The sequence below is a fragment of the Cheilinus undulatus genome, linkage group 15 (assembly GCF_018320785.1).
Source record: "Cheilinus undulatus linkage group 15, ASM1832078v1, whole genome shotgun sequence".
Classification (NCBI taxonomy): domain Eukaryota; kingdom Metazoa; phylum Chordata; class Actinopteri; order Labriformes; family Labridae; genus Cheilinus; species Cheilinus undulatus.
In genome coordinates this window covers 19,040,088-19,184,266 of record NC_054879.1, presented here as the reverse complement: position 1 = coordinate 19,184,266, position 144,179 = coordinate 19,040,088, and the positions used below count along the sequence as shown (strand labels likewise).

The window sequence follows — 144,179 nt, the reverse complement described above, 5'->3', positions numbered from 1 at the left end:
AACAAGATAAAAACAATAATTCATGAGATTCAAAAGTGCTTGAAGCAAGATTCTTAACTTTACAAAAGCAGGCTATTTAGGCTCTCTATCCCAAGGCTATGATTCAAATGTATTTCTAAATAATAGCCCTTTCTACAGGCTTAAATCTTAATTTAACAGACAAATATGATAGTGGTATCAATCATCTCATTGCAGCTGTTGAAAACAATACTGTAAGCACACTGAGAGCAATCCAAACAGTAGTTGTGGGAAGGAAACAGAACAATGTGGGAAATGTTTCAGCTCTAAACCAATCATATTGTGTGTTGCTCTGACTTGTTTGACTGTGTGAATGAACAGATGTAGAGACAGAAAGAGAATCTGTGGAGCAAAATAGAAGAAATGAAGATATTTTAGAAATTAGTCTGCCTAAGCTGTCATACAGCTGAAGCTTGTCCCATAACAGCACAGCAGCAAATGAAATCTATTGACTGCTTTTGGCTAAATGACACAGACAAATAAATAAATAAATAAATAAAAAAATAGTCCAGCAAAATGAAATTTTCTCACTTTTAAAAATCACAATGTTGCTTTCTCATTATGTGGGCTCAGACTGAATACTGACCCCTTTCATTTGCAGAAATAGAGCTGTACATATATTCTAGCTGAGCTCAGATCACTTTTTGACAGAAAAGATTCTCTATAGCTGTTTTGACATATGTGATGATGAAAATTTCAGGACAATCCTGACCCCAAGATTTTCCAAAGATGTTATCAAAGTATCTCGTAACATTAAGTTTTCCCTGGGAATCCTCCAGGAGCCAGGCCATGACATTAAAGAAACTGGAGCCATAATGTTTGCAAGTTATTCAAACTGTCAGACACTATCATGTGGATCAGTGGTAGAGTTGCCATCTCTCAACTAGAAGGTCAGGGGATAGGTCACAAGCTTCTGTAGTCACATGTTTTTGTGTCCTGCTGTACATTAACATGTGCGTTAACTCTTTGGGCTCTATTTTCGTAGACCAGGCACAGGCGCGGCGTACCTATGCCTCCGTCCCTCCCACCGGCGCAAGTGGCAAAGAGGGAGGGGAGAAGGCGTGAGTGGGTTTAACACAGCTGAGTGTAATCTTCACCAATCAAATGAACGCCTCTCCTCGTCTTTAAATGCACTGCGGGCAAGGCGCAGTGCCAATTTCACCTCGCCACCACCATTGATGAAGACAGCAGCAGCAGCTCCAGGTGGCCAAACTTCTCCCAGGAGGAAACTGATGTGCTGGTCCGGGAGGTCCAAGCTCGCAGTACCAGAATATATGGTAATGCTAACAGACCTCCACGGGCTGATGATGCAAAAACTGCCTGGGAGGAAGTTACTAATATTGTCAATCAAGTTTGCCCAGATATTCTGAGAACCGCTGCCCAACGTAAAAAACGGTTCAATGATGTAAGGAGAAGGGCCAAAAAAAAAGCTGTCAGAGCAAAGAAGGCACACAGTGGCCACCGGGCTGTGCATCAGAGGCCACGATGCGCGTCACCGTGTGGACCACCTCACGGGACAGATGTAATCTGTTCCTGTGTCATAAATAGGAGTACAAAATGAAGTGACAATTATATTAAAGACAGCAGCAGGCTAATCTAGGCATCATGCTTGTGATCCGCCTGCATTCCTGCTCTGTCATCGCCAAATAGGAGAACCTTTGGTGATATATTCTCTCCTGGTATCTCCTCCTCATCCTCCTTGCAATAATGTACTCCATCTTTTTAGATCACGTTAAGAATAAAGATTAAAACAGAGAAATATGGGCAATCACAGGTAAATCCTTAAGACAGTGACTGACTTACATTTATTCAGCGAGCGTCTCTCTCTTTTTTCTTTTCTTTTGAATTTCATGAGATGACAGAAGCCGAATATATACTCCGTATCAGATGCCGTGGCTGTTTGTGGTTGGCTGAGAGATGTGAACTCGCTAGTTTTATCACTCCCAGGTGCCATCAGGTTGAGTTTCAATTGCCCTTTATGGGGCAAAGAATGTGGTCACTTTGGTTGGCTTTCTCAGTGCCCTCCCCACACCTCTCTGTGACACAGGGGAACAAAGATTTTTTCTCAGCCAATCAGTAGAGATCAGTCAATGTCACAGAGAGTGACATCACAACATCTGATCAATGAGCAGTGGCCCAAAGCATCTCACACTTTCAGTTTCCTTGTGAACTCACACTTGATCCAACAGAAATGTCCCTAAAATCACAACTAACAATGATAATCTAATGAAAGTCGCACATATACAGGTAAATGGTAGAGCTACATTTGTGTAGTATTTTTTGCAGTTTAAACAATATTGCATGAAAATGGAAGATTGACATAAACCCCTTTATGAGTGTAAAATGTCTTTATATTAGGACATGTGGCCATTTCATCTAGCAAGCCATACTAAAGATATTTTCTTGACAAAGAAATCATTATAATGCAGGATAACAGTGTAGTCGGATGTCGCCTCAAGACTGTGAAAAATTTGAGTGATCCAGTGATACATTTTTCTAATTTGCAGTATATAAACTTTCCAGGTATAAATGATAATATAGGTGTGATTTCTTCTCAGTTTTATAACCTTTAAACACTTGTACTTTTGTGGATTTTATCAGTTTTTATTTTTTGCTTTGAGCCTTATTTCTGCTTAAATTCATTTAGACATTTAACCCTCTATTGCATAACAATGCCCTCAGGCAACGAACCAGTTTTATTGTCATTACACTTCCCCCTGTAGCTTCTCGGTGTTCTTTTTTAAATATAATATCACAAGAACTAATCGTTAGCAATAATGGAAGGTTAGCAGTGGTTGTGATATTTCATAGGGGGGTGGGGCATCACTTTCTGGAGCCAAAACAGCATAGGACGTGGCGCCAGAGATTGGCAAGTTAGATACTGTTATGTCACATGATTAAATTGAAATAACTTCATAAATAAAAATATGTGCATGTGCATTAATATCTTAGGAAGTATCTTTTATAGTTTAAAGACATATTATGATATTTTTTACTCACCAAAAATGAGTTTTTTGGTTTGTTGCCTTAGGGCAACATTATGCAGTTAGGCCACTACCATTAGAGTAATTTTGATGAAGCAGTGGTTCTCAACTCTGGCCCTGAAGACATCCCACCCTGCATGTTTAGATGCTTGTCTTCTTCATTACATCTGAACCAAATGATCAGCTTTTTGTAAATCCAACTGATAAAATAAATCAATCGAAAGAAGTGAAAAAGGGTCCCAGGGACCAGGACTGAGAGACACGATGTTACAGCTTTCAGAAAACTCGTATTAGTGATTAGTAATATAATAATGAGTATATTAAATTGGTCATTAAGCAGTCAGATGTCATTTTTGATATAATTGAGTTAGCTATGGTGTATGTGTAGATGCCAGTGTTTTGTGAGTCCTTTTTTTGGAGGGCTAGAGAAATCCTATTGTGACTCTGTATGTTTGACTGTCTTTTATAGGAGATGGTCTGTTTACATCCACCACTGCAACTGCACTGCATCCACAGCAACAGCTTTCCTTGGTTCTACACCAAATATTGCAGCAAAGACACACTGGGACTGAAACATGTTCAACTAACACCTTATTCAGACACACAGAATCATTTCTACTGACATGAGCAGACCAACTCCCCCATGCGAAATTGCATTCAGACCCACAAAGGCATAGAAAAGTACAGTTGTTGCCTCACGCTAGGCTTTGCCTACTTATAAAAAATGTAATACAGGGGAAGAGCAGGGTTAAAAACATGGAGTCTTCATGGAGGGAACCATTCTGTCCTTCAGCGATAGATCTGATTCCATCTTTATAGAGGGAAGTGCTGAACATGTGTATGATGCAGTTTAAGCTCTAAAAAGCAAGACACTTTACAGTTAGGTTCAGATTATCTTTCTTTTGCCATCACATATGTAGAGGGTTAGTTAGATATTTATTACCTAGAGTAGTAGTATACTGTAATAGGTGACCACAATACAACTACTATCATATGAGTTGTATACTGTGGTATATCAATAAAAAATAGTAAATGGAATGGAATAAATGCTTGATTATAGAATATATAAATATAAAGTTGTTTTTTGATGTGTTGCTTTGTAAAATATAACGTTTTTTTTTTTTTTTAAATAAACAGCTTATGTGTTTTACTTTGTATATATTGTAAACCATGGCGTTTTGGTACCCTTATTGCACATTGTTGCCCTAAGGCAATGAACCAAAATCTGGAGAGTGGGTGGTGGTGGTGAAATATTTTTAGTTGATCTCTCAATAAGGACCCCCAAGCTACCAAAAACTAGGGTGAAATACGTTTTTTCTCAAAAAAAAAAAAAAAAAAAAAAAGTCATGCATCTGTGATGTTTTTACATTTTCCGGTGGAATTATAAAGAAGAATAAGTGGTGTGAGTAATAAAATATATGTGATTTATTAGGTTTTACACAGAGGTGGAACAAGTACACAACTATTGTACTTAAGGAAAAGTATAGTAACTCTGGTTAGAAATTACTTAAGTAAAAGTTCGTGTCTATAAATCTATTCAAATGTAAGTAACACATATTTTGTTCAAAGTTTACTTTAACCCATTTTGCCCCACTGGCAACAATTGTTGCCAATGGGGCAAAATGGGTTAAGTACTAAATACTGAGTAGTTACTGAGGAGTTGTACAGTAAAATATGATTTCTCCTTATTGGCAAGTGAATTCGACTTTGTTTTGACACATGAAGTCATGAAAAAGTCCTGGTAAAGTCAGAGGAAAGATTTATCTGTTTGCACTTACCAATGCAAGTCACACTGAAAGTTTCAGGAAGTGATCAGGAGCTTTATATATGCGTGACTACAGAATATGCGTAATAAATAATACGATATATAGCAGAAATATTGTGTAGCCCCTAAATATGCTTACTAAGATGTAAAAACAGCCAACATTTCAATGAAAATAAGAATAAAGAAAGCTGTACTGTATGCATAATTCAATGTGACTGAGAGCCTCTCAGATTTTGCCCCCTAGTTTTGTTGGTAGTGTATGATTATTTAGAATAATTCTCCTAACTCAATTAAAGCATTATAATAACAATATATGCTTCAAAGAGAGCCTGTTTCCAGGAGCCAGATGAACTTTGGCTGAGACCTCAATGACATGGATGTTGTGGGAATATAAAACCCTCAAGCCAACAACCGGATTTAGAAACAAAGAATGCCAGGTGGCATGCTGTGGTTTTAACAGGCTTGAAAAAATAAATTCTCCTGTGAAGAAAAAAACAACAACAGAAAACAGCCACCTCTCTCAGGCTTTGTCTTCTCAAATCAATCCTGTGTGTTTCCATGCCCATTATAAAATATCAATGGTTGAAGATGCCCTCGTTTCCCCATTCAGTGACTGAGTGAGAGTGTTAAATGGTCGCCTGCATTGTCATTGCTGTTCATCGGATCGGACGGGTATCATTTGTATATGCCTCTGTTTTTCAGCACAGCCTCAGTCATTGGCAAGATGTGAGAGTGACTGAGTGATTCATCTCCTCTCAGCTAAACTAGACGTGAATCTGTGGTTGTGTGTAAGTGGGCTTTGGTGCGTATGTGTTTGCATACGATCTCTATTATCTCATTGGTTAACCCACCTTAAGATGTTGTGTTTTCTGTTTCTGTTGCTACCTTTGTGTTATTTGGCTGGACTGAAGAGCTGGAGGGCTGAACAAACGTCGAACCTGCTGTAATCTACCATAATGTGTGGACTGGCACAGACCTTTAAAAAGCCTCACTGATGAATGCTTTTAAAAGCCTCATACCGTTTCAATTTTTAGATTGATGCTGCTGGTACATTTGTGCTGACACACAACATGCAGTACTTCAGTTTGGTTATTCCTAGTCAGTTGTGAGATGCAAGAGCACACAGACGGTGCAAGGAAAGCCACAGAAATAGCCCTGGGTGCATTAAAGGACACTTGAACACGCTAGTGAAAGTCAGACTAATGAAGGCTACAGCATACATGGGTTTTACAGCTCCATAAGGCAGAAACGACACAGGTTCCATTAAAACCTCCCACACAGTTAGTAGTACTTAGTAAATAGGGTCTGAAAACTGTTATTCAGAGGATTCTTTTCTTAAAGTGCTTAGACGACACTGCAGGAGCTGCATGAGCACAGGGCCTATCTTTATGCAATCCAGACAAAGACTGGACAGACAGCCAACATGTGTGATAAATACCAAAAGGCTTGGCTTTGTCATTGGACTCAGTGCTCAGAACAGCTTTCTTACCTCCCTCTGCCAGAAGGACGTTGGCTAAGCTTCATGCATTTCCACTATTTATGGACACACAAGGTGTTAAGTTGTTATGTAACAGGGTTTCAACAGATTTATGTTTTAAAGTAATGTATATGCTTATTTGATATGTGAATCATTGCGTAACCATTATCATCCCATATGGTTCTTATGCAATGGAAATGGTCTCTGCTACAGTAAATAAAACTGATCTTTGAAATAACCAGCACTGGATGAAGAACCTGAGAGCCACACTTGAGGAAAATACACATTTTACTTATTAATTTCACACAAGCACTGAAGCTGAAAGTAGGAGATTTTTCAGACCTTTATTCAACTACAAAAAACAACAAATACCTCCCCAACTTAGAGATTCCTTCACTAACATTTACCAAGTCACTGTGCTAACTATACTTCAAGTTTCATGAGTGAAATTTTCCACCTTCAACCACCAAGGTCATCCCTGTCCATCTTTCACTGGAGTCCTTAGTAATAGTGTAGTTACTATCCTTGCCTTCTCCATGCAGCCTGTATCATTATCATATAATTTGCAGATGCAGTGCCTACTAACCCTCATCTCAACTACAAGGGCTCGACTTAAAAGTATAAGCTTTGAAATCCCTTGATCTTTGCACTCCATCTCTCCTTCTTCTTCTCTGTCACTGAGGCCATAAGGCAAGTTGGTGTCTTCTGTCATACTTAACTATTTCAACATAAATTGCTTTAATTGCTTCCTCTTTTGATTGTCATTATTACCTTCGCCAAGGAGGTTATGTGATCGGGTGGGTTTGTTTGCTTTTCAGTTTATTTGTTAGCAACATAACTCAAAAAGTTGTGGATGGATTTTGATGAAATTTTCAGGAAATGTCAGAAATGGCATAAGGAAGAATGATTAGATTTTGGGAGTGATCCGGATCACCGTCTGGATCCAGGAATTTTTTAAAAGGTTTTTGTACTATTGGGAGATACGGCTAATGGCGGAGGTCTGTGCTCTCCGAGTGCTTTTCTAGTTGTTGCTAATAGTGGAATAATCAGTCTACATCGCTGTGCCTCCAAATACAAAACACTCTATTACTGTTCATTTGGACACAGACAATATCTTTAAAATAAATATACAAATTATGGAGTCACACATGTACGAAGACATAGCTGGCTGCTCCAATTACCAACACCAGCATTACATTTATTATCATTATGAGAAATGCTATAGTGAGTCTAAAGGCCTTTGCAATCCAAGTCTGGTTTTTAGGTCTGAAATTGTTGCATGTTAGAAAAGAAATACAATCTTATGTTGTGCTAATCAGGTTTGAACAGTGACACTGCAACTTTTTTCCATCATTATTTTTTGGAACAGGGTAGGTTTTTTTTTTTTGTTTGTTTATGTTTTGGGTTTTTTTTTGCATCGTTCAAGTCATTTAAATATGTGATTGATCATTCAGTGCTGCTGCTGCAGCTCCTCTCTCACTCTCCCCTTGCACTAAGACTTTACCAATCTAATATGTTGATATCACTGAGTATTCATTTTAGATAAAAGGCCAAAATTTGTGCTTTTAGCCATATAACAAAGACTGGATTGAAAAGTTGTGCTCACTCTCCAACTTTGCACAGCGACACGATGCACAAGCTGCCGCCATATAAAGATCTATGTCATGACAGCTGACTCAAGTTAGCGGGGTTTTTTTAAGGCACTGCAGAATCAAGCCCTCCGCTTTTTCTCTGGGCAGTACAAAACCATGTGCCACATACTATAAATTTTTGCAGTGAATACTAAAAAGTGTTGTACTCAGTGTGTAAGGTTTGAATGTGTGACATTTTTATCGGATTACAGATTTACTGTGCAAAGACCTGTAGAGCAGCTCAACTTTTACTGCTTTAATTCCCAATCACAGTCCTCTCCATTTCAATACCATCTTAGTTGCTAATGTTAATATTATAATATTTAGTCTTCTATCAAACATGGCCATTACTGCTAATTCATCACATATTGTTATTGTTGATTAAAGCTGTATTAAAGTTTAAGACGGTCTTAATGGTCAGGACAGCTTTAATCCTTTGTCATGTTGATGTTGTGCTTGTTTTCTTGCTCTTTGCATCTCCGTATTCTCCTTTCCTGCATCTCCCCCTTTTATTTCTCTGCATTTTGCTATCCCTTTACAACCCTAACACGATTTTAGCTGATTGCTGTTCAACATGAGTCTGGTTCTGCTCGAGGTTTCCTCCCAGGAAAGGGAAGATTTTCACTTCCCTTGGAGCCTAACCCTGCTTACATTGGGCGAGAGGCAGGGCACACCCTGGACTGGTTGTCAGTCAAACGCAGGGCTGGCATATAGAGACAAACAACCAGGCACTCTCTCACTCACACCTACGACCAATTAGAGTCATTAATTCACCTAACAAGCATGTTTTTGGTCTGTGGGAGGAAGCTGGAGTACCCAGAGAGAACCCACGCATGAACCCAAATAACAAATCAGTAACTTCATGCAGTTGGTAAAAAGCTATGGTTGTCCCAAAACAATATCAGGACTTTACAAACAAATAAAAAAACACATCCACCACCAGTATCAGGATAAATGAATAACAAACTGGATGTGGGGTGATCACTGACTCATAAGGGCTAGTTGTTTTTTTTTTACAGCCTGTGTGTTATGGGAGGAGTCCTTAGCTACACTTGATATAGTACCTAACTCCTTTGTCACTCCTTAAACTATGAAGGATCAAAAACATTTAAAAATAGACTCCTATGTTGTTTTTATGTTTTTTCTGTGTTTATTGCACACACAAATTCTTTTGGTGGACGTGTTTCGTGTGTGTAAGGTTTGGTGCTCCTAAATCAGATATAGGGCTTATTGTTAGCAATGCAACGTTGGTTTGAACAAAAAGGTTGCAATGCATGGGACTTTGACAAAATATTTATTCATCACAGTTCTGTGATGGCAGAGAAAGCAAGGATGTGAGCCATTGGCATTCAGGGAGTACAAAATTGGAAACAGCTACAATGTAGGTAAACGGACCAAGGGACTGCGAGGAGTAGGAACTTAGAGACCTCCGGCCTCAGGCAAAGCAAGAGGGATCATGGATAAACAACCCATGCTGTCTTGAATAAGCTTTAGACTCTAAACCAACAAAGCAGCCATGGCTTGATCACCTGCCTGTTTTAGCTCGTATTTTGGGTGATAAATCCAGCAGTCAGCTGTTAGTGTGGATTGATATCTCTACCAAAGGAGTCAAAGAGGATCTTGAAACTCATGAGAGTGGAGCCAGTGCAGCTGGCAGCCATGATATTGACTCTGAATAAGGAAGGTTAACAAGCTGCCTCTCAGCTGATTATAGACCAGATAACATTCACTTCTCTCTAATATCACTCAGACACGTCTTTGTAATACTGGAAGCAGGCTACACTTTTCTGGGAGACACATTTACGTATGTTGTTCTTTTTCCCATGCAGATCAGCCCAGGACCATGACCAGTTTACGTAGTCTGCATTGTCATATAATCCAAAATTACTGAAATTTTGACAGTCTTCATAGCTGTAATTATCTTAGTCTAAATCAATGGGTGCTTGCCATGAAGTATCACATTTAAGCCACCCTAATGATGACCTGTGAGACTATGTTTAACCTGTGACCTTTAAACCTAGCACCATCCCCAAGCCAAGTTTCAAGTATTGTAACTACAAAACTGTGTAGAGCTATTTGTTAGCCCTGCTTTGTGTTCAGTGCTAACACTCAGTAAACTAGAATTCAGAGTACAGGAGGTCAACTAAGAGCTACCATACCAAAAATAATTTCTTCCTCCAGCTACAGTTCTGTACCACTTATTAAATGTGTGAATTCCCGCATGAAACAATACCATCAAAATGTGACTGCCCTGCACTACGCAGCTTTCACTAATATTTTGTAGGGATACAGTGCCAGAGTGTTGATGATTCAGCTTTTGGTCATATTTGAAGCTGTAGTTTGTGGTGGTGGTGTCGTGTAAGGTTATCCTCAGAAACAAGAATGCTCATGCAAAAACATTGGAATATTTTATACCAGAGCTTCAAGGACTGACTCAAAGAGTGAGAGAACAACATCACTTCTGAATCTGATTCAGAGATGTTCACGAGTTTGTAAATGTATTCCTTTGGAGATTTGCCTCTGCTTTACAGCAGGTCTATGAAAAGCTGCAAAACCTTCATGTTTTTAGCAACATGCTAAATGTGCTGCCTGAAAGGTAGCTTTCATCAAATATAAACCCTTGTTTTTAAATATTATTTTCTGTTCTTGAGAATGTAAAGAGCAGTAGTTTAGTTTTCTTTAAAACAAGATGCAGCTGACAAGTTAGATCTTGTGAAAAGTCAAATGCATGCTGAGGTTTAAATACGTTTGTGCAGGTGTAGGTGCACAGTAGTAAATGACACTATCATCAGCATGAAATTGCAAATATTTTGAGACACTCTGTTAAAGGCAGTTAATGTCACTTCAAATTATGCAGTGGCTTTAAGGGATGCCCATTGTCCAATGTGCAATAATTCACATCACACATACGCTGCCAAACACGACAATGGACGTACAACATTTTAGCTGGAAAAACATGCAAAGTATCCTGTCAACTTCAAAATACATGATCTTATGACTTCTGATAGTAAATTATAATTATATATCAAAATAAGATCTCATCCTGTGGCCTATGCAACAGGTTAACAAGAGGTCAGTGATCACAGAGTTACTGCCAATGATAATGAGAAGTAAACTTTGAGGTTGAAAAACAACAGAATTTTTTTATAACACCACACATTGTTTCTAAATAGAAATAAACCTTAGATTTCAGATGTAATCACCCATGATTGAAGCAGAAAAAACAAGGAACTATGTCAAAATAAATGACAAATCATCACGATATCAGCATCCCCTCCTGCAGCACAAATGCCATCAGGAGGTCAGAGGGTCACAGAGCAACCAAGGTGCAATTGATGAGGAAAAGTTAAAGTTTGAGATGGAACTGCAGAATTTTCATGAAACCACATATTCTTTATAGAAAACACAAACCTTTTAACTTTATAATGGACTCACCCATGGCAGAAGCAAATGAAAACATGGAATCATGTCCAAAAGTATGGCAAATTATCTGCTCTTGTTATCCTATTCCCATGTAAATTTGTAGTTCTCCCATTATCTTGTCGCCTCTTGTCTCAAGCTGCTCAGAGCAGCCCTGCATTGCTCCAGACACGCTTCCAGTGTAAGGGGTTGCTGGCCTGGTCCAAGCAAAGCTGTTAAACTGTGGAGCACAGCACAGACTCTGTGTGTGTGTAAAGAGTTAACAGTCTCCTGTAGCAGGGAGTTCATGCCATCTGTACCCATACCACGCCATGTCACTGATAAGTTTGGGTACCTACAGAATTCTGGACCTTATTTCAGTGTAGCGCTGCCACACACGAATGACCACAACAAGAGTAGAGCTGTTTTTGATTTGTGGCTACAGATGATCAAAAAATGTAATTTAATAAATGCTAAAAACAACATTGCCCTTTTTAAGGCCGAGCTCCCTTTAGCTCCCCCATAATTCATACTGTGGCTGAATCCGTGCTAATCTCTTCCCTGGCCATCACCCTTACTGGCTTGCAGTACAACACAGGTACAAGCATTTTAGCTTGAATCTTTGCAACAAGGAGCCATCTGATGACAGACATGGAGTTTGGACGGTCTGTTTGCAAGATAAGTTTCAGTGTGTTTCTTTGTATGTATACTTTTATTTTTCAGTACACAGGTTTGTTAAAGGGATATTTCAGTATTTTTGAAGTTCGGCTGTATGAGGTACATAGCAGCAAAAGTGGCATTAACCTCCAGTGATTTCAGTGAGCATTACTCCTTTAAGAAGGACTCACTGGCTGTACCGGACAGGAAGCTAGGCTATACAGTATAACAGATGGGTATGGTTTCTCTTCAGAATTTAGTGAGTATTTGGGGAAAAAAAGGCCACAAAACAATGTTGACTCAAACATACACACTGTTAAAAACTTTAGAAGCATTGTATTTTTTTTACCCAGAAAGCCTCTGTGTTTGCAGGCTTTGGCTACTGGTTATGTACTCTTGCATTGCAAAATTGTGACAAAAAACAGATTCTCTCTGGGTGTAAAATAAAATGCTTCAACGTTTTTGATAATATGTACACTTGAACCAACATTGTTTTGTGGCCCATTTTTTTACCGAGAACTAGCGAAATTCTGGGGAGAAACTGTACGCATCTGTTACACTGTATAGCCTAGCTTCCAGACTGGTTGTACCAGTCTGGAAGCTAGGCTAGGAAGCTAGGACCATAAGGGAGTCCTTTTTAAAGGAGCAATGCTCACTGAAATACTGGAAGCTAATACTACTACAACTGCTACATACCTCATATACCTCGACTTCAAATATACTGAAATTTCCCTTTAAAGGGGACATATGATAGATTAGCTATTCCAACAAAAGTATGTACCCCAGGCCTGTCCACAATCCCCTCAAGCACCAGAACCCCCCACCACCACCTTTCAGAAAATGTGTGCTGAAACAAGTCATTTTTTTTCCCCTAATGATGTCATGTGGGGAGTTAGCAATGCCCCCAGGTTTGGTTGGCCCTCCCCCACTTGGAAGAAAGTTCCATAGATATCAACCTCCAACCGGGTTGTTTGTTATAAGTTGTTACCTAACCTAAAGTACAATGCAACAGCTGTTTTGAGAGGAAATGTGGAATCCTTCTCCCACCATGTGTGTGTACTGACCCTCATGTGATTGTGAAAGCCAAACGACTTGTCATGTTGATGTCGCTGGCAGAAAGATTAGACCTACTTGTTGTGGCTTTAAGTATTTATTTTCTTACTCAGTGTTTTTTATCATGTAATTAAGTACAATACTTAAAATATACAACTAACAAGTCATATTCATTTATTGGTGCTAATAAAGCACGCACTTCTTATCGCCCACTCCAAAAATATGATCCCCTTAAATTTCTGCTATCCCAAAGACCCATATATCAGTCATCAGATGACTGGTATTCAACTTCAATGTAGGAAAATTCTCTCGTTTTGCAATAAGCATATTTGCATCGTGGAGAGCGAGAGAGTCTGTGTGTGGTGCGCGGTGCTGTCAGTCTGAGTATTATCCAGTATGATTTAAGCTTTTTAAACAACATAAAGACGATCAGCTAAACCAGGAACATTCAGCTTTAACTTCCGTCTTTCCTTCTTTGTTTTGCCACTTTTGTTGTGTCATAAAAAAACGTTAATCCAGTGGGAGATCACACAACTCTCAGCAGGTGCAGTATTAGTGACTGTGGATGAGATCGATGAGGGAAAGGAGTTGATAAAACTTTGTGAAATTTTTGGAATTTTACCTGTTGAGATTTGAGTTCTCCTCATGTAGCTCTCTCTCTTTCCCCCATGGATCATCTGATGATTAGCTCAGAGAAAAGTTTATACAGTAAAAATACCCCAACGTTTTGGAATCTGCCCGTGGCTCGGTGAGTGTGTAAGTCAGAAATACAGTCCCCTTCATGAGTAATAAAGCTGAGATTGGCCGTTATGTCTTCACAAACTACGCACTGCAAACTCAAAAATCATAAGGTGAGAAAAGGCGTGAGGGCTCACAGTGTATACCTGCCTATAGCTTAAAGGCCAGTTGCAAGATGAGAGGGAGAGAAATTATCTATAAAAATCGTTATATTTGGAGATACAAAAACTATCTAATTATAGATCCTAAATATTCTTTTACATCTGATGTTCCCTGTTCATATCATAGACATATGCAAGGTTTTTTATTAAAAGTTGATCAGACCCACAATCAATACCTTGATTTAACCCCAATAAGTAATCAGTATCATGTTCAAGCTTTCATCTTTATAACAAAACAAATTTAATGTAGTTTGGTTCAGGATTAAGCTAGGTAGGGCAGATTTTAAAGGGGAAGTAAGCTTATTCACATTGAGTGTTTGCTAATCCCGCCCATTCCAAGATGGCGGACCGGCGGACGCACAACAGCTACGTTGAGCAACCACAGATGGGCATCTACATGTCCATATCTATGGAAAGTTCCACCCTCCTCTCCTGATCCTCCTCACATCCATTAAACCACATCCACTTCCTGAACAAGGCAAAGTCAGGGGCTGGCAGAGAGGTTTTTAGACATACATAAATTCAATACTGGAGTGTTTTTTTTCAGCAACTGACTTCACAGGCATGTTTGGGGACCTCTGAAACCAATATAAACTTGTCTTAAAAGGATAAAATATGTCCCCTTTAATGCATTTGTCAATGTTTTGTGAGTCAAAGATTTTCTGATCAAAATGCCAAGTTATTAAACCAGTACCTGGAAACATCACATTATCACCTTAACAGCCCAGAAAGACAAACCTTTCCAAAATGATTAAATTACAGCACAAAAACAGGAAATTGGAACTGATTTTTTGAGAAAGTGATAGAAAATTGGACTGAAAATTTTAAGCACCAGTGAGATGTGACCAAAAGTAGCCTTTAAAGGGCAGGTACCCCAGTGTGCAGGGTTGGGGTTAACCATTGCCTATGTAAATGATTGACAGAAAATAATAGTAGACTGACAGTGCAGGTTGTTCTGATTTGATTGGGGGTGATGTTAAAAGGTAGTGCAGAGGTCAGGCAGCCTTTAGTGACAAAGATCACTTTTGTCACTGCCATGGTTCTATCAAAGCCTTTTTTACTGTGAATAATTCACTGTTAATCATGAAACAATGACAGTGTTTTGATGGCATTAAAGAAGCCGTGTTATCCATCCGTCTCTCTTAGTGACTAATAGCTGATGCTGAAGAACAGACTACTCACATGTTGTACAAGTACGACCCAAAGTGTTTCAGGCTGTCTACCATCACTACGGTTCCCACACTCTGGATGGAACATTTGGTTCAATTTATTTGTGTTGCTCTTGATATGCAATTGTGTAGGTGGTGAAGGTGCTGATTTGTTTTGGAAATAGTGGACTGCGGTTCAGTGAAACAGAAAAAAAAAAGATTTTTGAATGCTCTTACCCAGCGATCCTTCATCCTCAAGCCTCAAAGTGTAGCTCTTCTACAGGAATCACAGTTCAAGTCATCGAAGCCCTGCTGTAGGAGTTTTAAGTGTGTGTATAAAAAGACAAGCAGGAATTGAAACAACTGTGAGACCAGAGAATGTGACTCCCTCAGGCTTTTCTTTAAAAATCACCACGTAGATAAGGTTTGACACAAAGCACACTTAGACACATGCTCTGATGATTCAAATGAGGCCTAATCACCAACAGCGCTGTGTTGTGACACATGAGAGACTGGCATCTCTGCAGGGGTGTCATCATAACTTAAGCACTGATCTGATACTATGGATTCACATGATTACAAATTGACATCAAATAAAGTCAGAGGAAAGAAAGGGATATCAACTCTGTGATGAAAGGAACGACAAATAACTTCTGAGTATCCTCGCTTCGTTCTTTTAGCTGCTCTAATGACATTTTGATTCAGTGGTTAGAGCTGATCGAGTGCAACCAATTTCCTCTAGCATGTTCACCATCTCCCCTGTGTGCAGTCTGTAAGCTTGCTCTCCTGTCAGCCAAATATGTGAAGGTCAGAGCATTTAAACAATCAATATAGTGCCAAATCTTGTGTTAAATGTTGCTGCAGCTGCTACCTCTAGCTGTGGCTGGGACATTATTATAGATGGGAGACTTAGCTCATGCAATATGGTGCTTTCCTTCACATTCAAACTGAAATATGCTTCATCATTTGTACTTCCTCCTTCACATGAAATGCTCATCCAGCATTTGTTGCACTTTACTCTGTCACTGGCTTTTAAAAGGAAGTTTAGCCAAACTTTTAAATGCCTGCTGCAGTGATCCATTGTTCTCTTCTTATGGCTTTGTTGATGTACTGCGTCAAAAATTATGTAATCATAGTGATTTAACATATTGAGGGGGGGCTACCGCTTTACAAAACAGTAAGTTACTGTTCTTTTTCATTTAGAAAAAAATACTACATAACTTTCTCATAATCCCTGTGTACTGCAGCCCTTGATCACAATAAATCAGGGCCAAAATTGATATTTTTAAACCTGAAAAGGCAAAGAAGACTAAACTGAAGTGATGTGTTTAATCTTTCCTTCAGCACCTTGGACAGCGACATTATGCAATTAACCTGACAGACCAGATAGACTGTCTCAAGTATTAAGCCCCCCTGTTAAGTGTTGAATTCAGCTGTTTCAATCAGACCCATATCTACAGGTGTATAAAATCAAGCACCTAGCCCTGCAGTCTCCAAACATTTGTGATACAAATGGGTCCTTCTGAAGAGCTTAGTGACTTCAAGCGTGGCACTGTGATAGTTGCCACCTTTATAATAAGAGTGCGAAATTTGTGATATTATAAGAAAGTGGAAGCATTTAGGAACAACAGCAACTCACCCAGAGAGTGGGAAACCATGTAAAAATCACAGAGCAGAGCCATTGACTAATAAGGAGCTAAGTCGCCATGGCTCTGCAGATTTAATGGCTGAAAAATGTCCAACTTCCACTAGCATCAATGTAAGCAGAAAAACAGTGGGAGCTTCATGAAATGGGTTCCCAAGTCCAAGCAGCTGTATGCAAGCCTCACATTACCAAGTCTAATGTGGAGCAGGAGTGGTGTGAAGCACACTGACACTAGAATGTGGAGCAGTGAAAACATGTTCTGTGTAGTGAATCACACCTCTCTGTTTGGCATTTAGATGGTGAGTCTTGGTTTGGCGGATGCCGTGAGAGAACTGTAAGGTTCGGTGGAGGAGGGATAATGGAAGAGGGTTATTTTTCAGGGTTTGGACCAGGCCCCTTTTCTCCAGTGAAGGGTAATCTTAGTGCTTCAGCATACCAAGATATTTTGGACAATGCAATGCTTCCAATTTAGTGGCAACAGTTTGGGGTAGGCCCCTTTTTTTTCCTAACACGCCTGTGTCCCGGTGCACACAGCAAGGACTAAAGAGACATGGTTTGATGAGTTCTGTGTGGAAGAAATTGACTGGCCAGCACGGTGCCCTGATCTCAAACCCCATTCAGCATCTTTTGGATGAACTGGAACACAGATTGCAATCAAGGCCTTCTCTTCCAACAGCAGTTCCTGACAATAGAAATGCTGTACAGAATAAATGGACACAAATTCCCACAGAAACCCTCCAGAATCTTGTGGAAGCCTTCCAAGAAGAGTGGAAGCTGTTATAGTTGCAAACGGAGGGTCAACTCCATATGAAAGGAAAGTATTTGAATACATTCCCGGTTGGTGTAATGGTGAGACGCTGTATAGTTTATATCCAATGCATGGGATTTATTTCACATCCATCATTGCAACTTCCATAGTCTGTGTTTGGTAGGGGCTGAACCTTTGAAAAAAAACTGGAGGGTGACTGGATTGAAATTCTATCCATCACATTCATCACAGACCAATTGGAGCTACAAGAGATATGACACAGTGGGTGCAAACTCAGGGAGTAAACTTCCTAACTTGAGCTTAAAAGGCAGCCGCAGTTTTTCATTATCAGTGGAGCCCGTTGGTGAATTAAACTCATGCCAAAGTCCATCAGGAGAAGAGCAAAAACATCTTTTATGACAAGAAAATCTTATAGTGTTGTTCTTTGGTATTCTTTGTTACAAAACATTTTTGTCTAGTTCTTATAACGTAGCTTTATAGCTCCATCTGAGCTAACTGCTTCACTGGCAGCTAGTGTTTACAGACTATCAGTATAGTGAAACCCCGCCTTGATCTCCTCTGATGATGCTCATTGGTCCATCCATTTCAAGACTGGTCACAAACATTTCAGAATGAAGCTCTGCAAGATGCCATTTGCTTTGAAAGATGACTATGTAATGGCCTGAAAAAACTTTTGAAAATAATAGTCAAACACCAGATTAATACCGTAATTTCCGGACTGTAAGCCGCTACTTTTTCACATGCTTTGAACCCTGCGGCCTAAACAATGATGTGGCTAATTTATAGATTTTTACAAGCTAATGGCCTCTAGGGGGTGCTCTAGAAGGAAGCGCATGAGCGAGACAGTTGGAAGAAATAATGCACCGAGGAAGATGCTAGTTGGAACTTTCAACAGTCATTTTGCACATCATGCACACACCCCCATCATGGAAAACACACGAAGAAATGCATATGATGTAGCTTTAAAGTTAAAGGCAATCGATCTGGCTGTCGAAGAAGGAAATAGAGCTGCTGCACGTAAGCTAGGCATCAATGAATCGATGGTAAGACATTGGAGACGGCAGCGTGAAGAACTGACTCAATGCAAAAAGACAACAAAAGCTTCAAGAGGACGAACTCAATTCCAGCTGTGATTCCTGGGGGCACAACAAAGTATTTGCAGCCACTTGACATCAGTGTGAATCGTGCATTTAAAATGGCACTCGGAGTTGAGTGGGAGGCTTGGATGACCAGCAGCGAGAAATCATTTACCAAAACTGGCCGCATGCGAAGAGCAAATTTTGCTCAAGTCTGCCAGTGGATCCTGACAGCGTGAAGCAGTGTGAAAAAATCCACGATCACCAACGGGTTTCGAAAGGCTGGACTGCTGTGTGATGAAGAGGACAGCACAAGCTTGAGGGCAAATTTGCCTCGAGACCAAAGTGACATCGAGAGCGACAACGAAAGAGAGACCGAGAAAGTGTGTGACGAAGTCATTCTGAGGCTGTTCAATTCTGACACTGAAGAAGACAACTTCAGTGGTTTCAGTGCACAGGAGGAAGATGAAGATTGCGATGAATTACTTTTCTGTTTCTTTAACCAGCCATGTTACTGCCGTTTTACTGCCGTGTTGCTGCTGTGTTACTGCCGTGTTACAGGCACTGTTTGGAAAAAAGCAGTGAGGTATGTAATTAAAAATTCACAAAATCTTTCTGTGTACCATCTTTCTGTGTAAATATCTCATGTTACAACGTGGAAACCTGTGGCTTATAGACAAGTAAGGCTTATATATGTACAAAAAATTGTTCTTTTTAAATTTAATGGGTGCAGCTTATATTCAGGTGCGCTCTATAGTCCGGAAATTACGGTACTCTATTTCAAAACAAAAACTAAAGTATGCATATAAGTCAAATTGTGAACCTGCTTTCTGCTTAATAATCCCTGAAATGCATAAAATCAAAACCTACGAGTTATGATAAAAAGCAGTAGATACTTGTTTTGCAATAAAAGTATTCAGATCAACAATAGAAATGGATACAAAAATACACTGGCTTAAATGTTGTCGAATCTTTTACAAAAGTTTCTGCCTCTTTTGAGCATGTTAAACAATAGTTCCTTCCACCCTTCTTTCTGGAATAATTTTGTTACATCCCCTTAGGTAAGTTTTGCAGTATCAGTGATAGTGCTGGAGCTTTGGCATTTGACCAGAGTCTCTTTTTCATTTAGTCTTTTTACAGATTCACATGCTGATATCCATTTCTAAACCTGTTCCATGGTAACGTATTGGCAATGCTAAAGCAGTGTTAAAAATCAGCTATCTTGAGAGTGTTGACTTTCTTCATAATCATTTCCCCTACAGAGCTCTAAGTCAAACCCCTTGACAGTGCAGAACTGACAGAGCTGTCAGTGTGGTGTTCAACCATGTTTGAAAGCTGATTTGAGGGAAGGAGACGTGATCACAAGTGAGGGGAAACTTCAGAGAATCATTTCACTCTATGACCCTTGTATCTGCCCCAGTCCTTTAAGACTGTGTTTATGTTAATAACTATAATGGAATCAAAATGCATGTGCCTAATGATATCTCAGAAATTTAGAACCAATACTGGGTTGGAACTGTTAATGATAAAGGCGAGCAAGCCTAATCATTAGCTTTGGTAAGAAGGAAGGCCTGAAGCTTGTAAAGGATGCCTGGACTGTTACTTTTTAGCACTCCTCTATTCTACTGGCCACTCTAAGTGCTTTTATGGCAAATGTCACATTCACCAAATCATGCATGCATTAATACACTGATGGCAGAGGCTACTATGTGGAGTACCCATTAGTTTTTTAGGGTTCTATGGTTTGCCCAGTAGCACTGACATGGACTGTAGGAACTGGGATCAAATCGTCCTTTTGAGAGATGACCAACCCTACCGCTGATCCACAACTGCTCATGTGGTAGAGAGGTTTTCTTTATGCTTGGGTCTAATAATCGAAGGCTCTACCTCCCGTACTACTTTTAGAGCATTAATGTATCACAAGCAGGCCTGCCTTCTGGGATCGTAATGTTTAGAAAGAATAGTAGGGAATGATGAGTTCTTTAAGACATACTGGTACCTGGCCATACAGAGTGAGAAGAAAGGTTTTTTATTCACTTTGAGATTTTATTGGCATAAATGGAGAGAGCCTCTCATAGGAGAGATGATTTCTTTCCCTGGATTTTGTGCTGAATGTGCTGCATCATTTTGGAGAACAGCAGGATGATGAGAGAGTTTTTAGGGCTGTCTGAAATTGGTGAATTTCAGTAATGCAGCCTAAGGGCAGTGAAAGTATGGACTCGTTTTTCTGTATGGTGTTGAGACCAGGTGTGTCCAGTTGAATGTAACATGATGAAAAAAGCTATCCTTGTACTTTAATAAAATCTAGGAGTTGAAGGGCATCTCCTGAACTTCCTTACAGTGGTGCTGCATGTCATAACGATGCCATCTTAGACAGCTATATTATCAGATAACTATATGAGATCATTTATTGTCTTATTCTGTAAGCTTGATGCCAACCTCCATAGTATGCTGAATGCTAAATATTTCTCTCCATCTGAAAAGAAAAGATAAGACTATGTTTCCCTAACATACAGGCAGGCTGGCACTCTGGAGTTTTCCTTATCTCTGTTAAAATAGGGCATTGTGTGATTCCATCTAAATTAGCTCAAATGTCCTTAATGTCTTCATTGTGTTAAAATGCACTAAAAGATGAGCAGCTTGAGAACATTCCTATTTTTCTTTGTTTCAGCTTGATTCAAATCTTTGCAAAAAGACAAACACACTGTGTGGCCACAAAAAAACACTGAATAAAACATGAGTTTCTCGGTGAGAAGGCCTTACTGACATAACCCTCTGTTTTTCCTGAGCTATGCAGAAATTCTAACTTGGTTAAAAGATAGCAAACAACACAGGAGATCCATAGACCTGCAGGAGACCTGCAGAGTCTGTGCAGCAAGTCAGTCGACATTTTTACATTATTTGCATGGCAACAAAGAGGACTGTTTAATTGTGTTAACGCTAGAAGATGTAGACAAGACCCTCTTGTATATTTATTATCCTGGTGTCGTCTCAATTATTTGAAGACTTGCTTTCTAAACTTGTGTCCACTGCTTTTGAAATGCTAAATATACAGTGCCTATAAAAGTACTCAACCCCTTGGATGTTTTACACAGTTACTGGAATTATAAATTAATCATGGTCAATATAATTTGGCTTTTTTGACAACAAAAGATTGTAAAGGGCTTGTAAAGGTAGAGGGTAAAATGAATGCAGCAAAATATAGAAAAGAAAAAAAAACGTGAGGACAATCTTATTCAGTCTGCACGAGAACTGCTTGAACTGAAGATTTATTTTTCAGCAAGACAATGACCCCAGACCTCAATCCAATTGAGAATGTGTGGCTGGACTTGAATGGGGCTGTTTATGCCAATCCCTGTGTAACCTGACAGAGCTGGAGCAGTTTTGCAAAGAAGAATGGAGTTAAATTGCAGTGTCCAGATGTGAAAGCCTGACTGAGACCTATCCACACTGACTCAGTGCTGTGATTGCAGCCAAAGGTGTATCTACTAAACACTGACCTGAGGCGGTGAATATTTATGCAGTCACTTATTTAACATTACATATTTTTGCTTAATTTACATTACTTTGCAGAAAGCTGTTTACACTTTGATATTAATGTTTTTTTTTTTTTTTTAAGGCAAATTATATTGAGCTGATTGATTTATAAAACCAATAGAAGAGTAAAACATCCACTGCACTGGTTGACAGAAACAAACTCAAAGATAATTTACAAATAAACTAGGCCTATATTTTGGAGTCAGTGAATCAAATATTTGTCATTTTGATACAGCTTGTGTTTTACATGAAATGGGTAATTGTTAATTAGCAGTACAGCATGAAACTGGCTGATTTTATGGACTTCAATTCAGTGCTACACGTGCAACTAAACTGTAATTATAGCTCATTAATTTTGCTCTGTAATCTTCAAAAAATGACGAGATAAGAAAAAAACTAATTAACAACAACAAGGTTGACTGTAATTTCTCCATTTAGCGATCCTAATTGTGTCTTTTTGTATCACTGAATGGAAATGAAACCTTGGTGTGGGTAAGCTGCTTTACAATATTGTAACAATGGCATACTAATAAGATGGGACAACGATTAGAAGCAATTACGCAGGCGTTAGGTGAACACTCCGCCAGTAAAGGATGGAAGTGGAGTTTTGAAGGTGACAGAAAATCAGTAAGCCTTGTCATGAATACCCCGATGAAGTGAGATCCCTCTCCCAAGTGAGTTAAGCTTCTGCTCAGTGGCAGGAAGCTCAAGCTGGGCCAAAGCACGGCATGTGCAAAACTTCTCTCTCTCCATTTCATGAATACATAAAACAGGATATTTTTGTTTGATTTAAGACAAATGCCAGTCCAAAACCCCAGAATAGCAGGGTGTAGAAAGAAACTAGTCACATTTACATCTATCTCATTTTAAATCAAAACCTTTCATTGCTGATTAAAGATTTTTTTAAGCAGCTTTACTTGACCTGCAGTCTGACAATTTATTAGCCAGGAGAGTTCATGAATGATTTATACTCTACTGTCTTTGAATACTCTTTTTCTTGACTGACTGTGAAAACTTCTATCCTTAGATAACTTAAGGCCAATGATTAGTAATGTCGACATGTGAACAAGTCTCACAAAATTATGTAAAAACTTCCTTTGGCTTGTCTCTGCCTCATTATTATACCAAGTGTTGGTGTAATACGCCCACATATAATACTTGAATTGCAACTAAAGAAAGGTTTAACCCAAATTTTAACATTTTGTACTATTATAAAGCAGTCTCCTTTTTAATTTCATTGTCCTCATTGGCGTGATAACACATTTGGCATTGCCCATACACAGTTCGGACTCCTATATTTTTGCTTTCACCCTTCTCTTTTGGTTAGAAAAGAGACAGAAGGAGCGGTGCCTCTCTACTTTTTTTTATCTTTTTCTCCAAGATTTTAGAAAGAACACCTGTCTAATACTTCTGTAGTTTTGACATTCTGTTAGAAGGTGTAATTCTGTCTCTACAGCTCCCTCATCACACTGACAGCACAGCCTGTCCACACTGTGAAGCTGGCTCTGCCTGCCTGCCATTCTCTATAAATCTACCTGTATATGTGTGTTGTAGCATGCAGAATGCAAAGTGATGCATTTCTCTAAATACTGCTGTTGGCTTGGATTTGTTCAAATAAAAATGCTCTTTTTTATTTACGATCAACAGTATATTTTCAGACACTTAACTGCTCATGAACAACAAGGTGAAAGAGTGTCACTAATGGCTCTTTTTCATCTCTATTGCAGTTTAAATATGCAAATTAATTGATTGCATAATTAATGGACAGAGCTGAGAACAGAAAGTATCTGGTTTGAGAAAAAGGCTTTTGAGGTTCCTGGACTTTACCTTGGCATCACTCAGACTCCATCCTTACCTGCTTTTACAACAGAATGATTTACAAGTTAACACAATCATTCATTGTTGGGAGTAATGTGTGCAGAGTATATGCAGGTATAAGGGTGTACACCCTTTTTTTTGTCTCCATAGAGAATACCCACTTCTAAATACTCTCAGATGCACATTATTTATTGGCCTCTTGTTGTTTCGGAGGGAGATGAAATGACTTGGTGTACTCTTCCTTTAATTGGCTAGGTCTTATTAGTGCCCTCATTGTTTGGTTTGCTAAGAATATCAGGGTAAGTCAGTCAGAGGCAGAGGTGTCAAAAGTATTCACATTCATTACTCAGGTAGAAGTATAGATACTAGGGTTTAAAAAGACTTCTGTAGAAGTTGCAGTATCAACTCAAGCTTTTTACTCAAGTAAGAGTATAAAAGTTCTGGTTCCAAAACTACTTAAAGTATAAAAGAAAAAGTAATGTAAGGGGGAAAAAATGCCATTAAGGACAAAAGCTTAGGCCGTGCCACAGGGGCCAATTCCATTCTACCAATCCATTCTACCATTCTGTTTCATTCCACCATTCCATTATACTTTCAATTCCATTCTACCATTCCATTCTACCTTTCCATTCCATTCTACCATTCCATTCTACAATTCCATTCCATTCCATTCTACCATTCCATTCTACTTTTCCATTCCATTCTATTCTACCATTCCATTCCATTATACATTCCATTCCATTCTACCATTCCATTTTACCATTCCATTCCATTCTACCATTCCATTCTACCATTCCATTCTACCATTCCATTCAGTTCTATTCTACCATTCCATTCTATCATTCCATTCCATTCTACCATTCCATTCCATTATACATTCCATTCCATTCAACCATTCCACTCCATTCTACTGTAGTGCACTACCCCACCTCCCCAAAATACATTTTTCTAAAAGCCATAATTACTATAATATTATATTAAAATGTTAATGTTGAAAAATTTGGGATGCACCTGTTTAAGCCGTATTTATGCCCATTGAAAATGAACGCATTTTAGTTCAATGCAAATACATTCAAGAACCATATATGTGTACTACCAACCTTCTTGCTGGTGCTTGGTTGGGATGTTTCGCTCCAGTTCCCTTGAGTCTCTGCCACGGACATCATCGTACTAGGCTACATGCGTCTGCTATTTCCTTGCTGGAGTGTGATGTGATTTGTCATGTTCGAAGGTGCAATGGATCGCGTACAAACCAATAGGGTGTCAGAATGGTATTATGTTAATACTTTTCATCCAACCACGGTCAAATTCACTCTATCCGGATGGCATGATTTATCTGGATAGTTTTTTTGTTTTTTTTTTTTATTTGTGTTTTTTGAAAGATGCCAAGCCGGAATGAAAACAAGCTGAAATGAAATAGCAGTAACAAGGCTATTTTTAAAATGTAAGGAGTAGAAAGTACAGATAATTGCGTGAAAATGTAAGGAGTAGAAGTAAAAAGTCGACTGAAAAATAATTCAGTAAAGTATAGATACCCAAAATTTCTACTTAAGTAAGGTAACAAAGTATTTGTTCTTAGTTACTTGACACCTCTGATCAGAGGTAGAGAAAAGGTGGAACCTGTGGTTTTCTAGGACACACAATATGGACCAAAGTATTTGGCCACACCTATAACTGATTTATTTTAGGTGTTTCAATCAGACCTGTTGCCACAGATGTATAAAAGCAAGCACTTAGCCATACAGTCTCCGTTTGCCAACATTTGTGATACAGAATGGCTCGTTCTGAAGAGCTCAGTGACTTCAAGTGTTGCACTGTGATGACTGCTGTCTTTGCAATAAGATGATTTGTGAAATTTCATCCCTGTTGGATATTCCACAGTCAACTGTAAGTGATATTACTGGAAGGTGGAAGAGTTTAGGAAAAACAGAAACTCAGAAGATCACAGAAAATCATAGATTGAGGTCAATGACTGCTAAGGTAAAGCAGTAGAAGTTGATGTGCAAATGCAAAAAGCTTATTCTAGGTGTCACAGATATGACAGGACAGTCTTAAACAGACTGTTTATCCTTTGCTGGATGAGTGGCTAAAAATACACTGAGAGTATACCCACCTTTGTCGGCGCCCCTACACCATTGCACATTACATAATAACACATAGTTCTAACCTTTTCCCACTGAGGGCCACATACTGAAATATATAAAGGTGTTGGGGCCACTTTAATATCCACTTGGTAAGGTAGGCAGGGAGAGAAGTAGCAAAAAACCCAGAGCAGAGCAGGTATCCATGACAACTGAATGTAATTGATTAAGTCAGAAGCAAAATTAAGGAGGGGCTAGGGTAGAGGAGGGTTGCAAAAGCAGCTTGCAGAGAAGGCAGCAGACCATAGCCAGGCTAGAGCAGTTTGAATAAGGCAGCATAATAGCGATTAGCCATTAGCATGTGTAGCTGAGCTGAATTATGGTAGCGCCTGAACTAACACTATATACTTGGGTTAACTACTGACAAGGCAAACAGACAATCATTTCTTTTTTTTGGGGGAACAAAAAACGCATCATGTGAAGATGTTTGTTTACAGAATTAGCATGATTGCATCACCCTGTACTGAAACTGTGAAGTACAATACAGTCATGCATAAGTTTCATAATAAAATGTGAGACATATTTCATTTTATTTTAGTAGAACTTACTGTGGGCCAATCAAAACTTGCCTGCAGACCACATTTGGCCCCCGAGCCCTAGTTTGTACACCCCTACTCTAACTCTTTTCAAATTCAATAAAGCTGTTACAACTACAAAAAGGTTAAAGCCCCTGTTACTCATTACTTTGTGTCAACATCTACAAGAGATTAAGGTTTATTGACAGCAGTGAGCACAAGGTTGCACTAACATCAGCACAGTAGCATCCTGGTAGAAAGCATTACATGCAGTTAACACACAGGCTGATGATCATTTAGGTGTGAGCTCTCTGTCTAGGAAATATAAACATTGTTTTTCCCTCCTCAAGGTAAAAGACAGTATAGTGTTGAGGAAAACTTGGTCCATCACCAGTATAGTAACTCTTATAAAGCACCTATATCTGAACAACACCCTTCCACTACAGCTGCCAGAGAGACTGGCACAGCAAACACCAGTGACCCAGGCACAGCTCATTTTAGCTTGGCATGTCAAGGAAGATGTGTTTTATTCTAACAAACAGGGTTTGGTACTGTAGATTTTTGACCGTTTGGACTCTTGTATGGCACCTGGCCCAGGGGCACTGCTTAAATCCCTAAAATTGCCAAACTGCCAAACCTGGGATCTCTGCTTTCTACAGAGGCAGAAGAGATACAGATGCATAGTATTTTGACAGATTTTGAATGTCTGACAGAATTAGGTTTTAGTCTAGTTTAAGTCATCTTGATGAATACTAAACTTTCTTTTGGTCAGTTTTAGTCATCAATATCTATTTTTGACTTGTCTTTGTCAGGTCTTTCTCATGGAAAAAAGGCTGTGGACGACCAGTTTTAGTCATAGTTTCAGTTGATGAAATCAACACTTGTCAGACCCATGTGAAACTTATACTTTTACACAACAGATGCTGGTAATTTGCAAAAACGTTCTTGCTTGATTTGTTACATCTAATGCTGATTAAAAAGTACTCCATTTGGGTCAGGGTAAGAGTTAGGGTAGATTCGCCTGTTTCCGTGTTTCTCACTGGCAAATCCATCTTGCAAAGCCCCCATCTGAACAGTCTAGGCCCGGTTAGAAAGTGACAGGACCAATCAGCGTTGAGGGGCAGTACTTTCAGACGCAGCAGGGCCGTGAGTAAGCAGCAACAAGAGGCCAGTGCAGTTATACTGCTATAGTGTAAGTTTTATCAGAACTTGATGACATTTCCCCGTTAAAAGAGGAACAAAGAACAGCACTGAGTTGTTTTCTTTTCAGAGACAAAAAGGTTGTGTACTGACATGTCTACAGTCGCCATGGTTCACGTTATGCAGTTCACTATGGAGTTTATTCCTTGGTGGCAGCTGGTAGTGGCGTACGTCGGTATCATTGACTACGTCACTTGTTTTGTTGCTCTGATTGGCCCGTAAAGATGTGACAGACAGAGGTTTTTTTTGAAAGGCTCCGCCCTTTCAAAAAGCCATAGCCAGTGTTTCCCAAACACTGGCTATGGAAGGGGTTCCATGGATGTGTTTCACATATCCATCTGGCGTGTCAGGTTTAGGTTCGGGTAGCATTAGTCATAAATGCACATGCCAAGGGAAAATGATGTAAAACGGTATGAGAGGAGAAGGTATGACAGAAAGGGTCTCTGGGCTGCAGCAATACTTGTCTCATTCTGGGGGCTGTCAGTGGAGAAATGGCTAAGTATTGCTAACAACTAATCACCACAATAACAGTATAAGTTTCACTTAAGGCCTGGAGAGGAGCCTAAGAATGGAGAGGGGGCCTGACATTGCACATCAGCAACTAGCACCTACTAGTCTCCCCTTCATAAACCACAGTTTTTTTTTATTCTACTGAGGGGAAAAAGGTTACAACTAGCTTTTCTCTTGTGTGATGATTCCCAATTTGTTCAACAAAGTCCACAATATGCAGCTGCATTGCTTTGTCACCAGTTTTTGCTGTGTGGAGTTTGCACATCTTCTAGCTACAGTTGAGCCAGTGATTGCTGTGAGACTAAGGGGGATTTTCACCTTAAATGTGTATGCATATTGAAGTTGGGAGTAGATATTTCTCTGAAACACTGAGGATCTGAGAGATACCTCCAGCATTAGAATAGTAACACACAGGGATTGAAAACAGTGCACTCTCTTCCTCTCTCCCTGCGTGGACTCCCTTTTAATGCTCTAATGCAGAGGTATATGAGAGTACAGTCTTTTATGATTAAAATGCAGTCTTTAAGAATGCAATCTTTATGTGACATATGTTAAAAGTTCAAATCTTAATTGCTAGAATGATATAGAGTTGCTACATGCCTGACCAATACATTCAAACTTTTATCGCACTTTAGCATTTACTTGCATTGTCTGTGCTCTAGATACCACAAAAGGATGTTGAATCTTGCTTGAAATAATTGTTTCCTCAGTAAACACAATGTTTCTATTAGGAAAAGACACAGATATGACAAGAAAGTTTGTAAAGCAGCACAATCAGTGGGATTATTAGCTGTGGGATTATATAAATCCTACAGCTTTTAAATTCACTTCAAACAGGAGCCCTAATGCCTAAGCTAAGTTTTCCAGTTTTACAGCTGTGGCTGCAATTTAACAAACATGGTCTGTTAGAGAATGTCAGCATGTTTCACAATTGAGAAATATAATCATTGAAATATACAACCAGATACTGTATGTGTGATGTGATCCACTACATATAGGTTAGAGGTAAAGCATTTCTTCCTTAGGTTCATATTTTTATAGAAAGGCCTTTCAATAAGGAGACGGAAATTTCCCTGCATGATAGTGACTTCTCAGAGTTACTCAAGCAAATTCTCCCAGGGAACATGAGGGCTCTCACCGCCCACTGTACAACTACTAGACGAGGAGCCTGAGAGCAACTGTAGCAGATGTATTTCAGGAAGGAGGTCTCCATCTTTCCTGAGGTTTCTTTGAAGCTGGTGCGTTGCTGCAGGCAATTGTTTGGAGAGTCAGTCCTAGTTGTTCCATGAGGTTGGCTTTAAGACTTTTCTAATGTCTGGTAACTTTTCTTTTCTAAATGTTGTGCTACCTCAGCCCTCGCGGAGCCACTTCACAGTTTCATTTTGAGACGTTTCTCAAAGGAAATTACACATTTGTCCAAGAGTCACTCCACATCCTCTCCGTATGCTCTTTCACTCTGTCAATACTTGATTAAATTAAGGTTTTTTTTTTTTTTAATCATTTGGCAGCAGACATTTTTTTTGTTCTCAGTGACTAATGTAAGCTTCACTGAAGTGTTGTTGTAGGCAGCAGCCTTCATAGTGCTTCATCACCACAGCCAAGAAGAGTGACTGCAATGCAGAAAATGTCTGGCTAAATAACATTTTGTTTTCTATTTCACCCTTAAGTTGTTCTCTTTTTTATTCAAATAAAAGAAAGGAAAATGGCTACTAAATTTAACATTCAAGTTGACACAAAAATCAACTTCTACTGAAGTCACATGGATATTCAAACTCCATTTATCAAACATATGAATCAGTTCTTGTATGATGGGTTATCCTTGGCCTCTCCTTTCAGTCCCATATGCACATCAGCCCACACATCTCCAACTAGCCACGGTTTTTCTTTCTCTCTCTTTCTCTTTTTGTTTCTTTTATCTCCACGGCATACTAGAATCAATCTATATTACATCTTGACCGTCAGTCAAGGGAATGTGAACATCAGTCAGGGATTTCTAACTGAAAACGAAGTGACTGCACATTTACATAACAGGCAGCTCCAGAAACAGCAGAGAGCAGCAGTGCTCTGAGGGAGGTGAGCTGAGAGATTGATAGAAAATGCAACACAACACCTCCGACTCTGAGCCAGCTCATTTTATAACCACTGTTCTCCAAGTCCCTCATTATGACCATTATCTAAACCCCTAATATGATGGCGTTCACACCAACATGCTCTTTTTACAGTTTCTGGTCCTTTATACTTACTGCAACCTTTTCATCGCCTCTGCATGAAATATTTCACACTTTCTCTGTAAAATAAGTAGATGTGTTACTGTGAACTAACTTGTTAATGTGAGCAGGGTGGACAATTAAGACATTGTGTACTAGGGCTATAAATTCACACAGCGCCTTCTGGTAGAGCATTTCCTGCCCCTCTCCTATGTTTTGGCGTAAATTGAGGTCCAACACCAGCCTGACCTGTAACATGAGACGACATGCAGCAGCTCTGTCAATAGGTCTTAACAGAGAGAGTGGAGCATGTGTTGATGGTTTGGAGTATTTAATTCTCTTCTCCATGGTAAGAGACAATGAAGAAGTGGCTGAACTCATCCTCAGAAATCCATCCATCCATCCATTTTCTTCTGCTTTTCCAGGACTGGATCACGGTTGCAGCAGACTAAGCAAGTCCCCCCCGACAACCCTCTCCCCTGCTACATTTCCCTGCTTTTCTTGGGGATTCCAAGGCATTCCCTGGCCAGATGAGATATGTAATCCCCCCAGTGAGTTCTGGGTCTACCCAGGGTCTCCTTCCTTCTAGAAGGCCTGCACAAGGAGGCATCCTGATCAGAAGCCCAAACTACCTCAAGGAGCAGCAGCACTACTTTGAGATCCCTCTGGATGTCCAAGCTCCCCACCCTACTCTAAAGCCTGTGCCATTTTGGGCTATACCTGATAGAAGATGACCAATTGTGGCGATATCTTTGGTCGTGGCTCTAACATAGGGATGAGTATTGAAACCTGGTACCAACATTTTACTACTACCAACACACCTGATATCTACCAGAGCAAATTACAACACAGGTATCAATACAGGGTATTTCCATAGCGCACCACCCCAAATGTAAGACAAGAAATACATTTCCTTTTCTTATCCGATGTCTGATTGGCATCTTATAAAGATATTTCTGCAAATGATTTAGCCAGACAGCTTTTAGTCTACCGCTGATTTCCTACACACTTTTTTTCTCTCAAAAGTATCGATTCAGGCACCGTTTAGACCCCAGCACCATATTAAAGCATCGATTTAGCACTGGTATCAGAAAAAAACCCAAACAGTACTCTAAAACTGTGCTCCTACATGGCACTGTGAGACAGCTTGTCAGATGGCTGTTGTCATGCTCTTCTGACCAAAGATGACCTGGGATGAAATTCTGGATGACCATCTTGCAGGGTGACGACTGCTATGATCTAAAAACCAACCAACAGAAAAGCAGGGAGAAATGGTGTAACAATAAACACAACACTGGCACTAACAAACAAACAAGTTATCATTTAAATGGAGACAGAGTCAAAATGCAGAAGTCTGTTGGATTCTACAAAGGAGCAAAATCTTGATTCCAGATGTTTTCCTAAGCACATGAATGCCACAATAACAACAGTTTTGTTGTCACTTTGCTCCATTATTTACCATGGCACTGTTGATGTAGATGGATGACACACAATGATGACTTATATTTCCTACATATTGGCATACGTTTTAACCTGCAGCATTTAGTGGCGGTTGTCATTGTTTAGTCAGCACACATCCACCTTGATGTCATATGAGATGCATGTCGCACAGTGTAGCATGCCAGAAACATATAAAATTTGCTAAAAATGCACAGTCTGCAGGCATAAGGCTGACCCCAGCCACCCTCCAGAGTAATCTCATTTTGACCGTTTGAACCAGTGATCTCATTCTTTCAGTTATTACCCAAAGCTCATGACCATGGCTGAGGGTTAGAATGAAGCTCGACTGATAAATTGAGAGTTTTTCCTTTCGGCTTAGTTCCTTCTTAACCACAACGGTACAGAACAACATCTGCAATAATGCTGATGCTGCACCAGTCTGCCTGTTGATCTCACGGTCTATTCTACCCTCACTAGAGAACAAAAACCCGAGATAATTGAACTCCTCTTGGGCCAAAGACACCCTCCCCACCTGTAGGGAGCATCCTCATACATTTTTCAGGAAACTCCAAGATCAGCTGGTGAAAACCCCTTTCCAGAGAAAGGCACGGTGCTGCCTAGGTAGCCTAAGAAACCAGATTAATAGGTGTGATTTGTCATTTTAATATTTTAATACTCCACAGATTCAAGCAAATAAATAATTAATGATATAATAATGAACATAAAAATGTAAGGAGGTGGTGACGTAAATGACTGCACCAAACATCTCTTTTCCAAACATTTTATGTTCTCAATTTCACCTTTGTAAAGACTTATTTCTGGGTGTTTACTTCAAGACCTTAACCTGTGTGTGTGCCAAGATGATATGACTTGTTTCCCCCTTAATGAGTAAATATTGTGTTAATTTGAGAAATCAACTGCAAATCACACTTAAATAAGCACAGTTATCATAAGAAAATCAAATAAGTGAGATAAAACTGAGTATGGATGCACATCCTCTTAGGGCTTCTTTACTTATAAGCCCATTTCCATCATGTAGGATGTCTAATTAAGCCTCATGAATAATTCATGAAGAGAATAGAATATAAGAATCCTATAAATAAGCATATTAAGAATATATTGAACCACAGGAATAGCCTGTACGCGACCTTTACTATTAATCTGATCACGTACTGAAAAAAAATATTAGCCTCTAATGTCGGAAAATGTCAGTTTGTTGGAGAAAACGTTTGTCTCCCTATTAGCCCTGGTTACTGGAGGGCTGTTATTACTTTTATCTTGTCTTCACACCACCTCCTCCTTACTGACGCACCTCTCTGAGCTCTGTCTATAGCTAAGCAGCGCGCGCTCCCGTCCGCGCGCGCCCTCCCCCTCGATCGACACAGTAAGCGAGTGTCGGCGTGAACGTCGCCGAGCTCTGAATGGACACTAATAGGGAATGTAATATTCTTCTGACACTGCCTGCTTTCTTCTGTCATTTAATCTCCGCAACGGAAGCCGGGTGAGTTAAAATTTAAGAGATTGTACATTTAGAAACGATGAGGATGTCATGCAGTTTCTAAATTTAAAGAACGAAATTATAGGAAGTAGTTTCCAGACATTTACGTGCTGTTTGCACGCTGGGTTTAATTGATATGACATAATCTTTTTTTTACGTCTTGATTTAATTTTAACAATCACACTTATGTTTCTGACCCTAAGGAAATTGCCCACTTTGCCTTTCCACTGAACATAACTATTTTAAGACCAATAATATGATACGATAAAGTCAGAGCTGGATCTTCCTATAGACTCAAGCACAATACATAAATGCAATTATGTATATTTCTCTTTATTTATGCATGTGTTTGTGGACTTTGAAGATCCAATATTTTTCTCCTCTGATGTGATTACTGTACATAACGATTCAGGGTGATTTTAATTATGTAAGAGAAAGAAACAAAGAAAAATAATTATTAATTCCCTGCTTCTGCATGGGCTAAATTGTATTGACTGAGGACTGCTTGATCTTTACCAAACCTGGTTCACCTAGTAGTGCTTATTAGGAGATCTTTCCCTGGAGGGCTGGTCTGGAGGCAAATGCTCTCTAGTGGTGGTGTGTGTGTGCTTGTGAATGTCCACACATCGCATGTGCAGAAAATGAACCCAACATTTGTTATAGAATTAACATTAAATAAGCTTCATGCCCTCTGAACACCTGCTGGAATTCAGGTGGGACCGTGTGTTGCTGCAGTGTAACAGTTGTTTGACCAGCAGCAGGTCCTCTAGGGGAGCAGCATGGACAATCAAACACACAACTTTTGCATGAAGTGTGATGGAGCAGTGGTGAGTGTGTTGCAGAAGTCATATAGACAGGATATGACGTGAATTAATTTAGTACCAAAGTGGGATGGTGCAATAAAGTGACTTTGCAGGAGCTGCAGGAGTGACTTGCAGAATTTAACATGTAACAAGATTGTGAACCTGCAAACAGATGATTGTGTGCATTCAACCTAAGAGTATTAAAATGCGATCATATCCAGGAAAATTGAAGTATATTAAATTCAAATAACATGTTGAAAGTTTGTGCTTGCTTGCATCTGCACATGGCTATAAGTTGAGATCACGGAAACCCCCTCTCTGCAGCATGTGAACTATAGCTACAGGTACAGTTATGTAACAAGAACACTTAGAAGGCTACAAAAGGTTTTGCTGAAGTTAATTAAAAATTACACGCACATGGATGAAATCTCTAGTCTTCTCCATTAACCTGCTTCTCTAGCGTGCACACATTTAAGGAAAAACACTTCCTGAATTGGCACTGAACTCCCATATTATATGGGGACATATTTCCCAGGATACCCAGCTATACCATACATGACCACACTACAAATCCCCTAACGGCTAGCAGATGGAATTTAATTTATGTAAAAAGGGAGCCAACAATTTCCTTTCTGGGTGGACAAGTCATTTAATGACTTGAAATATTGAAGAAAGTCTATACGCTGGGTTCTTGTCGGCTGTGGAGACACATTTTCTTATAGTAGTTAATTACCGTGGGGGAGTTATCTTGGAGGGAAAAATAATGGACACCAGAGAGGAGTAGCAGAGTCAAACCAAGGACACTTTTGTGGCCACTGATAATATGAGGCCATCCTTTAGCACCCTGCCAAGTTGGCTCTTACATGGGGGATGCACCAATCACACGTTTTCTCTAACGATGCTGACAGTAGAACAGCTTCTGACCTGAACGGAAATCTCACCCAGTACTTGTGGACTTTATGCTCAGTGCCAATTTAACGGCTCAAGAACAACCTGCAGGACAGAGACCCAAGTGGGAAAATGATTCAGAAAGAATATTTCCAACAAAATCATGAGCTAAAACACTAAAGTCTCTCCTGGAGTCATTTTTGAACATTTACTTTTACAAATCCATGTAACAGACAACCAAATGTGATGTCATGTGGTTGATTTCACTTTTAGGTTGTAATTAACATTCAAAAATATGGATCATGATGACAGCCCCATCTATGAAAATGCAACAAAATTATTATTTATTTGCCTTTGGACCACTTGTAATTATGAATCTGCTAGGCTTCCAGGTGTCATAGTGAGTGACCAGCATTAGCTAGTGATGTGGTCAGCACTATATCAAAGCTTTAACAAGAAATAGTGAAGTTGAAGTTAATGCGTAATTGAAGTGGCCTCTCATTATTTTCTCACATTCCTGAACTCATTCAGGAATATAATCCTGTTGTGGAAAATGAGCACCATAAATGTCCATTTTATTATAAAAAAATATGAACCAATATGAAGAGTGTGATCACAGCCTTATACAGAAGGTGTTTCATTTTGTGATGCTGCATTAACTAGAGATGTCTCAGTGCCATTTTTGCTTCCCGATTGTGTTGAGTATCGCCTGATACCGAATACTGATCCAATTCTTGTGCAAACTTGCTGGACCAACTGTGCCGTGAAAAACCGGCAGATTATTTAAGCCATAGTGAACTAAGAACAGGGCTCAACAAATATAATGGTAGTGTAAATGCTCCCTGTGACACTTAAAAGTTATTTTTCCTGCTAAATATTGTGAGTTTTACTGCTCAGTATTAAATTAACCATGACACAGAGGGACAGGCTCTCTATCGCTCTTTCTTTCCATTATACCCTATTCAGACCATCTCTGTAATGATCTGTGTGTTTTAGCATGGACAGTTTGACACAGCCCTGATGACATAACAGCCTCACAAAGCATTCTGGGAAAACAATAGGGTTGCTAGCTTTCAAGCTAGTGGCAATAAATGATTGACAATTTATTTTCTTTAAAAATGTATAGATAGACGTTCAATATCAGATCTACCAGTGTACATTTAACCTCAACCAGTTCCAGCAGCTCCAGACTTGCTGGAAATGCTTCTGTAAGGGCAACAAAGGCATGGATAGCATCAAAGGTACAGTGCAACAGCTAGTTTCAACTTTAAATAACCCAAACCATATCGGATCAGTGAATCTCTACTTGTGTTCGTGCACTGCTGTGTACTTACAGATACAGTACCATTACCCACAGTTTCAGCAGCATCGGCAGTATACTGATATCAGAATCAGTACAACTCTGTCATTAAAACATTCACACGTCTGTGTGATTTGAAGTGTCATGTCTCTTGTGTTTCTGTTGTTACTACTGAAAACACTTAACAGTAAATCCTGATACACTAGTTTCAAAATAAAAGCCTTTCAACAAAATAATAATATGGGACAGTAAATAAATGTGTTTATAATGTTAAGATTAAGCTTTGGCAGAGCTACAACTGGCAGCATAGGCACTAATCAATAACAATGTGAGTAGTAACTGTATTAACAGCTGCTCTGATCACGAGTCACAGCCATAGCCACCTAGCTCCTACTGTAGGTAAAGCAAATTTAGCTGACACTGCACAAAAAACTGTTTTCTCAGTGTCTGGAGGGTGCATATTTCCAATCCTGTTAGTGATTAGTGGAGAAAAGAAGTCATTCTCCTTTAAATTCACCAACTGCACTGGGGCACAAAAAGTCAGTGCTGGCACTGGTGTAGCTCAGTGGGTAGCAGGCGCTCATCAGCTGAGGCTATAGTCCTCAACGCAGTAGTCGTGGGGTCGATTGCGTGCATGTCGCATGATGCCTGTTGGGTGCATGTGTTCCCCCATTCTCTCTACCCCACATTCTCTTTTCAGCTGCTCCATCAAATAAAGACAAAAATGCCCCAAAACAAAACCTTAAAAAAACTCAGTGCTGCTCCTTTTCCTGTTGGGGAAACAGTTAACTATGTCAAGCTAGACTTTTGGAGTTCATAACCAGAATTTGCCAGCAGAGTGGGAAAATACGAGTCCCCACTGCGACATAACATGACCCAATGCTGAAACAAAAAGCTTTTTTAGCAGCTGTATTGAAAACAGACACTTCCCCCTCTAAACTGGTGCCCCTTTATGCTGTAAAACATTTAAAGTAAAAATTAACTACTTCAACAGCCATTACTAGACAAGAGTTAGTATTTATGCTACAAAAATAATTTACAAATTGCTCTTTACGCATCCACACAGGACCTCTAAACTATAAGTGGAGTATTAGTGCCAATACTAATCCATCATTGATATTCAAGTCACATTTTGAGACAGTGGTACAGGGCATACACACCAGTGACTTTTGCTTTCTATTACAGCAAATGGAGCCTGTTTGCCTTAGTTTGCCAGGTAATCATTTCTTCTTTGTGCTCTTACTTGCTTCTACAAGCACCTTATTCCCCTTAGGGGATCATTAAACCTGAGTTTCTCTTAAGCTGACACATTACATGTTAGTCAATTACAAAGAGACTACAAGTGTCCATCTTACAGCTACAGGAGAATTTGTCGGCTAATATCTTATTAGTGTGCCGCCCTAGAAAGTCTAATCTATTTATATATTGTTTAAAAAGGTTTAAACTGCTGTATGGGGAAAAATGTACAGCACTATTGATGAAACTGAGGGCAAAGCCATAGAAACAATTTATAAAATCTGTATCTGTATCTGTATCTGTAACCCAGCAAAGGTCTAAATCAGTTTTTACTGGATATTAAACAGAGAGGCAGAGCAGGTAACAGTGCAGAGCTTCAAAGGAAGTGGGTGAAAGTGCTGATGATGCAGTTAAGGCACAGATACATCTACATACATAGAGCTTTAGTCTAAAAACCAAACCATGTGTTAAGTAGTCAAGAATGTATCTGTCACATAGTCTGTATAAAAGAGGCATAGGAAACCCTCCATCAAGTCACCATTTGTTGATTTTGATTAGTGTTTTGAGGTCAATGAGTCGGCGTCATGTCCAATCCCATGTAATGGAGTGACATATTAGAAGAGAGGGTTGAGTAAGTTATTGATATAAAGTAGTGCTAACAATCTTTATTAATTAACTCTGAAGAAAGTTAGTGACATGGCACGGCCTCCAAGAAAGTTATTGACATTGTTTGCTTATTTGTTAAAGTTACGCAGTATGCACAAGTCTAACTGATTGGCATGACTGCATGGACATTTCTGACAAGATTTCCATTAAAAGAGATTTTAATTTGTTTTTGTAAATGCCTGAATATGTTAAATTGCATGTTAACCTGAGAGCAGTACTACTTTACTGCTATATTTATTAATGATAGCCCTCTCCATTTCATTACCATCCTAGCTGCTAATGCTAATACTGCACTGCTCTGTTTTCTGTTTTCCATCAATCATAGCTGTTACTGCTAAATTTTCCACATATTGCTATCATCATCAATAAAGTTGTAGCTTTTTCAATAGGCCACAACTGCCATAAATTTGTCTTTCATTTGATGTTTTGTTGTTTCGCTTGTCCCTCTCCTACTCCTGATCTTCTCCCACCCCTACCCTCCTTCTAGCCCTTTCTAACCCCAGCGCAACTTCAGAAGAGGGCTGTCACCATGAGCCTGGTCTGCTTGACAGTCCTGCCGGTTTTTATTGTAATAGGGTATATTTTTCATCAGGATATTAACACTGGTCTATTATAATAAGCCACATAACAGAGTATGGCCTAGACCAGTGGTTCTCAACTGGTGGGTCGGGACCCAAAGTGGGTTGCAATGCCCTTTCTAGTGGGTCGCAGATGTGTGTCTGAAAAAAATTTCGCAAATTTATCTATGAAACTTTAAAACATGCTTATTTAGTCCTGTTTTTAGGGTTTGGTCTCATCTGCCTGAGGTGCAAGCTCAACAGTTTTGTTTGAAATAAATCTGATTGATGAAAAATATCAAAAATTTGGGTCACAATTCTCCTTGAGGAGTTAATAGTGGGTCCCGGGACTTGACCAGTTAATAACCACTGGTTTAGATCCATTTTCTTTGTAAAGTGTCTTGAGATAACTTTGGTTATGAATTGGCGTTATAAAAAGAAAGATTGATTGGTTGACTGTTTGATATCTACACCCCGTTAAAAGCATAGAAGTGGCAATTAAGGCAACGTTGCTTTGTTTTGGGCTAAGCCCATTTAGATAAACAAAGATACCATCTACTAGCCCTAACATCCAGTGTATAAAGAAAAAAAGGATTGTTAGAAGTATGACATGACTACTTTTCATACAGAAGGTACAAGCTGGGTTACCTCACCTGCACACTGGTTAGAAGGCATTGCGGTGACCGGCGAGCCTAAGCTGCCTTTAAGTTCAGTGCATGTTTGGTTGTAACTCGCAATTAATGACTAGTTTCATTCAAGCTGCTGTAGAGTCCAGTAACATACGAGTTGGCATCCTCTCACCCCCTCAGTGGCAGCCATCTACCTGAGTCTTGTGACATCATTTAAAGGTTACACAGCAGCAGCCTCGTGCACACTGCTGGCATGATGCATTCAAGTCTACCGGAAAATCCATTGAGGTTTCAACACAGCTTAACCCATTGTTCATTTTCCAGTCCAAAACAATTTACAAAACAGAGAAGAAAAGAAAAAGACCAGGAACTCTATGTCACGTATCATTCCTAACAGCCCTGATTCAGCATCAGAGGTCAAAATAGATAAGTAATGGAGGAAGACAGCGGCAGTGTGTAGTGTCATGGTCAGTGGTGCATTGTGTAAGCACACCAGTGTTACACTGCTGTGGCTGTAATACAGTATGTGAGTGCAAAGGTAAAATGATGGTGGAACTTTACACCGTTGTTGAATCGCCATCTGTAAGGGTCTTATGGATTTAAAACCTAGAAGAATTTATTTAATGTTGAAAACTTTCTTCCTTCTAGCAAACTGGGTGAGAGTTTGAGAAGCTGTGCAGATAAAAGCAGGTACCTTACCAAAGGAAATTATTTTAGTTAAGAAAGCCAGCAATCTGCTAAGAAAATCCCACAAAAACTAGGACTCTAAGAAAAAAAACAGTTACAGATACTTTAATCCACTTTAAAAAAGATAAGAGACGAGGCAGAGTGAGTAAAGACACTGGATACCTGCTTATTAGTGAAGACATGCTCTGTTAAAGCCCTGAAAGGCTGGGAACATATTTCTTGAACAGATGTTAATTTGCATTAAAGGAATTCTCCAAAGAGCACCCGCATTAAAACCATGTGTGAGACCCTGTTTAGACAGTGCATTAACATGGACTTATATCTGGTTTGGGCATTTGGATACCAAGTGGTAGCCTTTAATGCTTTGTGTGGATGCACCTCACTACACACTGAAAACTGTTTTTTATCCTCAGACAGAACACAGAGGTGGACTGGGATGCCTTCAACCAAACTGTTTGGGGAGAGTAGACTCACACACATTAAAGTCATCTGACATAACCTGAAGTAAAAAAGTAAAAAGTTTTATTTGCTAAATAGTACATTCTGTGTCGTTAAAAACTATGCCAATGACAACATGAGGGAGAAAAGGTGATAAAGAGACATTGCTGGCCTCTCATTACTATATCAAACTCATTCATTCTTATCACCAGCAGGTTTGCTGCAGACAGCATGCAGGGATATCAAGCCACAGAGAGCCATGGACATGATGTATGGGCTGTTGTCAGCATAGGAGGTGGGCAAGTGAGTTTCCCTCTCAGGCTGTGACTAAAGGCATGTTGTTATTGCATATATGTATGGGCACATGCACTGAAGCGCAGTCACTTTGTATGTAAATGCCCAAAACAGATCATTTCTTCATCGTCTAAACTCCCTCTGAGAGATCAACTTGAATGACTAAAAGAGTCTGACACCTAAAGAACAGATACCATCACCCACCTGCCTGAAAAAGTGACCTGTCCTTATTAACACATGACTTTCAGCCCTTAAACAATGAAGGGGCAGTAAAAGCTCAAGGGACTTGGTACCAAAGGGTTGTCGGCAGAAACCCCTGCAAACCCCGGTTGCTGAAAAGGTGACAGTTCATTCGTTCATTCATTTGTGACAAACCCCCAAGAGCTTGAGACATCTCTATTAGTGCATGCACATGAGGTCCTGTTTGTGTATGTGGACTTGTGTATTCCTGGCATCTATGTGTCAGTGTCATGGTCAATAACAGAGTGAAAAACTACTTGTCCCTTGGGGATTTGTCAAGTTCTGACTTATTCACACAGCCATTTCAACGTGGGATATTTACTCACCAGTGGTGTTTTGCATTCAATATCAGTGTCACAGAGGTGTTACAACAGGACTAGATGTTCCACCTTGTCCTGACTTCAGACAGAGGTGTGAGCAGACTGAGCAAGTGGACAAATGTCAGAGTCTTTCAGTCCTTGGCTCTTCTGGTCTTACTATACTCTTGTAAGGCCTCGACGTTGACTAATGGCTGGAGACACCTATTGGACTCCTTTGTGAATACTTCTCATTGGTGCATCTTTGGGTATCGTTAGCAAGACCCTGTGTCTAAAGCAGACATGCTCAAGAGAGCGAGGGTGGAAAAGGTCAGCTGTGCTTTTACGGGCACCTGGCGTGCTTTCTTGGGCGTAATGCGGCTCACCGGATACTGGGTGCCCAGGACCGGGTGGGCTTGTCCAGACGCTGGGGAAACCCTGTTTGGGAGGGTACCTAGAGAGATGGGACATGGGCCTGGTGCAGGCCTGGAGGGATGGCCATCAGGGGGCCAGAGCAGTAAATGACCCAGGATGATGCAGCAAAGTGCTGGCATATGTTCCCATACCTGGCCTGAACAAACAGATAAATTAGCTTCAGAGAGCTGAAACACTTTTTGCACTAGGCTGTAGCCTTATGACTTTCTTTCTGATGAAAGTCAGCCATAGTTATATGATGGTCAATAGAGGCTGACTCACTGTTGGAGTCAGCCTCCAGTGGACGGTAAAGAAATTGCAGGGTTTGTTTTTTTGTATCCCTGTGGGCTTCAGGTTTCAACTTGATATGACAGACAATCTCCCTCTGTTTCCATGTGTGAAAGAGCACTCCCAACAATATCAAGGCTTAACATGAGAAATGGATCATGTGAGACATACAAAACCATCCTGCAGCTTGATTTGATTCACACCTGACCTAAAAACGGGCATCCATTTGCCCCAAAAGCATAGAGTAGCAGCAAATTAGATGTTCTGGATTTGAGAGGCTATTTCAGTGAATTCAGTTTAACAGCCTCCCAAGCAAACAAAAACTTTTCTCACAAGAGGACACAGATTTGAAAAGACAATTTTCCACCAACTTGTTACCACTCTATGCCAAAAGGATTCGAAAGAGAGAAATACACTCTGTGCCTCGGCTTGATCACCTGTTAGCAGGCAGCAGGGAGATCACAAAATGAATTTGACAAGTGAATTCTAACATGTCACAGCAAACTGGCAAAGAAAGAAACACCACATGTTGGAATGCACTGTAGCCTAATTTACAATGATATTTAACTAATCTTTCTTTGTGTTTGTTATGTGCAGGAGTGGCATGCTCGGCTGAATTTGTTTTGGTGGATCTCAGCAGGGAGCTGAACATGTATTGATTTAAAAGAACACTTTGTACAAATGTTAAAGAGCTTAAAATATCTGCAGTTTTATATGGCTGGCCCGATTTATTTAAACAGGCATGCTGTTTTGTTTTTATAAGTCTGGCTCTGCTCATCAAGCCATTACATGCACCACTGATATAATAAAAAATGTAAACCAACCTCAGAGTAGAGGGGCTTATGTTCTTTGTATGAATATGAGGGTTTTTGTTTTTTATTTTTTTTGCTTGTGCTTACTCTTAAATTACAATTTGTCCTTTCCTCTGACAGTGCTGTCTTTACCATATAACATAATTTCATTAGGACAAAAGCACTTTGTGAGGCTCTTCTGGTCCTACCACATAAATTATATTGACAAGAGGATATTTTTTATTTATTTTTGTGAAATCTGTGCCCCTGCAGCTTTACAGATAGATTTCCTTGAGATCTTGCTTCTAAGCTCTAGGTCTTGGTACATTTCTACTTGCCTCTGGCTACTAAGACAGCACAGACAGATATCTGATGTACAGCTTTTCTCTGACATGTCACAGAAGCTTGAGCCTCAATCAGAATCTGTCCAGAGACAACTTGCCTATTCATGTCAGACATTGAAAAAAGACCCTTTTTTCCTGAGCACTCCGTTTCCCTTATGTGTCTGCAAGCATCGCCTACCCTGAAAGTAACTGCTGAATGATTCTAAGCTACCTTAAAAAGGCCCATAGACTTCAGGAATCAATGTTTAATTAATTGTCACCACCCCATGACAGATGAGAATTCAAATTAGACATTCTTGTGCCAACATGAGCTGCCAAAAGTATGCAAATGCGAGGGAGCTCTCATTGTTTTTTTCATGGAGCTTTGAAGACATTTGAGAGGTCTTCAAAACCAACAGCATAGAACAAACATACCGACACTACCGCGGGGAGTCTGGCTTGTTTGTGTGTCTGTGTGCTGTGAGACACACACGCACATAGTGACAGAGTCAGAGACAGATGGAGGGAGCACCTATTTGCATGCTGCAGTCTTGTTTGCAGAGATTCATTCAGGGATTATTCAGTAACTGACTTGTAAAGGTGAAGTACCACCCAGCTCAGAATAACCTGTGGCAGCTAAAGTAGACGTGAAGCGACCATCCGTCACCTGGACACGTTTAATGGAGTGGCCCCTGTCTGAGAGACCGGCTACCCCCATGGCCCCTCATGAGAAATTGACTCCTAATGGAACAAGAGTAAAAGCCTAACTTCCACTAGCAGAACCTAGAGGCTGCACTGTCCTGAACATTTCTCTAAAAATGGTGTTTGATGGAATGACTAACATACTTTCTTAGATTTTTCCCTGTCTCGAAGCTTCAGTAATAGTGGAGCTAAAGATCCACAGCTTAGCCAGAGGAGGAAAACTACCAAACCATGTCTTTCCTACAGTGAAATAGCGTGACCCAGTGACTCCCAATGAAAAAGTTCTCTACTGAAAACCAAACAGCAAGTGATAAACTTTTGATTTCCTTAATCTGTTAAAGAAAACACAGATTACTTTTGCCATGATTTCATGTTGGGGGGAAAAATGTGAAGCCTCTAAACTCTTGGGTGATCGTGGCTCATTAGGTAGAGTTTGAAGATTATGGGTTCGATCCTGCAGTCATATGTTGACGTGTCCTTGTCCTTGATTTAACCCCAGTTTACCCAATTGCTTTTCGGTGGCATATGAATGAGTATGGATGCATGTGAATGGGCCTTGGCCATCAGTGTGTGAATATGGAGTGAATGGATAGGTGTGACCTCTGGTGTAGATTCATCTGTGGTGGCCTTGGCCACCATTGGCCGCCTCTGCCTACTAAATGTATACATATAAAAGGAAAGCATTCTCCCACTGCATTATCAAGGTGTGTAGCTGACAGTGTTGGGGTAGTTCCTTTAAAAAAGTAATTCATTACACATTACTTGTTACCTCCTAAGAAAGAAATTTGTTACATCACTTAGTTATTCACCGGTAAAAGTTACACTACTAGTTACATTAGTTTTGATCTTCTGGAACTTAACTGCCAATGAAAAACAATGCTAATCCATATTCACAATCCAGTTTATCTTAGCTTTTGTGCTTACCAGTGTTGTTGAAAATTGAGCTTTGGCTGCTTGGTAGGTGTCAGCATCATGCAGTTTTCTTGAGCATCACTCAGGGGTCTTTGTCATATAGGTGTTTCATCTGCACGGAAACGGCGTTTTGGGTGACTGTAAACCTTTGTAAACCTGTAAACTTTTTGAAAGTGGGTCCCAGAGTGCACAAATCCGTGAATGACTACTGACTACTGTTACTGGGCCTAAGAGATTAACCTAAAATACAGATTATAAGTGAAGTTAAACCCTCATGACACACTTTGCATTGGAAAAAAAAAATGACTGATTTAAAAAAAGGTAACACATATTTGTTAGACATACACAAATTTGTCTGAGCTCTGTAGACTTCTGTCATTTTTGAGCATCTTAGCAGAACAGTGCTTCTCTTTGCACTTGCCAGTGTCAGTAATCTAGTTTGTTTGTGAAACTTTGTTCTGCACATATAGAATAAGTTTAATTTTTTTCTCTTTCCCTTGTTTTTCTCTAAAACTCACAAAAATCCTGATCAGCTATCACAAAATTAAAGGTGAATTTAGTAGCTTCTTGTCAAGCCTTGGTAAAATTGCTGTCCAAATGAGTAGATAAATCTTCAAAACAAGCTAAAAATAAAAGTCTTTTTATGTCCTGAAGAGCATTTTATGATTCCACCCTTATTTATAATATAACTTTGTCCAAGGCAACAGGATGGTTACGTATCCCTAATGCACAATCCACCTTTTAATATTAAAAACCAATTGTTGAAGTGTGGTTAAGTTCAGGCCCAAAAAGAAGGTAGAAGGGGAGTTGCAGCTTTGAGTTATACTGAATATTTCCAGAGGCTAAAGGAAACTTTAGTCACCATAGAAACAAAAATGAATACCATGCCAGCTATTGTTGTAACACAACAACAATGGGCAGATGATAAAGTTACTTCTGTCTTAAGCTGGCTTTTGACAAACCATAGGAAATAAAAGCAAAAAGGAGTCTCCATTTGAAAGTCTGCTGTTTTGATGACCTTTCATGGTCCTCCTCTGTGTGTTGACTATGCTTTTCTTTATAAATACCACTTTTGTTTTACTTTACTTCCCACCCAGTGGTTTGAATGTTATCTATTGCACATAATATACTGAACACTTTTGAGGCAGTAATCATCAGCTATAGAATAATTCTGTAACACATATGTTCTCATCTAACAGAGTTTTATGATAGTACAGCCCAGCCATACACTGTCTGGTTGCATAAATGTCATGCTGCAATTTAAGCTGATATGTGCCAGAGCTCACAATGATGTGTTCACACTGTTTGATCTGATTGTCAAGCTTCACCTGAGATCTCACACTTTAAGGGTTAAATCAAGATAAGACATTGACAGTTGTCAAAGTCAGATCTATACTATGCTCTAGCTCTCTCACTTACACACTCACTTGCAGCATCACCAACAAGCACAAGGCTGCCTGCTTTTCTCTTGTTCATATCTCTAGTGGTAGGAGGAGGAAGATGCATCAAGAGGCTGTCTGCAATTTGTGCAGTCGCTATGAGGAAAAAGAGCCCTGAAGTCAATGAACCTACTTCTGATGTACTATCACCACCTGTTAGTATGCAGCTGGTTGACCAAAAGTTTAGTCATGCCAGAAATTCATCAAACTGTTTTGGAGCAGCTGATTGGGCTGATCGGCACTGCTACCCTCTTTAACACCACGCAGCAAATAACACACAGTTTCGCTGACTTTAAAATCAGTCTTATGAGATACAGCCTCAATTGCCAAAGTGTATGTTTGGCCTAACACCCAGTGCGGTGGGACCTTCAACCATAGACAGCACAGGTGCAAGTATTCCCTAGCCTGCAATAACTGCATCGAAGCCTCCAAACATCAGTCATTGCTTCCCAAAGTGATGTCGCTAAAAAGTTAAAAGAAAAAACTATATCATTTTTTCATTATTAAAATATAGTAAATAGCTTTTGATCCAGAATATATGATACTTTAGCACAGAAAGCATCATCCTGTAAGTGTGAACACAGAGCTGAGAACAACAAACTCAGATGGATTTTGACCTCATTTTCTTTGGAGAAAGTCATTTCTCAATAATATATTTAGTTATTTTCTGCCTGTCTTGGCCAGGACATTTGTAAATGAGATTCTTGATTTCAGCAACTGACTGAAGCAATCAGTGTCAGTGGAAAGCAGAGAGGAGGTAGCTTCGAGCGTGGTTTAGTTGAAGCAACTGTAAGCCTTTAAACCATTGGTTCCCAACCTGGGGTCTGGGACCCTCCGGAGGGGTGGGGGGCACCAAAGATCTTGGGGGGGTTGGCGCTTTGTCTGCTCTGAGGCTGCCAAAATTAGATTTGCAAATATTGACTAAAACCATGAAAAACCAGTTATTAAGATGTTTATACAAAGGGCTTTTGATAAGAAAAGCAGGCCTTTTTTTAGGGTTTTATCAGTTAAACAATTAAAATCTATGTTGATTTTTAGCAGCAGTGTGCCACTTTCTCTTCTCTCTCGGGTCCTGGGGGGGGCTTCGCTTTTCTTAGGTACATGTAGGGGGGGCTCCAAGGCAAAATGGTTGGGACACACTGCTATAAACAATGACTGCCAGTGAAGAGATTTGTGTGGGTGCAGCTATAGTGGCCATTTTAGCAGAACTGGATAACAATTCTTTATCAAAAGATGAGCAAAGAACTGCTTTGAAAGCTTTTCTTGGTGGAAAAGATGTTTTTGCTCCTGGCTTTGGCAAAGTTTGATTTAAAAGTGGGCTCCACTGATAGGGAAGTATTTTGTGTTGACATAACAGCAGCTCCCTGTCAGGCTCACATGATGTAGTTTAATCATCAGCATTGGTAGCACACGTCTACTATGTCTTTTGATTTTTGCTTCAATGTGATGGACACAATCTTTGTCCAATCCCCCTCTAGGTTTATTTCTTTAAGGTTCGGTCCTTCCCAAACACCACCTATGGGATGTTGCCTAAGTGGATGTGAAATATTAACCATGCTGTAGGTATGTAAAACAGTCCATCTGGCATGACAGGTTAACATTTGATATAAGCTAGATCAGTGGTTCTCAACTGGTCCAGTCTCAGGACCCACCAATATCTTTGATGACAAAATTGCGACCCAAATTTTAAAAACCTATCAACAAAGCATGTTTAATAGATAAAAATGTTGCACTTAAGCACTTTGAGGAAAATAATTTATGATCGGAAAAAGACACAGGACAAAACTGACATGTTTTCCAAATTTTCCAAAATCTTGAAAAATTACTTCATTATCTTGGTAAAAGCAGCTTTTTTATTGCAAGAAAATGAGATAGATAAGTCTAAATGTTAATGAAACATTTATATTTTCCCATTATCACAAATAAACCGAGTAAAATAAAAGGTATGTATGCATGTTCTTCCACCATTTTTTGCAGACACAGATTTGCGACTCAGGAACAAAGCTCTGCGACCCACTTTTGGGTACCGACCCACCAGTTGAGAACCACTGGGCTATTTCAATGTCTTATATGTTGCATATATTACATTAAAACAAAAGCAGAAGTACTTTTGTCTTTGGTGCTGAAATAATGCCTTAGTGCAGTAGCATGCCTTCAGAGTCATTATTGTTGCAAAACTCAAGAGGATTGAAATATTTTAAGAGTACGTTCTATTAATTTTGGGCTCAGATTTTTCGTTAAAATCTAACCCTGCAAAGAAGATGGATTTGCCGGACTGTCATCAGGCAAATCCATCTTGGAAAGCTTCGAAACAAAATGTTTGTGACGGATGGAAAACTGTTCTGACCAATAAACGTCATTTCATCTTAAAATTCAACAGCAGACATCGGTTCGAGTGCGAAGAGAGTTTTGAGCACAGAGTAAGTTTTATATATGCACAGAGAAAGTTAAACGGAAATCTGAGCTCCAAATCAATTAGACATGACATCAAGACATCTCTTGAGTTTTGCAACAGTAATGACTCCATAAACCCCATTTACAGCAGAAGCAGCTAACAGGACTGAACAGTGGTTTCCCTGTTTGTAGCCCTATTTACATCCTTGAAGAGCTTTCTACTGTATAAAGTTATGACTGTTGCTGATGATGTAAGACTTCCACAAAATGGCCTGCTAATATTTTGAGCTGTTAACAGTATATCAGCCCTTTTTTTCACATTAAAATCTGGTTTTCTTTTCTTCCTTAGTAGTCAGACTCACCAATGAATCTCATCATCCTGAAAACTGAGCAGCTAGGAGGAAAAAAAATCAATTTGTCAGGATGCAGGGCGATGTACATCTCACACTCTGCCTACGTAAAGCACATCTCTTTATGTATAATAGCCATTACAGTTCACACAAAGAACTCTGAGCTCCTTCATTTTATACATGTTGTTATTTATAAAAGTGTATGCTTGAAATCTGAAAGATTGAAAGGTAGCCTCTCACCTCTCTGTATGACTGTTGTGCAGGTTTGTGTGTAAATGCTGCCATTTCCTCTTTTACCAAAAACTCAAACTGTCTGGATGTGTGCAAAGAGTCAAAGATCCAGGCTAATATGTTGGGTTATTGCTTTGTGGATTTGGGATCCAGACAGGACTCAGGGGCGCTTTGCAGCAGGTCCATGGGACAGTGTAAGCGATACACTCTAAAGAGGAGTTCAGTGCTTTCCTATTAAAAGGCCAACAGGTTTGAATTCAAATCTCACTGAGGCTTTCCCCAGCGGCTCGGTGCAGTTTGGCTTAGAAATGACATCCAATATTTTATTCGCTTTGCTCGTAGTTCCATTCAGCACAGTTTCGGCTGGGGACTGCTACAAGTCATGTGCCGATTCATGAGTTGTTCATCCACCATTGAAGGTGAAACTATTGAATAAATTCTGAATGCTTGATGAACTGTACTTGATCTGACGTTGCAAAAGTGATGCGCCCTGTTCTCAGTCCCTGATTGATTTCCACGTGTAGACTGAAAAGAATGGATTGTTATGCACTTGTCCATTAGTCATCCAATGAGAATTTGAAATGACCTCAAAAACTCATTCCAGTTACTTTGTGAGCTGTTATCTTTGTGTGTGTAGGAGGGCTAGATGCAGGCCGGATAATAAGTGCATGAGTATTTTTGTGTGAGAATGTTTTTAGGACTTTTACAGAGTGCATTACCCTTTCCTACCTCTAATTGATATTCTGTGTTTTTAAACTTTATGTCCTTTTGGGGGAAGGATTGTGTTTGTGTCAGTCTCTGTATACATAATTTTTCTAGCAAACACACAAGTAAGTAATAGGTAAAAACTGACAACCCCAAATTCTAGTTTTGCAGTTGTTTTTTTTTTTCACATAGACGTTATTTTTTCATTTTAAGTAAATTTACTTTTTTCCCCCTGAGCTCTTTTGGGCCAACATTTTTTCTTTCTGAAAAAGGCCCCTGTCATTTATGGCATACTCAATATGATGCAAAGATGATTAGGTGACAGGAAAGAGGTCTGGCAAACCTGTTAGCTCATAGAGAATCCTCTGAATAATTTCCCTTTTATGGTAGTGGCATGAATAATAATTGTCATCAGTATTTCCACTAATGAAAACTAGTTCATGAAATCTTTTTGTTTGGACTATTGCATATCAAAGGCATGATTTGTATAAATGTTGCACTAAAATGTCTATGTTAATTGGAAAATTACTACTCCTTGTTTTTAAGTTGACCAATTGCACATGCTCTCTCTTTCAATTGGTGTTTTCTCAAATGCATTCAAGGAAGCTCAGCTCACACCACTGCTCAAAAAATCCACTCTTAACTCAGCCCAGGTTGAAAATTAAAAGCCAGTTTCACATCTCCCTGTCAAAACTACTGGAGCATCCAGTCTTCAGCCAGCCCTCTAACTAGATGCACACAGCAATGACCAACTTGATCCAAATCAGTCTGGCTTTAATCTGGGCCTCTCTACTGAAACTGCACTTGAATCACTGTGCTTGGATAGAACAGCTGGTCAGTCCTCAGTTCTTCTGAAGCAGGATCTGTCTACTGCCTTTGACTCAGTAAACCACCAAATCCTCCTCTCCTCACTCTCTGCACTTGGTATCTCAGGGTCTGCCCTCCAGTGGTTTAAGTCCTACCTCACAGGGAGATCTTTAAGAGCAGGGTTCCCCAATATATATATATATATATATATATATATATATATATATACACAGTGTGGCTACACTTTGAGGATTTATTTGCAAGTAATCTAAACAGGTCAGTCATAAATATGCTGTCCTTGTATCAGGTGGTGATTTTTCCAAATTTTTAACATTTTTAAGACCCACTGATGCTAAATTGACAAGACTGGAATATTGATTATAAACATTCATTCAGCATGACTGTTTATGGCTCTGAAATGGCAACCTATTGTCCACAATATCTGATTAGACCCTGAGATTGTTTTACCCGAGCTGGGATCAGTGCAGAGTCCAGAAAGAGAGTGAGAGGAGGAGATGTTTCCCTGACTGCTGCGCTATTACTGCTAAATGAGCTATAAACTCTCACCTACTGAGTGAAAACTTGACTTATAAGTACATATATGTACAGTGCTTAACAAATTTATTAGACCACCCTAACCCTAACCAAAGTAAGGTTTATGCCACAGCTGCCCTAAATTAACAGCATTGGTAATTACCACAATCATTTTTTTATGTTTTTGCAATGGTTAATACACCAATATGTGGAAGCTCTTTAACCAAAATGATATTTTTAATGCTAAAATATAATTATTATTACTATCCATGAATTTTCAAATTTACTGATTTACAAAAAAACTTAAAAATAGTAAAGCACATCAATATTTCTTGATTAATATGTCAAATTAAAGTTATTTACTTGTATTCCTGAACAGAAAAATTAGTTTTAGTGGTTGAATGTTATGCTTTATTCATTTCTGACTTCTGAGAGAAGCCCAGTGAGCCGACTCAAATTTGGGTGAATTCAGTTTGAAATCCCTCATTCCTGTTTAAAATAGTAAAATGTGGAGAGCTCACTGAAAATGAAAGAGTCCGCATTAAAGCACTTCATGATGCTGGATGGTCTTTGAGACAAATATGACAGGTGGTCATATCAAGACCATAATTGCACGTCTTGTTGACATAAAATTAAATTGTATGTAAATAAATGTAGTTGATGTTAGTTTGGCATTACAGATTCTTTATAATGAGGGATTCAATCAGGCTGACATTGAACCGAATCATCAAAGTGAGATACGATGTCTGCGTTTGGAGCCGCTGGACAATTATAAAGGGAAAGTGTTTGCTATCCCGAGAGCAGCTGTTTTAATCCCCCACAGTGAGAGAAGTTTGGTTTTACAAGGCAAAAACCTCTGATATTTGTTAAGTTCTGAGATGCAGAAAACTAGTCAGAGGTGTAGTCAGGGCTGGACTCAATGAGAGTCCATGCAGCTGTGCACAGTGGTTAAATTCTTCATCTTCAACAAAATAATCAGTATTAAATTAGACAATAAATACTTCTCCTTCAGTCTTAAGAATCATGCAGTCTGTATCAGCCTCTCTTTGGGCAGCATGTTTGCAGAGCTGAGGTGTTGAAGCAGTCTGCCATGCGTCTTTTCATGAGGTTCCTCCCTTCTCTAAAGAGAGTTAACGTACCATATCTAACTGCATAGTATTATGACCTTTCCTTGCTATAGTTATAGAAAGATCATGATAAATGAGTGAAAATTTGTATTTTAACCCCTTAAAGCCTGTTGTATCATTTTTGATGCATACTAGTACTTTTATGATACCTCTATCTAATCAATTTGACCGATAGATTACTAAAACAACTTCTCAATACAATCTGATAAATGATAAAAATGCCCTCAAGTGGATTATCAGTTACCAGAAATACCTTACGTATCAAATGAGATACAATATATATATATATATGTTAAATTTAATGGAAATTTTGATTTTTTGGAATTTCAGTAGAAAGTTAAAGAAACATTTCAGTTCCAAAAAATGAGAATTTTCTGGCTATAACTTGTGTTTTCAGGCTTAAATGGGTTAAACACCTAATAGGGTAAAAATAAAAAATTAATATCTTTTTTTTTTTAAATTTCCATCTGTTTTCCCAAATGTCTCGCGGGCCAGATGTCACCTGCTGGCGGGCAGGCTGCCATTTGGGGATCGCTGTTTTAGAGTTTCATGGAGGGCAGGAGTGTCCAAACCACATGTCTTATTAACAGAGGTGCCTAAAGAGTCTGGGCTTGGTACTCTTCTCTATATACACCACCTCACTTGGTGCAATCATCTGCTCACATAGCTCTCTTATCACTGCTATGCAGACAATACCCAGCTTTTCCTATCCTTTCCACCAGATGACACAACTGTCTCAGTTCGGATCTCATCCTGCCTTGCTGATATTTCTACATGGATAAAGAAACTTCCCCTTCAGCTCAACCTGTCTAATACTGAGCCTATTGCCATCATAGCCAGTCCCACCATGCAACCACACATCAATATCCCGCTTGGATCAAATAAACTTAAGCCTAAGTCTGCCTGGAATCTGGGTGCCATGACTGATTCCCAGCTAACCTTCAAGGTTCACGAAGCCTCGACTGCTCTGTCTTTACCCTCTGCACCATCAAGTGGATCAGATCCTACCTGACAGAGCATGTAACAGTTCTTCGTACAGGATCTTGTAATATCACGCATTGACTACTCATTACTGGCATGCCTCCCTGCATGCGCATTTAGACCTCTGCAGCATGTTTGGTCGTCAAGACAGCCAACCCAAGACAGTCACTCCGTTGTTCATATCTCTCTGCTAGCTTCCAGTTGTATCTTGGATCAAATTCAAAACCCCTACATTGCTTTTAAAGCAGTAACTAAAACTGCTCCTGTTGACCTGGAATTTCTCATCCAGGCCTACACTCCTTCTCGCCCACTTCTCAGCCAGCAAAAGGTGCCTGGTACTTCCATCACATCAGGGCTCTAAGCCACTAGCCCGACTCTTCCCCTCTGTAGCCTCTCGATGGTGGGATGAATTTCCCAACTCCATTCGCTCCGCAGAGTCCCTTTCTATTTTCAAGAGAAAGTTAAAGACCCAGCTCTTTGAAGACTACTATGCACTTAGCTAGACTATTCTGTCCCCAGTGGTAGAATGAGTCGCCCAGATACAGTTGGCTTGTACTATCCCACTCTACTCCTGAAGGTTTTATGCATAACTTTGGACAAAGTATCTGCTAAATGACATTGTAAAATACCTCAAATATCCCCAATAGTTTTTAAATCCAGAGAAATCATTTATTAATATAGTTATATTAGCCCATATCTTGCCATGCTGGCTGGTGTGACAGACATGGCATTTTTTTTGTCACACTGGAAACACTGGAACATTGTGGAGTCAAAGCATGCTGAATAAAGAAGCATGAGGTGCTACTACATGCTGCCATTCTGTTGCCATATCTCATTCATTTTTCGCAGTGCTTACTTTTGATGCACCAGGATTATTTTCTTCCATGCTGCCATTCTGTTGCCCAGGCGCCCCCGTAATGCAATCTCTTCCCACCTCCACCCCTGAACCCCATAATTTTGTGGCCCCACTGTAGTCCAAAGCCAAGCAGGGCCTTCACAGATGTCTTGCAGTGTGACTGAGTGGTCCCTGGAGGTGGAATGTACACACATAAGAATATGAAAAACTATTCTGTCACAAATGTGATGTATGACTAAAAAGAGCTGGGCCGGTTAAGGTTGGCTTTACAAGAAGCATGATCAAATGGAATTAGTCTCTTCTTTCTTTTTTACTTTCTGAATATGTAAATCTTTAGTATTGTAAAATGGTCTTTATGAAATCTCAGTTAACTCCAGAGTTGTAAGTAGGACCTCTGTTTGAAACATGGATTGATTTTTTTGGGTGGTACTGAGCTAGTGTGCAGGTATACCTTCTTTTTCCTGTGGGGAATTTGTCTGCACCTACACACCTACATTATGTGCATATATATATATATATTTTTCCATACGTGCAGTCCTGAAATTCAGGATATTTCAGGACAGGCGACCTGTGAAATCCTCCAGACTTACCTGCTCACTTATGCACTTACAGCAGGAGTGTTTCCCTGTTGGATGTCGGGGGGTCTCAAGAGGCAGGACACAGTGTAAAAAGGGCAATGCTTGTTGAAGCAATAATGTCTACTGCTATAATGACAGATTGTGCATTTATACCATACTCACAGTATCAACCAGAGACTGGTAAAGGACATACTGTACTTACAAGCAGAAAAGAGTATGAAGTAGCTTAACTTCTTAATGTCATCATCCCCTCTATCATACTTCCTTGTTGTGGTATTTCTCAATATTTCCTGTTGCCTTCACACATTGACTCACTCCAACTTCACACAGAAATGTTACTACTAGGCTGGCAGGAAAAAAATCCAGGTAAAGTTGAGGTAAAAAAAAAAAATATCTGTTTGCATTGGTACACTCAGAAAACTTTAGAAAGTTTTCAGAAGCTTTCTTTGTGTGTTAAAACATGACTAGAGTTAAGATAAATAGGGAAGTACAAGGCAACACATTTTGCATGTTTACTTGATTTCAAGTTTTGACAAACATTGGCTGATAAAGTACGGTCAAAACTGTCAAATGCTTCTGCTAACATGTTATTTGTTCTTAGGTTTTAAAGAAATATACAGTGCCTATAAAAAGTATTCACCCGCTTGGATGTTATACACTTTTAATGATTTTAAGAATTAATCATGGCAAATATATTTGCACTTTTTTGACAATAAAACCTCTTTAATGTCAAAGGGAAAACAGATTTCTTCAAAATAATGTCAAGTAAACAGCAAACATGTAATGTAAAATAAGTGATGGTAAAATATTTACCCTCTTTAAAATGACTGACATAATTCAACAGAGGTCTAGTCGATTGGTGCTCACAATTAGTGAAATGGGAATCACCTGAGCACGTGAATGTGTCTTAAGTGATTGTAGTATAAAGACACCTGTGTCTGGAAGGTCCAGTCACAAGTTAATCAGTATTCCTGGCTACCATTACACCATAAACACAAAAGAACACTCAATTTAACTCAGAAAAAAGGTTATTGAAAAGGGGATAGGGGTTGGATAAAAAAGCATTTCCAAGGCATTGAACATCATTTAAATCATCATCAAGAAAGGGAAGGAATATATCACATGTATAAATCTCTCCAGATCAGGCCATCCACACAAACTGAGTGTCTGTACAAGAAGAAGACTAGTGAGAGAGGCCAACTAGACACCTGTGACTACTCTGAAGGAGCTTGCACATGTTGTCCAGGTTATCCATCAACCACAGATTCATAGGAGAGTGGCAAAGAGAAAGCCACGGTTGAAGAAAACTCATAAATCTTCACCAGAAGGCATGTGGGAGACTCAGTGGTCAAATGGAAGACAGATCTTTGGTTGGGGTTGGATGAGACCTTAATGGTACTTTGAGGCCATCAGATAAGACGCCAGGTTTGGCAGACACCAAACACTGCACATCAGCACAAACACACCATCCCACTGTGAAGCATGGTTGAGCAGCATCATGTTGAGGGGATGCTTCTTGGCAGCTGGCCCTGGAAGGCTTGTAAAGGTGGAGGGTAAAATTAATGTGGCAAAAGATTAGGAAAATGTTGGAGGACAGTTTTATTCAGTTTGCAAGAGAACTACGGATTGGGAGAAATATTATTTAACAGCAAGACAATGACCTGAAACATAAAATAAAAGCTACGCAGAATTGTTTAAAAGACAACAATGTGAATGTTCTAGAGTGGCCAAATCAGATCCCAGACCTCAATGCAATAGATAATCTGTGGCTTTTTTATTACATATTTTCATTTAATTAACATTACTTTCTAGAAGACTGTTTTCACTTTAACATTAAAGGTTTTTTGTCAAAAAAAAAAAAAAATTATAGTGGCCATACAGGTATAAAACATCCAAGGGTATGAATACTTTTCATGGGCACTGTAAATAATGACAAAATGTCCCAGCTGTAAGGGAAAAAGAAAAACGTTGCATGTGGAAGTGAATTAAAAAATAACCATCGCATTCTCTCCTGTTTTGTGACAACCTTGATGAATTTTAACAAGAGAAACAGGATTGATTGTTAATAAAAAATGACTGTATGCAAATGTTGGCCCACGTAAAAACAAACTTCGACTGGCATATCCTTAAGTTGTGAAAAATGACAGAACTTAATGATGTTGATTTTCCTTAGAATGTATGCTGCAGGTGATCCCACCACTTTTTGCATCGTATTTAATGAGGTAGCAGTGGTTCCCACTAATTTAGAGACCCATAAAGGACCAACTTAGAAATCACAATTCTTTACATCTGCACTTTCTTTTTTGGCCTTTTGCACTGCAAATTGACCATAAAATCAATACTATAATTTAATAGTTCTCAGTTTAATAGCTGTCCCTTTACTTCATGGTGTCTGAGCTGATGGTATTTAAAGGTCATTTACCTTAAGTAACAGTTAAATGTCATCCAAAGATAGAGGATCACACGTTTAAGAATCCACGATGAAAGTGTTGGAAAGATTTTTTTTTTTTTTTTTGGTTCATGAGCCCATGACCTTACAAACAAGCACATTTAAACATAGGTTCTTCTAAAAGCCGGGGATATGATTTCGGGCTTGTCTAAATAACAGTACTTATAAAAGGCCATCATTTCTGCTCTTTAAATCTAGTCATTTGTAGCCAGCACCAACTATGCATTTAAAATATGCTCTCTCTCTGTGTGTTTGTAATTAAACTAAAGAATCAGCCCCCTCGGCTTACTATGGCTTTCATGCAACATTTTTAGAGTATTATCTTGCCATGCACTGTTTGGGTACAGCCACTGTTGAGCTGAGCAAAAGGCTAATGGACTGGGGATTGTTCTCGGACTCAATACCTGCTGAAATAATTTAATTTGAAAGCTAGTAATCTCAACTCCTGATAATGCAATTCAGTTAGTAATTTGCAAAATATTCAACCCCTGCAGCTATGTTAGAGCTATTCTCAAGCATATTTGAAAGCTGCACGCTGCTGCACTCGAAAGCCTTTTCCCTCACCTTGCAGGTTTTAATCACTCATCTGTTTCAACAGTGGAGAGCACGCAGCTTTAGTCAGCAGCGTATGAAAAGGGAATTCAGTTACTTCATTAACCTTTTCTGAAGGTTTTGTTATGCATTCTATGAACATGTTGCTACATACTACAGCGTGACAATCATTTCACATTGAGCTCTCCTTCAATCTCCCTCACACGTATGCGTACGTGCATCCAGAACAATCGTACAGTGTGAGCCAAGAAATGTCTTATTTATTCTTTTATTGCCTTGTTGCTATTCAGCATTAGTACATTTTGGAACATCACTGTTATTAAAACATTTCTTACCAGATTGAGGCTGGGACTTGAGCCAGTATAACCTTGATCTGCTCTAGCCAACTTCAAGGAGACTCGCTGAAAAGATGGGCCTGTTTCCAAGCAAACTGCCACTAGAAAAAAATCATCCGTTCATATTTCTGTGACAAAGTTATCACATAACGATGATGTTGTGAACAGGGACTGCTTTTTAAGTATTCCTGATGATGTATTCAAGGACACAGAGACATCAGAGCTCACTGTTGATTTGTAACCTTTTTTATAAAAGAAACATGAAAAAATCACATTACCCTCCTCATGGTGATGATGTTAGCTAGGTGTCAGTGAAACACAGAACAAGGTTGTTATAGTTTGATAAAAGAGGAAATACCATTAAAGGACACTTAAGATTACATTTTCTGCATGAGCAATGATTTTTCTTTTGGACCTTCCATCAGTTTAGATGTCTGCTTCATTGCCCCCACAAGTCCATTTACACCGAGGTGCACTCATTACAGGTCTGGTGGAAAGAAGAGAACATTGGCAGAGGATATTAGCTCCTGCTGGTTCAGGGAACTATGCATGATAAGCACTTAATTCTTCAGACTGACTATGTCAGGGTTTGGGCTCCTTTTTATTTAAGTAACCTTTAAATGGATTTTTTAAACTTGTTTTCTTTAAAACTTCTCTGTCTAAACTTCAAGTTTTTGCCAGTAAATATGTGGTTGTTGATTAAAAAGAAGATCTCACAAATGATTGCAAACATTCATTCAATGTGAATGAATCTGATGACATTAGAGGGGTGTAGCCCCACAGTCTGTTTTTTTGCTAAAACTTTACATGCAATGTATTTGTGAAAATGATAAGAAATTGCAATTCTTGTGTGCTATATATGTTTGGATATTAGGGCTGTCAAGATTAATCAAGTTAATTGTGATTAATTAAGGTCCACAATTAGTGCACTCATATTTTTTACTTAATTGCATGATTTATTGTACCAATAACCACTTTGGTTAAGGTGCGCCAGCTCCACCACTGCTCATTCATACATCATCTCACTTGAAAAAACTCACAGACAGCAAGTTTACAAGTCAGAATTTATGTGCGCTTTTTAAATTATTTTTCCTTCCATTTTCAGTCCATAGCAAGTTCCTTTAACCATGCTTTAGTCCATGTTTAAATCTTTGGCTACCTCTAAAAGTAGGTCTGTATCCAGACAGGAAGTCCATTAGCTTTAGTTTAAGACAGTAAAAAAAGTCCAGAATGACCCAAAAAACAAGTTTAAAATGCACAACAGTGGAAATTAAAATGCAATAAAAAGGGTGCAATTAATTGCAATTAATTGCAGAAATTCTGAGATTAATCCTGACTCAAAAATTTAATGTTTTGACAGCCCACATATATATATGCAAGGTTAGTCAAGCAAGGTTATATAATAAGACATTTATCTCCTCTTGCCAGAGATGAGTCTGATCACACCAAAGAGAATCTCCTACAGCTCCCCAACCCCACTCCTATGAAAATGTCTTAATTAAGCAATTAGATTCAATAAATAAACATTAAGGTGTGTCTACACTGATTACTTCATTAGGAACACCTCTTCACCTGCTTATCAGTGCTAATTTGCAGCCGGTTATACGGCAGCAACTAACACATTTAGGCATGTATGCATGGATTGTGTCTGACATCACACACTTGTTTCCTACTCCTTGTCTCTTCATCGTCTATAACAGGGGTGAAAAACTCAAGGCCCGGGGGCCAAATCCAGCCAGTTATATCAAGATCATATCATATTTTTGTTATAACTGGCCCACTAGTGTGAGGTCTGTAAATTTCCTCCAGTATGAAAATGTAAACTTAACCTTGATGATTTAGAAAATCCTTAAGACTTAAAAACCAGAAAAAGTAAAAAGTAAAAGTAATAAGATTTTTTAAAAAGTCAGGAATGTGGAAAAAGAAATTAATTTTTGTTTTTATCTCAGATTTTCAAATTTGCATCTCAAAATTATGACTAACACTTATGATTTTGACTTTCCTTTTTTCATGCATTGACCTTTTATGTCATATTTTGACATTTTATATTTACAAGTTTACATTTGAAGTCATTTATGGACCTTTTTTGACATATTTTACCATTTTTTTCACGTATTTTAACCTTTTTGAGCTCCTAACTTTTGAATTTTTAATCCCATATTTTGACCTTTTAGACTCTCAATTTAAAATGTATCTCATATTGACTTGGAGGAGAATGAGGCGGTAGTTTAGTAGTACTCAAAGCTGTTTTCAGTGGCTGCCTCCAGTGCGATGATTAGCTTGGATATAGCTCTTACATAGATCAATCTGACAAGAACTTGCCCACATTTCTGCATGAAATAAAGACTATGCCTTCAACATATTCATTTTTAGTATATGCTCTTTATTTTTCTTTTCATTTTTAACATATAATACTTATTTACACTGGTAGAATTCCAATAAATAATCATTAAATGAATGCTTTTTAAGTTTTAAAACTCAAAGATAGACATGAAAAAAATTAGATTAAAAAGGTGTATGCTGAAGGTTTATCTTGTCACACCTTCCCTTTTTCATTCATTCATGCATATTCAAATATGCATATATTTGCATATTTATGCTGGTTGTGCCCCTCTCAATCGCCTGTCATGTATGAGAGCAGTCAAACGCTGCTTCTGCTCGTTAAAGATTTGAACTGTGACCCATTTAAGTAAATATTGCTGGCATACTCACCCTCAGTTGTTCACTACTTAAAATGCACTGTGGGATGCAATAAGTGCACTATATAAGGTATTATAATGTTTCCTCAAAATTCTGACACCACTTCAAAAGGCTGTATGTTATGTAAAGTGCATAATAGAGTGAAAATTGTGATTTCAAGCACAGCCATGATTGATATGACCTGCTTCAGTAAGTGCTAAAGGTGATTTTATTGACTTTGAATGTGCCGTGGTTGTTGGTGCCAGAAGGGCTGCTCAGAGTATTTCATAAACTACTGATCTACTGTGATTTTGACAAAAAAAAACACACGTCAAAGGTTTACAGAGAACAGTCAGAAAAAGAGAAAATAACCAGTAAGCAGCAACTGTGTGGGCCAAAATGCCCCGTTGATGGCAAAGGTCTGAGGAGAATAGCCACTGGCTTGAGCTGAAAGAAAGGCAACAGTAACTTAAATAACAATTTGTTACAACTGAGCTATGCAAAGAAGCATCTCTGAAAGCCCAACATATCAAACCTTGACTCATAGGGGCTACAGCAGCAGAAGACCAAGCCAGATGCCCCTACTGTCAACTAAGAACAGGAAACTCAGGCTACAGTTCATAGGCTGATAAAACTGGACAACAGAAAAGTGGGTACATTTTGACTAACCTCTTTAGTCTCAATATCTGCTGCACCATTCAAATAGTAGGGTCAGAATTTGGTGTGAACTACATGAAAGCCTGCCAGACCACCAACTACCAATACACCTTCACTTAAATCCCCAATTTTCACCTGATGCTTGATCAGATCATTGACCGTTCTACATGCACAAATATACTGATTGTTTCTGTACCTAATAAAGTGACAATGCACACACCTTTGTGTTTAATTGATTGATTGATTGATTGCTAATTTAGGCATTGAATATTCATGTGATGAATGTAGATGTTAAACAAAGCCTATGTCCAGAGAAGTTTAGAGCTACTGAAAATTATGCAGTGAATCCAGGGTTATGGAAGGATGTTGAATTAGTCTTTGCTGCAGGTAATACAGAAGTCAAAACAAGGGGAACTGCAGATTGCTGAGAGGCATAAACACAGATGCAGAACAAGAGTTGGCAAATCGACCTATGACCAATTCTCTGAAGAAGTGGAACAGTATTCTGCATGGAGTCATGTCATGCAGTAAGTTGTAAGGGCCAATGGTGAGAGCATCATTTCATGCTCGAGGCATCCTGGTTACTCTGGAGCAGTGTAGGAAGAGCCATTGATGAGAGGAGGACTGTACTGAACTATCCATATTGAACACTTTAGTCTGTGTTTGAGACTACTCCAAAGAAAGCACAATGGTTGGATTCACTGTTTTAGCAGGTTACAGTTGAGATCATCAGTTTAGGAGCAATAATATGGGGAAATTGACGGCAAGACTCAATTTTCATTTGTCAGGCCGAGTTTTAAGGTGGTGTCTAGTTAACGGATCTCTGGTTAGTTAGTTGTTTAGAATATTCATTGGAGTTTTCAGTGGAGCATAGTATTTGGCCGGTGTAAGCTGCTAAGTTATGGTAGCAGCTATCGTACTAATGGGCTAACTCACGGCTAACAGTGTTAATGTGAAGCTAAATGCTGCTGTTGTTAACATGTTGAATGTAAACCGATATCGTGCAAATAAAAAAATGTCTTTCTTCAGTCATTTCCAAGGTCCGATCATGTGTAATATGTATGTAAAAAAATAACATAGTAATAGATACTTGGGTTTACTGTTGGCTCGGTTTCTACTGTCACCTTCTTGGGTCAAAGTGTTTTCCCAGTCTCGCCTTAAGGCCCAAACATATTCAGGCAGAACGTAAGCAGAACGGACTCCGCAGACGTCCGCAAGGCCCATGCGCGCAAAGCTCAAATTTTATGACCATGCATACTCCTCTTCGCACGGTCGTAAAAGTACTGGTGATACACAAAACACTGCTTGGCATGTATTTTTCACATTGACCCACATTAAATGTGACACCAACCTGCATTTCGCACTTGTTTTTCCATGTCAATACTTTGCATGTCCTTCACCAACATGGCTGGTCCCTTTCCTTGTCTCTTGTTGAATTTAATGGCCGTACATACCACCGTCTCTTAATTTCTTAATTATTACTTTGCAAAGCCAGCAGGCAGAGCAGCTCCTCTTCCTTGTTGTCAGTTTAGGACGCCATGACAGAAAAATGTAAATAATGCACAAGGATCATGGGAAATGTAGGATTTCACAGAAAATTTCACACAAAACTACTACACGGCAGTGCGCTCGACTCTGGAAGCTCTAACGACTGCACGGAGTCCGCTCCGCTCACAGTACACTTCAGTATGTTCAGGCCTTTAGTGTAGATATAAAGCTGCATCATGGTGTTTCTGATTTTGCAAGTTTTATTGCTGTTATTGGTCACCTATTGCTATTTAAACAAATGCCTGGTAGTTGTTCTAAATGGCTGGCATTCTCAAGGACTGCTGGCCACTAGCAGCAACTCTGTTTAAGTCACTTTGAATGTGCCATGTAGGTGACTTGGTAGTATAGTGGTTTGGTATGATAAAACTGTTGGTTAAGGTAAACAGGATGAACATCAATATCAGTGTTCAATGAAGACTAAAAAGTATTTTGTGTCATAGATACAGTTTTTAACTTTTTAATTACATAGCTGATCATGAACATTTTGCTGCAGTAAAAAACAGCACTAAGAGGCACCATGCCAACCATCTACAGTAGCAGATCGCTCGGATATCATTACACTTTTACAAGGTAAATGTTGCTGCAGTTCCAGCAGAGAGATCTGAACTTACCTCTATTATTCTCAATACACGGTTCAGCAAAGAAAGAAAAAAGTTAACAACAAACATGGAACATACTGGAGCATCTTGCAAACTTAAGGCAGATAATTCCTTTAAAGGACTGGTGGGACAAAAACAGCTTAAAGAAAACTGGTTATCACACCTCAGTCAGCTGGTGGACACAACTCTAAATGAATGATAAGCTGATAATGCGTATCAGCAGCTGCTGTTAAGTGGCTGCTGTGCATCTGGCAGCTTGTGTTGATATTTCGCAGTGCTACGGTGCCATACAGTTTAGAGTGGCATCATATTATCATATTTATGATCATGATTTTTTTCCCTGTGGAGTTTCTTGCTGCTTCTCAATGCTTTCATTCAGACCAAACTTTTCCCTTGTCAACATCAATGTGTGTGATCCAAGAGCAGACATTTTTGGATGTCAGGACAGTTATCTTAGTGAAATTCACAACAAATATTTTAAGTATTTCTATTTGATAAAATACTTGTATTAATTAGAAAGATAGCATTTTAAAACTCATTTGTTAAGAATGAGCAGCTATGTGACACGTGTCTTTAGTCCGCTTAAGACCCACATCTCTACCTCAGTATTATGTTCAGTTTAGATGTTTTTATGAATAGTAGGCTATAATTTTAACATTATCCCCAAAGAGAGGTGTCTTCAACCATTCATATATAATGTTTTAGCTGAGAATATACCTGACCTTTGATAAAAATGTGTTTGTGTTGTTTGTTTAAAGGCTCACATCCCACACTGGGAAGTGTAGGATGGACGGCCTTGGAAACAGACTAAAGGAAATAATAAATATTTATATAATATAAGCTGCATCTTGTAATAATGAAAAAATACACTCACCTTTCCATTTATTTGCTCCCAGCTAAACACTATAGTTATGGGTTTTTTTTTGTTTTTGTTTTTTTGCAGAAAATTTCTGCTCAGATTCAGAGTGCTTACAGGTACGTATGAAAAATGATGGTACCTTTCCTGTATGGAAACCTTATTATTGTTATTTATTAGAGTCATTATGTTGTATAAAGATTTATTCTGTTATATTTGACAGATTATTAATGTAGCTGATTTTCATTTTATAGTGGCAGCTTTTTTCTATTTCATGGTACATTGGCAATTTAATAAAAACCATCCTGACAACATCCAGCAGCAAGCAAGGTTATGATTATAAAGACACTGAGGGCATATTCAAGGTTTTACACTTTTGATCAACAAACCTGCAATGCACAAAGAAAAGGATTTAGCTGAAGTTTTCAAGGTGAGGTCAACTCACTTAGTGTGACTTGGACCACAGACCTCAAAGTTGGAAGACTAACTCCTCCACCTCTGTGCAGCAACTTCTCATAGCTGATACCAAGGTTGAAGCTACATTAGAGGAGTTTTAAGTACTTTTCTTTTCCTCAGACTTCACACAAGCCCCCCTGAATTAGGATTTTTTTGTTGTGATAGACATTTATTTATGAATGTGTGTGTGTGTGTGTGTGTGTGTTTACACCAGTATTGACAAGACAGACTTATTTAGTAAGCTACTTGACTTTCATGAAAATTTTGCTTGTTATTCAGTATGCTTCAGGATATCTTCCATCATTTTGGGATTTCAGTAATCAGAGCTTACCTTTACTGAGTGGAGTGACCCAACTGAGTATATTTGCAATACAAATCAGTGCCTCTGTTATTGTCTGAATCCAGTCTCGAGAAATTACTCATTCTTATTGTTCTGGTCTTATTTAGAAAATTGTCACAAAATGCCTTTCCAGCTCAGAATGCTTGCTTGTCAATTTTCCAAATGCTCTACCATCAAGTGTCTATCAAAATGGCCTTTAAATAGAGAAACAGATTGGTCAGGCTCTTGTTTTCTGGATGTGTGTTTGGGTGCCATCCCAATGAACCTTGCTGATATTGGTCTTTTACAAATAATTTATTTAAGTTGACTAAATGTTGTCTTTATAAATAGGGCAGATGGAAAGCTTGGGTAAAAATGTTGATTTTTTAAGTTGAGAGAGCAGCATCCTGGGCTTGAGCCCTTGCCCTTGAGGTGTGTGTACCTCCCACAAGGGGTGAGTCTGAAGTTGTGAGAAATACTTTTTAAGGGTCTACCTAAAAAACCTTGAAACCTAATGGTCTGTGTTCAGAAGTGGCTTCTTACACCTGCAGCCCAAACAAGCTAATCTCAGTCTCAATAATTCCTTTGCCCCTACTACTCAGACCTACCCCTACATTTTGTGATTCCTGTTGTAATTGAGAGGTGGGATGAAGGGCTGGGGGAACATGACCCTTTAAATGGGGAATTTTCTGAGGCACACTCCAGTCCAAGTGTTAGAGAAAGTCTCCCAGACTGCCTCATCAACAAGATGACTGCTCAAGGAAAACAGTGTGCATTGGATGTGGCTAATTCCTGAGAGCAGAGTATGCGTATGTGCATCCTTGAAAATTCTCTGATCGAAAGACTCAGTCTTTTAAAGAATTTTGAGGATCCTCAACAATGGAAAAGCCCTCCAAAGGCAGTCAATGATTCAATATCCTTCAAAAACTGCCACTCCAGGATCCTTTCTTGGATTTGATTTAGGCTACTGTCAGTTTTATACCACAAAATTGTGAGAAAACTTTTAGTCATGTCAAAGATTGATCAGTAGCACTCCTAAAAATGCCATGGCAAGGTTTTTACAAGTGTAGTGCACTGCCTGTGACTGGCTCTGACTCAAACAGGTGCCACTGCAGATGAGAGTGTCAAGAAATACATGAACAGACATGCTCCCATGTCATATCTCATATGGCCACCATGTCTCTGTGTGTGTGTTGTTTCAGACCCTACAGAGGATAAAATGTGTGGGAAAGCAGGTGTGGGGAACTACAGCAGGCTTTCATGATTGAAATATAACAATATTACCACCTTGTGAGCATGGCTACTCAGAGGTTCTAAGGGTGCTGCAGATGATAGTATCCCAAATTCAGTCACAGCCCTGGCTACTGCCCCCGATGGGGCAAGTAAGAGGTGTCAGCTCTGCCCACCGAGGGACTCTAAGACACAAACTGTGTGCTGCAGGTGTAAAAAAGTATATCTGCAAAGGCTGTGTACTTACAGACTGCCCAACATGTGCCAATTAGTGGTCGGGATTCTGTTGTTTGGTTCACATATATACATTTATGTTTTTTAAGATTTATTTTGGGCATTTTTGTGCCTTAATTTGACAGAGGAAGACAGTGGATAGAGTCAGAAACAGGGACAAGAGCGGGGCAGAGACATGGGGTAAAGGGTCTCAGGCCAGATTCGAACCCAGGCCATCCGAGTACATAGGGCGCGCCTTAAACCACTAGGCCAACAGCACCCATTTGGTTAACATATTTACATTTTTGTTTTGATTTTTATTTCAGTGTTAACTGGCAAAGTTAGATATTGTGATAAAGTTATTGGAGTAAATATAAATGTAATCAAAACTACGTTTTTGCACTTTCCACTACTTTCTCAGGCCATGACTAAAAAAATACAGTACTAAAGAAATTACTGCAGTACAAATAATTGAGGTTGTTCTGACCAGTATTGGAAATACGTCAGATACTGCTTCAAATGCAGGTATTGGTATCTGCGAGTAAAGGATTTTATGCACCTATGTGATACCATTTGGTTTAGCTTTGTATTTTGCTTCATTTAGCCATGCTAAATGTTAGCGCTATAAACTGAAAATCAGTTCTTCTTCGCTGCTGGAAAACACTGTATGCACAAGCTACCGTTTATAGAGCAGCAAAGAAACACCAAAGGACCCACTGCAGCAGCAAAGGATGGTGGCTGCGGACAGTTTTGTGAATGTGATCGTTAAAATATCCTCCAGACGGACGCTGTCATAAGAAGTGGCACAGTTTATCAAAAGTTTAATAACTTTTGAACCATACATCATTGCCTCTTGTTTTTCCTCTTGAAACTAGCTGTTGTGCTTCCCATTGATGCCGTTGATGCCCTTTGAATCCCTTGCAGCAGTAATTTCAGCGATTCTGGAACTCGTGTGACTTTTGGGGAATTTAATGATTAAATCCATACCAGCAAACCTGATATTGAACATCTTTTTATTCATAATAATTGAACTCTGATCATTTATTATTGTTGCTCGAATGCTAACCGCCATATTGTTTGCCCTTTGTGAGGGTCTGTCAGCCAATCGCAGACTGTTCTGTAATCACGCCATGCTGCTCCTATAGAGCACAATGGAGAGAGAGATAGAAAGAGCCTGTGATGCAGCCCTGTTATTATTATTATTTTAATATTTAGCAGTAAAACTCAACAATCAGCAGAAAAACAACTTTAGGGTCACAGAGATGCTGTACATTATGATTCTATTTGTTCAGCCATGTTCTGAGTCAAATATTGGTCTAAGATAATTAGATAGTCAGCACAGTCAGCCCAGAAAATTCACACTGGTATCGGATCAGTACTCAGTATCGACCGATACTCAATACCTTGGTATCAGAATTGTATCGGGAAGGAAAAAATGGTTTTGGAACATCTCTTCAAATAGTATACAAAGAAAACTGTGGCAGTGTCATTGAAAAGAGTGGGTCTCCTGAATAAATGCAGCCTTTCTGCCATGTGAAGAGTGAAAACTCAGGTTTTCACACAATTTGTGGTGAAAGACAAGTAGTTTCTGCAAACTAAATAGATTTGGTTGTTCTGGCATAGGGCTTTTTTTTTGCTAATTTAGTGTTTCATTAAATGCAATTTTAATAAGAATATTTCAACATAATAACAAAAAAGATAACATAGGGTCATTCATAAGAACTGTTTTTATTTTGGTAATGACCACATCTGCCAATACAGTTGGCTGTAAGTCACGAAAAACATTATCAATTGAACTATTACCCTGCAGCACCATGTCAACACCTATGGGATAATGAAGAAATAAATGCAGCTGGTGTGTCTTGACCACCAGTTATTCATCTGCGGTGATCTGATGTTACTGTTGATTATTGATGTTAATCTTGTGTTAATTTTTAAGGACTCGTCAAACAAACGCTAGGAACTCATGGCAGCTATGATGTGTCTGTGTAAGCATGATAAACAACAAAGATCTCCAGCTTTAATATCAGAGCTCTTCTCACCAGCGTTTACTGTTGCAAGGTTATAAAAGTTAACTGCTGCTTCCCTCAGTTTTAGGCTTGTTTTAAAAAGCTCTGTGCACCTAATATTCTCCTCAATTCGAGGAAATTTCACCAAGAAAGCGTAAAATAATGTGAAGGACTTTAGATTTAGCAGCTGCTCTAAATCTTGAAAAGGTAGCATAAAAAATGTGTAGGATTAATTTCTCCTTTTCAGAAGTCCCAGTCCTTCATTTGGGTGAGGTGGAGAAGTAATAACAGCAAGATATGATGTGGAAGCTGAAAGTTTGAGCAGTGACAAAACAGCTGACACTGAGGGTATTTTCAAGCTCTTCATTGGCTAAGAGCACACAGATAATCTGTGGGACTGCATTGTAAGGACAGACCCACCCACGGACATGGCAGAGTCCCTAAGAAACCCAGGGCCCTTCCCACATCAATAATATAAACCCATACATGGTAGATCATTAGTGCAAGCACCTGCCTCAGGCTCATTTATCATTGCTTGACTTTAGGATAGACCATTTTTCTTAACTTCCTCGACCCCTAATAAGAGTACGGCCCTACTGAGTAAACATTGAGAGATAAAAGCTGATATAAAAGTTTCTGCCTGTGCTTCCGGCAGATGTGAGCTACACAGGCACTTTAGGAACCCGATGTAGCACAAGGCTGAAAGGCGTCAGCACTCTAAAACATTTTTTTTTCCTTATAAATCTGAAATTCAACAACAAAAATGAAACGTTAGTTTGCTGTATAGTACCTACACCTTATGGAGTTAAGTTTTTAATGGAAAGACTCATTCAATTATGAAAAACGTTGCAGGCAACAGAGGTGGGTACAGTAAGACACGGCCCCAGAACCCCTCTCCCTTGGGGGACCAAATGTAAGGAAGCTCATAGACATTTCACGTTGTTATGTCTAATCACATCATCAGCATCTCCCAAGTAGTAGTTTGCAGTGTTACGAGAAAAATAAAAACGGTCTTTTTAAATGTGTGCAGCTGTGTGATTGTTCACCTACCCTGATTCAAAGACTTGTATGTACTGCTGTTTACAATTAAGTAAGAAAGTTAAAACCCCGTGGAGAATTCAATCAAAGTAAATAGTGAAGCAGTGTGTTCATTGACATTGGTGTGATGCAGAGCTATCAAATTAAAGACCTCAGATCTTCAATCATTTTGCCAGTCATGCTCCCTGCAAAAGGAACACAATCAACTGAAAGCCTGTCTAAGTCAGTGCTGGCTACATTAAAGTATAAATGAGGGCACTGTTTTGGGGATGGATTGTGAAAAAATGTTTTCAAAAGAATTTTTTCATAGTATCTCCTTCTTCACATCTTTCAGTTGGAAGCACTTGCCAGTGTAATTACCAAAACTGTGTTTGGAGCTCAGTCGATTTACTCATTAATTTATCAAGAAAATCTAATCATGACTCACTTAAAAATCCTGCCAACCCTGTTTTTTATTTGTGACTAGCTCAAAATTGTTTGACCTTAGACTGAGGAAATATTACCTCTTCCTCACAGCTTGATGCAAGTCTTTTCTGATCTCCCAATGTTTCTGCAGCACAACTGGGCAAAAACTAATCTCAGTCTGTGTAAGAGGGATTGAAGCATTCTCTCCAGACAAGATCAACTCTGCTGTTTTTTTATATACCCATGTTTTGACAGAATGCTTTGAGGCTGTTGAAGACAGGAGTCTCTTACTTAGGCGCGATTTACATAACATGGTAAACTAAGTTTTTTGTCAGTTTAGTACATGTTAAACATATATAAAACACAGACAGGAGGGTGCCACACTTTCATGCATGATCTGAGTTCATCACAGCATCGACTCAAGATTTCATTTCTGTGCAGAAGCTAAAAGACTTTCTGCAATCCACAAACTTAAAGCCATCTGCCCCCAACCTTCTGTTACTGCAGTACAAAGGCATAATTCAACCCATTTTCCACTTGTTCCACCTGTTTCCTCGACATGTTAACGGCCTCCAATAGGGACAAACTCTCTCAGACTTCAACAGCAAAGCCATTACACGCAGGGCACACATCATTGCACAAGGGCCCAGACAGCCCCTCAACCTATTTTTTCCTCCTCTGCTTCCATCTGGTCATAGAGCCCTAGCCTGGATGCCACAACATCACAGAACTAATAAATGGTAACTGCTATTAGTTGCAGTGTAGTTTTTATGTATGTGGATGTATCAGATGTCTTCAGCTGTTGCAGTGTAACTACAGAGCGTTAAATATGTGAAGCCAATCGGAAGAAGTCACCGAGGAGTGGGACAATAATGAATGAATCAGTCAACAGCCCTTTGTGCACAGAGATTTTAGCATAATGTATCTGTCACTACACCTTTGTACATGCTCTCTGAATCAGGCAAAGGAAAACTATTGGTGTCCTTGTTAGTATATGAAATCTGTGTTACAGTGTTGTGAGAGCACCTTAGATATGACCTGGGATCAAATGGCACAAGCTTCACACAATCACAAACCCACAAATTCCACATACTCCACCTGTGCAGTGATACACACGCAAAGCACACTCTGGAGCATCGGTGAACTGATATGGAGTTGGCTCTCTTTTTGCAGTTATAAAAGCTTCCACTCTTCTTGGAAGGCTTTCCACAAGATTTTGGAGTGTTTTTGTGAGAATTTGTGCCCATTCATTTTATAGAGCATTTATGAGGTCAGACACTGATGCTGGATGAGGTGGTCTGGTTCACGATCTCCTTTCCAGTTCACCCCAAAGGTGCTTGATGGGGTTGAGGTCAGGGCTCTGACCTTTGTGCACTGGGGCACAATTAGTTAGGAATAGACAAGGGCTGTCCCTAAACTGTTGCCACAAAGTTGGAAGCATAGCATTGTTCAAAATATCTTGGCATGCTGAAGCATTAAGATCATTCACTTGCAATAAGGGGCCTAGCCCGAACCCCAAAAGATAGCCCCATATCATTGTCCCTCATCCACCAAACTTCATAGTTGGCACAATACAGTTAGGTAGGTATCATTCTCCCAGCATCCATTCATCCCAGACTCACCTATCTGACTGTCAAACAGAGAAGTCTAATTTGTCACTCCACAGAACGCGTTTTCACTGCTCCACAGTCCAGTGTTGTTCCATACTTACCTTGCATTTAACTGGCTAAATTTTAATGGGTCTGACATTTGTAGTGCTATGCATTTTTTTTGTAAAACAGTTAGTGAGCTTTCCTGTATGCTGTGTTGTAGATGGTCCTGTCAGGTATCTTATAATTGTAGTTTTATGTTTTATGAAAGTACCTGCCCTGACAAGTCAGATAGACTGTTTCATATGTCCATTGCATGGGATATATTTCACATCTATCTAGAAACCTCCTACATATAGCATTTGGAAAGGGCAGGAATTTTTAAAAATCCTTGGAAGGATATTAGACAGACATTATGACTTGGCAGGCATGCACTGTTATAGGTTATAAATTGTGGAGCTAATGGTTGGATCAAACTCATGCAGCATAAACATCTTCTCCACCAAGAAAGGCTTCAGTGTGTTTTGCTCCCCTTTTAATAAAGAAATGCTGTCTGTTGAAAACTGTCTTTAAAACTACACCTGAGTCAATCGTTTAACCGGTGGCAGTTATTGCTACCAGCTTGCAGTACAACTAAACTCTGCCCCCAACCATTGCAAACTAATACTGAAGCAGGTCAGGAAAAGGCAAATTCATATTTTCTGCCAAAAAACTTTCATTGCATTTCTTTGCCTGTCTTCTAATAAAGAAATTTTGGCCCAGTTTGGACAAAACTGCAGCTACACCTGAGATTATTGCCCCACCAGCAGGAGGTTACAGTACAACTATACCAACCTTTTGCAAACTCAGATTTGTCAGTGCACTTTTTTTGCTCTTCTTGTAATAAAGAAATGTAGCCAAGTTTGTCCAAAGCTGGTGCTGTTCTATAGCTACATCTCAGATATTGCTACACAGGTGGCACCCATTACTACTGGCTTCCAGTACAACTGGATCCCCCCTCTAGCTACTGCCTCATTCTCCTCAAATGATGCTGATTGGCTGAGAGGGGTCTGGCTGCAGACCATTCATCTCTCACAGAAGTGCCATAATTTGCAGGTACAATGAATTTACCATTTTAGTTTCCTTTTTTTTTTTCTTTCTTTTTTTTTTTTTTTTTTTAATTCCAATGTTTCATGAACAACATCTGGCAGTCATGGAATAACCACATAACAAACCCTAAAACTGAGCAACATTATATGAATAATCGTTTTCTTAGAAAGCTAAAGCCAACATAGCTGTGCTAGCTACATAATTAATGTTACCATATAAGCCAATGTAGCTATGTTAGTTTTAGCAATGTGAGCTTTAGCAACCGTAGCTGTAGCTAACATAGATACGTAGATAACGTACTGTAGCTACAGAGCATACAAGCTGCTTTTCAAGCTTAGCTTTAGCTACGTTAGCTACATTATCTGCATATCCTACGTAGCTAACAGAGCTGCGTTTGCTATGTTCACAGCATTAGAATGGTTTTGTCTAGGAGGAGCTTTTTTCCTGTAACATAACTTAGGGCAGAACTTAGGCATAACTGGTGCAACAGGCTAGAGATAACTAAGCCCTTACCTTAATCCTAAACAGAAGTTTAATTTCTATACCCCTTATTCCATTCTGGGTTGGGGGGGGGGGGGGGGGGTGGAGCCTATCCCAGCTGTCATTGGGCGAAACCCGGGGTACACCCTGGAGTGGTCGCCAGTCAATCGCAGGGACATATAGAGACAAACAACCAAGCACACTCACATTCACACCCATGGCAAATTTAGAGTGATCAATTAACCACTGCGCCGCCGTGCCTCCTTTTATCTTAGTATTTTTAGCTAATATTTCAGTTCTGACATAGATGGTGTCTCACATGAACAGTCTGTGAGACTGGCTGTCAGAGATATGTCTACAGCCAGACTGTGTATATTGGTCCAGTCCATTCCATTAACATGGAATCCAGCCAATCCATCAGCTTGGCAAGGTTAGTAAGTACCTGCCTTAGGACTACAAATTACATTTAGCAGCTGTGCAAATCATGTCGTATTTACTGAAATGTTTATTACCTACACCAGGGAGGTTATGTGATCGGTAGAGTTTGTTAGTTTGTTAGTTAGTTTGTTTGTTAGCAACATAACTCAAAATGTTATGGACAAATTTTGATGAAATTTTCAGGTAATGTCAGAAATGGCATAAGGAAGAACTGATTAGATTTTGGGAGTGATCCAGATCACTGTCTGGATCCAGGAATTTTTTAAAGGATTCTGTACTATCAGGAAATAGGGCTATTGGCAGAGGTCTGCGCTCTCTGAGTGCTTTTCTAGTTGCAGTTGCAGTGATTCATGTTTCCTGTCCAAATTCAGTGAGTCCAACAGATAAATTTAATAATCATCTATTGCATTAGCACATCAGCCTTAGCCCTAATGCGCATTATAAAATATACTTTACTGAAGTCTATGATATAAATTACATGGACCTTTTGTGTTAAAATGTATCAAGTGTTAGTGTATATAACCCATCTGCACAACGGTTTCACACAATAGAAAGCAGAGATACTTGCAAGAAGGAGCAATATATCATGCTCAGTATAATTCACTGATACATATTTAAAAGTATCAGCCAACAGAAATGTCACCTTCAAGTCCCTCCTTTAAAAATGTGTTTTGCATATTTTTTCCTCACTTGATTGTTTGACCTTGAAGAATTGTGTGGTTTGACACCAGAAGATTGTGTTCAAATTTATGGGCTGAAAGAGGGAAAGTGTACTTTGTGCTCACCTTGAATAGCACAGTTTTGTGCCATACAACATGTTGGGCAGATCATAGTTAAAGCTGCATACACTGACAATTGAATTATTCATCAAATGGCCCTCTTATATCAAATAGTAAGGCATCCAAAGTGGAAATGTGGATGCAATCTTGATTTCTATTTCACAAGTTACACAAATATGTCACTTATTTGCACCTATATCCGCTTTACACTACTTCATAACACATGTAGTAAAGCCTATTACCTGGAAATAAACCAAACAAGCAAACAGAGAAAGATGCACCACCTCTGCTCTGTTTGGATAAGATGAGTGCTTGAACCACTTCCATCAAATTCCATCCTCAGGGAGCATCTTGTGTGCTAATACTTCTATCTGCATGAAACAGGTAGAGAGAGACGTTGACGGCACTGACAGTGGCGTGGCGTGTGTGTGATTGTGCAGTGAAACCCCGGCTGTGACAACACAAAGTGATCCAGTGGAGCTTGAAACGAGGACACAGGTCAATGAGTGAGAGCAGAGACTGCTGTAAAGTGGACATGACAGCAGTTTAGCCCACTCAGGGTGATGAGAATGATATCACCCCTGTGAAATGCAGGTCAGTGAGTATGAGCCACTTAGAATTAGACACACTTTAGTAATTAGCATAATAAAACATTGGAGTATTGACAGAAATGTAGGGGGAAAAGTTCAGAACATGCATTCAGTTTTCTATTGAATCCTTTACCTTGAAATGTCACCTTCTCCTTTCCCATACATTTATTTTGTATTATGATCATGCAAGCAGCTTTTCTGTTCCACAGTGGTAGAATTTATCTTTACTTTTGCTGACAAATAACATTTTCTTCCACTTTTATTTTTAGAGGAGCAAAAACCAGCATTTCATCTCTTGAGAAGGGGCACTTTGTAGAATTTCATCAGTTTAACTTTGTCATCTACCTCCACTGGCAAATTTAGATGGATACACCCAATGAAAATAGATAGACAAACAGACTCAGCAAATGAATGAGTGCTGCTGTGCCCTCTTATGGTGTGGCAGTTCGTCATCTATTTTGCATCTTTCCAGAGCTGTCAGTCACACTATCGGCTTTCTCGCAGCTCTCCTCCTTCACAACAACACTTGGCAGCTTTAAGTCCTGCCTGGGCCAGAGTGTTTGTGTTTCAGAGATTGTACTCAGCGTGACAGATGCAGATTCCCTCATCTTGTAAGAGGAGCAAGAGAGACAGAAAGGGGTTGAATGTCAGAGGGTCGACACTCTACAGTTTGTGGATGCCCGTGTGTGTGTTTACTGAGAAATGCTTGTTGGAGATGAAATAAATCAATCCCTTCTCTACTGCTCCTCTGAGCAATGAAGAAATTCTTTCTAGCATATTCTTACTTATTCTCATCACAGCCTCACTCACTTCCATGTTGACTTTCAGAACTATCATCAATCAATATGTCTTGCAAAAGCTGAATACATCTGCTTATGTTGTAGCTCAAGGAGCCAGAGAATGATTAAATTCTGTTCTTATCTCTTATCAGCACATCCACCATGAACAGATAATTAATAGAGAAAATAACCTAGCAGCACCATATAAACACTGGCTGTATAGTAAGTGTGTAATTGTAAAACAATGCGCCTATGATTCAGTAATTTAAGCTGTTTTCCCTGTTTGCTGAATTCATGCGAGGGCACTGGTTTTTCTTTTTTTCTTCTGTATAAAGCAGAGAGCGTCGCACAGGCTCATTGGAGCTTATCTTCAGATGGCCTTGAACAGAAAGTGTGTTTTAGAACATTTACAAGACAAAAGCGGAGGATTTCTTTGTTGTGCATAATGACAGGCTGACACTGCCAATGCATGGCATCAATCAGTCTATACACATGTGTGCATGCATGGATGCACACTCCCAAACCTAGAGCATGCCTTCGCTGCCCACACCATCCACATACATGCTTAGACACTCAAGTGTAACTATTTCACATACGCCGATGAGAATACTCCAGTGTAGCGACACAGCACAACAGGAGTGCAGCCATAATTATCAGCCATCTATCTTCACCAAGTAATCTGCATATTACGCACTGGTTTTCTCCCAAATTCATTGAAATGAGAAGCAGTGCAGAAATGCATCATTATACAGAAGACGGCAATTTATTGTCTCTAAAGACTCAAATCACAGGTACGAAGAAACAAATAGCAAAGCAATTTGTTCTGGCATGGCTGTAAAAACGTGTGTAGTTTTGAATTATTTTGCAGCGAATGCAACATAATAGACTGTGCCCGACTCCTCTCATAAAAGAGAGTTATTAAAGAGTGTGGTGAAACTTCACGTCAGGAAGTAATTTGCTTGTACAGAGGCTGAAAATTAATTTTGAAAACTTTGTTTATACAGACCAGAAATGCTGTTTTAAAGTCTCTCTGGCACTGCAGTGTAAGTAGGCTGGAAAAGAAAACATTTTTATCTGTTATAAACAATAAAATGTGAACATAATTGGCAGTAAGCCCTTCATTATTGGGATTTTTTTTTTTTTAATTTTGTCAGTGTAAGACCCCAATAACAACCTGGTAGAAGAAGAAATGTATGGAAGAAAACACATGCATGACATCCCTTTAAAGGCAGCATGACCATGTTAGTCAAAATGGTATTTTTTGTCATGAGGAGCTAAAACACTTTGCATGCCACAACACATCATCAAAGCTGAAGCATTATTCTTGAGGGGTGTTACTGTTTAGCTAACACATTCTAGATGTTGGCCTTACAGAATAACATACAGTTGTGTCACTGGTGAAGAGTCAGTGGCCTGTGGGATAATCAACAAATCATCAGCACATCCAGGGGGCGTGTCATAACCAGTGTTGTCGTAGTTACTCAAAAAATGTACTTCATTACACAATAATGTAACTTTCAAAAAAAAAAAGAGTTACATTACTAAGTTACTCACAGTTAAAAGTAACTACTAACACTACTAGTTGCATTACTTTTGCACTTTTGCTAACTTATTCATCTCAGCTTTTGTGGTTACCTGTGGCTGAAATTTAAATCGAGCTTTGGCTGCTTGCTAGATGTCATGCAGTCATCCTGAGCATCATTTTATGATTAGATTCTTTGTTACAAAGTCTAATTATAAGCTTGTGAGGTTTAATCATAAACCCCTCGGGTTTCTTACCTCACTATTACATTGTTCACTTTACCTTTTCCTTGTGAAAGATGTATCAATAAAAAACGTATATTTTATGTGAAAATAAGCTAATATATTAATAAATAAACTGAGCATGACTCCCAGGGTCTTAACTAGCTTGTTTCTGATCTGGGCACTGTTTTACACAATACAGTCAAGTAATTTTCTCAGACCCCCATCGATCTAATATGTCCTCATTTACACCCTTTGTCGTTTTCCTTTCCTACTCCATAGACTCGGGTTTGAATCAGCGAGTGTTACCTGAGTGTGCATTAAAAGGACCGCTTGGTTTGTTTTCTCCATACTCCCGTTTCACATGTAGTTTGGCAGCAGCAACGCCTGCTTGTCTCCCTGTGGAGGTCTTTTGGTCGTGTCCAACTAGGAGGAGACCCCTGGGTAGACCCGGAACAGGAGTGCCTCAGTCACCCATGAAGAGCTGAAAACTCACTTAGCATGCTGCCACTGTGACCTGACCCCAGATAAGCAGAAGAAAATGGATGGATGGATGGATGGATGGCTTTATATAAGGAGTCAGCCGATTGTCAGCCTGGTTGATTACAGAGAACAATATTTGGCATTTGGCTATATCAGCATTTTTTCCTTCCCATAATTAGTCATATTTATTAACTAAAAAGAGTGCTACTTTTGCTCCAGTTCAAGGTGTCTTTCCCTATGGCTCCATTTTCACTATCCATAGTCTCATCAGATATCCTGCATACAACATAGTCTGACTGGCTAGATGTTACATATGCACTAGCTAATCAACACTTAAGCCTGGGTGATAATACAAAGAGTGTGTGGCATCACTTCCTGTTTTCTTGCTGAAACTGCTGTTTCTCATGCTGAAAGCGCTAGGGCTGAATTGTTTATTTTACTTCATTATTTGGTCATGTGATTTTATTTTTGCCACATTATGTATGTTCTATGTCATAATAAATGCATACTGATAACCAAATATCAGTTGTCGGTCTCACAAACCACTGATAATTGGTATCAATATCAGCTCTGACATCGTTTGACCTCTGCTTGATTAATTTTGTTAGCTTTGTAATGATTATAAAATTGTTTTGTTAAATTAGCTAGAAAAGTGTGTGTAACAGTTCCAGAGGAGCATGCCAGGTGCATCCAAAGTTTGGGCTAAACCCTGCATATTCAACACTTCCGCCCCTGCTGATGCCCTTTAAAACCATAATCCTTGTTAAAGAGATTAAACTTGAAATCACACCACAGTTGTTTTTCAGAAATCAAAAGTATGTTTGTGTAAGTATTCTCTGATAACATCAGATAAAAGTGTTTTTTATACACATGCATTTAACCTTCAAACTACGCAATAAGGTGAGTCAGTATGGCTGAAGGATGGTCAGTGCCCACACCTTGAATGAAGTATAGTGGAAAAACTACTTATCATGCCTCTGCACGGCTTTATGACACTCTACGCTACACTTATATGTACCAGGGTCTGTATCATGCAAGTTTAAAAAAAACATGGTCAACAGCTAAATCGTGCTGCTAGCTATATTAAAATATATAATCCTTTTTTTTTTTTTTGTCTAGAGGGGGCTTTGGAAGTGTTCCTGGTAAATTCTATTAGATTTTACTTCACCATGTGTTTGGGTTAAGTGAACTGAAATCCCTCATGTCAGTCAGCTGACATCCAGCCTTGCCCACCCACCTACCCCCCTGACCGGCCTCCTGGGAATCGTACGGTCTCAGAAGAAACCTGACAGTCAGGGTTTGGCTGCCTCTGCTCCATCACCACATTAAGAAAAAGTACTGTACTTCTTGTGTTTCTATAGCAACAGTTCTCACTCATGTCTTCAGGATACTGAGCAATGCGGAAAGTGTGAAGGGGAACTGCAATGACAGACATACCTGAGCATTTTGATTTACTCACAGCGGCTGCTGGCTAATTAAGAGCTGACGAATATACATGAATTCCAAATATGATGGAGTGAGATTTTTGGATTGAATATTTCTCTTTGATGGTGTACGAAGTTTCAATGAGAGTGACTGATATCCAAAAAGTTGTTCACCAGATTGGAATCTTTTCGACTTTTTCTGTCATCTTCAGATAAAAAGATTTCTGGTTGACCATATTAATAACAGAGCCAATGATCTGGGTCACTGGACTGACCCTAATTAGAGGAGCAGATGTCTCATTGGCGAGAAGTCAATTGATCATCTTAAAATAAAAGCCAGAGAGTCAGGCTCAGAGAAAGTGATTCGTATGAAGTGATTTCAAAGTCAAACGCACATGCAAACATTAGCCTCTGAAAATCCATTCATTTTATCTGCTGTGATTTCTCCTGTTGTGTAAGTGTACTCGTCCTTGGCTGCACTTTGTTGCTTTTAAGTGAGCCCTGTTTTCTATCGTCAGTCTTCTGTCACTCCCTTTCTCTCTCTCTCTTTTACTTATAGTGTCTCTCCCTCTCTTGCCCTTCCTTCCTCTCTTTCTCCCAGGTGTTGAGCGAGCGACGGAGGTGATGTGATGGCAGAGCTAGCAGGCGGGATGGATCAGAGCAGACAATCTGCTGCACACTGAACCAACTGGATGCCACAGCCTAGATTTTAGACAGGTAGGACTGGATTGCTGGATTTTTGCTCTAACTTTTGTGTGCAGGTTGAATTAGAGATTTTCAAAGCACTGCAAATGCTTTCAGTGTTTGAAGACCTTGAACACAGTTTTTAAAGCCAGTAAACTTTAAAGCACCTTTTAAATGTGATGGAGGGCCTCCAACTCCTCTATCACAAAGTGCAAAAAGCTAACAATGGTTATGAATGCATCGGGTTAGTTGTATGTGTTAACTGATAAATCCATGCTTAACAATAACCAGGTTGAACAAAGTATATTTAATCTAAATGTTTGTCTTTAGAATGAAAAAATGATCCAGTTTTCCCTGGCTCCCCTCTTGTATAATCCACAACTCTCTCTCCGTTTCCTTTGCAGAATGGATTTCCTCAATTACACAGAGGGGGTGTTTGCCACGAACACTAGTGGTAATGACTCACTGGAGACCACTAAACTCCCTCCCACTAAAGCCCTTCTGACAGTGACCCTTTCTATTGTGGCTATCCTCACCACATTCTTCAACTGCCTGGTGATCACAGCCATCGCTGTCACCCGCAAGCTGCACCACCCTGCCAATTACCTCATCTGCTCATTAGCAGTGACCGACCTGCTGGTGGCTGTGCTGGTCATGCCCTTCAGTATCATGTATATTCAGAAAGAGACCTGGGTCATGGGCCAGGTGATGTGCACCATCTGGTTGAGTGTGGACATCACCTGTTGCACATGCTCCATCCTGCATCTTGCTGCGATTGCCATTGACCGCTACAGGGCCATTACGGATGCTGTGGAGTACTCTCGCAAACGTACAGGTGCCAGAGCTGGCGCCATGGTGGCGGTGGTTTGGCTTCTGTCCATCCTTGTGTCGCTTCCTCCTTTGCTGTGGCGCCACTACAGTGGGGATGGAGACATTGAAGACCAGTGTATCATCACCCACCATCACTTGGCCTTCACCTTGTACTCCACTTTTGGAGCGTTTTACATCCCCCTACTGCTCATCCTCATCCTCTACTATAAAATCTACAAGGCTGCTCAGACCCTTTATATGCGCAGGGAGGCAAGCCGAGCCAGCCGTCACTCGTGTATGACCAACGGGAGCATGATTCCGTCGTCTTTCCCAGCTGGTGATGGGGACATTGATGGGGGGCCACGCAGTCCAGAGCCCATAAGCCCACCAGAGAAATCTGTATCTGAACCCTCAACTGAGGAGCCACCCCGCGAAAAGGTGCGGGTGGCGGTAAAGGCTTTCAAATGCAAGACACGCCGGCATGAGTCGCGCAGCGAGTCACGTCGGAGTCAGTTTTACCAAGGACCGAGGATCTCGGGCTCACGGGAGCGCAAAGCGGCATCCACATTGGGTTTGATAATAGGAGCCTTTGTCATCTGTTGGTTGCCGTTTTTTGTCAAGGAGGTGATCGTGAACACCTGTGGCTCTTGCAGTACTTCAGTGGAGATGGCTGACTTTCTGACGTGGTTGGGCTACCTCAACTCGCTGATCAACCCACTGATCTACACCATATTCAATGAAGACTTCAAAAAAGCTTTCCAAAGACTCATTAGGTGCAGTCATTACCTCTGATGGCTACGATTACCATGCCATACACAGCCACATACATGTAACCAGAAAGAAACAGCTGAAAGAATACTAACTGAGGCAATGAAAAAACAAACTCAATGAGGATCAACGCCCATTTCCAGGCCAACAGCCTATATGGCATCAGCTCTGCAAAATTCCACTCTGAAATCCAGATCCTGCTATTAGTGGACTGGCCTGAGATTTCCTTGATGTTAACTGATGTGTTTTTGAGGGGACACTGACATGTTGGTTTTTAGAAAATGGGCCATCACTGACCTTTTCAGCCCAATTTAAAGGTCCTTGAAATAGCTCTCCATTATGTCTGTTTCATCTAATGACCTCCTTTCTATCTAGTCCACACTGCTAGCTTAAATACAGGATATGTATTACAAAAACATACCAAGATGTAAGTATCTGTGGCCTTGGCATCATCGAAGGATAGTAATTGTTAAGAGAAATAGAGGTCTAATGTGTACTGAGCCATGGTAGATGTTCCAAAAGCACGAAATGAAGCATCTTCTGCTAAGTGCATTGACTTAATTGGTTTAACCATTGCCTGCCTCTCAGCAATTTCTTAACACACAATTTTTTAAATGATAGCTAAGAATTCCTCCAATACGAAGATAATATTTTATAATCTAGGACCAAATCATACCACGCATAACACATTATAAATTCAAAAAACAGATCAAACAAAACCTGAGGTAGTCTGAGCTCCCCTTGTTCAAGGCTGCTTTTGGAGGTTTCAGGTATTAGGGAAAAATGTTTAGTTCCACTGCCAGTTTAAGTAATGCACAATGTTTTATGTCTTTTTTTGTCTCAAGGTATTTATTTATCTCTTGTAGAGCCATTAAACAGCCCCATCCCATCTCACTTCCATGCCATTCCCAGCATTAGGTTAATGAATGTGAAAACTACTGGTGGAGAAATCCTCATTACATTAATCCCACTCAGTACTTGAAATAGAACCACTATTCCTTTACTGCCTCCAAGAGGGCACATGCTACGTTGATGGAAATGTTGTGGATGAGTCAAGTGTGAGGGTGTACTGTATCCCTGAGAGATTGTACGTGTGTAATATACTTACATACATCGCTGACAGTATGACCAGTATTTGTATACTGTTTCTTTCTTTGTCTGTCTCAATAATCAAAAATAAACAGTCCATATATGATTCATGCTGCTTTATTTTCTCTGAGTGCATGGTGGTATATTACTAATAAATGATAAGTTTGTCCCTTTTAGAGGGAATGGTAGCAGAATTACAATCTGTGTGCATTAACAGTTGTTATGATGCACAGAAACCCTGTCTTTCAGTCTGCTGTCAAGTGTAAGCAGGGTATTTGTGACAATGTGATTTGATGGCGCCTCCTTGTGGTTTGCAGAAAGACTGCAGCCAACAGAGTCGGCCAGTGTCATCTAACAACAAGAATAATGAAGCTTTAAATGTGGAGTCCTTCATTTTGTGCACTAATTTAAAAAATGAAAAAAAAAACAAAAACATATGGGTCTACACAAGCATGTAGCCGCTATCTTCAAGGGTGTATTATGATCAAGATTCTAAAAAGATTTGCCCTTTTTTTGAAAATTTGCTAAGAATGATATCCTTATTCTCAGCACTCTTAGATATCCAGTGTATTGTGATAAATTGGATTCAGACAGCAATGTGCTTCCTTTGATATTCGTGGCCACCCTCTCCTATTTTACATTTCAGTCAGAATCTTCACGAGAAGGGATATATGAGTGCAAGTTCACACTATCCCACCTTCATTAAGGAACCTGTGCAGGAAAACCTACAATCAGTGGGCGTTTATCAGCGGTAAGGGGATTTAGGACTTCCCATGCATGATTCCTGCCAGCTACACTATATTGCCAAAAGTATTCACTCACCTGCCTTGACTTGCATTTGAACTTGAGTGACATCCCATTCTTAATCCATAGGGTTTAATATCACATCGGTCCACCCTTTGCAGCTTTAACAGCTTCAGCTCTTCTGGGAAGGCTTTCCACAGGGTTTAGGAGTGTGTTAATGGGAATTTTTGACATTTCTTCCAGAAGTGCATTTGTGAGGTCACACACTGATGTTGGACGAGAAGGCCTGGCCTTCAGTCTCCGCTCTAATTCATCCCAAATGTGTTCTATCGGGTTGAGGTCAGGACTCTGTGCAGGCCATTCAAGTTCATCCACACCAAACTCTCTCATCCATGTCTTTATGGACCTTGCTTTGTGCACTGGAGCACAGTCATGTTGGAACAGGAAAGGGCCATCCCCAAACTGTTCCCACAAAATTCACTATAACACATGAATATCGCAGGGTTACCACTGCCAGAAGAAGAGCCAGGGGCTTTTCAGTATTGTGCAAACTTTTCACCCCTGACGCACGCATCACAGAAGAAATAAAAGCTATTACTGACTTTGAAAGCCAAAACTCACAGGTTGTAATAGGACAGGGAATATGCCCATGTTCACACAGGCTGATGAGGGGCTTTCACAAACCCACTGAGTCCACCTGTTATGACAGGGACTTGCTTACCAGTCTGGCTCTATACCTCACAAACAACTAGATGTATGTACATCCCCCAGGGGAACACTGTGCAGGTAGCAGGCACAAACAAAGGCTTCTCTCTCTGTCCGTCATGGTGAAGAGAGCAGGATGCCTGCAGCTGAATCATCCAGCCTCTGAAAGAACTGTTGATGTTCTCAGGGGTAGATATTCCTCCCAATCCCTCCTCAATAACTGTCTATGACTATATGAGACAGGTAATCTCTCAACAGGACTATCCGATCTAAGAGACAATTGCCAATTAAGGTGAAATGAGACTTCAGAAAGGACTTTACAATCTTTAGGTTAATCCCCTTTTCAGTGTTAATTTTTACGTTTTAGTGTCGGAAAGGCACACGTGACCACTTGATTATTACCTCCGCCAAGGAGGTTATGTGATCTGGTGGGTTTGTTCATTTGTTTGTTAGCAACATAACTCAAAAAGTTATGGACGGATTTTGATGAAATTTTCAGGAAATGTCAGAAATGGCATAAGGAATAACTAATTCTATTTTGGGAGTGATCCGGATCACCGTCTGGATCCAGGAATTTTTTTGAAGAATTCTGTACAATTGGGAGATAGGACTAATGGGGGAGGTCTGGGCTGTTACTACTTTACACCAGGAGATGGCGGACATGAGTAACTTCAATCCCAGCAGCAGCATTTTGGGTGTGTTTCTATTCAAAGCTTTGGAGTTTATTGAGTTTGAAAGACGCATGTCCGGTCTAGGAGACAAGTCAGAGCAAAACAGAGAGAAAGACAGCGAACTGTAGCAAGGATACTCACAATGCTGGGAGGAATAGAGGAATATTCACCCTCTGCTATGACTTCCAGTCATCTGTTGAGACCATGGGTGACACTGTCAGTTAGGGGTGCACAATAAGACAATCTCAGATCATGAAGCAATAGAGATAGTATTGGCGATCTGCTCAATCTGTTTTATTGTAGGATTGGCTCTGCTACTTCTCACCCCCCGCCCCCCAGTGCAGCAGAGACTCACGCTGGAAGTGAAAGTGAAACTTTAGATTTATTTTCCTCAGCACCACCGCCCTTCCCGCCTCCTCTGCTCCGCTGACTCCAGCCTCCTAAATCCCATCACCAAATCCAAGCACTGGACCTTGGGGGATCGAGCTTTTGCCATCGCCACCCCCACCCTCTGGAACTCAATCCCGCTCCATTTCAGAAACTCTGACTCTCTGCTCACTTTCAAACAATCACTCAAAACTTACCTGTTTAACATTCATATTTTTCCTCCTGTCTGCATTTGTGTTGTGTTCTTGTTTTGTTCTGTAAAGCGTCTTTGAGTTTCCTTGAAAAGCACTAAGTAAGTCTGATGTATTATTATTATTATTATTTGTATTATCAGTGTGCAAAAAAATATTTATTTGCGCAATCTGCACAAAGCTTATCAAGGTTTTTTTGATGAGCTCTAAAGACAGCGTCCTCCAATCTGCCGAGGTTCAGCGGAGTAAAGTGTGTCTGAGGTAGAAAGCCTATTGCTATAACTGTTACAACTGACATCGTTTTGCTTTCAATTATTATTTTCTGAGTTATTTACAAACCTTTCCACCTGGCAAGTAGAAATCAGGATAATGCAGTCATGGATGAAACATTATAACATCAGCGTCTTTTTACGGAGGGAGGCGGTGATGTCTGCGAAGTCCAGACATGGATCACTATTAGAAAATGTTTTAAATAGTAAAATCATTGATTTACATGCATTTCTTTGGCCTCTATCATACTGCTGCAGTAATCCTGCCTTTCCTCCTCTTCTCTCCCTCATTGTAAGCAGCAGGCAGGTGCCAGTGTGACATGTTTACATATGTCACTGCTCATCACAGCCTTATTCAGAACAGTATATCAATGTAACGTATTTTTAAATAAAAATCAAAACTGCGTTAAAATAACATACAGTCACTACTTAACTGCATAACCACGTCTCAAAAATTCATCAGATTTGTGTCATATTTATATTTTCTTTATTTGGCAGTCTGTAAACAAGGCTGAAGTAAATGTTATGTTAAATTGCATACTGTATGAACAGGCTACTTGTTTGAAGCTTCAGCTGCAGGAATTCTTTTCAAAGACCATGTACTTTAAAATGCAAATCAAAGTGTCAGAATGTGCTTAATAAACAGTAAAGTAGATTTTAAAACACAGATGAAGACACATAATAATTCTAAAGTGGTGCAGAAAATTTAGAAGTTGGTTGCAGAAGACAGAATAGAACAGAATGCAGGAAAATAAATGTCTGTCTGCGCTAGTGCTTTTCTAGTTATTATTATTATTATTATTATTATTATTATCATAAATCAGCGATGACTGAATGTCATTCAGTTTCATGTGTCATTTTCCCTTAGCGACTTAGTTGCAGTAAAACTTGGGATGAAGAGAGCTGGACCATTGTGTTGCTTTAAGTATTTGCTGTGCTTTTCCTTTTATGTGGTAAATAAAAATAAGGTTTATCATATGCTCATATATGCATATGAAAATAATTTTCACTCATCTATCTAGCTACAAACATCAGGAATGTTAAACAGCTGACATTTTAATAATTATTCCTGAAACTTACTTTTTTGGAAACAATGATTTTTAAACACAATTTATCTTCTTTTGGTCCATTTTTAATATTTACCTTTAAAATTGTTTAAATTTTTCTTTTAGATACTGTACTGTCTTAATCTAAAGGTAACTGACTTCTTGTTGGAAACAGACCTACTTTAATTCTGAAGTAAAATAAGGAACTTTGGGTAGATTGAAGATTATGGCATTTACTTAATCATAGAAAAAGGAACTTGTTATAAATGGAAAAGGGAAATGTGGGAACATAAAAAAGGGAAACGTTTGATAACAAAGGCGCTGGTATCTTTTGACTTGTCCACTGAGTTATCAGTGAGCTGAAAAGAGGCCCAATGGAGCACAATCGTACTTATTTCATTTTTCTGTGGCTCAACCAAAGTTTGTTGAAAAGGACAGTAGATCATGCAGTTGAAGTGATTTATATAAAAATATATAGCCATGAAAATGTACTTTACCTGCAACTGATTAATTTTTATTCAAAATTTGTCTAATTGAGAAGCTCCAATCTGGTTTTAGGGAGAACCACAGCCCAGAAACTGCTCTTTTAAACTTTTTTAATGATCTGTTTTAGCAGCAGATGATGGCAGCTTTTCAATCTTAGTTCTTTTAGATTTGAGTGTAGTCGACCACCACCTGCTGATCTTCTGGCTCAAATATTGGGCAAGCACTAAATCTTCTTAAATCATGCATGGATAACTGAAGTTTTAAAGTTTTTGAAGTTTTTCCACCCCCCTTGCTTGTGGTGTTCCTCAGGGGTCTGGTTTAGCGCCTCTCCTGTTTTCAATCTATGTGCTGCCACTTGGTGCCCTTATAGGGAAACATGGCTTAGATTGCCATTTTTATGCGGATGACTTACAGCTTCTCCCCGCACAAAAAAGCTGAAGCCCGCAATCACTAAAATCACTCCTTCACTGCTTTCAAGAAATCAAAGACTGGCTGTCTCAAACCTTTTACTTTTTAATGAGCAAAAAATAGAGATAGTCTGGTCCCTACTGACTCCACCAGCTTCCTACAGAAAGACCATGGCCCATTTATTATCCCACCTTCAACTGTCTGCTAAAAATCTTCGTGTGATTTTTGATTAGGCTTTTAAATGTGCAAACACATAAACTCAGTTGTGAAAGGCTGTATTTTATCAGTTACAATCCTTAGCCCAAGGGAAACCATTTTTATTTTTTCAGACACAGAAAAACATATCCATGCTTTTATTGCATCACGGCATGACTATTGTAGCTCCCTCTATTATGGGGTTCAGTCAGTCCTCTTTGTCTCACCTGCAATATGTGCAGAATGCTGTGGCCAGATTTTTAACAGGTACATGAAAACAGGAGCGCATCACCCCTGTACTCGCCTCCATTCATTGACTCCCTGTTGATTTTAGAATACATTTTAAAATGTTATGCTCATTTTGAATTCTCTCTGTGGTTTAGTACCCTCCTATTTATCAGACCTTTAAATCCCATATACTTCACCCTGATCTTTCAGATCCTCTGAGCAGTCCCTCCTGGTCCTCTCAAGGGCCCAGTGCAAACTCAGAAGTAGCTGTGCTTTTTCAGTGGCAGGATCTTGTCTATGGGACAATGTAACTTCTCAAATAAGAGGTGCAAACACTAAACATTCATTCAAGGCTCAGCTCAAAACCTACTCCTTTTCTTTGTCTTTTGACATTGCTTTAAGATTTCTCCAAGTTGTGCTACATTTTCCTTTCTGTGTGTTTATTCTGTGCCATGTTATTATGTCTTGTCTAAAATCTCCTGTGTTGTTTGTCTGTTTTTTCTTTTTATTATGCATTCTGTGGGAAACACATAGGCCAGCTGAAAGCTGTTTCTAATGTGTTATACAAATAAAGGTTACTTACTTACATACGTACTAAAAATATATAAAATAGATAATAATGCACTTATTATAGACTTTAATCAAATTGTGATTAACTTACTTATCTATAAATAAAAAAAATTATTGTTTAGATAAAAGCGTTCAAACTGGGCTGTGGTTCATTCTTGGTTGAGTAGGCCTGCTTGCCACCAGATGATGCTGTATGTACGCACAGCTCTAAATATATTCATATAGACACTCTTTCTTGTTTTATATTATACAGTCACTTAAGATTTAAGATAAATTAAGATTTAAGATGATTTAATTAGAAGTTGTCTCTTGTGTTTTTCATAACACAAAAGCAGACAAAGGAAAACTTTTGTCAGTTGTATCGTTTAGTATTGTTACAGGGTTGCCAAGTTTGTTGCCGTTGGGTGTAAGGAGGATGCTACGTCAAAAACCTGGCAACTTTGACTATGCGCTGGATACAGCAGACAGTATGGCGGACAGCGAGAGTGATTTGGAAACAGACGGGCTAGAATTAGCCCTGGACACTTTATATATCAGACACTGCAGCAGCGAATCGTCTCTAAATAGCAAATGCTATTGCTCTGCGTTTTGTGAGGTATGTTAGACTCCTTTGTGTGCTATGGTCGACCTCATCGGAGTCTGTTTGTCTGCGAATGCTACCAGCTCCGCTAGCTATCGTTAGCCTCAAGACAAGCTCTATTTATGCAGTTGTGTAGCTGGTATTGTGGCATACTTAGCCTGAGTTAAAACAGGAGTGGTCAGTTGAAGGTATGCAGATATTACCAGTGGTATTAGCTATCTACCTCTTGGAGGAACTGTGTTTTTTCTAGACAGCTTACCGATAGTTGATAATACTTAGCTCAACGGCTAGTCAGGGAGGCTAAGCTAATTAAAGGTATGGAGTTAACATGGGTTTTCTCTTGGCAGCTGTGTTTCACTAAGGTAACTATATGTATGTGCTATTTATAATACATTACGTACAGGAACCGCCGCATAACCTGCTTAGAGATATTAGATTAAGTAAATACCTACATTTGTTGTTAAAATGATGGAAAACAACTGAGAGCGTTACTGTTCAATGATGCATACCATTACTATAAAAATGTGGATACCAGAGGACTGACAAATCAGAGAAGCATGAGTTAATATCAAGTTACTTTGTCAAAACAGAGTAGCATACAGATAAACTGTGTAGTAGGCTATAATTGATTGTTGCAGTGCACTTTGATAGCAGTAAGGTCTTTAGTTTGCCAGAAGACAATGCTATTTAAAGTGCAGTAATGTTGATGTAGTTATGTATTTTTATCTTTTTTCCATGCGAATCAGTTCAAATATCCCTCACAATTTTCTTTTAGAGTGTTTTAATCAAAAAGTCTAGTACACATTCTTGGCAGCTATGGGCCTACAACATTGGACTGGCATGACTTGCAGCACCTTTAATGTCACCACAATAATGGATTAGGAATGTCAATTTTTTTGTTAATTTACAATTGTTAAAGATTTCAATGTTTTTTTGAACTGTTAAGCATTTTTATGTTGTTCTTTCATAGTTGATAGAGGAGTACACAGGGCAATGGCATGTCCCTCTCCCTCAACTGAAGGTCCTGCGGACTGCTCTTTGCAGCTTCACCACAGCCACTGCTGCCTTCCCTGATGATTGTCAGCACATCCACTATGTTCTCAGCAGTTTGGCCTTGTAAGTAGTATGTTACTTGCAAAGCAAGTTTTTTTTTGGCAATGAACACACAGACTAAATATTCTGTTAAATTTTGATTTCAGTGAGGAGTACTCACCTTCTCTTGCACTGAAGTGTGAAAACCTTTATCACTTGCAAAAGATTTCTGAAAACATTTTTAATATTTAAACAATTCTGACCACAGAATTGTATGGAATAAAATATGCATATAAATATTAATAAGTAAAACTGCCTCACAGCACATATTTTTATGTAATACCCTCTTTTCTTAATCTAAAAGGTAAGTAGATAATAGAAAGTATTATATTTGAGATGTTGTTTGCTTTTTTTATATAAGTAAAACTTGAAAAAAGAATACATTTTCTGGAGGAAATTCAACTCAACCTGGTCCTTAAAAGTCCCCCTCTCCAAACTAACTGTACGCCACAATGAACATCTCAGTCTTGCTGTTTTTCAACAAGTAAGCTAACCCTTTTAGGTTCATTTTATATAGGATACCAAACTGATGCTACCTTTTACCAAAATGATAAGAGGATCAGATGTTGCTATGTGATGATTGTCTATTTTATGTTATTAGCACTTGTATCAACTATAAATTAAGGACGTTTAAGGTGACTGATTTGAATATTATGATGTATTATTAATTGTTAATGTTTTGATACAAACTAATGTTGTTTTCTTACTATCTTTTTTGCAGGAGCTTCTTTGAACTGATGCTCTTTTTTAGCAAAGAAGAATTTGTGGAAGAGCCTTTAAAGGACATCCTTGATTCATTTCTGGTAATATAAAATACCCATTGATTCCAGTATTGTTTTAATCATTTTTTATTCAACAACACTTTGTAAGGTCCAGCTGCCATACTCTTTTATTTGTAAGCAGCCAGTTGTTATTTTGTCAACAAATAGTATAACAAAAAATCTTTTTGAGCATCCAAGAGGATAGCAAGATAAAAATATATATTTGATAATAAAAGTTGTGGCATGAAGTCTGTAAAGAAGATACCAAACTAAAATATTGGTGTTAGACTTTTGGACAGTCAAAATACATAAGGTTTGTTCACTGTGCATATCACATGCCTGTCAAAATACAAGCAGAGGCTTTTACACACATAATAGCAGTTGCTGCTGCAGAAGACTCCTCCTCATCATTGCTTAAAATAGCTGTAGTATAGCCACTCAGACTTTGTATTTAAAGTTCTGTTGGTTTGAATATTAACCCACTGTCAAACTCTGGGTTAAAACCAGCAGGACAGGAGTCAGTTAAATGAGACAACACTTTACATTATGATGCGTACAAGGTCAGCTTGGTAAAATGACTATTAAGTGAAGGTAAAAAAAATATTGTGATTCATTTAATTTTCAGATATTAAATGAAGACAACAGAAATTAGGGTTTTGTAGAGAAAATGTAATGAATAGCTGTTGGGGGGGAATAATTCATGTTTTCCCTGTAATGTGAAAGAGATTTACATTAAGTTTTCTGTAAGAAATATATTTTTGTCTCATTTTCCCACTAAATAATAGAAAAGTATTTATATTATTGGTAAAGACCTGAATTGTCAAGGAGTATCAATAAGGGTTTCAATTATAATATAATCAGCAATATCAATTAATGATCCCATATCTACAGTTAAAAGTACCTCACTCAAGGTACATCAGTATTTTCATCTGTGCTTAATAATTTTTTTTAAGAACTGGTAATGTGATAATTTGTGTTTACAGTTACATAAATCTTACTATGTGGCTAATAAAACATTTTGATCGAAGTCATAACTGAAAAGTAAGGACATTTTATTGACTAAAACTACGCTACAATTTTTTGAATCTTGAATAACAAAACTTAACAAAAACTATGAAAAGTGTACAAATTCGTAAATATACTGAAACTCAGAGGCATTTTAGTCTTCAAACTAAATCTTAAATTGCTACCAAAATTATCTGTAAGCAGCAAGTGTAAACAAATAATGTGTAATATGTGGTGAAGTATTAATTATGGCATCTAGCAAAAAAACATCCCTCAAAAGTAGTCTTATCATAGTTCTTATCTACCAGCAGGGCTTGACATTAACTTTTTGCTCACCAGCCACAGTGGCCAGTGGTTCTGCAAACTTACTAGCCACTCAGCATTTCCACAAGCCACAACTTTGGTGTTTGGTAACTCTGAGCTATATGCCAAATTTGGTACAAAGGATGTGATATGACACACGTGCTCTGCTTTCCCACACCAATATGATCAATATCAGCTCTCCTCCTAATAAAGCACTTCTCCCTGTACATATGAAACAGCACACTACTGAGATATGGGTCAGACTGTTAGAGACAGTCATCTAAGAGTCAAAACTCTTAGATTTTTATTTTCTTAATGGATATCGAGTTTATGCTAAAATTAAAATACTGTTAACCGGCTGTTTATTAGAAAAAGCTACAGCAGATTACAAGAACATCTCTAATTTTCACTCTGACAAATCTTCACCGGAGAATATTAAGTGTCCAATTGCTCCTGTCCTCTGCTCTATACTGTATGGAGGAAATGTTTTCATACGTGTGTCTAATACTAATTAAAATATCTCTTCAAATGATAGATGACTTACATGTGGTGGTGAAGCTCACATTAGGAGAACATTAAACAACGGATGTATAATATAAGAAGGAAAAAAAATCACTGTTTAGTTGAATTCTCTTGGACTCCAAAGGGATCAGTTACAGACTTTTATCCTTCTGCCTCTGTTTCTCACTGCCTCAGTGAACTGATTTAAAGTTTCAGAGTTTCTCTCATCTTTTATAACTGTTAATTATCGATTTATGGCAAATTTATAATTAACCCTGGATATACAAACATTTAAAAGTTTCAATGACATTTAAAGTATACGCACCTTTGCAGAGGTTTTTATCATTTGGATCGCTCTCAACAAACAAAGAATATAGATGGAGTATTAATTAAACAATATTTAGACACACTGCTAGCCCTGGCTCGCACGAGCGACAGAGACACACAGCTGGAGAGCACACACACATAAACGGTGCTGACGCACATGGACAGAGAGGCACTTTAAAGCAGAAAGAGAAAGTTCAGGTCTGAGTTTATCCTGCAAATTCTGACACAGTTTCCCTAAACAGATAGCCTTCAGTCTAACCAACACGTCAGTGTGAGTGTGTGTCCGTATATGTCTGTAAGTGTCGCGTTTGTGTGTGTCTTACAGCATCAAAGCCCTTGGTGCTGCGTAAAATACGCACGAATGGATGAAGAGACAAAACACTTTTCAGTTATTTTGGAGGGAATTTTGAGCTTTTATGTGCCAAACAGCCTCTCTGTAACAAGTCTAAATCATAAGGGCTAACTGACAAGCACTTTCAGAGTGAAGCATTAGTTGTGACACTGATAAATTCAGCTCACCATCTGCTACCCTCCAACGGTGAAATCCACCCGCATTTGGCTAGTTGGTGGGTGTCAATGTCAAGCCCTGTCTACCAGTATATCTAAGGAGATTTTATTTTGATTAGTAGCCACACTGAACTGTTTGGTATTTCCTAGAGGATCTGAATGAATCATTTTTCTTTTCAACTCTTGATAGGAGTGCAGTACTCGGCTCCAGAGGCACAGGAACATCTACTTTCAGCATGTGAAGCAGATCATCAAAGCAGGAGGCCCATGGGAGAATCCAGTGCTTCAAGGAATCCTTAAGGAGGCGGACTTGTCACCACAAGAGGGTTGGCACCTGATCATAATCAATCCAGCCGTCAACTTTGCCTCTTATCCTGTTTGGGGTTGTAGGGGTTGGAGTTGATCCCAGCTGTTTGTGGGCGAGGGGGAGCGTACAGTCAATTAAAAGGCCCTGTGACAGACTAATACTTCATACACACAGAGGACACTGCATTTTAATTTTTGTGATAAGACTTTTTTTTTTTTAGATAAGACCACTTGTTAGGTCTTCACAATTGTAATCAGTCAAAAGATGACACACGTTGCTCTACTATATACATTTTACACTTTACACAGAGTTCAGCTGCAGCTGTTGTCTTCCTTCGTCTTATGCACACAAGCATAACTCCTGCTTCAAATAATGTATGATTTAAAAAAAACCCTGTCCTGTAGAATTACTTATATAACCAGAAGAGAACAGCATCGGTGTTGGTGTAGTTATCATTGCCCGAGACAACACCTCTATGTAAATATCCCAAAAACATTAAAAAATGACTTGTGTAATTCACTTTTTTGCAGTTGAGGACCACTTGAGCTCAGAGTTGCCGGTGTTCTTTGAGCTGCGAGTTCGCTATTTGCAGGCCTGTGAGCGACTGCAAGAGGCCAAAGCCCTGGCTAAAAGCTGCATGGAGAATCGTGAGGCTGGAAAGCATCTGTACTTCCATCAGGCCTACCTGACCTGCCTCTACAAAGCCTCGTTGCATGAACATCTGCAAAAAGAGGTAGGAGACTAAGAGTAGAAGGACAAACTATATTGGGACTGTTTAGATGAGTATTTATTAGTGGTTGGTGGAAAGGGTGATGTGTCAAGAACAATAGTCAGACACAGCAGTGCCACACAGCAGTGCCACACAGCAGAAATATTTTGCGTGATTTGTAATTCCCTTTATGATTTGTTTATGCATGTGTGTACCTCTGCTCTATGTTTCAGATGGCAGAGATAGATGGCCGTGATGCTGTAGAGATCATTTGCAATACAGAGAGAGTTGAAAAGGATGAGCTTCTGTTGTCGCTTTGTAAATCTTTTCTAACCCAGCAGCTACACAATGGAGACATGTACTACATCTGGTGAGAAGAAACTTAGGATATAGGCTTCACATTTAACATATCCCTGCCTCACTGGTAATAGTTACTGTAATTTAGCATGCTTTCTAATTCTTGCTAAAAATATCATGATAATTGGCCCAGCTTTATTTTTATATTTTGATGCAGTATTTTCTAGAGGTTTAGAACAGTTGTTGCTTAATTAACATTTCACTTGGCTTGATGTCATAACTGGTCATCCTCTACCATTCACAGGGACCTGGTGTTCATCTGGAGCAGGTTGCATCTAAGGGCTCATTCCTCCAGAGAAGGTTTCCTTGCAGAGTGTTTGCAGTTGGCTTCTTCTGCGTCTAACGTCCGAGCTATTTTCCCCTTCATCAAACTTGTCACCACAGAGGTACTGCTAATGTAGAAAAAACCCCATTTTTTAACCTCCTTTGCCCCTGGACAAACAATCGAATGTGCTGCACTATAGGAATTTTGAATCTTAATGTGTTTGAACAATCCAAAGATGTATCTGTTCTTTACCTAAAATAAAATTTGCGGTACAAATTCTGGTATATAAACATTTTTTGAATGGCATCCCTTGAAGCAGTGGTTCTCAACATTTTTCCTTAGAGCACCCCCTACTTGTATTCTAAGAAATGGTGAACCCTCCCAAGAAAAATTCGGGAAAAAAATTATACATGATTGCCTAAGATTTTAACAGCAGGTTAAATTGTTTTCTGTGATAAAATCCAATAAAACATGCCCATACACATTTGTCACAACCAAAAAACTTTATGAACTGTCCTCTAATTGTGTTACCTTGATTTTAGTTGTGAATATATGCCAACCTAATGATAAAAAACCTACAGGCAGACAAAGTCTTTGCAGCCGCCACTATCACACAATGCACGAGACTTTATGTGATTGAAAATTCATTCCCATTCATATTGTATTGCAAGAAGCCGCTTTGACTTCACTTCTCATAATGTGCTGGAATGCATAACACTACAATCCAAATTGGCACAGCAGGGTTTCTGACTGCTTTCCCCTTCATCAGGTCATAACTGCATTGAAAGAAAATGGGAAGTATACTGTTAAGTAAATAAAATGTGTAGAGTGCTGGTTGACAGAGAGCACTGCCCCGTAAGGAGAACGGGTAAGGGGTGGAGGAGGGCAGAGCAACTCGCAGGCTTTCTATGCCATATTGCAACAACAAATGCAAGAGCAACACAACTGCACAGAAACTTCTAGTTTTAGACTTTGCTGTAAAAAATTAAAATTGTCATGCAGGACAACAGTTTAAACATGTGTCCCTTTGGGAAGACTACGGCTTGTACGACTTGACTTGTTCCAGATTTTAAAGTATTGACAATGACAGTGTTAACAAATATAGTTGAAATTTTGCCCATTTCCCACATTAGAAGGTTTTTAATTTTTTAATAAATATCTAAAAGGCCTTAGGCCAGTCTGAACCTAATCTAATCTTCTAAACTTTATTTCAGAATGTGACCTTTGTCTACAGATACAGCTCTAAAACAGAATGACTTATTTGGATGTTGAAAAATGATACTAAATGCTTGTACCATGGGATAATATTTGTCAGATCATGCAACCTTTAAACATTTAGAAGCTCCCCATTCAAAGACCGCTAGACTTTAAAATGCAGCTAACATGCCTGTGATTAGATGTAGAGGTATAGGTATATAAACAAAAATGTGCACTTTTTTACCTTGTTTTAATACTAAGTGTGTGTTTTTGGACAGCTGGGGGGTGAAGGAGTCCAGGTCTGTGTGGAGCTTTGTGCCAGGGCATTGCAGCTGTGTGACATACAAGCTGACAGTGTCACCCGTTCCCTGGTCTGCAAAACCATCGCCTTCCTGCTTCCCCATGACCTGGAGATCTGTAGAGCATGTGCTCTGCTGGTTTTCTGCCAGGAACGCAGCCTGGAAGCGTACCGAACCGTCTGCCTGCTTTACATGCACCCAGACCAGGAGCAGCACCCCCACAACAACCCTGTCCGCACCTGTGTGCGCTTCCACATTCTGCAGGTTAGATGGGCATAAAAGGGAATAAATAATGCAATAAAATAAAAAAACAATTACAGTTTGACTTGTGTCTAACACTTTACCATTGTTGTTTGCCAGATGCTCAAGGAGCGCCTGTGTTTTGACCCTGAGTTTTGGAACCTGCTGGCCATTAGGACCCAGTGCCTAGAGCTGATGAATGACAAGGTCATGAAGGCTGCAGTTCTCAATGAGATGAGGGAAGAAGAGGAGAAGCAGTACAGAGAAGAGCTATCAATGAATGACCTGAATGATTTTGAAAATGTCCTAAGCACTCAAGGTTTCAATTCTTGCCCATGCACAGAAACTGTTATAGAGAACCAAGACTTTCAAGAAAAGCAGGCTAAAGTTGGAACAAAGATCAAGGGTTTTGCCCCATCACACAAACCTCTCATAAAGAGAAGACAATGGAGACGAGTGCTGCGGAGGAAAAAACCTATATCTGATGAGGAGGTGGACTTTGGTGATGATCCAGAATTTAAATACAATCTCAAATCTTCAAGCCACAAAACCATGTATTCACTGAGACGGAATCACACCAACAAGGAAAATTCTGCAGCAGTAAAACATCCTCGAGACCGAAAAAGAGAATACTTGTCTAGATGTGTGAAGAGCCAAATACTGAAAAGGAAGGGCCGTAAAAGATGGTTACAGGGTCTTCCGAGGTTTGAGCCAGTACAGGTGCCTGTACAAGTACAGACAGTCAAAATCCCAGGGAAGAAGCGAGGACGGAAACCTTTACAGAAATTGGAACTATCCTACCCTGAAAATGAAATATCAGTTACAGAGGAGGAGTCAGGTTTGGAGAAGTTAAGTAACCTAAGAAATACGCCAGACATCTCTCACAACAAGATTGAATTTGAAGTTAAAAGTGAACAGGAAGAGTGGCAGTCTGAGGTAAAAGTTGAGCCAAATGTTGAGAATGAAAACAAGAAACAAACAGACCTAGCATGTTGTAGCAGCCTTGATGAACAAATACAAGAAAAATCTCTACCACACCTTGAAGGTCCTTCAGGTGAACCTCAAGCTGCTATTGAAGCTGAACCAGAGCTTGATGGTCCACCCTTAGAGTTAGTGGATTGCCCAATCGAGCAGTTACACAGCTACTCTCTTAAATCCAAATGCCCTGAGAGTGAGAAGCAACCTTCAGAATATCCTGCACCTGAGGACCTTCATGAGGACACAGAAGAGACGCTCCAACCCAAAGAGGAAACAGAGGACTCAAACAGAAAGGTCAGTTTGTTTTATTAAAACACATCACTGGGCAAATTTGTGTAAATTTCATGCACAACAAAATTTACAGTTTGAAATATGTCACTCAACAATCAGCTGCAGCTTTGCACAGGTGACTTATGTAACCTTGATGTTTAATGGGAGAGTTAGATGAAATATTTCAATTGCTTATATGCACCGACAGAATGTGACGTGCACTTCATTGCATTTTTTGTATGAATTTTAGAGATGAAATTCACTGTGTATTTTCATAGCAGCACCCTTGTGTTTTCCTTCAGAAATATCTGTAAATTTGAGTACATTGCAGACTTCACTTATCCCATGCAAATGCACCACACCAAACACTCTTGTCGGGGGGTAATTCACAAATTATCAGAGGTCTGCAGGTAATACTAGTCCTGTGTGAATAGTACTTCCCCCTTGAACTTTTCACTTCATTTGACCACAAACTGTCCTGGCGTTTTGCACATGCTCAACAGTTCCTGTGCCGAGCTGTAACCCAGAAGTTGCTGAGTAGGGGTGTAACGGTACAGAAAAATTTCAGTTCAGTACGTACCTCGGTTTTGAAGTCACGGTTCGATATGTTTGCGGTGTGGTAATTGAAGCGAATACATAAAAAAAACAAACTAAATTGTATTAAAATTAGGGGTGCACGATAACTATCAGGCCGATAATTATCAGGCCAATAACAGGAAATTATTACATCATTCCGACAAGTCCGATATCGTGATGACTAGCCCTGACAACATATATATTTTTGTCAGCACGGCAGTGCCCCACTCCCACTATGAGACCTGAATGGCCTGCAGTGAATGCTGCGTTCAAGTGATGTCGGCATAAAAAGGAAAACTCTCTCTGACTGGGAAAATTTAAGAATACCCCCTCATGTTGGAAAACAACTCATTAACTCAGTCATAATTTTGGTAGTTACTGACTTGTATTGACATCCACAGTATTTTTCCACATTACAAATAAACAATAGAAACATGAACTTAAAAAGGCTGAAAGAATGACTAGCAAATGTGGGAACAGCACAACGAGCATGCAGCGCAGCGTGCTTACGTTTGAAAACAGAGAACGTGGCATCGATTGTGCTGGACTTCTCCAGAGTTTCCGATGAAGACAGTTTGCTGGTTATTTGTAACAGTTGTTCCAGGCCACGAGGAGGGAAAAGTAGCACAAGCTTCAATACTTCAAACCTGATCAGTCACCTGAAACATAACCATTGCTTCGATGGAGTTTTGAAAGTATATGACGACGCCCGGGCTGCTAAAGATGCTAGCAACTTAAAGCCAACCGCAAAGAAGCCACTGGGACTTACATACACACACACACAGGTCATGATCTTATATATATATATAGAGATATATATATATATATATATATATATATATATATATATATATATATATATTTATATATACACACATATATATATACATATATATATATATATATACATACACACACATATATATATATATCTATATATATATCTATATATCTATATCTATATCTGAGTGATATCTGAGGCTGATAGTTGAAGGCAAAATTAATTTTATTCACAGAGCCAGAGCACCAGTGTTATAATAAAAACTATCTTAAAGAATAGGAAATTCATAACTGGCTGGCAAGACTTTTTGTTGTTCCTCCTCATTACAATGACATTCTTGTTTGAGTGGAGCCTTTTTAAAATGCTTTGATAGATCTGCTGGGCGACGTGTTGTCAGTGACACAGCTGCTGAATAATGTCAGTGCTACTGTTGTTGTCTTGGTCCACTGTTGTATTTTACTGGGAAACAGTGTTCCTAAACAGGACACTTTTATCTGGGAATATTCAGGCTTTTGCTGTTGTTTGCTGTGGTTGTGTGGTTGCCAGGACAGTGTGACAGTGAGTTGCGCTTTGGTTTTCTGTCTGTGTATGAGCTTCGTTCCACATGTATTCATATGGTACACGTCTGTACGAGGGATGCAACAGTACACGGTAAAATATTGAACCGTTCGGTCCACTCTGCACGGGAAAATACGCCTTTATGGACCACGGGTTTTTGGATTTGTAATTCACTTTGAGCTGATGCTTTACAGGCCATTGTGTCTGTGTGTATGTGCGCCTGTCCAGGCAGGAGAAGAGCCCTCCCTCCAAGTTAATGTCCAATCACTGTTGTTGTAATTGGAGCCGGGTTCCCGCTGCAGCTCACACACATAAGCGGAAAAAAAAACAAAGAGGCATGGCCAGCACCAGCAGAGTTGAGAGACAACAGTTTGAAGAGGCACTGGCTTCATTCAAACCAGTGATGTCGGTTAATTTTGGTTTCACCCCCGAATACAATGACAAGGTAGTGAAAACTGTAGACAGAGTAAGCATCCTGATATAATGCTTCCCAAACACAGGACGGTGGAGCTGAAGTATTGCCTGATTTCACAGCAACTTTTTTGTGGCATGTTTTACATTTAAGCTGGCCGTCTTCCACAATGACATCCTGGTAATTTTTTTTTTGTATCAAAAAAAAATCCCACACGGCTGACTTCAACCGTTTATTCGGAGGGAACGGCTCTTCCTCTGCCCTGCTGTAGCATGTTTGGGACTGTGACACGCCTCCACCTGCAACTGCATGAAGCAACAGGAGGCGGTGACACGCGGATGTTGTGTAACTTTGTTTTCGTTTTGGGCGGGTTGCGCTGTCGTATAAATATTTTTCCTGGCATAATCTTTTCCTGAAATTGACGGTATTTAGGAAACATTACCATTAACTAATAGTAAAGTTTAATACCGCAGTTAATTGTGAAAACGGGTAATCGTGCCATCCCTAGTTGACAGGCTTATCTTCTTACAAAAAAATCTCACAATAGCACAGTGTTAATTCTGTCAACTAAAACTATGACTAAAACTATGACTAAAACAATTTTTTCCATGACAAAAACTGGACTAAAACTAACAAAACAGATCTGTAATGACTAAAACTGACAAAACTAAGTTTAATTTTTGTCAAAATGACTAAAACTAGACTAAAATGTAATGTAGTTTTCATCTGACATTCAAAATCTGTGATATTTCTCCATTGTGGGTAAATCTGTCAAAATGTAATTTATCTGTATCTCTTCTGCCTCTCAGCAGTAGAAAGCAGGGACCCCAGGTTTGGCAGAGTGCAGAGAACACACTACCATGATTTAGTACCAGATTTAGGCAAGAAAATAAATGCTTGGAATAAAAGTAAAGACTAAAATGTGAGGACTTTTTATGTACTAAAACTAGACTACAACTAAAAAGGGTAGAAATGACTAAAATCTGACTAAAACTAAAATGTATTTCATTTAAAGAATAAAACTAAAATTAAAAAAAGCTGCCAAAATTAACAATGCAATAGCAGAGGAATAAATAGCTGATTCCCATACTGGTTAATTGATATTGCACTTAACACCCTGAATATAGCCTATAGCGAAGTATTCTTATGTTTAATTTGTCAAGGATGAAAATGAACTTTTTCTTTTGAAACTGTTTACCTCTCTGGAATTTGTTTACTGTGAAATGCAGTTTCTACTGACAATCAAAATAAAGAGATACTTTCGGGAGGGAAAAAAGTTGTTCTCTTTACGCACAAAACACGTACCGAAACCGTGGCCCAAAAACTGAGGTACGGACTGTACTGTGGCTTACCTGTGCCGTTGCGCCCCTAGTCTGTACCGTACCGAGAGGCCCGTATCGAATTGGTACGGTACAAATACACGTACCTTTACACCCCTATTGATGAGTGTTGTCTGCCTTTGGATGTCGCCATAGGCAGCTTTAACTGTAGATTGACTCAACTGTATGTAAATGTATTGTACGACAAGCATTAATTTGACATATAAGAGAGGCTTCAAGCTTCATTCGTGTTATTTGATTCTGTTGTTTTTTTCATGTAACCTTTTAGGTCTGATTTCAGTGATTTGTTTGTGTTCCTTCAGGTGGGTGTCAAGAGAACTTGGAGGGAGAGAATGCTCCGCACCCAACAATACGCCCACTTGAAGTTTTACTGCACACTGTGCCGCAAAGACTACAAAGGCCTGAATGTTATGAGGCATGCTCTGTCACACCTTAAGAAAAGAAAGTGCATACTCTGTGGAAAACGCTTTAAACATCTCCCCTTTGCCAAAAAGCATGTTCTGGACCACATAGATGAAATGTTCAAGCAGAACTCTGATGATAACAAGCCATCCTCTGAGGAAACTCCGAATGAAAATGGAATAGTGAATAATGTGGAACAGCCAACCCAGCCTCAGGTTAGCAAGAAAGTCAAGCAGAAAGTGTCAGACCTAGACAGGGACGTTCGAATCATCAGAAACATCCGAACCCTCATAAAAAAGACATGCTTGGTCAACAAAAAGTCCAAGAACCCACGCCCCGGTACTGCTGAGCTGATAGATTTCAAGGATGATCAGGTGATCATTAAAGATGGCGTGGTGATTGTTAAACATCAACCTGTAATAGAAAAAGATGGAGAAGGAGTGGGTGAGGAGCAGCCAGAAGGACAAAATGGATGTGTTGTGGACATGAAGTATCACCTGTGCCCCTCAGAGTCCTGTGACAGGGTATTCTTGAGGATCAGCTCCACCCTCATGAGGCATGCGGTAAAATGCCATATCAGTGATGAGGCAGTTCTGGATAAAGTTTTTGTTTGGGCCAAACACAAGTGCACACTTTGCCTTAGGTAAGATAAACACTATGTTGGGTACCTTACAGACTGTCTTCTGTTGTTAAAATCTTTATACAATCATCTGCTGTTTTTAAAAAATAAATCTTTTAAACAAGAATGATTTACAAAGTCAGGATATAGGTTTCCTTGCACAGCTCTGCATCCATTGTGTTGGTGTACATTATAGCTAATGCTATGTATTGGTTTTTCATCACATTGCTCATTGCTCTTTTCGCAGGAAACTACAGTTCTTCCAGCACTACAAGGACCACATGAAGCAGCATGACAATCCTCTCCAATACTTCTGCTACCATTTGGACTGTAACCAGCGTTTCTTGACACAACAGGAACTGAAAGACCACATCAGTACCCACCAGCCCTTCAGGCCTCAGTGCCCATTTACAGCCTGTGAGAAGCTTTTTCCAAGCCTTCAGTGTCTCTATGACCACGAATGGAGACATTACAACCCAACACCTCAAAGGGATGAGCTCGAGGTGGGGCCCAGCAGACAGAGACAAAGTGCTGAAGCACCGTGGAAGCAGAGGGTGAAAGTAGAGGAAATATGGTTGCAGAACAAAACAGAGCAGAGGTTGAGTCCTGCTCTTGAACGTGCCGAGGCCTCCAATCTTGAGGATTTTATAGTTATCGAAACTGAAAATCAGTCTGATGAAATTTGTGAAACGCCAACCCTAACCATCTGTCAGGAACAGTTAAAATCTGAAAACTGCTCTGAGACCTATCAGCTGGACGACATCAAAGCTGCTGTCAATGGATATGTGGCTGGGACAGTAAGTCAAGTGTCTTTGGGAAATATCATTCCTTCCTCTACTGGTGCTGCTACAGCTACTCCAAGGAGGAGTGCTCAAAAGAAACCTCGCACTGAGTTAGACCCCTTGGATGTCAAAAACCGTGAGGATATGTCTATTACAGATGAAGTTATTCGCCATCGACTTGGAGAGCCGACCATCACCGAGCACAAAACGTTCAAACCAGATGATCCCACTTATGGCACATCAGCAAAAGCTAATTTTGTTCGGCCACCGCCCTCCACCTACCTGGACGAGTCTGTGACCTCAATGCGCAAGAGAAGGTCTGAAGAAGAACCTGCTCAAAAGAAAACAATCTACTGGAAGGCAACTAAAAAGAACATCCCTGATCCTAAAACTCAGCCAAAGGAGGAAAATGTTGCTCCAGAGAACAAGATCAGACATCGCTGTGTGAAATGCCTTTCCTCGTTTGGCAGCATCGAAGAATTACAAAAACACCAAGCACTGAACACCTGCTCTGCTCTCTTTGGCTTTGATTCTGATGATGAAAGTAAGAAGGCTTGACTCACTGCTAACAGAGTATAAAACCATAATTGTGGTAATTTTTCTAACCTTTATCCTTTTATTTTCATTTTAGGTTAGTGGAAGAGAAGAGGATGTCTAGATAAGAGTGCTCACAAGAATCTGCTACCAGGCTCAGGACAAGCATTGAAGACAAAGGAACACTGGACTTATTTGATGCTTTCTAACAAGTATGTAAACAAAGGAAACATGATGTGCCAAAATGGTTAGTTTGTGGATTTTTTTCTGCTGTTCATTTAATTTTTAGGACCTTTTTTGAAGCAATAATTTTTACAACTAGTTTTGAGCACTTGCTTTGTGAAATATAATCAATACCACCTGTATCAGGTTTGTAAAACAGACAAATCTGTGGTAAATCTAAAACTCACAATAAGTCAGTATTCACTACTTTCAGAAAGTTATATTTTTGTCAGTAATTTAAAAAAAAAAACTGACAGAAGACAACATGAAAAACAAGCAATTGCTTGAACAAAAGTCATGTGCAGCTTTAAATTTTGACTTGTATTTGGTTGCTATCAGTTTGACCTCTTAATATTGCAGAATAAATGGGTCATATTCTGAGGCCTTCAGCAGACAGGTAAAGTTGGCCAAAATGATATTTTTAATCTCTTTGAAAATTCACACATTCATTTTAAGTAAATGTGAATTTTTTGCGTTCTGCCCAGTTCCCACATTACTAAATAATAACTCTCATTCTTCAAATGTTTTGCTGGGACTGAGCACAAGGTGTGAACCACTTCTTTTTCCTGGACAAAAATAATTTACTCTCCAATTTTGTGCCGAAAAATGAGTTGGTATTGAGGATTTGGCTTTCAGTTTATTTTTTCCTTGCTTGTAGAGGGTTTTTAGTCATTTTCAGAAGGGCACGTCTTCTCAAAATGTGTGATTTCCAAAACATACAGTTGCAAGAAAAAGTATTTTAACCCTTTGGAATTTCTTGGATTTCTGCATAAATTGGTCATAAAATGTGTTCTGATCTTCATCTAAGTCACAACAATAGACAAACATAGTCCGCTTAAACTAATACTGCACAAAGATTATGTTTTCATGTTTTTATTGAACAAAACATGTAAACATTCACAGTGCAGGGTGGAAAAAGTATGTGAACCCCTAGGCTACCCCAACTGAAGCTCAACAGAGGATGGGTGATGCAACAGGAAAACGACCCAAAGCATTGAAGTAAATCAACAACAGAATGGCTTCAACAGAAGAAAATAATGCCTTCTGGAGTGGCCCAGTCAGAGTCCTGACCTCAAACCGATTGAGATGCTGTGGCATGACCTCAAGAGAATGATTCACACCAGACATCCCAAGAATATTGCTGAACTGAAACAGTTTTGTAAAGAGGGATGGTCCACAATTCCTCCTGACCGTTGTGCAGGTCAGATCTGCAACTACAGGAAACGTTTGGTTGAGGTTATTGCTGCCAGAGGAGGGTCAACCAGTCATTAGCCTAGGGGTTCACATACTTTTTCCACCCTGCACTGTGAATGTTTACATGTTTTGTTTAATAAAATCATGAAAACATATAATTTTTTTGTGCGGTACTAGTTTAAGCATACTGTGTTTGTCTATTGTTGTGACTTAGATGAAGATCAGAACACATTTTATGACCAATTTATGCAGAAATCCAAGAAATCCCAAAGGGTTCACATACTTCTTCTTACAACTGTAGCTCCAGCTTATGATTTTAAAACACTACTCTATTTTGCACTTGCAGTATGGATTTTAAATGCTATATATTATAAGCAGTATGTTCAGCACATACAGCTATTGATCATCTTAAAGTATCATTCACCATTCTGAGCTTCTACTTTAATGGGGGTGCAGACAAATATAGTCCTGTTTCCGTATATCTATAAATAAATCGTCAAAACATCAGTTTAAAAAAGAAACTTTGAGAAACTGCAAGAAATTGTATTTTTACAAATACAAGTTTAAATGTGGTCTTACGTAATAAAGCAGGATTGGATCTGCCACTTTTGATTGGTCTTCCAGTCATGGTACGCCAACAGGAAATTGCTCCATAAAGCAGCAACCAAAAAGAGTCTGTGTTCGTCTGCCTTCCTTCACTCGTGTTATTATTCTGTACAGCATTACGACATGTTTGAATTTTACCAGTGCCAAGCCTTGATGATAGTGTTAGACTGTTGATGAACATTATAATTGGATACAGTGTTGAATTTCATTTTTACTCAGTTTAACTCCATGATCTTGTATTTTAATATGTAGGTCATTTCAAATCAGCTGTTTGTGATGTATATAATCTGAGATGGTTATTTGAGTCAGTTTAATAACTTAATGAAATGTTTTTATTGGATTGCACTCTTAAACCTTCTTATTTATATGTATAAATGTTAATAGCTTGTATTTGTAAAGGTAAATATGATTGCCCTTCTATTTTTATTAAAAAACTGATTCATTTTGTTTGAATAAACAAATGGAACTTAAAACCTGCTTTTATGGATGTGATTTTTTTTCCCCTGTTTTGTTGCATTTGTACTTCCCTCCAAAAGTATTGAAACAAGAAGTCCATTTTTTTTTTTTTTTTTTTGCTGTAGACTGAAAACATTTAGGTTTGCCATCAAAGCTGAATATGAGACATGAAATCAACATTTCAGCTTTTATTTCCTGGTATTTACATCTGGATCTGATACACAACCTAGAAGATAGAATTATTTGTAAGGGAACACCATTTTTTAAGGGGGGAAAAAATATTGGAACATAGAGACTTAACATAGATTAAAGGGAATAAGACTTAATATTTAAGGTAGATCAAAATCCTTTGCTTGCAATACCTGCACCAAGCCTGTGACCTACTGACATCACCAAACTTTTACATTCTATTTTGCATGTCTTTTCTAGGCTTTCACTGCAGCCTCTTTCAGCCGTTATTTGTTTTGGGGGGGTTACTCTCTTCAGTCTCCTCTTTAGCAGGTGAATTGCAGGCTCTATAAAGTTCAAGTCTGGAGATTGACTTGGCCAGTATAAGGCCTTGTCCACACAGAGACAGAAACGATAAATTTCTGTTCTGTTTTGAAAATTTTTCCGTAAACACGGCATATCAAGAAATCTCTGCGTAAGCATGAAACCATTCAAAATGACTGAAAATGCTGCAGTATTTATGTCAGGCATGTGAGTGGCGCTGTAATGTTGCCACAGAAATGCACCAGAAAACAGAAGAAGATTATGGAGCAAGCGCATCCAAAGCTTTTCTCTCCAGAACTTCCTCCTGTCTGCCTTTCTGGTTGTACTCCAGTGGAAATAAGAACATGTTGCAGATGCTGTTCTCCATGACAATTGCTCTCAGTGGTTGTAGAGGAGCAGACGATTTTGCTTTCACAGCCATCATAAGCTCAGTAGCTTCTGCAGCACCAACACAATCATATAATCTGCCATTATCGTTGTTGGCTGGGCTTTGGCGTGCAGGTTAAGTGGGCTATGATGTAATCGTTTCAGGAAAGATGCGTTTGGTTGTACACATGGAGACAAAATGGGTGCCGTATACAGATTTGTTTACACTGGGACCCAGTTTCAAAAAGTTGCATTCTCAGGTTCCCAAGGTTCTGCATGGATGAAACGGCGATACCATAAAATACTTTTGCTGATACTCCTGAACTTTGTTGTTGTGCCAGTGTGTTTTGGGTCATTATCTTGCTGCATGATGAAGGATCTCCCAATCAGTTTTGTTGCATCTTTCTTGAAATTGGTAGACAAAATGTTTCTGGAGACTTCTTAGTTCATTTCTGCTGCCATCATGTTTTGCATCATCAATGTTGATTAATGAGCCCGTCCCAGAAGAAGCCATGCAAGCCCAACCCGTGAAATTACCTCCACTGTGTTTCACAGATGGGCTTGTGTGTTTGGGATCATGAGCAGATCCTTTCTTTCTCCGAACTTTAGTCTTCCCATCACTTTGGTAAAGGTTCATCTTTTTCTCATCAGTCCATAAACTTTGCCATGGAATGTTTGAGGCCCGTCTCTGTACTTCAGGCAAATTCCAGCCTGGCCTTCCTATTCTTCTTGCTAATGAGTGGTTTGCATCTTCTGGTGTAGCCTCTGTACTTGGGTTCACAAAAACTTCTGTGAACAGTACATGGTGATACCACCACTCCAGCTCTCTGGAGGTTGTTGCTGATGTCATTTAGTTGTTTTAGGGTCTTTCTTTACAGCTCTCACAATGTTTGTCATCAACTGCTGTATTCCTTGGTCTACCCGTTCGTCTGTTATTTAGAACACCAGTGAGTTCTTTCTTCTTCATGACATTCCTAATGGTTTTACTGGCTATGGCCAGTGTTTGTGCAGTTGCTTTGATTGATTTTCCATCTTTTCTCAGCTTCACAATTGCTTGTTTTTCACCCATAGACGGCTCTCTGGTGTTTATGTCGGTTATACCTCAAACTATAAATGCGGTCTGTATGGATAATGTGTTGGTTGAATAATCAATGTAAAAGGACACACCTGGGCAGGGTGGGTTCAACTTCAAACTAAAGGTGCTATCATCTAAGCTGTGTATCAGATGTGAATACCTGGAAATAAATGCTAAATGTTGATGTCTTGTCTCATATTCATCTCCTGATGTCAAACCTAATTGTTTTCAGTCTACAGCAAAAATAGAGGAACTGGCCTCACTGTCACAATAATTTTAGAGGGGAGTGTATTTCCTAAGTGGCATCTACCTCAAGCAGGACTATGACATGAAATGAGAGAAAACAGGAAAAACAGCAGTCTCATACTTTTATTTTTCAGTACAGCATTGCATATTTACTATTACATAAGCATATTGCTTCATCAACCCTAGGAAAGAGGCAAATACAATAGTTACATTTAAACTGCATTTTTAAAAAGTTTTTTGCATCACATTTTCCTGATTCATGAGGTAATTTTGAAAAAGACAGATCCCGAGATGTGGATAAAACTATTTTGTGTCCGAAATTTATCTGATGTATCTAAATATTTTGCTTTAGTAGAAGAGTCAAGGTAAACCTCCACTGAAGGCATATGCTCCCAGAATGAGCATTAATGCATGTTGAAGTTGACATTTTAAATATGGCTGGCTTAACAAAACTTGGGTTTGCACTACTTTATTCTATTATAAGGCTTTCAAAGACACTTCTCTGACTGAGGGCTACTGTATATGTTTTTCTTCAAAATAATTCTATTTAATAGCTTTCAGCCTTAAAACAAAACGTTAAGAGAGGCAGTCTTGCCACAAGGCCAGCATTCCAAGTCTGAGGGGTTCCCAGTATCTCATGCAGCAAATGCATTCCAGTCTTAATACATGCTAATTGATCCATATGCTTTGGTGCTGTCTACAGCCTTAAGACAAAGAAACTGACAGTTTAATAAAGTACATGACAAAATGTCGCTGCAAAGGATTATGGCCTGTGAAGAATGAGCTTAAATGGTTCTACACAGCAGGCAGTATACACTGAGGACAAACAGGGCTGAACATACAAACTGACAGTTTCAACTCACATTTTCTTTGACCTGAGATCAGTAAACCCTATGGGAGTCACAGAGAAATAAAGCCTCCTGATTTTTTCAAGCTTTACTTTCTTAATCATCAACAGTAACCATAATAAATTAAAGTATATCCATCACATTTCAGGACATAGAGCATGTTAAAGGCTTATAAACATTGAAGTCCCAGCAAACAAATGAGAGCAGATTTTATTGTTTGTTGGCAGGTAGGGGGGCACTCCACACTTAAAAAAAAAAAAAAGAAAACTCTGGTCAAAATCAACTGCTACATTTAACTGCATTCATAACTAAAGATTTAAGTAACAAAAAATAGATGTTAAGACCCTTTCTTCTGTATGTTATTTATATAAATAGAAATAAATTGTTATTCTTCCATAATTGTGATATGGACCAAATGTTATAGTATTCTATGAGAAAAGTACAAATATGTGTCAGAGTGCTCAAATAGGTGCACTTTTCCTAAAGATAACAGCTATTCACAATATAATCCTTTATAATATTTTTACTAAATTATCTTTAAAAAAAGATCAATAGCACTTTTCTGATTTAAGGTGGAAGACCTGGATCATACAGCAGGGTGAGCAAACATTTAGTTTGACATGAAGATAGAAACATACAAAATACCACCAAGGGTTGTATCAGACATGCAAAAGAAACCATTCCAATTCACACAAGGTCTACATAAGGATGCTGTTCATGAAGAGAAACTTCAAGGGATACATCCCTCTAACAGCACCTTCATCACAGTACACCTGGAAGAAAAGTATGGAGAAGCACTCAACCAGATTCTGTTTGTCCAATTAAAAAATCAAGTCATTACCTGGGCCAAAGCTGTTATGAAAAGGAGATCATAAAAACCTTAAGAATATCTTCAACAACAGCCATCTGGTGTTTTATAGCTGCTAGCTGAGTTGTGTTTCTATTTTAGTAGTAAATATACAGCGGGCACCAGATGACAGAATGCTCGGTTTATACTATGTATAAAAACTGCAACAGCTTTAAGTCCCTATGCTTGTAGAAAACACAACCTGTTTACATCTTCAGGTGAAAATGGCACCAAAATTATGAGCCGGTATGAAACATCAATGAGTACAACTGAAAGGTTAAATATGGCTTGTTATGGTTATATCCATCTACTCTGATTAAATGCTTCAAACTGATAGCCCAATCAGTGTTGTATGAAACCATGAGGATCTTTATGACCTGTGGGGCCTGAGATTCTGACATGATAACGACAAAGTAAAAACCAAAGCACATGAAAGGCTTATTTACATTGTCAAGCATGCTTAAAGTTAATTCTGATCATTTTCTCTAACATGCCTCAAATGCAGAACACACTTCCTTTAATTTTGCTGCTGTGTCAGGGTTCTTTTTGCAACTTTTTATAAAAGTTATCTTTAATGTCACAGTTGTCAAAAGTTTAATCAATAAAGGTTAAGTGCATAAAACTCAGAGTACATGACATACAAACAGGGTGGAAGAGCTTACAATTTGACCTTAAAGCTAGAAGAAGCCCAGAAGTGACTCAATGGTGCAGTGCAAATATCCCCTCTCACCTCTTGGGTTTACAGTTTGTTTTGCATAACATTATTTGCATTGTTAAGGACAACAGGACTGCATTTTGCAACATGTCATCACAGACCTTCAGTTTGTGGGCAGATGCAAAGCAGACACAGCATACAACTGGACGTGTGCATGCTCAGTGGGAACTGTTAGTGCTCCAGTCGTAGGGGAGGAAGCTGACTTTAGTCTTCCCAGCAGAAAGGACTCCCTGCAGGCTGGTCTTCTTCGGAGAGTCACCCATGTGCTCCAGCACCCACTTCAGCAGCTTTGAGGGAGACAGGGTTGGAGACAAATGCAAGCTGAAGTTAACCGCTAGAAAGTTAAAGGTTGTTCAGGTGATATTGAAGTATTTTTTCCTCAAATCTACCTTCTCATCAGTGCCTCCAAAGTCAGCTTTGTACCACTTGAAAATCTGACTGAGCCGTACTTCTCTTTTTCCAGAATCTACCATGCAGGCATCATCGTTTTCTAAGAAGGCCTCAGCAGCTGTGCGGAGCTGGCTGTCAATGTCCTAATAGGTTGAATAAAACAGAATGGATTTTAGGCCATGCAAGATTATTAGGATTAACTAGACATGTTGTATAATGAAGGTGGATAACAAGCCCAGAACATCATTGGACCTCAGTAGTTAATTTCAATTTTGATCAATTTAGAAGCATAAACTTGTTTAGCTAATAATATTTTCTGTTTAGTTTATTTTGGTTTGATTTGTTAAAATTTCCGAATTCTCTACTCTTGAAAATAAGAAATGTAACAAACAAATAACCTTGCAAAGCAGATGGATACGCCTGTTTCCGTGGTTCTCAAATCCATCTTGTAAAGCTCCCATCTGAACAGTTTGGGCCAGGTTAGAAAGTGACAAGACCAATCAGCAATAGGGGGCAGTACTTTCAGGCGTGGCGGAGTCGTGAAATAAGCAAGCAACAACAAGAGGCTGGTGCCGTTATGGCGGAAGACGATAGCGTGGATGCTGCTAAAGCACCAGTTTTATCAGAACCTGACGACATATCTTCGTTAAAAGGAGAACAAATAACAGCAGTGAGTTGTTTTCTTTTCAAAAACGACAAGTCGTGTATTGACACTGTCTATAGTCACCATGGTTTGCGTTATTCCTCGGAAGCTGCGCACGCACAGCTCTGTTGTGGCTACGTCACGTGTTTTGTTGCTATGATTGGCCCGTAAAGATGTGACAGACAGAAGGTTCATCCAATCACCCTCCAAGTTTTTTTTTGTCAAAGGCTCTGCCCTTTCCCAAACACACATCCATCTGGTATGTCAGGTTAACAAACCAAAGAGTGAAACTATGACCTTCCTATCCACCTACAAAACCAACAGTGTGGTTGCTATGTATTAAAAAGTAAGACTTGTCAACTAATGACTGTGTAGCACTAAGACCTGAATATTCTAGAAGTACAAATATTAAAATTCTTAAAGACCTTGTAAAGTGAAAAAAAATATTTAGGTTTGTTGTATGGCAGACAACCGTGTGATGAACCACCAGGCCAAATTTCAGTCGTGAAAATGCTACACTGATTTTATATCGTTGTAGCATTAGGGGGGCGGGGTTATTCCCCATTGTGGACTGATGACACCACCAGTCCGCATATTTGCCCCCTGCAAGTTAAACCCAGCCAGGAAAGAGGTGAAAAACTTTCTAATGGTCTGAATCTAGAATTCAGTCACAAATAGAGCTCAGTTTTTTCACATGTTTACCGCAACCTTATTCCAACAAATCTAGTGTGGTAAGACAAAGTTTGGATTTCACTTTACAGGGTCTTTAAAGTTCATCAACACATTGATTGAATGACGATAATATCTCTAGTATAAATGCTCCACCTCTGAGTTTAGTTTGAACAACCTCCAGGTGTGACTTCCTTTTCCATGCGGTATTAACATACACAATGTTAGGTCTCTCATTTCTTTTACTCCTGAAGTGGTACTGTTCATCTGATGAGTCTTAGTTCCACATGGACCATATGCAAAACATACTGATACTCAATTCAGCTTCATAAGCCCAAAAAAGAAACTACACTTTACTTTGATGCAGCTTTCAGTTACAGATCATCATAAGAATAATGTTGATGTGAGCTGGTTTGTTATTCGACTTGACAAACCAGCTCATGTTGTCAACCTGGAACGATTTATTTGTATACACAACAGCTGTTGATGTTACTGGTCAATACAGCTTCGACAACAAATTTACTATAAACAGAAACCAGAAGACTTAACACAGTGAAAATCCCAATCCCTGTGTAGAATCTGTAAATAGAGACTCATTGTATGTTAAAGAAATATTTAACTTCCTTAACAATCCGTAGATGTAAACAACATAGTATTGTTACCAACAGAATCACCGGTACTTCTAGCTTCATATGTTCTGTCAGTAAAACAGATCAAAATATGTTATTTTATATCCTCATACCTGTGGGGTGTATGTTTTGATTGGTGGACAGCCCTTTGCACCACAGTTCAAGGCAAAGTGAATCAGAGGCTCAGCATCAGGAAGAGCCACCTAGTGGACAAAAGGGGAATTAAATTGAACGTCTTTTTGATATTTCACAGAAAACATGAATGTTCAGACGTTCAACTAGAATTAAGCATAAATTCTGAATACCTGCAGTCGTGGATCTGTTTTGGAGAAGGGCTTCAGCAGCTGTGCGACACCTTTTCTGTTCCCTCTCAGAACTCCGTTCTCAATGTCCTGTAATGTGAACACTTCTCCTCCAATGAGGTAGCTCACATAGTTGAAGAACTGACATAAAATACAAAAATACTTAAATTAAAGTCTTTATATGTTTTCAGATGGATCAAAAAATTAAAATACCTTGAAAGTGCTGTCTAAAGAAAGATAAAAATACAGCAAAAAGATAAGATACCACCGTCCATTCATTCTTTGTTGCACATGGTTTACTCTGTATCTGCAGATATAAACATTTCTGCCGATATTTTGGCTATAAAAATCTGCCTGTATCAGCTTTAAATATTGGCCCTACAAACAATAAAGTTAGTGGAGTTTTAGCCTGGAAGAACAGACCTTCATCAGCCAAGACTTTGGCTGAACCTCAGACTTCTCCCTAAATTCTGAGCCCTGAACCCTTATTGACTTAACTGACTGCACCTGGAAAGTGATTGAGTGCGTGAGGCTGCAGGGGCTTGAAGTGGTAGAAACAGAATTGGGACAGCCCTCCCTGTTTTTTTGGCAGTCGGCATCTTGTAGAGCTTAAAACAAAGATAAAAGAAGCATGCCTCACCTACAAATCTATTTTCTTAGCGGATGAAAGCTGATTTATACAATATACAGTGCTTAACAAATTTATTAGACCACCCTAATCCTAACCAAAGTAAGATTTATGCCAAAGCTGCCCTAAATTAACATCATTGGTAATTACCAAAATCACTTCTTATGTTTCTGCAATGGTTTATACACCAATATGTAGAAGCTCTTTAACCCAAATGATATTTTTAATGCTAAAATATAATTATTATTGTTATCCATTAATTTTTAAATTTACTGATTTACAAAAAAACTGAAACTGAACTGCATTCCTGAACAGAAAAATTAGTTTTAGTGGTTGAATGTTATTCTTGATTAATTTCTCACTTCTCAGAGAAGCCCAGTGAGCCGGCTCAAATTTGGGTGAATTCAGTTTGAAATCCCTCATTCCTGTTCAAAATGGTACAACGTGGAGAGCTCACTGAAAATGAAAGAGTCTGCATTAAAGCACTTCATGATGCTGGATGGTCTCTAAGACAAATATGACAGGTGGTTTAATAAATTTGTTAAGCACTGTACCTACAGGAAAAATACTTATTTTTTCCATTGTCCACCCCTTTTGCACCTTTCATGTTTTTTGTTTACAGTTTCACTCTTTTCACTTCACTTTTGTAGCGTTTACCAGCGGGCATCCCCCGAGAATCCCTGTCATACGTCACAATGCAATGAACTATGGGTAATTCCCTCACGCTAAGTCTGCAGAGATGCCCACTCACGGAAAGGATGCGTGAAGGGCTTAAAAAGTCAGCTAGAGATCCCTCACGCACCTTATAATTTGACAGTGGCACAGCCCTAAGCCCTCACGGGCTTAGCGGGAGCGCGCCTTAAAGTAGTGAGTGTGGAAATTGGGATTGGGCCTTTCTCTTTATTAATCATCATTCCTTACACTTTTAAGTGTGTATTAAAAGACTTAAATTTGTTGATTTTTTACCATAAAACTTCTAAATTAAATTTTGTGTTCTAAGTATAGAAATTTTCAGTCTAATATTGGTACTGATACTGGCTAAGACCAATTTGTAAATATCAGCATATTGTATACAGGCAAAAATCCAATATCGTGCATCCCAATTCTTTATATCTGTCAGCTGAAGCTGGCTGTAATTAGTATATAAACACAACTTTTATTATTTAATATGCAGCAGCTTTAACACAATGACAAAGCTGTTGACATACTTTACGTCTGCTAGAGAAACCTTTAAGGAAACTCGGGTGAATGTGGTCTGTGGTATGGGTCTTGGAATCTGACTGTTTTAGGAAACACTGTAGTATTCAAAATCCTACTCTGTATCTTTGCCACATGTTGGTGGGAGCTCCCAGGCGTAGGTATCCATGGATGACCAAGGCATTGTAGATGTTGATGAAGAAGGCCAGCTTCTCCTCCCGGCTCAGTGTAAGCAGCTCCACTCTCTGCAGCTGAATGGCTAGCTCACAGTAACGCTCGAAGGCAGGGCTCACTGACATGCCTTTGTAGTCCACAGACTATGGGAAAAAGACAACAGATAACCACATAACATAAGAAAGTAGAATCAGAAAATCTCAGGATCACTTAAATGAATTACCTTGCCATCAGCAGAGAGATGCTCCGAGAACAATTTCAGAATCATCTCCCGTAAAAGCAAAGAGAGCTCAGAGGCTGTGAGGGAAACAGAAGGAGGCAGAGATATGGTTGGTTTAGGTTTTATATGTTAAATGCATTTTTTGGGTGAGAAGAGCGTAAAACCAAATAAAGTGTTAATACAAGCGAAGCCAGAAAACCTCAACAGTAACAGCTTGACAATAAAACCTCCATGTGTGGTTGAGATGTAATCAGCAATTAACAAATAAACAACAAATAAAAATTGAACTGAACAAATAGAATGCTAGAAACTCCGGGTAGCAAGTGAACATTGCAACAAAAAACACAAAATATTATATTAAAATATGGTGTGGAAAAAAACATGAACAAATCAGTTATTAAAAGTAAACATTTCATGTGACAAAACAGCTAAATGCATACAAATTCCACAGCAGAAAAGCAAAGACACTAAAAGTCAATAAAGCATTGGTTAGAGAATTTCAGTTAGAAATGATAGAGTAAGGCGATGCTTCCCCACGCTCAACACAAAGACCAGGTATCTGTCAAGAAACCAGCAGGGCTTATATGATATATATTTTCTGGCCTTTCTTTTTTTATGCCTAATTCAATTCACAAATAGATTTTAGGTTCTCAAACCTAACCATAACCGTAACCTTCAACCATGTGTCACGGCAAACACGACCCTGGGCAACATAATGTTAATCTAGGGCTTCCAGGTGTCTGTTGCCTATGCCATACTAGCATGTGGCTGCCAAGCTCAAGGAAAGGGAGACAGACCTTACCTGTTGCTAACCTGACACACCAGATGGATTTGTTTCACACGTCTATCTGGGTGTTACATTTTTTGTTGTTGTTATATACTTCAGGCATTTGTTATGCTTGATTTACATCACAGCTGCCATATCAGGAAGTGGCATTCACTGATTTAATTGCATTTTTTCTCATAAGGCCATTAGAAGATATATCATAAACCCTTACTTTAGCACTCACCACCACAAAGTTCACTGGCATAAAAAACCCAACCAGCCCAAAAGCAGCATATATCCAGCCATCAGCATGTAAAGGAGAGTGGATAGAGAGCGTTGGACGACACCAGTGAGCACGAATCTGAGGCGCTGTGTGCCTTTATGCCCCAATAGTACAAAGCCTTGTCCGGTCCTGACCTACCCTCAATGGGACTGCACGCTGCTGTCTGTCCGGTGTTGAGGGCTGAATGAGGGTCATCCTCCAGCAGCCTGTACAGTGAGTCCATGGTCCCCTTTTCTTCTCCAAAACTGCCTTCCTGCTGCCCACAGCCACGCACACTCACCATGTACTTCTTCTGCAACAGTGCTTGGCCTGTTTTAATGGCCTCAGCCCTGGCTAGCACACACAGGGCCATGGTCAGGGGGGTTAATAGATCTGGATCTGACTTTATGTTCTGAACCAGTTTGTTTAATTAAAGTGACACATCAATGAAAGTCTGATTTACAGCAGGTCTACATCCTTACTTACCCATGCCTTTCTCTCTCTGCAGCCAGTCAACCAGCTGGTCACCTGAGAAGCTCTTTTTGTATACAGTCAGTCCCCTCCTATGATTGCCAATCACACTCCCATGTTTTAGGTCCTCTACCAGGTCTGCAAACTCATCTCTTTCACACTGAAAGTCTGTAAGGGCAGGAATATGCCAAGCCACATATGTAGAAACACACAGAGAAACATAAGCTCACACTTGCATGTATGCAAGAATATGTTTTATTACGCTGCTCAGCATCTGTGCAAAAAAACATAATCCACTGATGAAAAAGAAAGATGATACCGTATGTTCTCAAATTCTAGAAAGATGATTTTAATATTTCAGAAAGAATGATCAAAGCACCAAGTAAAGCACACTTTGCATATATGGAAACTAGGGAAAAATCTAATTAGGTACCCATACAGAGCCCAGCTAGCACAACTGAAAACAGATAAGAGTGGTGTGCACGAATCACCAGAGTGTCAAAGTTGCATGACCACAGAATAAGACTCTATAATTCACTTTTTTTCCCTGTAACATACTGTAAGTTAAAAGGCATGTCTGGGGAAATAAAACAGACTTTGAAAAGCAAAATCAAGTGTGATCTTTGAGTTCCATCTAAATTTAGACAAAAAAGCATTAAATGAAATATTTCAATTCTGATGAGACAGGATATATACAGAAAATCTGACAATACTTTTTAAAGACCCTCTTTATATATGTATAGACCCACAGCATCTTCAGTTTCTAACCAGTTACGTTTATGATACAGTTGAGTATGTTTTATGCTGATAGTAAGACAATAATGTGACAGTAGTATTTTCTTTTATTGTAGTATGGAAATTAAGCTTTCTTGGCACATTTTTTAGACTATGAAGAAGAAGAAATAGAATTATAAAGGTAGCTGACTAGAAGGTCTTATTTGTCAGTTAAGAGGCCTAAAAGTAGCTATCCTAAAAACTTGAAGTACAAGTTATGGTTGTTAAATAATGAGACTGCTTATGAAGATAAAACCACATGGTTCACAGTCACACTGAGTGTTATGTACAGCATTAAAGGTTGGGTATTCACATACAACTGCTCCAAGTTTCCACTAAATGACATCTTTAGTTCAATGCTTGCTACTGACATTGGAACGCATTGGAAAAAGATTAAAGCTTACAATTGGGTATTGAGAATAAAGCAAGGAATAATTGCCAATTTCAGGTACCCATAACCATTAATTCTGATTTTAAAGCACTGATGTGTCAGTGATTACTTTACTGTTGCAACAGATCAGCCAGATCTCACAAAAAATTTAGCTGTATTAATTTCAACTAGAAAAGCACTCGGAGAGTGCAGACCTCCTCCATTAGCTCTATCTCCCAATAGTAAAGAATCCTTTAAAAAAATTCCTGGATCCAGACAGTGATCCAGATCACTCCCAAAATCTGATCAGTTCTTCCTTATCCCATTTCTGACATTTCCTGAAAATTTCATCAAAATCCGTCCATAACTTTTTGAGTTATGTTGCTAACAAACAAACTAACTAACAAACTAACTGATAAACCCTGCCGATCACATAACCTCCTTGGCGGAGGTCATAATTTATCTACATATGTCTGGTAAAAAAATCTGGTAAGATCTGGCAGAGTTTAAAAAATTCTCATGTGTGATTAAATATAAATATAGAAAACAAAATCAGAAAAACTAGCCTACAACCTCTTTAGACAAAAAGGCTATCAAAATAAAAATAAATACTATCAGACCAAAAAGTCTTGCATTTATGACTTTTTAAAAGTCTTGATTTTGGCTGAGTCAATTAATCAACTATTTAAGATCCCATGGACACCTGGTTAGACTGTTTATAGTCTCAAATTTGCTCTAAAAGAGGCCTAAATCTAGACAATTTAATCTTAAAAGATATGGTAAAAAATATTGTCAATGTTGTAATTAAGACTATCCCTGTGTCAAGGGAAATTGGATAAATTATTAAGCATAACAATATGAATATTGATACATTTAATCAGTTTGGGGCATATGTAATGCTGCTAGTTTGCTGCTAATTAGCCAGCAATGATGTAGTGCCACTACATCAAAGCCAATTCCTCGTGTGACCTGGTTGACCACCTGCTGAAGCAGGCTTAGCTACCATGCACCGAGACTGGGTTGGCTGCAGTGGCACCAGCGTTTGATTCAAATTTGTCAACCACTCTCTGCTGACCCTCCTCTCAAAAGCCTTCATTTTCCCAGAAAGGCTAAAGAGGAGAACAAATCTTACAGTTAATTTGAAAATTGCTCTAAAAAGGCTGTGTAAGCACCCCTTTGTACAGTCTTTGTTTACACTTTAGGGATCTAATCACATTTAATGAGGTATTGTGAGGCAGCCTGGACTCACTAGGCTCACCCAGAGTATCAAGTGTCCTGTATCAACTGACTGTGCTGGCATAAGAGAATGGACGCAAGCACACCCACACCCACAGACGTCTGCTGATACTCAAACATGCCACAGTATTCAAATATGCCAAAAGTAGGTCTCAAATATCATTGATGACTCTTCAAACTAATCTTTCTGGATTTTAGAATTAAATCATCACCATGTCAGAAAGCCGTGTTCAATAATGGCTAAACAAAGCATAACTGACAATATCTCACCTCCATCGCTCTCTCCAAGTGACTCATCTGATTTATTCTCCTCTGGTAAAGGTGGAGCATCTGCAGGAAGAGGCTCATCCTTAACCAGATTCACCAACCTCTGAAGCTCCTCAGGAGCCTAAGAAAGGAAAACAGATCAATTTTGACTCACAAATAAAGGTCTGAAGAAGAACTAAGGATTTGTTTGAAACAGTTCTGCATCAGTAAAATGGAGAAGTAGCATCATAGGTGTGTAAATAGTCACCAATTTCTGTAGGTCGTCATTTCCTCCAACGTGGATGTTGTTAAAGAAGATCTGAGGGACTGTGCTGCGCCCTGTCAGCTCCTTCACCTTGGATCTTAACTCTGGATGCTTTCCCACATCCACATCACAAACCGGCACTCCCAAACGCCCCAGTGTGGCCTTTGCTTGCACACAGTGTGGGCAGCCCTGGATGGAGTACACCGTTACCCGGCCTAGAGCATTTCTTTCAGACTCCCCCATCTGCATCAATAAAAGGAATAAAAAAAGTTAGCATTGCTCTCTATCTAGAAATAACAAGCAGTTCTACTTATACACTCACTGGCCATTTTATTTGGTACAACTTGCTAGTACCAGGCTGGACCTCCTTTTGTCTTAATAACTACCTAAATTCTTCATGGCGTAATTTCAACAAGGTGTTAGACACATTCCTCCAAGAATTTGGTCCGTATTCACATGATCGCATCACGCAGTTGCTGCAGATTTGTCGGCTGCACATCCATGATTAGACTCTCGCGTTCCACGATATCCCAAAGGTGCTCTATTAGACTGAGATCTGGTGACTTTGGAGGCCGCTGGTGTACAGTGAACTCATTGTCATATTCAAGAAACCAGTTTGAGAATATTTGAGCTTTGTAACATGGTGCATTATCCTGCTGGAAGTAGCCATTAGAAGATGGCTACGCTGTGGTCATAAAGGGATGGACATGTCAGCAACAATACTATGGTAGGCTGTGGTGTTAAAACAATGCTCAATCAGTACTATGGGGCCCAAAGTGTGCCAAGAAGATATCCCCCACACCATTACTCCACCACCAGCCTGAACTGCCGATACAAAGCAGGATGGACTCATGCTTTCATGTCATTTACACCAAATTCTGACCCTACCATCTGAGTATTGCAGCGGAAATCAAGACCCATCAGAGCATTTTGCCAATCATTTATTGTCCAATTTTGGTGGGCCCATGTGAATTGTACGCTCAGTTTCCTGTCTTATTTGACAGGAGTGGCACTTGGTGTGGTCTTCTGCTGCTGTAGCCCATCTGCTTCAAGGTTTGACGTTTTGTCTGTTCAGAGCTTGTATTCTGCACACTTTGGTTGTAATGAGTGCTTGTTTGAGTTACTGTTGCCTTTCTATCATCCCACACCAGTCTTCCCAATCTCCTCTGACATCAACAAGTCATTTTAGTCCATACAGCTGCCGCTCACTGGATATTTTCCCTTTTTCAGACCATTCTCTGTAAAACTTAAAGACACTTGTGCGTGAAAATCCCAGTAGATGAGCAGTTTCTGAAATACTCAGACCAGTCTGTCTGGCACCAACAACCATGGCACATTCAAAGTCACTTAAATCCCCTTTCTTCCCAATTCTAATGGTGGGTTTGAACTTCAGCTATTTGTCTTGACCATGTCTACATGCCTAAATGCATTGAGTTGCTAACTTGTGATTGGCTGATTAGCTATTTGTACAGGCAATTTAACAGATGTAGCTAATGAAGTGGCCGGTGAGTGTACATACATTTTCTAAAACTCCCTCTCAGTGTTTAAAGAGGGGGGATCGGAGCCTTGCTTTCATGGCTAGTTGAAGACTTTAATCCGGCAATATCCCAGTCTATTGAAGGTGATAAGAGGAGTTAAGGAAGTGTTCTTGTGAAATGAATGATGACTAAACTTCCTATTTGCTTAGGTGTGAACATTTCCTTGTGTCGAAAGCTGCCCACACAACCAGTATTTCATTGCTGTGAAATGTAGGTAGAGTATTTTTTAAATGTTTTAAATGATATGAATCCTCTTACAGTCAGATAAGGCCATGACCAAGTCAGTATTACTTTAGGTCCATCAAGTGCAAAATCCCACCAGGTCAATCTCAGTTTACAAATATGGATCAAGGTCATGAGTTCCCCGACTTTGTATTCGAAGACTCAGGTTAACAGAAGACATGTCAGTAAAACCTAACAATTTGTGCATACTTTGACAAGAACATCACTCATTTTCCATTCTTTCAATTATTCAACTTTGTTCTGTAGGTAAATACAATCATGATACTACAATTTCCTTTAAACTATTGATCTTTCTAGTCGCCTACCAAATTTTGATATAACAATCAAGCTGTATACCTGGACTATCCTGTCACTTAAAAATGTAAATGAACATAAAGGCAGAGTGAAATATTCATACAGTAGGGTAACAGGTAATCTATAAGAAGGATGTTTGATTATAAGAGCGCAAAATCAAACAGCAAAGCTTTACAGAATCAACAATCCTCAACTTCTGAGTTTGGTTTGGAGGTTCACTCGACAGCAATATAACAAAAAGCAACAAACGTAGCACAAAATACCATATCAACACACTTGTTTTAGTGATGGTTGTACTGTCTATTACTGCGTGTAGCGTTAACAATAAGGACTAGCTAGACTATACCGCGTCCACTCGATAATTTTGACATGTTAGCAAAAACTACAACAATACGGTACCTTTTAGCGATAAGCACTTGAATCTTTACACGCTGAGTTCAGCCTCCTTGTCTTGTTAGGACATGAGGTTTGCGTAATGCCAGCTGGGAGGTCGCTTATCTTTCAGGGAAATGACCCAGGTTCGCTTACAGTACACCATCACTGCGCAGGCTAATCCAGGTTAGCCGCTTTAGCCAAGCTAGCTGCCTTGTTTTATGATGCCTTCAGGTGCCCTCGTATACCATTCAAACAAAGTTGGTCGGTGGATAAACCAGTATAATGATTAAAACACACATATATTTTCTGACTTAGAGATCCCGAAAAAAATTAATAGTTTGTTTGGTTGTAAAAACACATTGGTAACGCATTATATAAATAGGAAATTTGACATGAAATTGTGTTTTATTTTGGTAGAGGGATTCATGTTATCAACATAAACTACATTAGAAAGAAATGGAAATAAAAAAACAGCAAAAAGGGGTAAAGAAGCCAGAGCTACGTTCGTATAAATCCATTAAACGGAACCTTTTTTTTTTAAAGGGCAAAGCGAGGAAAGGTTGGATTGAGCCATATAATTTGAAACTCAAACAATTTCTATAGCCTTAAAAGGCAACTTTTCTATTGGCAACGCTGGCATTGGCTCGGAACCTTGTCTGACTGCTCCAGTCCGGCGAGTTTTCTTGTAGGACATGAATGCGGAAGTGATTGGCTTGAAGTTGTTATTTGCGGTGTCAAACATGTCAGGATTAACAGAAACAGAGCGAGCTGGATGTATTAAGATACTGATGTTTATGTCAAAGGGCGATTTACTGTCACTTAGTGACACAGTCACGAATAAGCTGATTGTAGTGGAGGACGAGAAAGGTATGCTATCAGGCTCTGCGCTAGCTAGCAAACAGACGGACCATTAATTCAGTTGGCCTCAGCTGTTTCTCTGAGGACTGACTTAACGTTGAGTTGTGAAAATATTTTGTCTAAACGTGCTCGCGCTTTACACCTAATTAGCCTTTTTTCTTAACTGTTTTACTACACCAGATGAGACAAACAGTGACTGAGAGACTCGGATTAGACGTGTTCAAATAATTAATGGTCAAATTGTCTGTATTCCTTTTACAGAAGCTACACAGACCATCCTGTCTTTTACCAAAAATGCCGAGGAGTTTCTGAGGAGGAAAAAGGTTCATCGCGACATCATATTCAAGTACCTGGTCAAAGAAGGTGTGACGATGCCCCCTAACAGTGAGAAACATCAGCTGGTGAAAAGGACGCTGGCGCATTGGTCACCGGGAAGGGTAAGTCTTTCTTTGTCAGCCACACAGTGTTTTTGGAGATTACCAAAGCAAAGGGAAATCAAGTGAGACACATAAAAACTTTTGTTATGTGAGTTGATCAACGAAATATGCTCCAAACACAGCATGGCATTGTATTTGAGTCCACTAATAATGTCTTACCTCCCAAAGGGCGTGGGTGATGGAACATGTTCAAGGGAGACGGATGACACGGATATGCTGCCTAATTCCACAAACACTGAGCCTGAGGAGGGCTTTGACCCACAGGTCCTTGCTCAGCAGTTCTGCCAGTGGTTCTTTCAGCTCCTGAACAGTCAGAACCTCTCGTTGGGCCAGCAGCCTCAGGACTGGGGGCCACAGCACTTCTGGCCAGATGTGAAACTATATCTGCGTGTCAGGTAAGGATGCTACCAACAGAATTTAGCTGGTGATGGTAAGTGGCTTGATAGTCTTTTAGTATACTCAACATCCACGTATTTTGGAAAGGACTTGGTTGGATTTTTTTGAATTACAAATAAGCTAGAACAGACACAGCATGGTGGATGAAACATTTTGTCATTTGTTTGGTCTCTCCTGGTTAAAGAACCATGACAAGGTTTTTCAGGTTAAAAATTCTGTATAAAATTTGGAATCATCTTAAATGCATTTGTATTAATTGTGTTGTTTAGTTTTCTTCTTCTGTTTGCTAATGTATATCTCCATCGTAGAAAGTGTGTGGATGACATGTACATTTTTGTGTCCTATGACAAGAGAGTCATGATTAATTTTTCTTTTATATCTGTACCCCTCCTGTCGGGAGTTGGAAGTGTGCGAGTGTGTAGGTGTGACTGTTTTTCTGTTTTTTTTTTTCCTTTGGTTGGAGGGTAGGGTGATGATGATTAATATATTTTTTATTATAAATAGGTTTTAAAAAATAATATATAAAAAATCTGTATAAAAGCATGCGATTTTTGAGAACTGATATCCATATGAATTACTAAATGTTTTGGGTTTTTTTTTTTAAATTTGATTATTTTATTAATTTTCTTTTCTTTTTTTTTTTTTTCCAAATTTTGATTTTTCTCTTGTCAAAAAAGGGAAAGCCACCAGGGCTGTCTTCGGGCACACTCGCTCGAGTCAAGAATTACATTTAAAAGCCTTTATCGGCTCAGGGCATATTAAATAAAAATCCATACAAATTAAAAAAAAAATAAATAAAAACGACAAGCTATGACCTGTTTGGAGTCTTGATCAGGGTGTGTTAACAAGACAGGCACAGAGGTTTATTCACAATCACATGACCTAGAGGCTGAAACAACAACAGCACTGAGATAAAATGGTATTGGTAATGTTTATATGATTATTTACATGAACTATGTGGGTTATATATGCAATCTGAAAACCTCTTTTGCATTTCATCTACTGTATATGCTGTTGTTGTTTCATCCCCTGAGTCATGTGATTCTTTTAAATGATCCTCACCTATATCTATGTCTTGTTATCATCACGCCCTGACGAAGACCCTGTGTAGGTCGAAACCAGCATGCATTTTCTTGGATTTTTATTAGATATGCCCTGAGCTAATTAAGTCCTTTTAATTTAATCCATGACTTCAGCGAGTGTGCCTTAAAACAATTAATGCTCCACTTTTTAAAAGCACCTGTCTTTTACCTGGAGTTTACCACATAACATGAGCAGATGGTAACATCTCCCCTTTTCCTGTTTCTCTCTTTCTTAGTGCTGGCAGTGAACAGGTAGAGGAGTTCCTGGGTGCTGAACTGGTTAGTCTTCGTCTCCAGGCCTTGACAAGGGAAGAGCGCCTCCTTCTCAGTCCCAACTTGGAGCCTCACGGCCTCAGAGCGCTGGCTTCCCCACATGGCTTGGTGATGGTGGCAGTAGCTGGGACCATCCACAGAAATGATGCCTGTCTGGGTATTTTTGAACAAATATTTGGCCTCATCCGTTCCCCGCTGGAGAGCAACAGCTGGAAGATCAAGGTTGTCCGGCTGAAGATCAGAGGGCAAGATGCTCTGGGAGGGACAGTAATAGCAGCACCAGCACTGAATTACAACTCCACTGAATTACAGCTTCTCTGCAGCTGATAATGCGCTTCTGTTTAGAATATGTACTCAGTTAAGTTTGGCCACTCCCACACTACTTATGAATCAACCAGCTTGAACAAACTTGTTAATACAGGCTGTTGTTTTAGAAGATCTAGATTGAACTGCTATACTGCTTGTTTTTCCAGGATGTCAGAATTTACATGTTTGAGCAACACAACATGTAAAAAAAAATTGAGAGGAAGATTACCACATTCTTTCAAAGAAACTGTACCTTGTTGTAAAGTAAGATTTTTCTTTTTTTTATTCAGTGCCTTATTATAGAAAAACTTGAAAAAAGACATGGATGTGCCTTTGTAAATATGTATTATATGAAACATAAAGATTATATGTACACAGCCTTGTTTTTATTGGATGTTTAAAGGACAAATTTAAAAAATGTTATTGTTTTCTGTTCTAACAAGTTGAGGTGTAAAGGTATCGTTAACATCAAGGTCTTGTGGTGACAGAAATGTCTCAATATCATTGTGAATGTGACAGTTGAAAAGGTTGGTCTTTTTTAGTAGAGTAGAGTGAATGGAAGTGTGAATTACAGTTTTCCTCAGCCCGTGTGCACTTCATCTTCTGCACTCCACTCACTTGCCTGATCTAACAGTGTGAAAATGGTGGTTGCTACAAGTGGTGAGGGGGAACCATATAGCAATGTTTTTGAGATTGTGAAAGCTCCAGTGACTTTTAAATCTTATGTGTCGAAGAATTTTGGTTTCCCAGTCTGTGCTGACAACCTTGATTGGGAAAACGAGTGACATAATAAGCTACTTGGCAGATCATCACCCCCCAAAAAATAAGGAGAAGCTAAATTTGGCCAGGCCAAAAGACTTTTAAAGATGCCTTCACAATTCCATTTACCCACAACAGTGCACATACTCAACAGATCACAAGGTTTTCTGCGAATATATCACCAAAGACCTACAGCAGTTTTCAGTGGTGGACAACAAAGGTTTTAGAGGGTTAGTAAACATGCTGGAGCAAGATATATTTTTAAGCCTAATGACATTTGACTTTTTTGCACATACTGTATTCAAAGTTTTGGTTTAGTTTTTTCAGACCAAATAAATAACATAGATGGATTTGTTACCAAGGCATTATTGTACTGTGAGGTTTTATACTGTAACATCCCTACTAACAAGCTAACAGTGAACTGCTAAACAATGCGATGGTATTTTATGATTTTATCTAAATGTCCTCAACTGGAATCCCGTTGACCTGTTGCAGTTGCAAAGCTACAGCTATTTTCAGTGGTGGACAACAAAGGCTGTAGAGGGTTAGTAAACATGCTGGAGCCAAAGAAGATATTTTTAAGCAATTTTTGCAGTTGTAACAGGTCAACGGGATTCAGTTGCAGGTGCAGACCTCTTCCATGGCATGACATTTTTTACTTTGCCAAACATACAAGGTTTGACTATTAAATAAGGAGACTGCGCTTGTGAAGATAAAACCAAGGTTCACAGTCATGCTGAGTGTTCTTTATTAAAGGTCAGTAATTTACACACAACTGCTGTAAGTTTCCAATAAGTTACATCTTTAGTTCAATGCTAGCTACTCACTAAAGTGCACGTTTTTGCTGAGGCATCAGAAAATTATTAGCTTAAAAGTTGAGCCACACATTACCTTGAAATTTTTGGTGAAATTAATCAAAACAGCATCTGAATCTTTTTGTACATTAACTGACGATGTCAGGTGCACATGTGTTTGAAGGCACAAAAGATTTTGTGGGGGCAAAGAGGATGTCCAAGAGGATGAATGTTCTAGGTACCCATGCACATCAAAATCAAAGAAAACAAGCAAATTTGTCAAGACAATTTGGCACAAATTGAATTAAACCATTGTTTTTAGAAGGAGTGATTACAGAATTTTAAACTTGGATCTTCCAATACAATCCTGAGACAAAAAGGCAGTTAATTCATTGGATAACGCCATCGTCAACGAGGATGAAGAAAGTCCAAACTCAAAGCCATGATGATTTTTTTCTTTGACATTAAGGGTATTATTTTGGAGGAGTGTTCCAGAAGGGTCAGCCATGAATCAACACGAAGAAAAAGTCAGAAGAAAGAGACAACTGTGGAAAAGTGGATTCATTCTTTGTCAAGAATACACACCAGCTCACACTGCACTCTGTAAAAAAGTTTCTGGCCCAAAAATAAATCAGTCCTGTTAGTCAAGTTTTTAAATAGCCATACCTCTTATATAAATATTAAATATCTAAAATGTAGTATTTTGCCTGTTCTGAGGCTTTTTAAGTTTTAATTTATCCTAAAATATTTAAATATGGCTGATAAATATATCTGCATTACAAAGGCTAAAACCTTTCAGCAGCTAATCTGTTAAGCTATGAAACTGTCAAATTCTGTCTTACTTTATAGTTCATATGTGTTTTAGAGGTTTTTTCAATGCTGGCATGGTTTTTAAATGCAGGCCACTAATCAATCAGTTATTTAAGAGCTCTGAGTCAAAATTACCCAATCTGTTGTTCTTGACCCCAAAGTCAAAGCTCTCATGATACTCAATGTCAATTGAAGCATTTAACTGCACAGATCTTGTTTTTTAAAGTCAGCATATCATTATAACAGATTTTTACTTGATACTTAAAACTTTATCATCTCATTTGGCATCAGAGAGAAAGCACAGCATGACAGCTCTATCAGTGGCCCAAAATGTATGAAGACATATGTTTAGACCTCAAAATTCTTAATTGTTGATTGATGGGGCTAATAATTTTCCCAAGCATCACTATTTTGTTTGTTTCATTCTTGTTGTCATTTACAGGCTGTCAGCCTCCCACATCACACTGCAATGATTCCTCCCAATGATCAGGATGATATAAAAATGGAGCTCAGCAAAAGTTCAAGCAAGCTACTCATTCATTAGTCACCACTTATTCTTATCTCTACCTTCCTTTATTCTTTCTTTCTTCCCGGCTGTTCTTAAATACTTAGCTAATCAAATTCTGCCACAACCTTGTTTGACCAATCATCATGCACCTGTCATATTTTAAACCTGTCCTCGCTTTGATAGTCTGTTGTTACAGTGTGGAAACTGCAACCCTCCTCCACCCCAGCCACCTTCATTCAGTTATTCAGCATCTAGTCCAGATCTTCATAGGTCTTCTGCTCATTCTGCATACTTCAGTGCCCTCCCCTAAGCCACCTCATTGGTTCCTGGTCCAGCTTTTCAGAAGTCTAGTCCTTATCTGATCCTGCATACCTCATCAACACCACCACCAGCATCTAGACTCCATGCGAGGGTATCCTATTCCTGCAGTTTGCCTCATTCCCCTTCACGTGCATGAAAGTCTAATCGCCGGAGACATTGCACATCTTTTTACATCAAAATCTGCAAAATTATTTATTATTAAATTTGTATTATGTCTGTCCTGATTGAAATATGACACACACTGAAAACCTCAACATAATTAGTCATTTTTATTTGCCAAAATGGCATCGACATGCAGATGCAGAGGTCTAGCCCTTCAAAGACAGCTGAAATTCTCTATTTGCTGTTAGAAATAAAAAACAAACAGCAGGCATCAGCTTTTGGGACATTAGGTCAAGGCGCCTCTGCACAAACGATAACAGGGTTATGAGGGCAGGAGCTGTGATGCAATAGAGAATGCAACCTCTCCACCCTGAACACAGGACATTTAAAATAACTTAATAACACCAGAGGAGAGGCCTTGATAAAACTGAAAAGCACTAAAAAAGAATATGTCTCCATAACAGCTCTCCCTTTCTAGCTAACTGATATTTATAGGCACATTTTAGCCCAACAATACTGCATTTTGCAATTTATGCTCCAATTGAATAAAGTTAAATAATTAATCCATGCTATTATTCAAAAGCGCCGAATTGTCTCCCTATTAAAGTGAATCTGGTTTTCCACTGATTCGACTCCATCATCCTCCTCCTCGGGACATTAGGGGTCTGCTGGGGCACACAATCTGCCAGAGTGGCTCTGTGGCTGTGGTGGCAAATGTTACATGTGGGAAATTATTCTTGGCAGCTGTTTTCAAAGGCCCCTGGAATAGTTAATATCTGTGACTGTATGGGTCGGAGCCGCGTGGCCCTTTGTGCTTTACTGGGCCATAGTTGTGGTGAGGGGGGAAACCACTGCAGCCATTGATCTCTGCCTGTTCACCTCTCAGTAAGAATAATAACAAGCTGCTCGCCTGCTGTCTTTATGGCACTTGGCTTTTCTGCATTTTAATGAGCGGTTTGGCCACGGTCACAGCTCTGACGCACACGTACGAAAATACTGTCGCAGTGGCGTCTGGTGATGGTTTTGACTCAGAGCTTTTTTCCTCCCCTTTTCTCTAATAAGGAAGTGTGTTTCTCATAAAGGAACATGCTAAAACGTAGATCCATAACTCTTTGAAACAGCATGTGAGTGGCGAAGCGTGCAGACTAATTGTCTATCCACTTTTACCATGGTTCGTACTTTGTGACTGATTGTACCTTAGGTTTGCCCATAGGAACAGCCTCATTAGTTATCAAAGATTGCTTTATTAAATGCTTCATGCTACAGCCATTTTTCACTCTGTGGCATTATGATGGCTTTACAGATCCATCAATGCTAAAGTGTATTTTAAAAAAGGCCTCCAGCGGTAATTCTTTAAGTGGTGCCTGGGGACACCCAAGGTTTTCTCTGGGACTTCAGAGAGTCCTTGAAGTGGTTCGTGGGGGTTTTATGATAAATGAGGAATAAATGTGATCTTGATCATACTTTTAGTCCATAGTTATTATCCCAAAAGTAGGTAGAACAAGACAGGTAGGCTTCACTGTCAGTGTTAACTTCATGATTATAAACCACAGTTTCACTCACTGTTGTCATAAAATCCCCAATTAAGGATCAGGAGAAATCATAATACTCTTATGCAAAGTGATTTTAATCTGGGTTGATACAGACCACTTAGTTATATAAGGTGTCTTTTCTTTTTGACAGTGATGAGTCAATATGACTTGACCTCATTATAGCATGAGGCCAGAAGAGGGCAGACATGCTACACCATAAAGAAGAAAGAAGACTTTGATCCCTGGCCAAGAATGGAGAGGAGAAAAATCCTTTTAACACTATTACGTGAGGAAACTAATCAATTCCTTAGAGCCATCTGAGTAAGCTGATGTTACCAGGCAATTTCTATCCAGCCACAGCCGTGAGGAAAACTGTAAATTTTTCAAGTTTGAATTGTCCTCCATTAAAGTAATGGGGTTCTAAAAGAGAGACACGTTAAACTGTTGCCTTTCACTGGCACAAGAGCACATATTTCAGCAGTTATTGAAGTGTCTGTAATTTATCGTTACCCGTGAAGGTGTCAGGAACAGCTTTAACACAATACTCTGCAGTCTGCATTCACTGGACAATAAAGGACAGGATTTATGAATGGGAAGAGAATCAATCAATAGGCTATGATATTTCTCCTGCTGACAAAATATGTTGGAGGAGAATTCAATCAGAGTTTGACAGCATTGTTTTGTTGAGATTGCCCTCCAACCCAGCAGTGTTTCATAAACTAGTACACACTCCAAGTGCACAGAAACAACCACATAACTTGGGGAGGAGGGAATGAGGTCAACTGTGTTTGGCATCAGTGTTTAAGCCTCAACCCACATTTCTCTAAACTTATACTTTTGCTGAAGGGGTGGGGGTTATGTTTTGTACTTTTTGTTTGGATTATGAAGTTATGACGCACTGCTGTGGACTATTGCAAGGTTATTATCAAAACTTGAATTGTTTTGCAGCTGTTGTACCTCTGCCACCATTAGTTATTCATGATAAACTTGAAAAGAACATTGAGCTTTTAGTTTGTTTAGTCAGCAAAGTTTATTATGAGATGAAGACATTTGAATGACATTTTTATTCATTGTTGTTGCTTTGCTTATTTTCTCTTTTTCTTTATCTTCCCTTTCTCTCTCCCTTCACCTGCCTCTTTTTCCCCATTTCTATCTTCTCTCTTTCTGCATCCCCCTCTCCTCTCTCTCTATCTACCTTTTTCTTTTCAACCCCAAGGCAGCTATGCAGATGACTGGTCAACCTGAGTCCGGTTCTGCTCAACCTCAGTCCAGTAAAGACAGTTTCTGCCTTGCCACTAAAATTTAGTTAAATTCTTAGTGCTAAGATCATGGTGGATTGATGTAGGGTCTTTTTATAACCTCCTAAGACCCTACATGTACATGTCAGGCCTGCCCAAAGAGTAACTGGACCCCTGACAACCCCAGAGAATGGGCCCTACCGGGTTGTGATTTATTGATGATATCGATGCATGTTTGATTAGTAGCATTTGTGCTAGCATCCTGGCAAACAGTTCCTTCATTTTGGAGCTGAAAATTGTGTCAAACTATAAATGGGTTCCGATGTTGAAAGTATATATTTCTTCCACTATTTAACCACTTTAAACACTTTTTCCAACCATTTTTGCCCCTTGTCATCAATTTTGTGCAATTTCTTGCCAATTTTTGACTTTTTCTTTTAACCCAGTTTCATCACATTTTGCAACTCTAAGCTATCTTTTGCTAATTTTTTAAATCAAATGTCCTCACCTTTCTGCCCATATTTGCTACTTTGTACCCATTTGGCTTCCTATTTTTCTCACTTTTTTCTTGTTTTACCCCATTTTCTGCCTATTTGTGCCACTTACCCATTTTTGTCACTTTCTACTTATTGTTGCCTCTGTGGACTTTTTTTTTGCCACTAATAACCCCTTTTATATGGGGTTAGAGAAAGCGGGGAAAGATATGCATCAAACTTGTGCCAAGATGGGGAATCAATCCCTTGAACAATTCAACAAGGATAAACTGGTGCTCTGGAAATGTTATGAATTTTAATGGAAATTTAAGGGATTTTAAAGAAAATATATTTTGGAGAATTTGCATAGAAATGTTTAAGTATTATCAGGATGTTTGTATACATTTGGAGAATGTCAGTGGAGGTTTTAGGGAAAATTTGCTTTAGATTTTTATTGGCATTTTCATTAATATTTGGATTTTTGGGGAAATTTGTTTGGAATTTTTCAGGCAACTTGAGAAATATAATTTGGGGAATCTTATTTTAATTTTAGAGGGAAATTTGCTTTGTAACTTTTAGGTTTTTCCATGGAAATGTAGTTCAATTGTTTTGGGAGTTTTGATTGGGAATTTGGGGCAAGGGTGTTTTTGAAATTCTTAGACTTTTCATGGTGATTTCAGACAATTTGTTTGGATGTCTGAGGGAATTGTCCACCATTTGTATGGGGGGGGATTTTTAATAGGAAAGTTTAGGCTTTGTGATAAAGTTTCACTTAAATATTTGGGGGATATTTGAAGAAAACATGTTCAAGAATTTTCACAGAAATTCTAGATCATTTCTTTGAAATTTTAAGGAATTTTTGTGGATTTGGAAACGTACATTTTATTGATACTTGGCCTAAAGAGGTTCTTCTCATGCATCATCAAAATAACAAGAAAAAATGACTCCTCCATCCCTCTCTCAATGTCTGAAACCATTTCTTACTGACTGAAGACCACCAACAACTGACCAACTGGCAGACACACAGCCAAATCATCTGCTCTAAAGCGATCCAGTGCTGCATTTTCTGCAGAACCAGAATAGGGTAATTTCCCTGCTCAAATTAAACCAAGCCAAGAAAAAGGGTGGACAAATTTCTAATGGTAGGAATAAAATATCAGTCACACATAGATCTCAGTGTTTTCATGTTTACAACAATCTTCTTCTACCATACTATATTGCTAAAAGTATTCACTTACCCATCCAATTAATTAAAATCAGGTGTTCCAATCACTTCCATGGCCACAGGTGTATAAAATCAAGCACCTAGGCATGCAGACTGTTTCTACAAACATTTGTGAAAGAATGGGTAGCTCTCAGGAGCTCAGTGAATTCAAGCGAGGTACTGTGATAGGATGCCACCTGTGCAACAAGTCCAGTCGTGAAATTTCCTTGCTTTTAAATATTCCACAGTCAACTGTCAGTGGTATTATAACTAAGTGGAAGCAATTGGGAACGACAGCAACTCGGCCACCAAGTGGTAGGCCACGTAAAATGACAGAGCAGGGTCAGCGGATGCTGAGGCGCATTGTGTGCAGAGATCACCGACTTTCTGCAGAGTCAGTCGCTACAGACCTCCAAACTTCACATGGCCTCCAGATTAGCTCAAGAACAGTGCATAGAGAGCTTCATGGAATGGGTTTCCATGGCCGAGCAGCTGCATCCAAGCCATACATCACCAAGTGCAATGCAAAGCATCAGATGCAGTGGTGTAAAACACGCAGCCACTGGACTCTACAGCAGTGGAGATGCGTTCTCTGAAGTGACAAATCATGCTTCTCTGTCTGGCAATCTCTCTGTCTGAGTCTGGGTTTGGTGGTTGCCAAGAGAATGGTACTTGTCTGACTGCATTGTGCCAAGTGTAAAGTTTGGTGGAGGGGGGATTATGGTGTGGGGTTGTTTTTCAGGAGCTGGGCTTGGCCCCTTAGTTCCAGTAAAAGGAACTCTAAATGCTTCGCCATACCAAGGGATTTTGGACAATTCCATGCTCCCAACTTTGTGGGAACAGTTTGGGGATGGCCCCTTCCTGTTCCAACATGACTGTGCATCAGTGCACAAAGCAAGGTCCACAAAGACATGGATGAGAGGGTCTGGCATGGATGAACTTGACCGGCTGTACAGAGTCCTGACCTCAACCCGATAGAACACCTTTAGGATGAATTAGAGTGGAGACTGAGAGCCAGGCCTTCTCATCCAACATCAGTGTGTGACCTCACAAATGTGCTTCTGGGAGAATGGTCAAAAATTCCCATAAACACACTCTTAAACCTTGTGGAAAGCCTTCCCAGAAGAGTTGAAGCTGTTATAGCTGCAAAGGGTGGCCAGACGTCATATTAAACCCTATGGATTAAGAATGGGATGTCACTTAAGTTCATATGCGAGTCAAGACAGGTGAGCGAATACTTTTAGCAATGTAGTGTATCTAGTGTGTAAAGACACAAAGTTTGGATTTCCCTTTACAGGGACTTTAAGGGACTTTAAATTAAAGAGGCTATATATAACTTTTAGAAAAAAATCGGTGTAATGACACAGCCGGCCATTAGGTAAACTACAACAGTATTGTGTTGCCCGTCCATGACGGCACACTCCTTGTGCATGAATGAGCCTCCGGTTTATCAGCTGAGCAAGCAAAGGTAATTTAGCATACGTTTTATAGGACATAAAACACTACGTTGTATTTCATTGTCCGAAGACATGCCCTACTTTTTCTACAGAAAGACGGCCATATCTGGATCAGTGTTTATCCCAAGCACAAAGCAAAGCTCTCTCCATTTCTCAAATGCTCCACCGATATTCACCCTTGATTTCCCCCTGTGTCAGTCAAGCTCTTGTTTAGCTTGACAGGCTTCAGCAGACGAAACTATCTTGTGTTTTTTTATGTTTACGCCGAGTTTGTGTGGATGTTTGGGTTGCTCTAGCTGGTCGTTTACTCGAAGAAGCAGCCTTCTCCATTGCCGTTTTTTCCATTCTACACACCGTAGCCAAGTATAAACAGAGCAGGGGGTGCGCATACTACTTAACACCTGATGTCACATCCATTGAGATTTCACGGAAAATTCGGCCTGAGCTCTTTACAGATAAATGACTCAATGGGCTAATATAGGCAAACAAGAAAGAAAAATAGAGCCTCCTTTTTCACATCGGGATTAAGTGCGCACCAATATATACTCAAAAATTGGAAGTGAGAAAGCAGAAAACTTAGATATAGCCTCTTTAAAAAAGTTACTCAATTATAGGTATTGGAGTACATGTAATTTTCTACTTTCCGCCCCTGCCACTACATCACTGCATATATGTGAATAGCTCAGGAAGATTTCAGGTGCAGACTGACCTGACACTTCTAGAAATTTTCAGGTATGTATGTGTAAAAACAGCTATAAGGTCAAGATGCCACCAGCATTTGCATATTCTAAATAAGGCTTCAAAAATAGTTGCATCTTCAGAATCAGGTCCAGTCTTAAATTAATCAACATCTATTACCTCTAAGGCCTTGTTGGTAGTGGGACTGAGCCTTTATTTTCTTGTTGCAGCATGAATTGCCCCCTATGGCAATTCTCTTTCATATATCCCCAATGTCTGAGCAGACATCATTGTCTCATTTCAACACAAATTGGTTTGGACTGACACAGTTCATTTCAGCTTGTCTCTTGGCCTGTTGGTGTATCCTTACAAAGTGAGGGGCTGGGTGAAAAGATCCTGGGTGGTGACGCTCTCGTTTAGCATCAATTAAAGAAAGCAACATGCAGTGTTGCTTGAGAATGCAGCTGGGATTGATGAGTTTATTTATACTGAGACAAATATATTTGACTGAAGGAGAGCATGCAACCAATGATGTTTGAATCACAATAACATGGAGAGGGAACAGGGGTTAGAAAAATGTCCCTCACATTGAGATGTACTTGAGTTGCACACAATGCCTTCCCCTCTTCTCTCTCTCTTTATCTCTTTATATCCCTCTGTCTCTTCCCCTCTTTCACACATAGAGGCTCCACTGTGCTGCTTTGCACTGAGTCCCTTTCGTATGCAGTGCGGGGGCCCCGTTGAGGGCCTTCCCTTGGCTCTTCAACTAAACAGAGAGGATGGTGTTATCAGGATGCTGCCAGGAGGTTGTCAGCTCTTATTGGGCCGGGCTGACCGAGTGGCCGTTTGGCGGATGCGTGTCGATGCCAGGCTCCCAGCGCCTTCCCCTGTGGACATCTGCTGCGTGTGGAAAGAGCTGTGGAGTTTGTCTGTGGTTGCATCTTAATCCGCCATCTCTTCAGCTCCAGCCATGCCTGGCCGCGCAAACCAGCAACTCTGCTCGCCTTGCTTGTATTAATTGCCCTTGCCTGGCTCGCTGTTTGCTTCTGATTACACTCATTAATTTCAATTCCCCAGGAAGCCACCACCACCGTAGCTGCATTTAGACAGGCACACTCACATATACACACATAGACATACGCTCATTCCTGCAGACATGCATGAACAGGCACAAATGCACATTTTTATTGCATTATAGTGTGCAATAAATCTATAATGTTAGATTTTTTTTCTTATATATCTTCATCTCATATTCTCATAGTGCAATTGAAAATGGTTGAGAACAAACCATACAATGGAACCTTATAGAAGTATAGGGCAGTTCATCAAAATCTGACTTTGTTCATATATGTTGTTTTTCTTCAGTTTCATGTTTCCAATTTCCTGTGATCATACGCAGTGATGCAAACCCTCCCTGTGTCATCACCCACTCGCCATTTGTATGTCATCAGCAGCTGTCATCTGCGTCTGCTTTCTTCTTCAGCTGGTCTCTTTCTGCAGGACGGGGACAAGAAGAAAGTAGCTCTGACCTGCTGGCCATAAGTCACTGTCCTCGTCCCAGCAGGTGGACCACATCTGGTAAAGCACCGACATCTGGGCAGGCAGGGTGGCCTTGTAATTATAGCGGCGCTGTAGACTCAAAATTGCTTGGAAAAATCAATGTCAGACCATATTATTACCTTTGACTCATTATAGTTCCAAGCTAATAAGCAAACAGAAATTTAGCATAATCAGCTGGAGATGGCGGCAGCAGCTTAGCGGCAGAATTTATGAGGGTATCAGTTTTATAAGAGCTTTCCTTGCTGAACATACATGGAAAATCTGAATATCTGTGAAAATATCAGCCAGTTAAAGTATTTAAAACAGAAGTACTATCTCTTTTTCTTGGATAAACATTGCAGAGCAGGTCTGCATACAAAGATGTCCCAAGTGTACATAATATCAACATATTTTTTTTCCTTTTAGGTTGAGCATGAGGTACCCAGTGTAGCTGCTAACTCTCCTCAGCAGTCACTAAGCCGAGCAAAGGGCCAGTAAAACCCTCACATATTACCAAGCTGTGTGGCCTCTCGCCTTCTGTCACCCTATCACCTCAGAACCAGGGATTTTCAGGCTGGGGGAAAGCAGGGCTTCTGGACTGACTCATCGGACAGCTGTACCTTAAAGGGCCTCATGGGGGCGTTGCCCTCAGGGTCACCGCCCTGGGCTGTGATTTGACAGCCAGGCCCAAATAAAAACCTCTGAAGCTTGACAACTTCCTCGCTGAGCCCACGTAACCCAATTAGTGAAGCAGTCTTTAGCTGGAGAAAATGAAAACATTCCTGACTCAAATTCCCAAGATGGCTGTAGTCGTTTATTAAATCTACTTCTTGTTCACCCTCCCGAAATTCTCTCAGACTTCTTTAAATGGTTCAAGAAGGAGTGACTCAACGACAGTGCATTAAGGAAGTATTCAGAGCCCCTTCACTTTTTTCTGTTTTGTTTTGTTGCAGCCTGATGCTTCAGCCCTTTAAATTCATTTTTTCTCTCTTTAATGTAAACTCAGTACCCCATCATGACAAAGTGAAAACAGAATGTTAGAAATTTTTGCAAATAACCTTGAAAATCACATTGACAAAAGTATTCAGACCCTTTGCAACAGCACTAAAAATTTACATCAGCAAAACAAAACCATGAAGTCAAAGTAACCGCATACAGAGCTCAGGGACAGGCATGCTGAAAGGCACAGATCTAGGGAAGGCTACAAAAATTTGGCTGCACAGTGACCTCCATAATTCTTACATGGAAGAAGTTTGGCACAACGGGACTCTTTCAAGTGCTGGTTGTCAAGCAAACTGAGCAATCAAGGGAGAAGGGCCTTAATAAGAGAGGTGGCCAAGCACCAACTGGGCTCCAGAGATCCTGTGTGGAGATGGGACCAAGCTCCGGACAGGACAACCATCCAGTTATTTGAGCTTTATGACACAGTGGTTAGATGGAAGTTTCTCCTCAGCTCAAAACACATGAAAGTGGAATTTGCAAAAAGGCACTTCAAGGACTCTTAGAGTGTGAAAAACAAGATTCTCTGGTCTGATGAAACCACCATCAAACTGTCTGGCCTCGATTCTAAACGTTATGTCAGGAGAAAACCAGGCATTGCTCATCACCTGCCCAATACCATCACAACAGTGAAGTATGGTGGTGGTAGCAAAGACTGGGAGACTGGTCAGGGTCTAGGGAAAGCTGAGTGCGGCAAAGTATAGTGATATCCTCAATGAAAGCCTATTCTGCAGTACTTAGGACCTCAGACTGGGCTGAAGGTTCACCTTTCAACATGACAATGACCCTAAGCATACCGCCAAGACAACACAAGAGTGGCTCAGGGACAACTCTCTGAACGTCCTAGAATGGCCTAGACAGAGCACTGACGTGAACCCTATTGAAGATCTCTGGAGAGACCTGAAAATGGCTGTCAACTGACGGTAACCATCCAACTTTGAAAATTGGACAAAAATCCCCCAATCCAGATGTGCAAAGCTTGTTGTCTCTTATTAAAAAAGTCTCAAGGCTGTAATTGTCACCAAAGGTGCTTCAACTCAGTACTGAGTAAAGGGTCTGAATACCTATGTCAATGTAATATTTCAGTTTTTTTCACATATAAATCTGCATGAATTTCAAAAATTCTCTTTACACTTTGTCATTACAGGGTACTGAGTGTAGATTTATAAGAAAAAAATAATTTAAATGATTGCAACATAAGATGGTATTGCATAAAGGGGGTCTGAATATTCTCTGAATGCACTGTATTCAATTTACTGCAAGAAGGCTGAAATATAATGTAATCCTGAATGAGCTAAATCCTGTAGACAAGCCAAAGTTCCTCCCATCACCATGTTAACCTGCTGATATCTCTTTAAAGGACAGCTAGATAATGAGCACGGATTGCCCAGGCTCTGCAGGTAGGGAAGGACTACATTACCCAGCAGCGGTGTAAGCTGCTAAAAATGCCAGAGGGTGAAGGCAAAGACGAAGGGAAGACTCCAGCAGAAGGTCATATTGATTGATAAAGCACCCTGTGGACTGGCCCGTGGATTGCTAACCCCCCATAGAGTTTGTTGCGGGATACCAGACAGCTGCCTAAAGGCCCTGAAAAACACAGACAGGCAGAGAAAGACAGTGAAATCAATGATGCTCTCATACAGAGCTCTGATGGGTTCTTCCCAATCATCTAAAGTGGCTCCCTTGGCACTTTTACTCGCACCTCTGCTAGAAAAATAGCATGATATGTTAAAGACACTTGAGTTAAGGGCAGAGGAGTGAGCACACTCTGCACTAAAGCAGCAATCGATGACTGGAGAACAATATATCTCTTTAAAACAAAAAGAAAGAGAACCTTGGCATCATGAAGGAAGTCAAAGACTGAAATAACACAAATTCCAGGCTGAGTGATGAAGATGTCAAGGAATGCATGTGAGTAGGGCAACATTTTCCTACAGAGACCAGGCATGGCCCCTGGTGTCTTCCCTCTCCCTCATGGACTTCTGACAGAGCCAGATAGGCCTCCTCACTGCTGACAGCCAAATGTCCTCATCCATCCTCATCCGAGAGGCCTGCAGGCGTCATCACCCCGTCTAGATTTCCCCCGACGAAACCCTGGAGCAGAAATCTCCTGCCCCAAGCCCGGCAAAAGGCACAGAGCTGGGGGAGCATCCCGGTGGAGCCTCTGTCAATATGTCATCATCGTCAGAGCTGCCAGTTCGCAGCATAGTAACCCACCACAGATGTGTCAGCAAAACAGTCTCCATTTTATTATTATTTCTTTCCACTGAGTGTCCATTGTTGAATATAAACCTCCTCTGTATTCACAGTTAGGGCAATAACTCAAGGAGCCCATGATATTCTTCCCATTGCTGTCATGGGGAGATATTTGTGACAATGAGCACCGCCATAAGGGAGCATTTGTTTAGTGCAAGGGGATCAGTCAGATGGGTGGAGCTGTATAAGCAGACATAAGCAATCACATTGTCCAACCTCACTGTGCTGACAACACAATTTTAGCTAGAGTGGAGCACAAAACCATCGTTTCAAAGGATGATACACCTTCAGTACAAATGTAGCACATGAATTATTTAGTTTCATCTTTGTGTGGGGGTCTACAAAGGAAAATGTGAGGCTTGGCAACAAAGACATACTTTGAATGCATCCCCTTTGCTACTGAAAAAGTGTTACTTCTGAAAAGCTTTAAGAAAAGGCTTTGTGGCGGTATGGAAGCATTGGGTCCCATATGATTCAAACAGTCACCAAAGTACCTTTGAAACTCTTCTCAGCTTTGCTTTTTAATGCCACTGTATATCATGCACAGCAAGCTACTGCAGTTTGCAATAATTGTGCACAACCAATATTTATTCATTGAGACCAGGCAGTGGACTGTAAATATGGAGCACTTTGCTAAAAAGCTTTAAAATCACAGCAATAGTACAACCATTTGGAAAACTGCATCATCAGTGGAACATTTCTGGGCTTCCTATCATCAGGCTCAAGATGGTAATTGTCTATAGAGCATTTAGTGAGGGTCATAGAGAAAGTGACAGGGGAGAAAAGAGGCGAATAAAGAAAGAGGAGATCAAGCAAAGTCAGACTTTTCCCAGTGGAGTCCCTTTCCAGCAAATTACAGGAAATTGCAACTTCGCAGCTATTGCCATAAATTAATTCTGCATGTCAAGGAGGGGAGCAGAACAAGTCTACATATCAACCTGACCTTCTCCTGACTGTAATGTAATGCTCAGCTAATGGGGAGCATGATGACCCTGAAGATTTCAGCTCAGAAGCAGAAGCTAGATTGGATAATCATGAACAGGTCACATGTAGCAAGACATGCATTTTGTTTTCTTTATCTGATGCAAACAAAGAAATGATACTTTAGTGCTTATACCATGATCTTGGCTAATCACAGGTCTGATTGGCCAAAGGGCCTAAATTTAATTCTCATTTTTGGATTCATTATTTGTAAGCAAAGGTGGCATCCTTCAAAGGAGCCCTCCTAGTTGGATGAAGTCTTCATAACCTGTTTAGACCTCTCAGGCTTGGTCTTAAGAGGATCTTGAGGTTGCGTCACCAGTTTCCTCCTCAAGAATTGCTTGGGAACAGGTTAGCCAAACTAATTTTACTTAACCTGCTATTTTACCGATAGCTGGAAGTTCCAGGGCCCCTTTTGTTTTAACATTAGCATTGTTAGCTCTGCGACTACCTCGAAACCAGTCACTTACCTTTTAAAATGTATTAAAAGTTTGTTTGAACTGGTGTACAATGAATTTTTGGATATGTTCGGCTACAAAGGATGCACTGGATGGATCCTTTATTGGCCAGGGAAAACATGCCACATTTGTTGGCTGAATTGAAAGAGGCCTTCAAAGTGCAGCTGTGGAACAATTAACCCTTTACTCATTTAAAATGCATCTTTAAGTGCATTCCAAAGGAGGTTCTTTGCAGTCATATGATTCTAATGACGTACGAATGCCCTTGGGAGACAGGAAGTGGCCCTTAGGAATGAATGGGAGCAGGAGATCGAACTTTAAAGCTATAAATGGATCAGTATGCTGCAATTATCATCAGAAAATTTTCTCATATAGCCCTACACTTTACAAAAAAGGTTTTTTATTGTACAGTTGAATAAATGTACATGGCATGGAGGTGACTGATATCATGATATCTTGTACACTTCTTTACATCTAGCATCATCTGGCCAGATGTAGGGAGGCAAGGGTCTTGAGGATTATTGTGCTGAGCTAAGAGGATAGGTGAACCCCTTTAACATACAAAAATTACCTCATTCATGAACATGCTTTAGTTCAAATGATGTACATTCAACCAAATAAACCTTGTGGGGTAAGTGACTGAGAAAAGAAGTGCCATTCAACGAAAGAGCTGATGTGAGCCACAGTAGTTAGCTCTTGTTTAGTGCCAGTTTTCTTTCCTCCATCCTTTGTCATTATTCAATCCTCATTTAAAAAACGCCAGACTGTTAAAGTCTGTGGAAGCCAAACAACCAGATTGACTGAGTTGAGCCGAGTGAGTGAGTGCTAAACTGTGACAAAACTGTACTGAACCAAACCAGACCACTTTGTGGAAATGAACCATGCACAAGCGTGGTGTTAAGGTTTTAGACAAAGGCTTTTTGAATTCAAGCCTGTTGCCATTTCTGCATGAGTTTATGTTTGGTATTTATTAGGGCTGTCAATAGATTAAAATTTTTAATTGCGATAAATCTCACAAATTCCATAGTTAACTCACAATTAATCGCAAATTAATTGCACTTTTTTGTCTGTTCTAAATGTACCTTACAGTACTATTTCTCAAGATTTAAATACCCTTATCAACACAAGTGGACAAAAATTTCTTTATGCAAATGTTTGTTCATGTCAACAACCCAAAACAACAACAGATAAAGTCCAGAAAATTCTCTAGTCTGAGCTCAAAGATACTGAACGCTGCAAAAATATGCTGAGAGCATAACATGGTAAACTCAGCCACATTACTGAATAATACCACAATGTAGAGTCAAACTTTAGACTTCTAGAAGTTACTCCTCTGTTCTCAGCAGCTGAACACCAAACAACAGATCTCATCATCACACATGGACATAAGGAAGTCAAGTCTCTGCTGAGAGCA

General features: G+C 39.4%; 4 protein-coding genes across 7 annotated transcripts; 3 read left to right on the top strand and 1 right to left on the bottom strand.

The window, feature by feature from the left end:
• Positions 1–33,283: 33,283 nt before the first annotated feature.
• Positions 33,284–82,968, top strand: LOC121522845 (5-hydroxytryptamine receptor 1F-like). The gene is made up of 3 exons (XM_041807511.1): positions 33,284–33,390; positions 80,194–80,309; positions 80,681–82,968. The coding sequence occupies exon 3, from the start codon at positions 80,682–80,684 to the stop codon at positions 81,876–81,878; it is 1,197 nt and encodes a 398-aa protein (XP_041663445.1). The 5' UTR covers positions 33,284–33,390; positions 80,194–80,309; position 80,681; the 3' UTR covers positions 81,879–82,968.
• A 6,341-nt stretch (positions 82,969–89,309) lies between these two features.
• Positions 89,310–105,536, top strand: znf654 (zinc finger protein 654). Its single transcript, XM_041807807.1, has 12 exons — positions 89,310–89,438; positions 90,394–90,539; positions 91,237–91,318; positions 94,110–94,245; positions 94,757–94,959; positions 95,169–95,305; positions 95,537–95,678; positions 97,033–97,317; positions 97,414–98,565; positions 102,511–103,253; positions 103,477–104,555; positions 104,643–105,536. Exons 1-12 carry the CDS (start codon positions 89,313–89,315, stop codon positions 104,645–104,647), a joined length of 4,236 nt encoding a protein of 1,411 aa, XP_041663741.1. The 5' UTR covers positions 89,310–89,312; the 3' UTR covers positions 104,648–105,536.
• A 3,774-nt stretch (positions 105,537–109,310) lies between these two features.
• Positions 109,311–123,500, bottom strand: zgc:152951 (uncharacterized protein LOC569013 homolog). Of its 4 annotated transcripts, none has more exons than XR_005992992.1 (12): positions 123,329–123,500; positions 120,858–121,097; positions 120,614–120,731; positions 117,979–118,131; positions 117,652–117,846; positions 116,468–116,541; positions 116,190–116,387; positions 114,249–114,386; positions 114,057–114,146; positions 112,002–112,145; positions 111,714–111,899; positions 109,311–110,823 (listed from the first exon to the last, which is right to left on the bottom strand). XR_005992992.1 is itself a non-coding variant. In XM_041807070.1 (11 exons), the coding sequence occupies exons 2-11, from the start codon at positions 121,095–121,097 to the stop codon at positions 111,771–111,773; spliced, it is 1,479 nt and encodes a 492-aa protein (XP_041663004.1). In that variant the 5' UTR covers positions 123,329–123,500; the 3' UTR covers positions 109,311–111,770. The 4 variants fall into 4 exon arrangements, 2 of the variants coding, with proteins under 2 accessions (XP_041663004.1, XP_041663005.1); XR_005992993.1 differs by having other exon boundaries at positions 109,311–110,295; XM_041807070.1 differs by having other exon boundaries at positions 109,311–111,899.
• A 483-nt stretch (positions 123,501–123,983) lies between these two features.
• On the top strand, positions 123,984–127,848 carry c15h3orf38 (chromosome 15 C3orf38 homolog). Its single transcript, XM_041806562.1, has 4 exons — positions 123,984–124,171; positions 124,424–124,599; positions 124,768–124,994; positions 126,314–127,848. Exons 1-4 carry the CDS (start codon positions 123,997–123,999, stop codon positions 126,675–126,677), a joined length of 942 nt encoding a protein of 313 aa, XP_041662496.1. The 5' UTR covers positions 123,984–123,996; the 3' UTR covers positions 126,678–127,848.
• The last annotated feature ends 16,331 nt before the right edge of the window (positions 127,849–144,179 follow it).

Coding starts and splice junctions, on each gene's coding strand:
- LOC121522845 (XM_041807511.1), top strand. CDS start 80,682: ATGGATTTCCTCAATTACACAGAGGGGGTGTTTGCCACGAACACTAGT.
- znf654 (XM_041807807.1), top strand. CDS start 89,313: ATGGCGGACAGCGAGAGTGATTTGGAAACAGACGGGCTAGAATTAGCC. Junction 91,319..94,109: donor ACATCCTTGATTCATTTCTG/GTAATATAAAAT, acceptor AACTCTTGATAG/GAGTGCAGTACTCGGCTCCA. Junction 95,679..97,032: donor TCAAACTTGTCACCACAGAG/GTACTGCTAATG, acceptor GTTTTTGGACAG/CTGGGGGGTGAAGGAGTCCA.
- zgc:152951 (XM_041807070.1), bottom strand. CDS start 121,097: ATGGGGGAGTCTGAAAGAAATGCTCTAGGCCGGGTAACGGTGTACTCC. Junction 117,847..117,978: donor GCAGAGAGAGAAAGGCATGG/GTAAGTAAGGAT, acceptor TGTGTGTGCTAG/CCAGGGCTGAGGCCATTAAA. Junction 116,542..117,651: donor AGCGTGCAGTCCCATTGAGG/GTAGGTCAGGAC, acceptor TTTCCCTCACAG/CCTCTGAGCTCTCTTTGCTT.
- c15h3orf38 (XM_041806562.1), top strand. CDS start 123,997: ATGAATGCGGAAGTGATTGGCTTGAAGTTGTTATTTGCGGTGTCAAAC. Junction 124,172..124,423: donor TGTAGTGGAGGACGAGAAAG/GTATGCTATCAG, acceptor TTCCTTTTACAG/AAGCTACACAGACCATCCTG. Junction 124,995..126,313: donor AAACTATATCTGCGTGTCAG/GTAAGGATGCTA, acceptor TCTCTTTCTTAG/TGCTGGCAGTGAACAGGTAG.